The sequence below is a fragment of the Ochotona curzoniae genome, unplaced genomic scaffold (assembly GCF_017591425.1).
Source record: "Ochotona curzoniae isolate NIBS_2020 unplaced genomic scaffold, NIBS_Ocur_1.0 contig_523, whole genome shotgun sequence".
In the NCBI taxonomy this organism is placed as follows: Eukaryota; Metazoa; Chordata; class Mammalia; order Lagomorpha; family Ochotonidae; genus Ochotona; species Ochotona curzoniae.
Genome location: NW_024466459.1, coordinates 8483183 through 8620163, shown reverse-complemented (window position 1 = coordinate 8620163; position 136981 = coordinate 8483183). Strand labels below are relative to the sequence as shown.

The 136981-nt window shown below is 55.3% G+C and overlaps 6 protein-coding genes and 1 pseudogene across 16 annotated transcripts; 3 read left to right on the top strand and 4 right to left on the bottom strand.

Annotated features, from left to right (window-relative positions):
• Positions 1 to 12824: 12824 nt before the first annotated feature.
• Positions 12825 to 35151, bottom strand: ST6GALNAC1 (ST6 N-acetylgalactosaminide alpha-2,6-sialyltransferase 1). Its single transcript, XM_040989354.1, has 9 exons — positions 35024 to 35151; positions 15285 to 15957; positions 14599 to 14767; positions 14335 to 14506; positions 14099 to 14237; positions 13800 to 13903; positions 13459 to 13548; positions 13267 to 13366; positions 12825 to 13016 (listed from the first exon to the last, which is right to left on the bottom strand). The coding sequence occupies exons 1-9, from the start codon at positions 35149 to 35151 to the stop codon at positions 12825 to 12827; spliced, it is 1767 nt and encodes a 588-aa protein (XP_040845288.1).
• Positions 35152 to 45664: 10513 nt separating this feature from the next.
• LOC121162371 lies at positions 45665 to 48828 on the top strand (annotated as a pseudogene).
• A 9805-nt stretch (positions 48829 to 58633) lies between these two features.
• On the bottom strand, positions 58634 to 76499 carry MXRA7 (matrix remodeling associated 7). Its single transcript, XM_040989353.1, has 4 exons — positions 76209 to 76499; positions 66495 to 66561; positions 64722 to 64815; positions 58634 to 58748 (listed from the first exon to the last, which is right to left on the bottom strand). Exons 1-4 carry the CDS (start codon positions 76497 to 76499, stop codon positions 58634 to 58636), a joined length of 567 nt encoding a protein of 188 aa, XP_040845287.1.
• Positions 76500 to 78329: 1830 nt separating this feature from the next.
• JMJD6 (jumonji domain containing 6, arginine demethylase and lysine hydroxylase) lies at positions 78330 to 85267 on the bottom strand. Of its 6 annotated transcripts, none has more exons than XM_040989607.1 (7): positions 85005 to 85267; positions 84505 to 84893; positions 83856 to 84142; positions 83354 to 83489; positions 82097 to 82304; positions 81434 to 81561; positions 78330 to 80076 (listed from the first exon to the last, which is right to left on the bottom strand). In XM_040989607.1, exons 1-7 carry the CDS (start codon positions 85131 to 85133, stop codon positions 80040 to 80042), a joined length of 1314 nt encoding a protein of 437 aa, XP_040845541.1. In that variant the 5' UTR covers positions 85134 to 85267; the 3' UTR covers positions 78330 to 80039. The 6 variants fall into 6 exon arrangements, with proteins under 6 accessions (XP_040845541.1, XP_040845543.1, XP_040845544.1 ...); XM_040989609.1 differs by having other exon boundaries at positions 82166 to 82304; XM_040989610.1 differs by lacking the exon at positions 78330 to 80076 and adding an exon at positions 82873 to 82959 and having other exon boundaries at positions 81163 to 81561; positions 82166 to 82304; positions 83390 to 83489.
• A 243-nt stretch (positions 85268 to 85510) lies between these two features.
• METTL23 (methyltransferase like 23) lies at positions 85511 to 89023 on the top strand. Of its 2 annotated transcripts, XM_040989603.1 has the most exons (5): positions 85511 to 85762; positions 86536 to 86640; positions 88084 to 88321; positions 88405 to 88489; positions 88593 to 89023. In XM_040989603.1, exons 2-5 carry the CDS (start codon positions 86557 to 86559, stop codon positions 88837 to 88839), a joined length of 654 nt encoding a protein of 217 aa, XP_040845537.1. In that variant the 5' UTR covers positions 85511 to 85762; positions 86536 to 86556; the 3' UTR covers positions 88840 to 89023. The 2 variants fall into 2 exon arrangements, with proteins under 2 accessions (XP_040845537.1, XP_040845538.1); XM_040989604.1 differs by lacking the exon at positions 86536 to 86640 and having other exon boundaries at positions 85514 to 85762.
• A 20-nt stretch (positions 89024 to 89043) lies between these two features.
• On the bottom strand, positions 89044 to 91869 carry SRSF2 (serine and arginine rich splicing factor 2). Of its 2 annotated transcripts, none has more exons than XM_040989605.1 (2): positions 91313 to 91869; positions 89044 to 91235 (listed from the first exon to the last, which is right to left on the bottom strand). In XM_040989605.1, exons 1-2 carry the CDS (start codon positions 91672 to 91674, stop codon positions 90911 to 90913), a joined length of 687 nt encoding a protein of 228 aa, XP_040845539.1. In that variant the 5' UTR covers positions 91675 to 91869; the 3' UTR covers positions 89044 to 90910. The 2 variants fall into 2 exon arrangements, with proteins under 2 accessions (XP_040845539.1, XP_040845540.1); XM_040989606.1 differs by having other exon boundaries at positions 89044 to 91214.
• A 592-nt stretch (positions 91870 to 92461) lies between these two features.
• Positions 92462 to 114192, top strand: MFSD11 (major facilitator superfamily domain containing 11). Of its 4 annotated transcripts, XM_040989599.1 has the most exons (13): positions 92462 to 92642; positions 92957 to 93012; positions 95442 to 95549; positions 96327 to 96406; positions 96593 to 96689; positions 98654 to 98712; positions 99799 to 99943; positions 102944 to 102984; positions 103690 to 103755; positions 107034 to 107159; positions 111904 to 112078; positions 112621 to 112756; positions 113066 to 114192. In XM_040989599.1, the coding sequence occupies exons 1-13, from the start codon at positions 92547 to 92549 to the stop codon at positions 113228 to 113230; spliced, it is 1350 nt and encodes a 449-aa protein (XP_040845533.1). In that variant the 5' UTR covers positions 92462 to 92546; the 3' UTR covers positions 113231 to 114192. The 4 variants fall into 4 exon arrangements, with proteins under 4 accessions (XP_040845533.1, XP_040845534.1, XP_040845536.1 ...); XM_040989600.1 differs by lacking the exons at positions 96593 to 96689; positions 98654 to 98712; XM_040989602.1 differs by lacking the exons at positions 92462 to 92642; positions 92957 to 93012 and having other exon boundaries at positions 95378 to 95549; positions 96352 to 96406.
• The last annotated feature ends 22789 nt before the right edge of the window (positions 114193 to 136981 follow it).

Below are 136981 nucleotides of genomic sequence, written 5' to 3'. Positions count from 1 at the left end.
TCACTCCAAAGCCACACAGCAGGGAGCAGGTACGATGTGACCCAGAGCCCCTCAGGGACATGATCTGGGAGGTGTCCCAGAGGCATAGGCAGGAGGCTCAGAGGCCAGGTGAGGGTGCAGGCGAGCTGGGCCCAGGCCCCTGCCCAGGAGGGCAAGACAGGGAACCCTTTGTTTCCTCTCTGAGGACACTGAGCCTGAGGAGTCAGCCCTGCATGTCATGACCCCGGCCTTAGGGTGGAGGAGTAGTGGACACTGGCTGCACCCTGTGTGCAGTGCTGTGTTAGGCAGAGCCACGTATGCCCATCACACAGCCTCAGCAGCAGGTGCCAGGAACCTGCCCCTCCCAGTGAGAAAGCCAAGGGGTGGGACTGGTGTCATGGTATAAGAGGTTGAGCCTCTCTCTGTGGCACCAACCTCCTGTAGGCACACTGGTTTGTGTCCTGGATTCTCCACTTCCAATCCAGCTTCCTGGGAAAGCAGTAGAGGGTTGTCCAAGTCCTTGGGCCCCTGCACCCACGTGGGAGATCCGGAAGAAGCTCCTGCTTCTTTGGGCAATCGCCTGCTGCCTTCCCGGGTGCACTAGCAGACAGCTACAAGTAACGTGAGGCGACTGAAGCTAAATGAGCGCTCCAGTATAGGATGCCTGGCCCATTTCTGGTGCAACTCTTTGCTAACACATCTGCCAAACAGTGGGAGATGGCCCAAGCGTTGAGCCCCTGTGACCCATACGGGCAACCTGGCCCCTGGCCTCAGCCGTGTGGACAGTGAATTAGTATTCAGAAGATTCCTCTCTTTCTTCCTCTCTTATTCTAGAACTGTAATTTGTAATAATCTATGTTTGTAATAATTATAAACGAATAAACCATTAAATATTTATTTTTATTAGAAAGGCAGATTTACAGAGAAGGAGAGACAGAGAGAGATCTTCCGTCTGCTGTTCACTCCCCAGATGGCTGCAACAGCTGGAGGTGAACCAATCCAAAGCCAGGAACTTGGAGCTTCTTCCAGGTCTCCCATGTGGGTGCAGGGTCCTAAGGCTTTGGGCCGTCCTGCCAGGCCACAAACAGGAAGCTGGATGGGAAGTGGAGCAGCAGAGACACGAACCAGTGTCCATATGGGATGCCAACACTTGTAGGTAGAGGATTAGCCTGTTGAACCACCTCACTGGCTCCATAAACAAATAATCTTACAAAAAAAAAAAAAAAAAGCCATGATGTTGCTGTGACCAAGGTCGACTCCCAGATCAAGTGTGTGAGAGAGAAGACAAGTGTATGTAGCTGGCCCTGGGATGCAGTGCTCTGAACATCACCGACAGCATCAGCCACCCCGAGTGCAGCTCCTAGCCGTGTTCTGACTGTCGGAAAAGCCTTCAATTAAAAATCAAACGTGGATAAGCACATTCATGTGGAACTTTTGCTGAAGATGAATGATGCAATATGGCTTTTCAAAACTAAGAGAAAAATATTCCAGTCCTCCGGTGGCAGGCATGGAGCTACAGTGGGTGAAACCACTGCCTGGGAGGCCCTACACGGTATCTGTGTCCCAGGGTGTGGAATCAAGTGTCCCCCGTCCAGCTCCTTGCTGATGCCCCTGGAAGGCAGCAGGTGGTGGTCCAGGCGTTTGGAGCCCTGGCACCCACGTGGGGGCCCAGATGGAGTCCCAAGCTCCTAACGTTGGCCAGGCCGTGGCCACGTAGGGGATGAACCCGGGGATGGAAGATCTCTCTGAACTTTTGCCCTTTTAAATCATGAAATGGAACATTTTTTTTAAAAAAGCCTCCAAGTTCTCTGTGTTCTCAAATAGCCAGGCGTAAGCACTTCTGTACAGAGGTTTCCGGGAAGCGCCGTGGCTCTGAAACGAGGCATTCTTAGCGGCACCTTCTGCAGGCTCTGCCTGGCACTGATTACACCCGCAGGGTGTCATTTCAATCAGAACCATTTGGGGATGATCAATTATTTTATGAAAAAGGCAATGATGAAAATTGTTCCGGTCTTATTTTCAGAACTTATAAAAAGGCGAGTGTGTGTGTGCCTAACTGAAGCTGAGCCGAAATAGAGCTTGCAGAAAGGAATGTGGCGAAAGTTTGAAAGTGAGCCGGGCTGTTGCGATGTGAGCGGATTAGGGTTTGCGAGCCACACAATCGGCCCCAATAGCGCTCCCAGGGTTTCAAAAGTTCTTTTCTGCTCTTCCTCTATAGGCCCATTAATGGGGAGATGTTCTTAACTGCTCAGAAAGAATAAACATATTTTTTTCATAGCTGGGCAAGTAGCTGGCAAAAAGAGAACTGATTTGCGTATTCGTTCACACAAAGCAAGAGACAAAATGCTGGTTATTTCATTGGTCTTGGGAGCAATAAGAACAATGTTAAATTATGAAACTTAAAAAAGTTATCTTGTCATTAATCTCAATGGTGCTGCTGTTACATTGCTCTGTTACATAATTCATCATGTCAAAATAAATGAAAGTGGTTGCTTTGTGATTTTTCTACTTTTTTTTTCTTAAGTTTGAATTTCAAACTGAAGCCATTTGTCCCTGAATCCTAAATATTTTCCAGGTCTGTGCTGTGTGCCCAGCATACCAGTGCCAACTTACTTCCCTGCCACCGCCTTCTCCCGCTGGGTGAGCTGTCTGGGTCATGGGCACGCAGCAGCAAGCCTGACCAGCTCTCCTGCCTGTTCCCACGGGCCCACAGCATTGCCAGCCATTACCCGATGGTGCGCAGGATGTGGCAAGCTGCTACCGTAAGTCAGGCGAGCCTGAACTTGAACCGTGCTGAGCCACTGATGTCATGACCAGTTTTATTTAAGGTCAGACTGCTGCTAGCCACTCATGCCCTGTGCCGCTGCTCTGTAGGCCTGTGGCATCCACACGTGGGCCTGTGTCTAGTGGCTCTACACCATGGGCATCCTATATTCCTCCTTAACTAACAAGTTTCCGTTTCTCTTTTCAAGATTTCTTTATTTATCGAAAGAGTTACAAAGAAAAAGGTAAAAAGAGAGAGAGCTTTCATCCACTTATTCACTCCCCAAATGGGCACAACAACAGGGGCTGGGCCGGACTGGGGCCAGGTTGAGGCCAGGAACCCTCTGAGGGTCTCCCACGTGGAGGGCAGCGTTTAAATCACCTGGGCCATCCTCTGCTGCTTTTTCAGGAGCATTGTCAGGGAGCTAGATCTGCAGTACAGCAGCTGGCAGTCAAACCAGTGCTTGGAAGGGAGGCTGGCATTGCACCTCAATGCTGGGCCTTGCTCCTGGACTCCCACTTGGGCATAGGTGCCCACTCACATGGGCCATCCTCTGCTTTCCCAGGCATGTTAACAGAGAGCTGGATCCAAAATGGAGCAGCCAGGACTTGAACCAGTACTCCAGGATGGGATGCAACATCGCAAGCAGCAACCCTACCCGTTGTTGTTGTTGTTTTGAGACAGAAACACAGAGATGGTGGGACAGGCAGAGCCCCCAGTGCCCACTATGGCTGGAGATGGGCTGAGAACTCAATTAGGGTCCCCACATGGGTGGTAGGAGGCCAGCTGTGGCTGCTGCTTCCCAGGGCACTGGCAGGTGTCGGAATCACGAGGTAGAATTAGAACTCAGACCCAGGCCCTCCACTAGGGACGCGCTATCCCAAACAGCATTGTCACCATGGTACCAACCACCTGCACCTGACCCATTCTGGATGTTTTTTCTGGAGACATTCATTCATTTTTTTCACTCTCATTCATTGCACTGTGCAGGTGCCGGAAGCTGTTGTTGTGCTGGGTACATAGATGTGTGACTGTCCCAGCTGTCACTGCCCTCCTTGGCCAAGAAGGAGCCTCCCAACATGGAACGGTGACCCAGACTGGCACCCCATAATCTTGCCTGGAGTGGCTCTTACAAACCAGGCCTCTGTTAAAGGTTCTCCTTATTTCCCAGAAAGATAACAGGTTATTGCATTTTAAAGTGTGTACTCAGCGGATTGTTGGGAAGCCATAACTACTTTCTTGCTATAAATGTTCATAGCTCAGCTATAACATTCTGCACACCCCAGTTTAGCTACTTAGCTGGCAAACTCCCAAGGTAGGCACAGCCAGTCTTGTCCTATGGCTCCGGGCACTTCACCCAGGTCGGCTGCCAGCAGCATGGGTGGGTAAGAGTTTTCTGAGTGAAGAACAGAAGGTATGGAAGAGCAGGTGTTGGGGCTGTTGGTGGGTTGTAGGACCCCATACATGGCAGGAACCCAAGCACTTGGGCTAGCATCTGCTCCCTCCCAAGCCTTCAGATACAGGGGTAGGGGCCCCAAGGAGCAGCTTAACCTGCAGTACCACAATCCCGGCTCCAGCTGGGCCTTTATTATCTATTTATTTAGTTATTTAGTTAGTTATTTGACAATCTTTACATAATTAGGGTTAAAAGGTTCAAGCGCTACAGGAAAATGGGTAAGGCAATTAGTTCCATATTATTTCCTTCACATATCTGAGGTAAAAGGGAATTTTAAGGGAGAAACCCCACTCAGTCTCCCACCCGCCCCAGGTCCCGGATGTGGGGCATGCTCTGAGATGCTTGCTCAAGTGGTTTTGATAGTTCAGCAGTTATGAATCACTGCCAATCTCGCCACTCCAAGCATGACGAAGTCGCTGAAGAATCCACTGATTGACACAATCCCTCATAGAGTCTCCATTTGCCCAGTATTTACTACCAACATATAGTTGAGGTGGTTGATTGACTTGTTCTGTTCTCTGTCTTTTCATGGTTAGGGTTCTGAGTCTGGCATTTCAATTGGGGAGATCCCCAAAGAAACTGTCTGAGGTGTTCCCAGACCAGATTCTTGTGTGTTCTAGCAAGCACAGGGCCTGGCACAGTCCATCGCCCTGATTAGCTGGTGGTTGCAATTGCTCAGTTGGTTCTGTTTCCAGCTCCGACTTCCACTGGAACCAATGGGTGCTGGCAGTCCAGGCTGGTTCTGCCCAGCGCATACTTGGCCCTCACATAGACCAGTGGGAGCTGCAGCCTAGTCAGAGCGATCCACAATAACCCCCACCAGGCCTGCCCCCTACCCTGGTTTGCCAGTATGTGTAGCAGTAATCCAGTCTGTCCCACACCCCATTCCACCCCAGCCGCTGTCTTAGTTTTATGCTCTCCCGTGGAAGTGGTAACCCAAGAAGGATGAGCCCACTATTTCCCTCCCAGGTTATGCACTCTCCAGATAGTTCTGGCATTTGACTTGACAGAACTAGCCTCCAGTGCCAGCTTCTGCCAGCTGATGCTGCAGCTAAGTCCAAACAACCCTCGCCCACTCTAATTTTGTTTGCATCAGTAGGAATAATCAGCTCAGCCCGGCTTTTCCCTGATCTAGTCCACATGAGGTGCACAGGTGTTGTAGCCCTGCTTAGTCTGGTCTGCCCCCATCCTAATCTACGCTCTCTAGTGGGAGTAGCTGTCCAGCAAAGGAACCCTCCCTTATTCCCCTGCCAGCTCTGCCCTCTCCCTTCCTTGTTCTCACGCTTGCTGGTTGGGTGCTGCGGTCACATCTGGTACAGGCAACCTCACCTTGGCATTCCGTATTGTGCACTAGTCTTTGTCGTGACCGAACCTGGCTCAACCCACACTGGTGCTTGGATTTGCCAGTGGATGACGTGGACAGATTCAGCCTGCCAATTGCATGCCAGTGGGTAACTTTCCATGGCCTGTTATGGGCTGTTTCCTATCATGTTTCTTGCGCTTACCTGCCGGGTCTGCGTCCTGCCAGAGGAGTTGCCCAGGCTCCTCCATCAGAACCTCTCCCAATGCCAGGTTTCACGCTTACCAGTGGGTCCATGAGCCAGCCCTACTCAGTCCACCTCTTGTCATAGCAGGAACTGTGGTTTTTCCTGACTGGCCTTCAACCCAATCTGGTTCTTGCTGTTGGATGTTTCAGCCCAGCCATGACTCGTCCCTACCCACATATGGCTCACACATGGTTCAATAGGGGTTTGAGACCTTGCCTAGTCCATCGGACATCTACCCTGGTCCTCCAGGACATCAGAGGGTGTTGGGGTTTGGCTCAGCTCGGCGTATCCAATCCCAGTCCACACTTGTGCCAAGGGAGACTACAACCGTTTCCAGATCAGAATGCAGCCCCAATTCCAGGTCACACGCCCCTTGGCAGGAACCTCAACCCAGCTAGGGTTGTCCCCTTAGCTCCCCAACCAGGCCTGTTCCCAGCCATAGATCACTCATCAAATAAAAATAAATCTTAAAAAAAATAAGTTCGTCTTTAGCCATCAGGAATTCCTGCCTGGGCTGGCCCTCTTGCCACAGGAGAATACACAGGGAGTACATCCACACGCACTCGTCATGTCCATGGCGGAGACAGGCAGACCGGGAGGTGGTGACGGCAGGCACTGAGGAGTCAGCCTGGCATGGGCTAGCTCAGCGGACAGTGTTATGGGCTGCTGTCTGGAAGTAGTGCCCAGAGCTTTCTTGGGGGCCCCAAGGAACAGCTTAACGTGCAGCACAGTGCTCGCACAGGCCCTGCTGAGTCTCCCTGGGTACCCTGGCAGCCCCAGCCTTTATCCTACTCCCAATGATGGCATGTGCCAGTTTCCTCCAGCTGTGTGATCAGCTCCAACCCATAAAGGCCACAGGGGTGTGCACGTGAGTTAGGCTGGGAGTCGCTGCTCTGGCAGGTGGAACCCTGGACCGCCTTTTCACGCCAAAGAGAGTCATGCGGGTAGAGGATTTGGGGAAGGATAGAAAAGAGAGAAAACACGTGTGACCTTGGTCTTCAACGGATTGAAAATTCACCAACACTGGGTCAAACATCAGATGCAGGGATCCGCCAAGCAACGAGAAGTGACCTGCATGCTTCATGTCAAATCCAGCAATAAAAATATAATACAAACCAGGATTCATCACAGGTGTCTAAGGTTGTCGGACACTTGAAAAATAACTCACTGTAATCCAGATGTTCTCCGTGGTTGGGGCTGGACCACGCCAGAGCCAGGAGCTGGGGACTCCGGCCGGGTCTGGTATGCATGGCAGGATGCAGTTGCTTGACCCATCGCCTGCCGACTCCCAGGGAGCTGGCCAGGACTGAACCCAGGGCCTGTGATGTGAGAAGTGGACATCTTAACAGCCAGGCAGAATGCCCACCCCGTGCCCTTGCATTTCGGTAAGAGAATGGACCAGTAGGACAGTCCTCATCTTGGCTTTCCTTTAGGATTCAACTGGAGCGGGGTGCCATTTCAAGGGTGTACCACACAGTGAAGTGGCTGTGCCCCATGGTGACGTAACTGGTCATTTGGGTAAGCTAGTACGTGTCAGGCCCCCCGCTGACAAGCTCCTGGCTTGTGCCCAAGATTGGTCAGCATTTGCGGGGATATTTTAAGACTGGCTTTTTCTCAGTTGCAGCTGCCACCAAGCAGTCAGCTTAATGTTTGTCAAATACGGATTTTATGACATCTTTGTTCAATCTGTGCTTCTGTTCTTTATTATTCTTTTTTTTAAAAAAAGATTTATTTATTTTTATTGGAAAGGCAGATATACAGAAAGGAGGAGAGACAGAGAGAAAGATCTTCTGTCTGATGGTTCACTCCCCAAGCACCTGCAATGGCTGGAGCTGAGACAGTCCGAAGCCAGGAACCAGGAACTCCTCCGGGTATCCCACACGGGTGCTGGGTCCCAAGGCTTTGGGCCATCCTCAACTGCTTTCCCAGGCCACAAGCAGGGAGCTGGAAGGGAAGTGGAGCTGCCGGGATTAGAACCGGCGCCCATATGGGATCCCAGCATGTGCAAGGTGAGGACCTAAACCACTATGCTATCGTGCGGGGCCCTGTTTGTTCTGCCTGGATTTGTAGGTTCCTCGCTATTATTAGTGGCATTCTTCTATTCATTGACATTTAGCCAGAGGGAGTCTCCCTCACCCCTGGCTTCTGGGATATATAGATATTAAAAGATTTGTTTATTTTTATGGAAAAGCATGGCACAGAGAGAAGAGAAGGTGTGGAGAGAGAGAGATCTCCCACCTGCTGATTCATTCCCCAAATGGCTGCAATAGCCAGAGCTGAGCAAATCCGAAGCCAAGAACCAGGAGCTTCTCTGGGTTTTCCATATGGGTGCAGGATCCCATCGACTTGGGCCATCCTCACTACTTTTCCAGGCCACAGAGAGCTGGATGGGAAGTGGAGTGGCCGGGTCTTGAACTGGTACTCATATGGGATGCCAATGCCACAGGTCAGAGCTTTAGCTTGCTACCCCATGGGCTGGCTAACATCAGCATACCTACTTTTGGCTTCTTCCCCCTGGATCCCTGGTTCACTGCTCCTTCCCTCGTGTTCTTCCTGTGTGGCCGTGAGTCACATTGATGTGGTCAGGTTTCCCATCTGGCAGTTATTTCTACTGGTTTTAGCTTCTACAAAGTCAAGGCAAAACTGGGCAGGAAGTGAGCCCCTCTCCACCCTCTCGTCCCGTCCATCCTGCCCTTAGGTGCCCTGCCAGTCTCAACAGGCTGCCAGCCCCACAAGGTGTCACACCTGCGTGCTTCCTTGCAGAGACAGGCAGACACGTGTATGTTTCGTATTTCTTGTCTCCCATGTAAAAAGCAGAAGTTGTCCTCTACCCCGTTGTCTTATCTTTAACTTAGCAATGTGTCTTGCTGACCACCCTGTGTCATAAAATGAGGTCTGTCTTGGACCTGGTGGTGTGGCCTAGTGGCTAAAGTCCTCGCCTTGAACGTGCCGGGATCCCATATGGGCGCCGGTTCTAACCCCGGCAGCTCCACTTCCCATCCAGCTCCCTGCTTGTGGCCTGGGAAAGCAGTGGAGGATGGCCCAAAGCTTTGGGACCCAGCACCCGTGTGGGAGACCAGAAAGAAGTTCCTGGCTCCTGGCTGCGGCATAGCATCGGCCATTGCGCTCACTTGGGGAGTGAATCATCGGATGGAAGATCTTCCTCTCTGTCTCTCCTCCTTTCTGTATATCTGCCTTTCCAATAAATAAATAAATCTTAAAAAAAAAAAAAAATGAGGTCTGTCTCTACTGTCCCCACTGCACAGGGCTCCAGGCTGTGGATTCTTTGTGCCTGCAGCTCCCTGTGTCTCACTATTTTGAAAATTTCCTTTATTGCTTAAAAAAAGAGATTTATTTATTTTTATTGGAAAGGCAGATCAGATTTGCAGAGAAAAGGAAAAACAGAAAGATCTTCCATCTGCTGGTTCACTCCCCAAATGGCCACAATGGCCAGATTTGAGCCAATCCAAAGCCAGGAGCTTCTTCTGGGTCTCCCACATGGGTACAAGCTTTGGGCTGTCCTCCACTGCCCTCCCAAACCACAAGCAGAAAGCCTGATGGAAAGTGGAGCAGCTGGGACATGAACCGACACCCACATGGGATCCCAGAGGTTGCAAAGCAAGGATTCAGCTACTAGACTATCGTAATGGACATGTGTACCATTTTAATACTTTTTGGCAGATCTGTATGCTTCACCTATTTTCTTTTTTAGTTGGAAAGGTAGATCCACAGAGACTGAGAGACAGAAAGATATTTTATCTGCTGACTCACTCCCCAAGTGGCCACAACAGCTGGAGCTGCTCTGATCCATAAGCCAAGAGCCTGGAGCCTCTTTCGAGTCTCCCATGTGGGTGCAGGGTCCCAAGGCTTGGGGCTATCCCCAGCTGCTTTCCCAGGCCACAAGCAGGGAGCTGGATGGGAAGTGGAGCTGCCGGGATTAGAACCGTGCCCATATGGGATCCTGGCATGTGCAAGGCGAGGACTTTAGCTGCTAGGCCACCATGCTGGACCCTCGCCTGTTTTTCTATTGGATTTTTTTTTCTTTCTGTCAAAATTCTTTTAACTAACAGTTGTTAATCCATGACTCATGACATACATAACCAATATTTTCTCCAGGTGTTTAATTTGCTTTTCAATTTTATGGTGTTGTTTTAATTTGATTACCTGTGCATGGTACAGTTTACTCATCTTGAATTGCACTTGGCGTTCCAGTTGGATAAGCTCATAGGGGGCACACACCCAGGAGTTCCTTGTATGCTTCTCCCACTTCTCCGTTGGCTTCTGCGCTGCTGGGTGTTGGTTTGCGTCAGGTCACAGAGCCAGGGACAGACCCAGTTTGATCTCTTTCCGGATGGCTGTTGGCGTTTCTGGGCACCACTGACCACAAGGCTGTCTTGGCCCAGTGGCTTCCCTTTGTAGTCCTCTCTTTCCAGACTTTCTACCCCACTGCACTGGTCTGGGTAGCCGTGCCTCAGTACCCCCATTGTTTTAGGAAGACGTTTTACTGAGTCAGAGAGACAATTTTCCATTCACTGGTTTACCTTCTAAATGGCTGCATCCATCCAGGTCTCCCACGTGGCCGCAGATGCCCAAGTACTAGGGCCAACTTCTGCTGCTTTCCCAGGCCATACGTAGGGGACTGGGTCAGAGTGAGACGCCAAAGGGTGCTGTGACATGGGACACGGGGACGGAGTCGGAGGTGGAAGCCATGACCTAACCTCCAGACAGGCCCCTTCCCAACTTCTCACACCTCTCATGAATGTCTCTTGCCTGGCTCTTCTACTGGCTATTTCTTTCAGAATGAGCTAACCAAGAGCTGATGCCACTTCGGACCCGGAGTAGCACGGTTCAGGACGGCTCAGTGGGCTTTGGGCGTCCCACGAGGGCAAAAAGAGTGGCGTGTGGGCGACTACGCACGTCCCTCCGGCTCCTGGCCAACCCTGAGCCGGGCAAAAGTTTATTATCTCTTTCCCATCAGACCCCAAAAAGTCTGCGGGCGCCCTCTCCCGGCGGCGCCAGCGCGGTCCCCAGTGCGCCCTCCTGTCGGGCCGCGCGGGGCTGATCGGGGACGGTCGGGGCGGGTCCCCTCGAGTCGGTCCTCTCAGCTTCCCCCAGCCCCCTGACCCTCCGGCATGCCCGGGGGTCCGGCTGCGGCTGCTGCGGCGCCTCGTGCGTCCCTCCGCGTCCCTTTGCTCCCCGCACCAGTTGGGTCGGTCTGGAACCCTGCACGCAGCAGAGCCTTCCGCCCTGGCGCGAACGCACCGCAGCCGGTCCCACGCGCAGAGCCGGAGGCGCGGAGCAGGCCCGGGCGGCCGGGGCTGCCGCCTGCCGCGCGCAGCCGCCACTGCACCGCTGGCACACACCAAGTGTGCGGTCTGGGTTCCAGGGTCCGACTTCTGGAGAGGGGGAGGCCTCGCAGAGTCCTGTCATGGGTCTTGTTCTTTCTTAGTTCGAAGAACTAAGGCAGAAGGAAGGAAGGAAAGATGGCCGGTGGCAGGAGAGAAAAGTCCAAGGGTAGCTGGTGGACCAGATCGGTTCTATGGTCATTTAAAACTTCGCGGGGGGGCGGGGGGCGACTCGGTGGCCTAGTGGTTAAATCCTCACCTTGCATTTGCTGGGATAGATGCCAGTTCAGGTCTGGCTGCTCCATTTCCCATCCAGCTCCCTGCCTGTGGCCTGGGAAAGTAGCAGAGGATGGTTCAAAGCTTTGAGACCCTACACCCACATGAGAGACCCAGAAGAAGCTCCTGGCTTCAGATGGGCTCAGCTCTGGCCCTTGTGGCCACTTGGGGAGTGAACCAGCAGACGGAAGATCTTTCTGTCTCTCAGTCTCTGTGGATTTATCTTTTCAATAAAAATAAACAAAACAAAACCCCCCAAACATCCCTATGAAATGGACACCTGAAAAGCCTTTTACAGCTTAAAAATTTGACCTCACAGAAAATGTTAAAGGATTTTTAAGCACAAATGTTTATCTAGTTTTTTTTTTTTAATTGAGTATTTATTTGGAAGGCAGAATAAGAGAAAGAGAGAGCTCTTCCATCCACTGGTTTGCTCCCACATGAGCACAACCAATGGAGTTGGACCTGGCCCAGGTCAGGAGCGGGGTACTTCCTCTGGATTCCCACGTGGGCGCAGGGTACCATCCTGGGTCATCCTCCGCTGCTTTCCCAGTTGCATTAGCAAGGCACCGGATGGGAAGTGGAGAGATCAGGACCTGAACAGGTCCAAGATGAGCTGAAACGTCACCGCTCCCTTTTTGCAGGTGTCCAGGTCATCTGTTGCCTTCAGTGTCACTGACCTGCTGTACAGGGCCACCGCCTAGGAGCCTGGGTGTACCCTGGGCCACAGCACCGGGGTGTGCGCCCAGTTCTCTGGTGTCCACACTGCAGTCTAATCGCCTAATGATGCAGCTCCCAGCAATTCTGTCGTTAACTGGGACGGGGCTGGGAGCAGTGATGAGGTTTCAGGATTTTACTGATTTAATGGGCTCATGAAGGAAGGAGCCAGTCAGAGAATCCAAAGGACAGACAGGTGGCTGGAAACTCAGAAATGAGCGTGCTAGCAGGTGCAATGCCTGCACTAGCCGTGGGGGCACATTGGTGGCAGCTCTGTTGTACAAAGTTCATTTGTGTTTCTGTGGATAATTTAATCCGTGTTAGCGATGGGTTTTTCTACAACACAGTTAGTTGTCAGGGAGCTCTAAGACAAAGGAGAATGCAGACTCTTCTAGAATCAGCCACTCACTGCCTTTGAGCCATCACAGCTGCCAAGGAGATCTGGAATGCAGACCAAGCCCGCGTGTCCCTGGAAGTTCAGTCTCTGTCTCCTGTGTGCTAAGGAGCTTCCGGACAGCTGCCATTCGGGTCACAGGCCCCACTTCATCCCATGTAGCAAACCACCCTGGTCTCCACACAAGCTCCGACAACTTCCCCGGCCATCGTCATTCCTGTCAGTCACAGGAGTGTCCAGGGGAGATGGGCGCTAGCGCGCGAGGCTCCTCCCCCTACCTGCTGCCCCACCATGCCCCGGGGCTTGGGCCGGCAGAGCACAGGGGAGAGGCCGCTGCCAGCCCCCATCAGCTCTTGGCTTTGACCTTGTCGGGGCGCTGGAAGAGCCGGATGATGCCTTCGGTGTGGAGCCGTTTCCAGACCTCCCTCTCCAACTGGAAGTCATGGTTTATGTAGAAAACCAGTTTCTTCCAGGTCTTGTCATAGTAGTGGTCGGAGAAGCGCTCGTGTCCCTCCGTGATGAAGCCGTAGGCACTCACCTGCGTGGACAGCCGACGTTGGAAGTGGCCTACAGACACCGCCCCTGGGGCTGAGTCTGTGGGTGGGGGACCCTCCCATCCTGGCTCTGGCTCCACCCCCTCAGGCGTCTGGGGGTCAGGTCCCCATGGTGCTTGCACTGCTGTGCCAGAAGCAAGCACCCAATCCAGCCATCGTCCCGTGAACAGCAGGCCTGGGGTAACCCAGCACCCCTTTCCTGCTTGCACCTGCTCCCTGGGGTGGGGGGCGTACCTTGTCACAGAGGTGCAGGGCAGTGAGCAGCAGCAGGGCCCCCGTGGTGGGGCGGTATATCCTCCAGCGGGCGGTGTCCAAGGTCTTAGACCTCAGGAACCTGTGACGGGCATCCACCCCCACACACAGCTGTCACATCGGCAGGGACCGGACACGAAGCCTTGGCCCCTCATCTGCTCTACCCACTCTCACCTGTTCTTCATGTACCGCAGGAAGTCTGGGTGCAGCAGCAGGTACCTGTCCAGTTGCAAGGCCTCCTTGAAAGCTTCCTGGGGCCTGCGTCTGTGTCCGGAGTGGGTTGTCCAGGCTCAGTCAGGCCCGTGGGCATGGCCACCTCGGGAGGTCACTCGGGCTGTCCGCCCCTACCGCCACCCATCCAGCCCTTGACCACTGCTCAGGCACTGCCTGGCTTGGGACCTGGCGGGGGGGCAGGGCAGTGGATACCTGCCTGGCTTGGGACCTGGCGGGGGGGGCAGGGCAGTGGATACCTGCCTGGCTGGGGACCTGGTGGGGGCGGGCAGGGCAGTGGATACCTGAACCAGGAAAGGTTCTTTCTGTCCAGGGTCTTATTTTGCAGCAGAGCTTCCAGCCATTCAAAGTCCCGTGTGCCTTCCAGGAAGTGCAGGTAGCGGATGTCCTAAGGACCAGGGGCGGTGTGTGGTCTGAGGGTGTCATCCTGGGGACTCCGGGCTAGGCAGCCCCATCAAAGTCCCCACCTGCTCTTCTCAGAGCTGCTGCTGTCCCCCGCCTCTGCTGTCAGACCCTGGGGGATGAGTGCAGTCTGCCCTGGCCGCACTTCAGCGAGACCCCTATGCATGTGCCGTGGGCTCACCTTCCCCACAGGCACGTTCCGGAAGCCCCGTCCGCCCAGGATGAGGAGGGATTGGGTCAAGGAGAAGGCCGTGAAGCCGTAGAATGAGGTGCGCGTCCCCACGTCCTGTTCGTAGCCTTGGATGACAGCCCCACTCAGTCTGTAGAAAGACCGACTTGCATAGGCCATGCAGGGGGGTGGGTGCATGCGGAGGAGGGACCCACAGGAGGAGGTAAGGAAGAAGGGTGGGGCCTAACCGGAACACGTAGTCGTGGCTGTCAATTTCCTGGCCCATCCGCGAGTTGTTCATGATGCCCCCGTTGCCGACCACAGCGCATGTGATGCACGGGGCGCTCCCCGAGGGCTTACTGGCCAGGAGCAACTGCTGTTGGGGCACTGGGGGGAAGTGAGTCACCACCTTCTGTACCACTGTGTGGGTAGGGAACAGGGATGGGAGGGTCACCTGTCATTTCTCCAGGGTCTGGCGGCCCCGCCCTCCACCCTGGCCCTGGCACACTCACGGGAGTGGTTGAGCTCCATGAAGCCGAAGGGCGGGCCGAAGTGCTCCAAGCGCTCCCACTCGCTCTGGTTGAAGTGCCGCGAGTCCAGGAAGAGGGTGAGGTTGGGCAGGAAGAGACTGTGCAGCCATGGCGACTGGGAAGCTTTGACCTTAATTGAGTCAGGGCAGGTCTGCAGGCAGGAGGGCTAGGTCAGGCTCCAGAGGCCAGGGCTGAACCGGGCACAGTGGGCACGGTTCAGGTTTCTCAGCTGACACCACACTGAGCCCTGTCACCTCTGTGTCCTCCTTAGCCTGGGGGCTTGCTGTGGTCCCCAGGAGCAGGTGTGCCCAGGGAGTGTGAGGAGGGCGGCTGTGTGTGGTGGTCTGGGCACTCCCCATTGCTCATGCATGGGGAGGGACAGGTGAGAGGGGCTGCGGGGGTGCCCATGCCCAGCTGGGGTTGCTTCCCTAGCAGGCTGGCTATGCAGGGAGCACAAAGCTTTCTGGGGGTGGTTCAGGCCAGTGCCAGGGTTGGCTTGCTGTTGGTGAGTCCCTGCCAGGGGCTGGGGTTCAGGGGTTGCAGAGTGGGTGGCTCAGCTCACCCCGCTGACAGCCAGCCCCCCATCCCCATCCCAGGCAGGCCCACAGAGCTGGGCTAGGTTGCCTCTGGTGGGACGTGTGGAGGACAAGTTCATGGTTGAAACTCACCGTCTTGAGGCCCCCCACGTCCATACTGTATTTTTCCTCAAACTCCCACCGAGGCTCAGACTTGAAGTTGGCAGCCTTTAGCTCTGGGCTTCTCTGGGTGCTGGGGCCCCGGGAAGAGCTGGGGGCTGGGGTCACCGGGGCCTTCTCCTCCTTGGGGGCCACAGCGGTCATGGGTCTTCCATTCTTTTCTGTCTTGGCTGGCACTGCAGTGGCCACACCAGCTGGTTTGCCCTGACTTGCTGGTGCAAGTCTCTTGGCTGTGGTTCCTAGTCTGCCCTGGGGCTTCACTGGGGTCGGCCTGGAGGTTGTGGACTGTTGCCTGGGGTCTCTGTCCCCCTTGGCCGTCCCCGTGTCCTGACCCCTGTGCGGCGCAGCCTCTGTCCTGTTGGAGGCCTTTCCCGCGTCCTGACTTTGTGGTGACGGGCCAACCTTCTGGCTTTTCTCTTTCTCCTGGCTCTTTGCTTCTGCTGTGTCTGCTGGACTGGGCCCAGGGCCCCATTTGCGTGGGGATACTGTGACAGCCTCTGTCCTCACGCTGTCTCCAGCCATGCGCCGTGTGTCTGTGGCATTGTCCACTGGCATCATCTCTACCCGCAGTCTGGTGGGTGCCTGTACCATGGCATTTTCTGGAAACTCTGGAGCCCTCTCTTTAATGTCCGGTTGGTATTGATACCTGGGGAGAGACGACTTCTGATGAAGGTTGCAGAAGCATAGCAGGTGTTGGGGCAGTGCCCAATGAAGTACCCCCACACGCTCAGGACCCCCACATGCCATCTGCTGTGCCTGCTTGACATTCTGGCTCCACTTCCAATTCAGAAGCCTGTTACTGCGACTCCTTGGTGGAGCATGAGGATGGTGGTGACGGCTTCCTGTCCCCACTGTGGGAACACCAGATGGACTGGGCTTCTGTGGCAGGCCTAGTCCAGCCTCCGGCCATTACAAGCGTTTGGGGAAGAAATGAGCGGGTGAGAGTTCTCTGTTTCTGCCTTTCTGAACCGAAACGTGAAACGTGAAGCGTAACTAGGGGCTAGAGTGAGGTGCAGTGGGTTAAGCCACAGCCTTCAGTGCCAGCATCCTGTATTGCAGTGCCCGTTCTAGCCCAGCTGCTCCATTTTTGATCCAGCTTGCTGTGCCTGTGCCAGGCAAAGCAATGGGTGATAGCCCAGACACTTGGGCCCCTGTCACCCACACGGGAGACCTGCATGGAATGCTAGGCTCCTGACTTTGGCCTGGCCCAGCCCCCAACTGTTGTGGCTATTTGGGGAGTGAACCAGTGGATGGAAGAGCTTGCCATCTCTCCCTGTGTCTATGCCATTCTTTTAAATATGTGAAATTAAATCTTTACAAAGGAAAAGCTGGGCCTGGTGCAATGGCTCAATGGCTAAATCCTTATCTCATAAGCACCAGGATCCCATGTGGGCACCGGTTCCACTTCCACTGGCTGTTCCACTTCCCATTCAGCTTCCTGTTGGTGGCCTGGGAAAGCAATGGAGGACGGCCCAAAGCCTTGGGACCCTGCACCCACATGGGAGACCAGGAATGAAGCTCCTGGCTCCTGGCTTCAGATCGGTTCAGTTCTGGTTGTGGTGGTCATTTGGGGAATGAATCAGCAGATGGAAGATCTTTCTCTTTATCTCCCCTCTGTAAACCTGATTTGCCTTTCCAATCAAAATAAATAAATCTTAAAAAACAAACAAAGGAAATGCTGGCTAGTATATAGTCCCATGCTTAGGCAGGCTTCAAAGTAGGTGGAGGGATGGGGCCTGAAGGTCTGTTCCCACAGTTACCCTTCACCCAGAGGCACCACTTATGGGCATGAACCTTGGCCAGCCGAGGGGCTTAGGCAGTGCCCTGGGGGTGAGGTGCTGGGCCTGGAGGCCTTGACCAGAGCTGAAATGCTTCCTGGGTAGGGCCAAGCCCCCAGCCCAGGTTCCTCCTGGTTTTCCCCGCCCCATCACCAGCTGCATCTGAAACAATGACGTTGGTGAATCAGACACCTCTCAGCACCAATAGCTGCCATGGACTTTATTCTCTTTCTTTCTTTTTCTTTTTTCTTTTTTTTTTTTTTTTCCAAGATCTCACTGGACTTGCTGTTCTAGAATTGGGCAACATTTGTTGTTATGGAAGCCCAGGTCATCCAGTTGGGTGACTCCCTTCACAGGGAAGTGGGAAGTTGGCAACCTTAATCCCCCAAAGACCCGCCTCAAAGGTTTACTGTAAGCACCGTCGTGACCCTGGCCCGGCTGGGTGACGCACACTCATGCTGGCTGGAAACAAACAGACCCTTAACCAGAATGAGTCCAGAGCCCCTGGCCTCTGCTGTTGCTAGCTTGGGACAACAGCCCAGGGGCTTTGGCCAGCCGCTGGCAGGACAGCCTGCCCAGGCAGTGAGGAAGGCTCTCCGGGGAGGATCCCCTCTAAGGCCCTGTGGAGTGGACTGAGGTGGTCTCCAGCGGCGGGCAGGGCCCAGTACGATGCACATTGCATGTGGACTTGTGAGTTCAGAATTGAGCACCAGCCCCCTTGCTTGGGGTGAGCCAGTAGAGAATGTTAAGGGCCAGTGTCATGGCATACCAGGCTAAGCCTCTGTCTGCCCTGTCAGCATCTTGTATGAGCACTGACTGATTCGTGTCCCAGCTGCTCCACTTCCCATCCAGCTCCCTGCTGATGGCTTGGGAAAGCAGCAGAGGATGGCCCAAGTCCTTGGCTCCTGCACCCATCTGGGAGACCCAGAAGAAGCTGCTGGCTCCTGGCTCCAGGCTTCAGATCAGCGGCTATTTGGGAAGTAAGTGAACCAGTGGATGGAAGATTCTCTCTCTTTCCTTCTCTCTATAATTCTGCCTCTTAAACAAAGTAAATAAATGTTTAAAGAATAAATTTAAAATGAGAATGTTCTCCTCTGGGCATGTTCCACATCAAGGACCCTGGGATGACCTGGGGTGGTCATTTCCCATCCCAGGGTACCAAGCAGTTGGGAGGCTGGGTACGGCTTCTCCCCTTATCTCCTCATCTCCCTCTTCCCCCAGACACAGGAAGGAGAAAAAGATTTGAAAACAATGGTCTCAACCAATTTCGCCTAAACGTCAACACTTCCCACGTTAATCAACTATGCAACCATCATCAAAAATAAAATTTAAAAACAGAGAGAGTATGTTCAGTGGGGAGAGACAGGTGTAACGGGAAAGTTGTGGTCATGGGGGGGAGCCCATCTAACTTCCCTTCTAGAATGTTCTTCCAGCAGTAGTACAAGATAGGTTCTTTTTGGCCTCAAAGCTTTTTGGCTGCAGTGATTGTATCTATTTTGTTTTCTTCCTTTATTTTAAAGATAAACCTGATTTGTTTGCAAGACAGAATGTCAGTGAGACGGATAGAGAGAGTTTCCATCCACTGGTTTACTCCCCAAATGGCTGGGCCAGGCTGAAGCCAGGAGCCAACAGCTTCATCCAGATCTCCCTTGTGGATACAGGGTCCCAAGCACTTGGGCCGTCTTCTGCTGCTTTCCCCAAGCTGAAAGCAGGGAGCTGGGTTGGAAGTGGAGCAGCCGGACTGGAACTGGGACTTCTGTGGGATGTTGAACTTGCTGTGCTACAATCCCACTGTCTTCTGCTTCTCTAAGGGGACGTCCCTATGTGTGTTGTCGGGGGGAAATCAGGGTGGTGGGATGTCCCGGGAGCTGCAGGCCTCCCCAGACCCCTCAGCCACACTGGCCTTGAGTACCATTTTGTTCTCGGCTGTGTGTGCCTAGCTTGTTGACGTCACACACAGGAAACAAGACAGAATACACCACGCATGGCCCACAGCCAGTGAGATTAAAACCTGTTGCCCTCTCGGATCTCAGCGGAGCAGGCTGCCACCTCTCCTGGCTACGCAAGCCCTCCCGGGAGCACTGGCTTGCCACGTGGCCCGGGGCAGGTTTGGCACACAGAAGCGTCCCCCCTTCCCCTCCCACGCCCATGCAAGGAGGTCCGGCATCCTCCCTGGATCCCAGTGGACTCGCCCAGTCCCGCATCTGCTGCTGCCTTGGCTTCCACACCCCTGCTCCAACACATTCATTTCTGGACTCGCCAAATATTGACTTCATCTCCGTGAGCGGCCTTGTAGCTCCCCTGGGGCCTCTGACACGAGCTAAGTCCATCCATTCCCCTGCAGTGCAAAGCCATGTAGGGGAGAGGTAACCTGCAGAAAAGTGCCACCAGAGGCTCTGGGGACAGCCTTGCAGAAAGGGACGCTGCAGGGACAGGCAGCCTGACCTAAGCTCTGGCTCCCGAGGGAGTATCTGTCAGTGCTAAAGCCACACAAGGTGTCCTCTGCGTCACGTTCCAGGGGCCGTGTTTGTTCAGGGCGATGCCTACTCTCCCTGCGTCACCTGCTCCGAGGAGACAGACTTCTGTGACTCTGTCACAGGGCCACGTCAAGTCAGAGCTTTGGAACGGGACATCAGAGCCCAGGGTGGAAATGGAGTTGAACCACAGTGAGCCAGGACCAGATGTACTCAGTCCCCACAAAAGGACACATGTTGACCGAGGGTCTCTTGTGCATCCTGGGCCTGTGGATTGGGGTTGAGACCTTGGACCTGTGGGGTGCACAGTAGCTCTCGCTGGAGGTTGGAGTGACGGGGCGCTCATTCACTGTAGAAGTAGGGAGCACCTTATGACAGCGTGTGGACGGGACACTCAGGTCACCTTCCACTGACTTTCCAGCACATGAGCAGGGAGTGGGATTGGAAGTAGAGCAGCCAGGATGGGAAGCAGCACTCAGCTACAGGCTGCTGGCTTTATGGGTGAGGCCAGCCCAGGACTGTTTTTCGTCTTCCTCTCACTCTCTGCCCCACCCCCAGCTTCCTCCCCATTTGAGCCCATGTGGGGCTAGAGGTGGACAGCTGTGAGACCTACTCCAGAGCTTGCTGGACCTCTTAGCTCCCCATTTTTCATTGTCAGGGGAAAGACGCTTCTCATAGCTCCCTCCTGTTGCAGGGGCCCAGCTCACATCCGGGCCTCACTGTGTCCATTGGGGAAGGACAGCTTCATGGGGGCAGGTAGACACTACCCAGCACCTGTTAGGACAATGTGCCACAGGCTGGTCTTTCCTACGATCACAGCCAGACAACCCGGGCAGCTGACCCTCTTGCTGAGCAATCTCGTAGGCCCTGCAGGAGTGCTCCTCCTTGGAACTCCATTTGAAGGCCAGATCAGCCAGCGGACTCCCAGGAAGGCTGCTCTGTCTGCAAAGGCTGAAATGGATTGGTGATTCACTCCTGGGAGTTTTATAGGAAGTCGCAGCAATGACCCAGCTGGTGGCCAAGTGATGCCATGAGGTTTCACTTAATTCCACATCATTAAATTCACCTGTGGGAGCCAGAGAACTCACGAGCATTTCCTGAGTTTTACATGTGGCATGTCCTGGGGGTGGGGATTGAATTGAGTCCATAGGCTGGGTGGCCTCAATCCATCTGGTTCAGACCCTGAGTGGTCTTGAGCCCAGGCACAGGGGCTGGGTTGGGGTTGGGGGCGAGCGAAGGCTTTTCTTTGCTAAGGCTCTCTCTTCTCCAGAGCTCCAGGCCCATCACTCAGGGATCCCATCTGATTACAATGCAATTTAATTTAATTGCATATTTGCCATGTACTTTGGGATGCAAAAAATGTGTTGCAATTAACCAGGCTGAATCAGTTCACATCATCCACTGGCAAATCCAAGCACCAGAACAGAGTGTAGGTCAAGCCAGGTTCAGTCGCAGCAAAACCAGTGCACAATACGGAATGCCAAGGTGAAGTTGCCGGTACCAGATGTGACCGCAGCACCCAACCAGCACGCGTGAGAACCAGGAAGGGAGGGGGCAGAGCTGGCAGGTGGAATAAGGGAGGGTCCCCTTGCCGGACAGCTACTCCCACTGGAGAGCAAGAGCTGGGATGGGGCCAGACCAGACTAAGCAGGGCTACAACATCTGTGCACCTCATGTGGACTAGATCAGGGAAAAGCCGGACTGAGCTGATTATTCCTACTGGTGCAAGCATAAATTAGAGTGGGCGAGGGTTGTTTGGGCTTAGCCACAGCATCAGCTGGCAGAAGCTGGCACTAGGGGCTAATTCTGTCAAGTCAAATGCCAGAACCACCTGAAGAGTACATAATCCGGGAGTGAGAAAGACCTGGGAGGGAAATAGTGGGCTCATCCCTCTTCGGTTACCACTACCACAGGAGGGCACGAAAACTAGGACAGGGGCTGGGGTGGCTAGACAGAGACGCATGCACACTGTGAGGGCTGGATAGTGGAGCTGGTTAGATGGAACTAAGCTTCAATACCCATCGACATGTGCGAGAGCCAAATGGGATGTGGGACAGACTGGACTAGTCTGCTACACATACTGGCAAACCAGGGTAGGGGGCAGGCCTGGTGGGGGTTATTGTGGATCGCTCTGACTAGGCTGCAGCTCCCACTGGTCTATGTGAGGGCCGAGTATGTGCTGGGCAGAACCAGCCTGGACTGCCGGCACCCATTGGTTCCAGTGGAAGTCGGAGCTGAAAACAGAACCAACTGAGCAATTGCAACCACCAGCTGATTGGGGTGATGGACTGTGCCGGATCCTGTGCTTGCTAGAACACACAAGAATCTGGTCTGGGAACACCTCAGTTTCTTTGGGGATCTCCCCAGTCGAAATGGCGGACTCAGAACCCTAACCAAGAAAGGATGGAAGACAGAACAGGTCAATCAACCGCCTCAGCTATATGTTGGCAGCGAAATACTGGGAAAATGGAGACTCTATGATGGACTATGTCAATCAGCGGATTCTTCAATGACCTCATCGTGCTTGGAGTGGCAAGATTGGCAGTGATTCATAACTGGTGAACTATCAAAACCACTTGAGCAAGTATCTCAGAGCATGCCCCACATTCGGGACTTGGGGTGGGTGGGAAATGGGTGGGGCTTCTCTCTCAATATCCCCCTCTACCTCAGATACATGAAGAAAACAATATCGAATAGTGTTACCTACTTCCCTATAGCCCATTTTTTAAAAAAAAATTTTTAAGATTTATTTATTTTTTATTACAAAGTCAGATATACAGAGAGGAGGAGAGACAGAGAGGAAGATCTTCCGTCCGATGATTCACTCCACAAGTGATCATAACGGCCGGTGCTATGCCGATCCAAAGCCAGGAGCCTCTTCCGGGTCTCCCACGCGGGTGCAGGGTCCCAAAGCTTTGGGCCGTCCTCGACTGCTTTCCCAGGCCACAGGCAGGGAGCTGGAAGGGAAGCGGGGCTGCCGGGATTAGAACTGGCGCCCATATGAGATCCCGGGCGTGCAAGGCGAGGACTTAACCACTGGCGCCACCGCGCCGGGCCCATAGACAAATATTTTAAAAACATTTTTAAAAGGAAAAGAAGTGGCAAAGTCTCAAAGTTTGTATATATATGCCTGCACAGCTGCTGGCAAGAGAGCGGAATACAAGCCTAGGGAGAAGACAGGGGCTGCCAAAGGCGGGTGGCCAAGCCAGTGCCCACTAACGCAGATGGGGCAACAGTGGGTTTCTGGGGAAGAGGAGAATGCTCTGGAGACTGCCGTAGTGCCCTGAGCAACCAGCACATGGACTTCCCCATGCAGTGGCCAAGGCCCTGGTCAGTTGCACCTGCCCACCATGTGCTGTGTGTCTGGCCACACCCCTAAGTGCTGGGCTCTGACCTGGAATCCTCCTCGGTCATCTTGGCCATGGCCTCCCTGGCTTTAGCTCCGCCTGAGTGGTCAGGGCCTGCCTTCCTCTTCCCAACTCCACTTCTGCTGTCCACAGCTCCTCCTTGAGGGGAGCATGAGGCTGGTGCTGTGGCATAGCAGCTAAGGTCACTGCTCACAGGACCAGAATCCCATATGGGTGCTGGCTTGAGTCTTGGCTGTTCCACTTCCCATCCAGCTCCCTGCTTGTGGCCTGGGAAAGAAGTGGAAGACAGCCCAAAGCCTTGGGACCCTGCACTTGCATGGGAGACCAGGAAGAAGCTCCTGGCTCTTGACTTCGGATTGGCTCAGTTCTGTTGTGCTCACTTGGGGAGTGAATCAGTGGACAGAAGGTCTTTTTTCTTTTTCTAAATCTGACTTTCCAATAAAAAAAAAAATGGGAAGTAGCTAAATAAATAGAGACAGAAAACATTCAAAAAGAAAAATAAGGGCATTGCTTTACGTTCTAATCCAGTGGCCAGCTCCAGCACCAGGCCCCCCACTCCCAAAAGACAGACATCTAGAACATTCTCTAACATTCCAGAACAATCTCTAACATTCTGCCTGATAGAACCCTGAGCATCGTGGGCCAGAGTGATAAAGGCCGCTTTGCAAGTTGTGCCCAGCATGAGAGGCGTGAGTGTTTCGGGCTGAGGCGAGGACGGGGAGCCCTGCAGCCAAGCATGGCAGGTGCAGGGTGAGATTCACGCCCAGAGCGAGGAGCCTGTGACCACACTGCTTGCTGTCCTAGCTAGGGTGCTCAAGGCTCCAGCCACCCTGCAAGGAAAAGGAAAAGCGAACTCAGCTAGCTGATGTTTTTTTCGCCAGGGGGCGGGTGCTGGTGTTGATTGAGATGATCACCTTCAGTGGAGGCAAAGTGCATTTCCATCCTTCCCCTACGCTGTATCCCCTGCCCGCACTCTGAGTCTTCTGCTGGGAGGGAGGGCAGTGGGGTGGGCAACTACCACTGTTCTTGGGAGGGGCAGGAGTTGCCCCTTGCCCCTCACTGTTGGGCAGCATCCTACGGCCGACGACATCATTCAGTAACCTCAGGATGGGGCACTGAGAGGGACTGGGGCAGCAAGGACCGTCCCATGAAATCCCTGGGGCTGGTGGAGCGAGGACTGGCCGTGGAATCACTCTGGCTGGCCCTTCCCCGGGCACCACTGGTAGAACTGCAAACTCAGTACATCTGCAGCAAGCTGGGTTTCTTAAAGTGGCTCGCTTTGTCTGGCCTGTGAATTAACGCAGCAAATCCCTTGTGGCCCTTGGCAAGAGAAAGGATTCCCAGTCCCAACTGTGCTTCCTGCTTCCTGATGATACGAGGAAAGGACTGTCTGCACCCCCGGAGCCATGGCACGGGGCGAGGGGACACGCAGGCAGCCACCTGGACTGCGGCTGTCACCTGCCCTCGGTGTAACCTCTCGATATCCAAGTGATGAGCCATATTGCACGGGAGATTGAGGGACACCTGGGCTTTTGGTGCTGCCGGAGCGGAGGATGCCCAGACCTGTCCCGCACTCGCCCTTGGCAAGACAAAGAAGCCCTTGACTCTCCCTTCCCTCACCCATGGACACGAGGATTTTACAAGCCACAGTACCTGGAGCTGCCAGCCTGTGCGAACGCAAGGCAGGTCAGCTTGGATCGCTTTCTAACCTTTATGACACCCAGTAACTCCCCCGGAGCGCAATCTGATCAAGGCTGTCGACAAATAATATTTTCCTTCCAGCTCTGAGCGGCTGCATGTGGAGAACTTGAGAACCTGCGACACAGCACCACGTTATTTGGAAAGGATGTGATAAGGACCGAAGGGTGACAGCTGGAGGGGTGAACGAACCCGGAGCAGGAGGCCACACTCACCCAACTGTTTGACAAAAACAAGTGCGCATGTTACCCTCATGACAGCAGGCCACTCAAGAGGAGAGCTGGAAACTAAATGAGCCACCTTGTCGGGAACGGTCTGAGAGAGAAGGGTCGAAGCAATCTCCGTCCCACAGGGGAGTGATGAAGTGCCTGTGGGCGCCAAGCTGCGGGGACTGGAGACAAAGGGGCCGAGGTCGGTGGATGATGGCAGGGTGTCCGGGTCCAGTGGGAGACAGTGACGAGAAAGCGCTGACCCGGGACCACAACGTGACCACACGGACCGAGACACCTCAGAAAGCTTAAGGGAAATGGAATCAAGTTGTAAGCCTGCTTGGGGCTAGCGCCATGGTGTAGCAAGATAAGCTTCCACCTGCAGTACCAGCATCCCATATGGGCACCAGTTCTAGTCTTGGCTGCTCAACTTCCATTTCAGCTCCCTGCCCATGGCCTGGGAAGGCAGCTGAGGATGGCCCAAGTGCTTAGGTCCCTGCACCCACGTGGGAGACCTGGAAGAAGCTGCTGGCTCCCAGAATTGGACTGGCCCAGCTCTGGCCGTTACGGCCATTTGGGGAGTAGACAAGCAGATGGAAGATCACTTTCTTTCTGTGTATGTCTCTCTTCTCTATAACTTTTAAATAAAAATAAAATAGGGTCTGGCACTGTGGCGCAGTGGTTAAGGTCCTTCCTTGCCTTGCACGCCCGGGATCCCATATGGGCGCCAGTTCTAATCCCGGCAGCCCCGCTTCCCTTCCAGCTCCCTGCCTGTGGCCCGGGAAAGCAGTCGAGGACGGCCCAAAGCTTTGGGACCCTGCACCCGCATGGGAGACCCGGAAGAGGCTCCTGGCTTCTGGCTGCGGCATAGTATCTATCGGCCGTTGCCCTCACTTGTGGAGTGAATCATCGGACAGAAGATCTTCCTCTCTGTCTCTCCTCTCTGTATATCTGCCTTTCCAATAAAATAAATAAATAAATAAATCTTTTAAAAAAAATAAAATAAATCCTTATCTGTCTAACAGCTCTTTTGGAGGCAGAAAGTGCCAGAAACGCAGGACTCATCAGACGTAAGTGCTGTGCATGGTTGGACAGTAGGATGGTTTTGGGTGGCGTGGGGGCCCTGGGCCTTGGGTGCCATGACTTTGGTCTCTTCAGCCAACAGGAGACACCTACACTGGTAGACTTCTCCTGTTTCAGAAATGAATTTCCAGTGAATTAAATGTCTCTCGATAAAAGCACTGTGTACCTGTTACAGAAAACACAGAAGCGTCTTTCCCAGTATAGGAACGCAACAGTTTCCTGTAACTCTACCCCCTCGAGGGCTTGTGAGCGGGCACCTCTGGGTGTGCCCGACCAGCTTCCTTCTCTGTGTCCCTTGCAGTGCCACTGTTGCCACTTCTTTGTTCCCCACAACCACAGTGGGCAGAATCCGTTCCATGGCCAAGATTTGGTGATACTAGGCAAACAGCTCAGAGGGCTTGGCCACCCCACCACTGCCCTGCGGCTGCAAGGTTTACTCTGCTGGGGAGCCAGGTGAGAGGAGGAGGGGGGCAGGGCAGGGAGGACAGGGATCCCGGCTCTGCAGGGCCCAGGGTTCCTCCACCCTCCTTCCTGCAGCATTCCCTGGGCCCTGCTGTCCTGGAGCCCTTGATGCCGTGCAGGGGGAGGGGCAGAGGGGTCAAAGAGACACTTGCTCATTGCAAGACCTGGATGCTATGTAAACTTGAGTTGCACTTCCGGGAGCCCAGAACAGGAAGTAAGAGGCAGAGTTCTTGGGCTGGCTCACTCTGAACAATACACAGGGCCCTGCCACAACATATAGCCCAACTGTGCCATCTCATCGGGTGGCAGGGGCTGGCAAACCAGGGACCGGCACCAAGAAACAAGTGCCAGGATTGAGACACTTGCGTTCGTTTTACACTGACCTGATAGATGGCTTGTTAATAATCCAGGCTGCAAGTCACAGGCCTGTCCTTAAACCCTTCCTCTCTGCTCCTGCGTTGGCTAGCTGCCAAGTCCTGCTGCCCCAGCTGATGCTGCCGTGGCCAGGGACCTCAATACCTCCACCCTGCTCCCCCCAGCCCCATCCCTCTCTGCCTCGTGGGATCCCAGCATCCACAGACAGAACCAACTGCATAAGTTTTATGGCTCTCTTACTCTAACGTTGTAGCCAGCTACCAAGTTTACGTTTTCTCATGGGTTTTTAAAGGCCACAAATGCCTTCTTCAATGATTAATTATAATTACCTGCACTCTGGCTGGGCCAGGTTCAAGGTACTGAGGATATGGATTCAAATATGACTGTGCTCAGCCACAGGAAAATCCTACCCTGATAAGAAATAGGTGTGTTTGGATCCCCACCCTCTCTTACAATAACCATCAGGGTCGCTCCGGAGCACCCCCCCAACACACACACATACACACACACACACACACACACACACACACACACACACACATTAGAATAGACAGAGAACAACCAGGAAAGCTTAGAACCAGACAGGAAACAGTCAGCGTGGACTCACACATACCTTACAAGGTAAGACGCAAAGATTAGTTACTCCTCACTAAGGTATTGAAGATTTCTCTGCACACCCCTCCTAAAACTGTTCTGCACCTCAATTGTTGACATATGCCTTGTTAGAGTTATAACCCAGTTTAGGCTATTCCAAAATCTGCCAAGTTTAGCAAAATTATGCTTCAACACTATAAACTGCTAAATACTAAAATGAAAATAGACATGAGACAGCTGAATAGTACCCTATAGCCATTTTAAGGTGGATAGCCGCCAGTTGTATATAAACTAAAATTGAAATGTCAATGAAGCAGTCACAGGATGTAGTTAAGAACTTGCAGGTTTTTTTTTTTTTTAACATATTTGTTACTCAATATCATGCCAATTAATTCCATAATGTTGTAAATTGTCATTGATGTTATGTTGTGGCTTTAAATTGATCGGGATGATATTCTGCCAGCTCTGCCTTCAGAGCAGAGATGGTCTCCCCAAGAAACTGTTGAATTTATCTGGACAATAAGATGCTGGACTCTATGCTTGGTATACGCTTGCAATGAAAGAATCTTGACTGAATTTGAAATGTAATACAGCAACAAGGTGGAGGAATCCACCATGGGGAGAGGGTACGGGGAGGGGTTGGGGGATTCCCAGAGCCTATGAAACCGTGTCACATAATGCAATGTAATTAATAATAATAATAAAAAGAAACAGGTGTGCTGTGACATGGGTGTTGTGATGACATGGAGATGAGGACGTAAAGGGGGATAGGGTAAGAGGTTGGATCCGCGATGTTGGCTTGGGCATGCACAGTCCTTTGGCTTGCTGTATCTGTAAGGGGTTGATGGGGACGGAGGACTTGGCTCCTGGCTTTGGCCCAGCCCAGCCCACCCATTGTAGCCGCTTGGGGCATGGACCAACGAATGGGTGACGGCTTTGGTCTTCTCCCTCTCTCTAACTAGGCCTTTCAAATAAACGGGAACTTTGAAAAGGAGTGACGATAGGAGTAGCAGCTACCTGCAAGACGTGAGCCACAATGACTGAGCTGGCTCTGTGAGAGCTGGATCGACAGGAGTGAACTCAGCTTCACGGCCTTGCACACACCCCAGCTGCCTGCGTTTCCAGGTCACTGCTCAAGCTGTTTTCCTTAGTTTACCATGTTCCTGCTTTAGAAAGTGTCACTCTGCCCAGGGCATTGTGCAAATGCTGCCGCTGCCACCACCTGCCCGGCCCCTCGGGTCGCACTGGGTCTCCCCAGCTTTAGTTTTTGTTTTTAGAAAAGCCAGAATTACACACAAAGGGAAAGCAGGGGTTAAAGAGAGAGAGGTCTTCCATGTTCTGGCTTACTCTACACGGCCACAACAGCTGAGACCGGGCCAGGCAGAAACCTGGAACGCCTTCTGGATCTCCCAGAAGGGTGGCGAGGGCCCGAGGACTTGGGCCATCCTCCACTGCCTTCATAGGCACATTAGCAGGGAGCTGCATTGGAAAAATAGAAGGGACCGGAATTGGCGCCTGTGGGATGCTGGCGTTGCACGCAGCAGCTTAACCTGCTGTTATTATCGCTAACCGTCTTGAAACCTGGCCCGGGTGACATAGTGGAAGCGGCTAACCCCAGCTTCACATGTGCTCCACTGTCCCTGGGTGGGAGGAGCTACATTCACCTGTCTCGGGCTTCCCACGGGTCGCTTTTGAAGAAGATCTTGGGCAGTCGTTGCAAAGGCCATGCCCCGATCCAAGATCCCCATTTTGTGCCATGGAAGTGCCTGGTGCTGGGCAGGCATTGGGGTGCAGTGGGGTTAGCTGCTGCTTGGAATGCCCGCATTGTGTATTGGGGTGCCAAGTAGAGTCCTGGCTGTTCTCTGCTCCTAGTCCAGCTCCCTGCTAATGGGCCTGGGAGGTAGCAGAGAATGGCTCAAGTGTTTGGGTCCCTGGTACCCATGAGGGAGACCAGGGGAAGCTTATGGCTCTTGGCTCTGGTCTGGCCCAGCCCTGGGTGCTGTGGGTATTTGTCAACCAACGGCTGGAAAACTTCTCTCGCTCCGTGTGTGTGACTCTGCCTTTCACATTAGTACACAGTGTAGATCAGCACGGCCACAGGGCCCTCCTAAAATGACCTCTCTAACTGCACGGCTCTCACTCCCTCTGTTAATCATTTTGGAATTTGATGACTCAACAAAGTTTATAAACAGTCTATTGGGCAGTCTCAACATGTGGCCTTTCCCCTGGTTTTAAAGATGTATTGACGTACTTACCCATTTATTTCAAAGGCAGGATGACCCACACATGCAGAGAGAGAGAGATATGACCTGGTTCACTTCTTACAACAGCCACAACGGCAGCGCTTCGAGTAAGCTGAAGCCAGGAGCCTGGATCTCCATCTGGGCCCTGCCGGGCGGATGGCAGAACCCCGACGTGGAGCCTGGATCTCCATCTGGGCCCTGCCGGGCGGATGGCAGAACCCCGACGTGGAGCCTGGATCTCCATCTGGGCCCTGCCGGGCGGACGGCAGAACTCCGATGTGGAGCTGGCGCCGGACAAAGGGCATAACTTTACATCTCCTGTTTCTGACTTCACCGTCAGCCTCTGCCCATGCTGCCACGTGGGGCAGACACAGGTGGGCCATGCCACATCTCTGAAGGGCAAGGCTTAGGGCCCCTTTTGCCTCCCCTTCTGCTGCTCCTCACACACTCCCTACTCTTCCTGCTTTCGGCCACCCACGTTGTGTCAGGATCACCTGCAGATGAAATCTGTGTGTCCGCACATCGGTGGTCACCACCACACACGAGGACATCCACACTGTCCACACGAGGCCACTCCCCAGCTGGACAGTCTCTGGGCAGCTCCTGGCACCTCCTGCTCTCCCTTGGGGCCCTGCCGTGGGTCTCTGGGTGTCTCTTGGCCTTTCACTCACTGAGCCCTCAAACTCCACTTCACAGCCTTGGACAGGTGCAAACCCCTTTCCCACAGGGACCTCTGCTGCGCTCCCTCTGCCAGTCATGAGGACTTAGGCGGGTCAGCCGGCTGTGGGGCAGGCTCCACTGCAGCCCTTCCCTGCCCCTTTCAGGGCCAGCTGTGTTGGAGACAGTCCCTCTGGACTGATGACAGTCCAGTTCAAGGACTCATGTTTGGTCCAGCAGTTAGCACGCCAGCTAGAACAGCGGCGTCCTAACATAGGATGGCCTGGGATCGAGTCCTGCCTGCAGTTCTCCATGCCAGCTGCCTGCTCATCTCATGCATGCCCCAAGAGGCAGCAGGTGATGGCTTTGGTGCCCGGATGGAGTTCCAGACTCCTGGCTTCAGCCTGGCCCCGCCCCTGTGTTGTGAGCACTTGGGGAATTAGATACTAACAGGCCATCTCCCTCTGTCTCCAAAACTAAAAATAATCTAAGAAAATTTTACCCTGTAATCCACCCCACCACACATACACAAGTTCACTACAATTCTGTTTCAAACTCTGGGTGGCCAGTCTGGCTCTTCTAGCTTTCCTTCACCTGCCCCTTGGCCAGAATGGAGATGCTGGCTGCCTGGGCAGGGGGTGAGATTGGCACAGGGGAGTGGGTGAAGGGGGCAGGAAGGGGTGGTGGAGCTGGAGGGAGTGGCGGCTCGAATCACGTGCAGGGTCCGAGCAACGCCCACCCTCTTCCCTGGCCTGACTGTGCTGGGTTGGTTCCTCACGGAGCAACTGTCTTGTAGGGATTGAGGGGGTCTCTTCTGTCCCGAGGTCACATACCTTCTGTCTCACGACAGGGTCCCTGTGCAGTTAGGAATTAAGTGGCTTTCTCCACAGAGGGGTCTCCGTGGCCTGGAGGAACCCCCCAGAAGGGGCCCTGCTAGGGCCATGACCGCTGTCCCCTCAGCAGGTGCATGGGCCCAGCCCCAACACCAAGCAGGCCACAAAATGGGACACGGTGGCTCCATCTCCCCACCGTGGCATCACCCTAGGCACCAGCCCAGCACCCTGCTGCCTTCCATTGGCTTTGCCCACACCCCGTAACTCCAGGGTAACCCCTTCTGCAGCCGTCATCCCACCAAGGCCTTTCCCTAGGAACCCCACAGCATGCCATCCTTTATGCTTCTCTCCTAAGCTCTGCTGAGCTGGTTTGTGTTCATGGCAATCAAAAGGAGTCTGACAAATAGAAAAATCCACATTCGAATGCATGAATTTTTGAAATTTCAAAGACGAAAGTACAGAAATATATATAACTTTGGAATGTGACCATCCGTCCTAAAAATTGCACCAAGATAAATTATCATAAATGGAAAAATGGATTTTCTAAAAAGATTTGTTTATTTTTATTGGAAGGTCAAATATACAGAGAGGAAGAGAGACAGAGAGGAAGATCTTCCATCTGTTGATTCACTCCCCAAGCAGCTACAACAGCCAGGGCTGAGCTGATCCAGAGCCAGGGGCCTGGGGCTTCTTCCAGGTCTTTCACGTGGGTGCAGGGTCCCAAAGCTTTGGGCCATCCTCCACTGCTTTCCCAGGCCACAAGCAGGGAGCTGGATGGGAAGCAGGGCTGCCAGGATTAGAACTGGCACCCATATGGGATTCTGGTGTGTGCAAAGCAAGGACTTTAACTGCTAGGCTACCGCACTGGGCCCAATGGACTGATTTTTTTTTTTTTTTTTTACAACCTAGAAGTTACTTCTAAGTGACTGGCAACACAGTGCAGCCGATTAAGCTGCTACTTGCAATGCCAGCAGCCCTTATTAGAGTCCCAGTGAGTCCTGGCTGCTTCACTTCCCATCCAGCTCCCTGCCAGTGCACCTGGGAAGCCAGTGGAGGATGGCCCAAGTGTTGAGTCCCTGCCACCCACAGAGGAGACAAGGATGCAGCTCCTGGATCCTGGCTTCAGCTTGGCCCAGCACGGGGCCCATTTGGGGGAGTAAACCAACAAATGGAAGATCCGTGTCTTTTCCTTCTCTCTCTGTTGCTTTGTCTCTCAAGAAACAAAATATCAGATACAGACAACAACGGAAAACCTCTGTATGACTGAAGAAGTTGCATGACAAGTATCAGCCAAAGAAAACGTTGAGGTATGATTGGAAAGGGTTAATATCTCTAATACACAAAAACATCTGAAAACAAGAAAAAAGAAAAACAAGCTAAGAATGTGTGAAAACATGGGACTAGATCATTGATGGGAAAATGCACGCGATGAGAACCCAAGGCGATACTCCGGAGCCTGCCCCGTAGTGTAAGTGCTTAAGCCTTGGCACCAGCGGCCCTCTGGGCGCCAGGTCCTGTCCCAGCGGCTCCACTTCTGACCCAGCTCCCTGCTTCTCGGCTGGAAAAAGCCATGGGAGAAGACCTGAGTGTCTGGGCCCCAGCACCCACGGAGGAGACCCGGGTGAGGCTCCCGTGGCCGCTGAAAGGGGAGCTGCAGATGGAAGACCTCTGTCTTAGAAAATGGTAAGATTTACTCAGAAGGTGGAACACGTGGGCCATGTTCAGAAAGAACGGAATGGGGGAGAGATTACTACCTTCCATCCGTGGGGAGCAAGAAGAGCTGTAAGTCTGAATTTCCAACAAATAAACAAGTCTTTTTGAAAAAGAAGAAGACGTAGTCCAAGACATGAAAGGGAGAACTAAACATTGACTAATCATCTCATCAGACCAGGTGTGACCTTTGGAAAGAACAATTGATATCAATATATAAAGCAAACACGTCCATTGCAATTCTCCTTTGAGAAACCTGCCTACAGGGGCTGGCCTGGTTGTGCAGTGTGTTAAACATTAAAGGGTTGCCCATGATGCTGCCAACCCTGATGGGTACTGATCCAAGCTCCAGCTGTTCTTTTCCTGTCCAGCTCCCTGCGAACGTTCCAGGGAAAGCAGGAGAAGATACCCCGAGTGCGTGGGCACCTGTCACCTATGGGGGAGCCCTAGCTGGGGTTCTGGACTCCCAGCTTTAGCCTGGCACTTGGGGCCAGGGCAGGAGTGGGGCATCGCAGGTGACATCTGCCTCTTTACCCTCCTCCCTGCAGTTCCAGCTTTCAGAGAAATAGATAAATCTTAAAAAAAAAAATCATTGACAAAAATCTTAAAAAGAAAAGAAACGTATGTACATGAAGGTACAAAAGTAGGTGTGACACAGGCAGCGGCCCAACGTGGACCCCAAGTTGCAGCGAAGAGGATTGGTTCGGTAAGGAGCCGCATGAGGCAGATGTCTCGCTGAGGAGTAGAGCTGCATGTGCGATTCAGCACGAGCCTGTGACCAACACAGTTAGCCGCCAACCTCCGCGAGCTGTACGCTCAGTGCACCCTGGGGATCGCCGACATAACCAGCTCACACAGCACAACGCCACGCCGCCAACTCCGACCTTTGGGTCTCACAGAAAGATAACCTGGGACTGACTCACCCTTGGTTCTGTATTTTCCTATTTAAAAGAGGGCCTGGGATGGCATGATGGCCCAACTGGATAATCCTTGCCTTGCATTTGCCAGCATTCCATATGAGTGCTGGTTCTAATCCTGGCTACCCCCTTCACATCCAGCTCCCTGCTTGTGGCCTGGGAAAGCAGTCGAGGACGACCCAAGGCCTTGGGAGCCTGTACCCGTGTGGGAGACCTGGAAGCAGTTCTTGGCTCCTAGCTTTGGATCAGCACAGTTCCAGCCATTGTAGCCGCTTGGGGAGTGAATCATCAGATGGAAGATTTTCCTCTCTGTCTCTCATCCTCTCTGTATATCTGACTTTCTGATAAAAATCAATCTTTAAAATAAATAAATAATTAAAACAATTTTTTTCAAGTTACTGTTTTTTTTTTAAAGAGATTTATTTACTTTTATTGGAAAGTCAGATTTACAGAGAGGAGGAGAGACACAGAGAAAATTCTTCCGTCCACTGATTCACTCCCCAAGTGGCCAGAATAGCGGGAACCAAGCCAATATGAAGCCAGGAGTTCTTCCAGGTCTCCCATGCGGGTGCAGGGTCCCGAGGCTTTGGGCCGTCCTCGACTGCTTTCCCAAGCCACAAGCAGGGAGCTGGATGGGAAGCAGAGCAGTTGGGACATGAGATAGTGACCATATGGGATCCCAGCACGTTCAAGGCAAGGATTCGCCACTTGAGCCATTGTGCTGGACCCTCTTCTGTACTTTTCAACTCCACGAGATTCTTAACAGGAGTAGCACAACATTCTTTGTTTAAAAAAATGATGGAATTTGGGAAGAAAAGAGTCTCTCACTATTATACATAAGTGTATTTTTTAAGAAAGCTGGTGAAGGAAGGTTTTTTTGTTTTTTTGTTTGTTTTTTAAGGATAAAGTTGAAGCCCAGAGTTGGGGCTTCCTCCTTCAGTGGGGTGAGTGCCCCCGACCATGTTACTGAGTACCCTCATGGAGAAAATGGCTGGTACACAGGGCTCTGAAAGAAGCAGGGTGCACCGGCAAGCCACTGACTCAGGGCACAGGAACTCTGCCCGAGTGGGAAACGGCACAGCTCCTCTCCCTGGGCTCCTGAACACCCAGCCCACTGGCCACCAGACGCACGTCCTCCCGGGCCCCAGGGGCCCCAGGGGCCCTGAGCCACCTCCATCTTCACCCCTCCGACCCCGCGTCCTGCCTGTGCCCTCCCTGCCTGGCGGTTCTGGACAACACACTGTCATGGACAGAGAGGCACTGGCAGTCCCCCTGGGGCTCCAGCCGCCCCCGTCTCCTCAGGGCTCTTACCTGGAAGGCTTCGTGCTGGGTTCCTTCAGAAAAGACAAGTACAAGAGGAAGAAGATGAGCATGGCCAAGGCCAGGGGCCACCGGAGTCCCGGGCCCGGGCGCCCGAGCTTCCGCACACAGGACAGCATGCTGGTGCCGGCGAGGACCACGCAGGCAGTTTCTGCATGGCCCGGGGCTCGATGGGCACAGCAGATAGCCCTCAGGTAGTCTGCCCGCCGGGGCGGGCACCTGGCGCTTAGTAACACGCTGCTCTGCCAAGTACCAAATCTATTGGTCTTTGCCAGGGAGACGAGGGCCCGCCTCGGCCGCTTATGAAGGCACACGGGCTGGCGGGGCTTGGAGGAAGAGAAACTCCTTTTGTTCAAACAAGTTCACCTTCTTTTGTTCCACGGGCCAATTTCTGAATGGGGAACTTGATGAGGTATGTGCGCACACATACACACACATACCTTGTTTTACACCACCTCCCGGGGCGGGGCGGGGGGCACCCTTGCTGCCGTGGCTGTGAGAGGACAGGCAGAGGCCACCACCTCCTTAAATGACACAGAGACAGAGAACTGCCTCTGCGGGATCACGGGCTCGTACCTGTGCCCTTGCATTTAGCCCTGCATCGCGGCTCCGCGCCACCTTCTCAGCGGACACCGTGTCCCGTGGGCAGCAGGTGCAAGTGGGGAGGTGCTGAAGTGCCCCTCAGTTTTTCACTTGGGGACCACCCCCTGCTGCCAGCTCAGGAGTCAGAGGCCCTGGGGACTCAGAGGCGACGGAGCCAGAGAGCACCCACCTGCCGCTCAACGGCAGCACCCCGCCTAGCTTGACAGGAATGGGACACACACACACACACACACACACACACACACACACACACACACCTCCATGTCCTTCCCAGGAGAAGCATCTGACATGGAGCTGAGGCAGCTGCAGACACCTGCCCCAGCTCTGAGGGACCCCTGCCATAACCCACGGTCGTTGTGTACACGGCAGCAGGTGCCCCAAGTAGCTGTGCTGGAGAGGGGGCCATTGGGCAGGACAGGATGCGGCTGCCTCTGGGAGCCTGGCTCCCAGCTCACTCCAGGGCACAGCTGCTGCTTTGGCGCCTGCAGGGGTAAAAGCTCAGACTACCGACCCTCCCCTAACAGCAAGCATAAGGCTCTGAGCACAAGACCACACACTCCAGCAGGATGCTGGTGGCAGCAGGGGCTTACCATGCTGTACCCCAACATACATGCACACCTCGGGTTCGAATTTGGACACTAATCCTGGGCGTGGCTGGCAGCCTCCTGGCGCTGCACAGCCTCATCAGCCTCTCTCACTGTGCCTAATCCACTACATGCTCGGAGATTCACTCCACAAGTGCTTTCCAAGTAGGGTCTGGTCAAGTCGTGACTCTTGGCCCTGGCATGCCCTTTAGCTTCGGTGTTACACCCTCAGCCCCAGTGCAGGTGGATCGCTCCATCCCGGGAGCCATCTGCAGTACTGGGCGGACGCTGGCGCGACTTTGAACCGCCGTGAGCTTCCTGTTCTCTTGTGTTTTGGGAAGGCCCCGGGGCTGTACAAACGCTCCAGCTCTCAGCCGGGGCGGGCAGCTCCCGGAACCAACGGCAGAGCCGCAGTGAACAGTCTGTACCTCACACCAGATTGAGGACAGGCCAAACGTGGCAGTGACTGAGGGCAGCTGGCAGGGGGCAGAACCACCCGGAATTCTAGTTTGCTGGTCCCAGAACTCCCAGCCCAGTGTTGCTGTTGCAGCATGAGCCAGGGCAGAACTGGGAACTAAAGAGAAAACGGACCGTTCTGTTGCTGGCAAACATCAGCTCAATTCCTTTGTGTTTTTAAAGATTTCTTTATTTTTATTGGAAAAGCAGATCACATTTATGAAGAGGAGGAAGAGAGGAAGATCTTCCATCTGTTGGTTTACTCTCCGAGTGACCACAATGGCTGGAGCTAAACCAATCTAAAGCCAGGAGCCAGGAGCTTCTTCCAGGTCTCCCACACGGGTACAGGGTCCCAAGGCTTTGGGCCGTCCTCGACTGCTTTCCCAGGCCACAAGCAGGGAGCTGGACTGGAAGTGCAGCAGCTGGGATTAGAACCGGCGCCCATATGGGATCCTGGCACTTGCAATGTGAAGATTTAGCCATTGAACTATTGTGTCAGGCTCACCTCAATTTTTGTGCCAGGAAAAAGAAAATCTAGTTTGTTTCCTTTTTTATTATTAATTTAATTATTTGAGAGACAAAGACACTGAGACAGAGAAAGAATCTCCCATCTGGTTGCTCACTCCCCAGATGCTCACAGCAGCTGAGAGGGGTCAGTCCAGTTCGAAGCCCAGAACTTGGTCTGAGTCTCCCACATGAGGCAGGGAACCCAGGGAGCTGGACACAGAACCCGCAAAACCTTGACCACAGGGGTTATAAGTCATCTAGAGGTGACTTAAAGCATAAGGACAGATTCTGTAGGTTCTACACAAACACTGTTGCCATGTTACAAATTGGAGATGCAAACAGACAGGGCTTCCATTGGCTGGGTCACCCCCAATAGCTCCCAAGGACGGAGGGGCGGAAGCCAGGAGCCAGGGACTCTGTCCGAGACTGCCCCCCTTGGGTGGCAGGGACCCAACCCCTCGGGCCATCACCCACTGCCTCCCAGGGGTGCATCAGCAGGAGCTGGCATTAGTGGCTGTACCCGAGGATGGCAGTGTGGGACTCGAGGGTTCTAATCGCCTTAGCGGTGAAGCGCAAAGCCTGCAGAGTGTACCATCCATGCTGCGACTGAGAATGTGGGTGTCCACAGGGGTGTAGAGCTGAAAACTCAGTGGTGTGAACATGGCTTGGTGCTAACTGCAACACTTTTCGTTTTTGTAACTTCTGCTTTGCCTGCTGGGCTAAGAAACTGTGAGCTGCAGACTGCAGGCCAAATGGCCTGCGTGACCTTTCACACCGAAGGGCCTCAGCTCTCATGAATCAAGGCTCAAGCCTGGCTACCCCACAGGTGGCTCCAAGCCTGGCTACCCCACAGGTGGCTCCAAGCCTGGCTACCCCACAGGTGGCTCCAAGCCTGGCTACCCCACAGGTGGCTCAAGCCTGGCTACCCTACAGGTGGCTCCAAGGCCAGTCTCATCACTTTAATTACTAGACCAGAGAAGAACAGACACGGATCTTCCTTCCCTGTGTGGTCCTCCCTCCCTCTCCTTACAAGCTATTGTCAATTGCCCCTTTGACACTATTGTAAAGTGCCCCTATAAAAACCCTGCCCATGTGCTGTTCAGGGCCACCACCTGGTAAGGGAGTTGGTGCCAGCCGTTCGCTCGGTTGCCTTGTCTCTCATTGTAATAAAGCTCTGTGGTGACTGTCACTGGTGTGTCTAACGTTCTGCTTCAGCGGTCCAGTGGATGCAACGCAGGCTGTAGGTGGAGGTCTTGAACCATTCCTGGTGGGCACCGAGCAATAAACTTTTTCTCCCAGCCTGTGGGGCAGCCAATCCGAAGCCAAGAGCTTCTTCTGGGTCTCCCACCTGGGTGCAGGGTCCCAAGGCTTTGGGCCGTCCTCGACTGCTTTCCCAGGCCACAGGCAGGGAGCTGGATGGGAAGCGGAGCCGCCGGACACAAACCAGTGCTCATATGGGATCCTGGTGCATTCAAGGTAAGCACTTTAGCCACTAGGCTATTGCACCGGGCCAGAACATATTAATTTCTTAAAAAGATTTAAAGATGTACTGATTTATTTGAAAGGCAGAGTTATAGAGAAAGAGGAGAGGCAGAGAGAGCTCTTCCACTTGCTGGTTCACTCCCCAGAGAATTGGCAGGTTGGTAACAAAAGCGTGTGTTGAAGACACTCTGGGCCGGCATGGGAGATCCAATCCAAGCAGCATAGCCTGTGCCCTTGGATGCTGCTAGTGTTACACGTTTGGGAGGTAGGAAGTCCCTCCCTGCAGTGTGTGGGGCTCAGGGCAGGGGCTGTTCTTCCTAGCCAAAAGGGTGACTGTTGTACACACCCCCAGGGGTCAGTACCCCTCCTGGCTGGATGGCTCCCCTTGTTTTCCAGAATTCTCAGTATTTGTCTTTGAAGTAGACTTGACTAGTTAGTCTATTTCTTAGAAGTTTCTCAGAGACTAGTGCTGTGGCACAGCTCATCAAGCTGCAGCCCGAAGCATCGTCATTCCATTTGGGCACCAGTTTGAGTCCCAGCCATTCCATGTCTGATCCAGCTCCCTGGTAATGTGCCTGGGAGAGCAGTGGAAGACGGCCCATTGGACCCCTGCACCAACATGGAAGGCCCAGAGAAGCTCCTGGCCCCCGGCCTCCAGCCCTTGGCCCCCCTGCTTTGGCTTGGCCCAACCCTGGCTGTTGCAGTCATCTGGGGAGTGAATCAGCAGATGAAGATCTCTCTGTGTCTCTGCCTTTAAAAAAATTAAGTTTCTGCAGGCATCAGCATAACATATGAGCACTGGTTTGTGTTTCCGGCTGCTCCACTTCCCATCTAGCTCCCTGCTTGTGGCCTGGGAGAGCAGTGGAGAACGGTCCAAAGCTTTAGGACACTGCACCCCGTGTGGGAGACCTGGAGAAAACTCCTGGCTCCTGGCTTCAGATTGGCTCAGCTCCTGCCATTGTGGGGACTCGGGGAGTGAACCAGCAGACGGAAGATCTTTCTGTCTTTCCTCTCTGTAACTCTGCCTTTCCAATAAAAATCAATGAATCTTTTTAAAAGAAGTTTCTCACAGTGACATGGAGGCAAAAATAATGCCACAAGGTGAAAAGAAAGAAGCCAGAACTCCTGACTCCTGGTCACCTGATGAGGGGGTGGATAATTAAGGGTGCCCCGGGCAAGGACACAGGATCAAGTTGCCTTTTCTGCTATTTCCTCTACACGGGCGGAACGTTCTACCTCCTGGATGGTCATGGGCAGCAGGTGCAGCCGCCTTGGGAGATTGGGTCAGCACGTGGCCGCGGGCAGCATCCCCTGGGCTGCAGCTGCTCCGCCCCAGGCCGGCCACAACTGACTGAATCTCTGAACACAACTGTGGGAATGCTGTTCTCGAAAGACAGGGGTTGGTGCCCTGGTGGAGCTAGCTAACCCTCTGCCCGTGGCGCCAGCAGCCCATCTGGGTGCTGGTTTGAGTCCCAGCTGCTCTACTTTCGATCCGACTCCTTGCTAGTGGCCTGGAAAGCAGCTGAGGACGGCCCAAGTGCTTGGGAGACTTGGAGGATGCTTCTGGCTTTGAGGCCACTTGGGATACGAACCAGCGGATGGAAGATGTCTGTCTCTGTAACTCTGCTTTTCAAATAAATCATTTAAAAAAAAAGACTCAAAGTGAGAAACCTTTGTGAATTTTCTAAAATGAGTGTAAGGAGTTATTCGAATATCCCAACCTGGACCCGGCATCATTCCCTCTTCCTCACAGCTCACGAAACTCGCGCCTGTCCAGCCATCCACCCATCAGCCATTTCACCTGAGCATCCCACCCCCATCCCCTTCCCCAGCTCCACCTACTCACCAATCAGTCTTAGGCAATCACCTGTGACAGTCTCAGGTGCCATTCCCCTGGGGCCTGCCCTCAATCCCTCCCGATCCCCCGCCCCCACACCTTACAGGCTCACCTGAGTGACAAAAAGCCCCCAGGTGCGACTCTCTCTTCTCCCTTCGGCTCCCCACTGCACCTCTTTCTCCCCCTTCTTCCTTACCTCCCCACCACCCCATCTGTTCTTGCCCCGCTGGAATAAACCTAAGATACCTCGTTGCGTCTGGTGTCTTCAGCTCACGGTAAAGAACCAGGCTGCGGGAATTAGCTGTGTGTAATATAACAATATCGTAATAATATATGAACTAGAACTCCAACTTTTTAAAAATAACTAACAATGAGAGCTTACCATTCCTGAGTACGTGAGCCATCACTTAGCCCTCTCACTCTTCTCCTTTTGGAGGAGTTTGATGGAAAGGCAGGTGCTGGGCAGAGTGGCGAGTCCCTACCCAGGACTCCTGCACCCCATGTTGGAGTGCCCGGGCTTGAGCCCCCACTCTGTTCCTGCTTATAAGCACCCTGCGAGGCAGCAGGTGAGGACCCACGCAGCTGGGCCCCTGCCACCTGTTATGGGGTGCAGCCAGTAACAGCCAGCGCCCATTGACAGTGGGAAAATGGAATGTGGCTGCGTCCCCGCCCTCCGTTCTGAAGGTGGGGCCTAACAGCCATGGAATGTTAATTCCATCCTCAGTCACTCTCCCCACCACCACCTAGGGATTCGCTCCAGTCCACCGTGACTATCAACTGAGAGGGGTTGGTATTGCATTGTGTAACCACTCCCCTCACAAGCCCCTTTTAAAAGGCCTGTGAAGCAGGGGATCGCTTTCTGGTCAGGTGCTTCCGTTACTCTGGCGCCTCGGCTCTTGGCTGACCCAGGACAGGTGATCCCCTGAGCATGGTCCCTGTGTACTGCTTAGGTGGGACAATGGATACTGTAACGTTGTTTCTGGTTTGTGTGCTGTCAGGACTTCCAGGGGAGGTGAGGCCTAGCAGTGATGGAATGTGGGCAGAAAAGCCAGGGAAAGGTGAATGTCTGCAGCTTTGTGTGCAGGTTATTCGTTGCATGTCTCTTAGGATAACTTCTATTGTTGGGGAAGCTGGGACAGAGGTCTCCAGCTTAACGGATGGACTTCAGGGTAATGACCGTTCGGTCGGATTGCCACGTGGACTTGAGATTTGCTATTCCCAGTGTGTTCTGTTATCACCAAGCCTGGTTAATAAAGACTCCTTAATAAACCTTAGACATGTCTGGTGTGATCTCGCTCACACCCCGTAACACCACTCACGTGGGAGGCCTATATGGAGCTCCTGCCCCTGGCTCAGCCTGGCCCAGCTCCAGGTGCTGCGGGCATTTCAGAGTGAGCCAGGGTGGAAGTTTTCTTCCTCTGCATATCTGCCTCTTTCTGACCCTCTTTCAAATGAAATAAACACAGAGTAAACTAAGTGATGTTCCTGTTTAAAAGCGGAGGTGGTGGGGGAACAGGTGTCCTTTTAGCCCAGGGTCCTCATCACAGATGCTATGCCAAAGCAGTATGACACGAAATCCAAGCTGTGGCTTGAGAATCCACTCATTGAATGGAGTCTCCCCTTGGCTGGATCCTGAGACCACCTCTGCACCCTGGGGGCCCATGAGGGATAAGACCCCCTCAGGGCCACGAGGGCCGCATGGGCGAGGCAGCTGTGTCTCCATTCAGCGTTTCCAACACAGCCAGTGAGGGCTCCAGGATGATCAGAACGCAGTGGGAGAAGGGCTCAGGAGACAGAACCACCCCACCCCACACAGGCCCCCAGCACCCAAGGAACTCCAGGGCTGCCCTGCCACCTGCTCGTGCCACTGCCGCCCCCAGGAAGGGGTTTTGTAGGTGGCAGGAGGATTACTTTGCCTGACACCCCAAGAGGTGACCAGGATCCGGAAGGCAGCTGACCAGGAGACACACAGGGGACCAAGACCAAGGGGACCTGCAGGGCTGGGCAGACAGGAAGAGGGCGGGCAGCTGTACACCGCAAGCTGCAGCCACCGCCCATTCCAGAAAGCCCCTGGCAGGTTAATTACGGATGGAGTATTTGCTGGAATGTGACCCCACCCCCAGGAGGCCAAGGGCAGCGAGCAGTGGCCCTCCCACACAGCCAACCTGTATCAGCCAACTGGCTTTTCCCCGGGAAAAAACAGACAAGAAACCCCCTGGTCTCTTCACAGCCCACAACAGCTTGGCACCTTGACCACGCGGTGCTTGTTCTCCCTGAGGGTCCCAGGGGGAGACCGCAGCAGGCTCAGGTGACACTCTGCCGCTCTGCCTTTCAGATAAAAACAAATAAATAAAATGCAATACAATGGCATGAGTGCCTAAGTTGGATCCCTAGTTCCCAGGGCTCCAGCACGGGCTCTCTGGGAGGGGGCCAGGCCCTGCACTGCATCGTGTCAGGCACTTTCTTGCAGCAGCCAGAGGGGACTGAGCCACCGGCTCTGCACTGGGCACCCCAGGCCTGGAGGGGACCCCTTGACACCCAGGGAAGCCCTGGGACCAGAAATTGGGATATTGCCTATGAGCCACCACAAGAAACTCAAGCCAACATAACCCAGGATGCAAGGATGAGAAGTGGGTCTGAATACGGCCCCTCCCCCCACGGTGTGTGGCCCAGGACCTGTATCTTTCCAGAAGCCAGCTTTCTCATGTGCCTGCCCTGTCACCCCCTGGACCTGGTGGCCTGCTTGCTGGTGGTGTCCAGGGAGAAGCAGGTGACCTGGCATGTTTTCACGGTAATGCTGACCCATCCCGCCTCTCTGTCACCCTGGTCAGTGTCCCTGGAAGTACGAGCAGGGGTGCAGGCTCCTGGGTATCCTAGCGACAGTGGAGAAGGGTGTGCCACTATGGGGTGCCATCAGAGAGGTCATGCCCACCCAGACCACACAGGATGTAATATCTGTTTATTTGAAAGAGAGAGAGAGAAGGAGACCTCGAGAGTGTGATCTAGCCACCAGCTCACTCTCCGAGTGGCCATGCCAGCTGGGGCTGGGCCAGGCCAGACCCAAAGCCAAGCATTCCATCTGTTCTCCCCATGGACAGCAGAGCCCAAGTCCTCATCCTACACCTTGCTTTGTGTAACGATTTACCAACAGAATACTCCCAGGGCTGGGGCCACCGCGTAGTGGGGTAAGCTTCTGCCTGTGGCACCATACGCGTGCTGGTAGGAATCCCAGCTGCTCCACTCCCAGCACAGCTCCCTGCTAGTGCACCTGGGAAACCAGCAGAGAATGGCGCAGGTGCTTGGGCCCCTGCACTTACATGGGAGACCAAGAAGAAGCTCTTGGCTCTTGGCTTCAGCCTGGTCCAACCCTGATAGTTCAACAGTTCTGAATTGCTGTCAATCTTGCCACTTCAAGCGCAATGAAATCCCCCAGGATCCATTGGATGACATAGTTCACCTTAGAGTCTCCATTTGCCCAAATAATCACTGCCAACACTTGGCTGTGGTAGTTGATTAATTTGTTCTGTCCTCTGCTATGGTACCAGATGTCCTCTGCAGACTCCAATGTACTACCACATCTTCCATGTGCATATGGTTATGTGGTCCACTGCTCTGTCTGACCCGCTGGGGAGGCTCAGCTTTGACACATGCACTCCATGGTCAGACCTCATGGTCTCCTCATGATTGGAGTTCTGAGTCCAGAAGTTCAGTTGAGGGGATCCCCAAAGAAACCTCATCTGAGGCCATTCCAGACCTGACTCGTGTGTGTGCTTGCCAATACAGGGTCCAGCACATTCTGTCGCCCAAATTGGCCTACATCACACGTGGTTGCAAATGCTCGGTCAGTTCTGTCCCCAGCCCTGTCTTCTATGCAAACTAACGGTGCTGCAGCACAGCCCAATCCTGCCCACCACACACTCGGCCTGCACGTAAACCAGTGGGAGCTGTAGCCTCGTCAGAGCGCTGCCCAACAACCCCCACCAGGCCCGCCCCCAACCTGGTACCCATGCTAGCCCAGTATGTACAGCAGACTGGAGTCTGTCCCACATCACATTCATCTCTCGTACATGTCAATGGGCATTGAAGCCTAGTTCAACCAACCAGCCCCACTATCGAGCCCACACTGGTGCCTGTGGGTGTCGCTCTTTGCCCCCAGTTCTGTGGGCCCTTCTTAACCAACTCTATTAGCATAAGCATTTTACAGAAGCAAAAGCAAAGCATGTCAAGTCACTTGGTTCCTGTAAACGGCCTCGAAACAATGGTGAACTTGGACAATAGCTCTTATGTTGTTTTCACTTGTGCCGCTGTATACATTAAACAATGTCACCTTATCTTCACTTTTACATCTATTCCTCCCTTTCCTGGCTGCATCCACTTCCTGTTCATCCCTCGGAGTGGCTAGGGAGCTGGGAGGAGAGGGGCTGTGGGCACCACAAGGCCAAACCATTCATGTCCCTCCCCTGTCCCAGCACCAAGGTGGGGTCCCCAGAGGCGGTGGACAGAGGTGAGTCAGGTGGCAGATGGCCCACTGAAGCCTCGGTGAACCTGGGCGAGAGGCAGCCAAGGGCTAGTGGAGTTGGCCTGCACAGCCAGCAAGTGGCAACTAGAGCACAAAGGACTGCTGGGTCCACCAGTCAGCCACACGCTTGCTGTGAGATGCTTGGCTGGACCACACTGCCCCAGTCCTCCTCCTCCAGGACTTACAGCTGGGTCCCCCAGTCCTCCTCCTCCAGGACTTACAGCTGGGTCCCCCAGTCCTTCTCCTTCAGGACTTACAGCTGGGTCCCCCAGTCCTCCTCCTCCAGGACTTACAGCTGGGTCCCCCAGTCCTCCTCCTCCAGGACTTACAGCTGGGTCCCCTAGTCCTTCTCTTCCAGGACTTACAGCTGGGTCCCCCAGTCCTCCTCCTCCAAGACTTACAGCTGGGTCCCCAAGCCCTCCTCTCAGCCTTTGGTGTGTTTGGACACCGGCGCCCTTCTTCTCTACCTTTCCCTGCAGGCTCATGTTCCTGGGGAGTCCTCTGGGCCTCAGTCTCAGGATGCAGTCACGGTGAGAATTCAGACCCCAAGAAGATTCCTGAAGTCGCGGGGACAACAACCACTGTGAGAGTAGCCATTCCTGGGGCGGGTGGTCACCCCTGCGGGCAGGACTGTGCCTGCCACGATGACGGAGGAGCAGGTGCCTGGCCTGCTGTCTGCCCCCAGCCTCGGGCACTTCCTCAATAGCTGGCCAGTGCTGAAACCTGTGTTTGCACTGCCGTGGGCTTGGGCAAACACGGAGATGAGAAGAAAATGGAACTTCCAGGTCATAAAATAAAATAAAACCTCTTGTTAAAAAAAAAAAGTAGGGATTATGAGTGAACCGCTCCTGAAACCATTGAAATGGTCAAGGTCGGTTACACGTGACCCTCTGTAATGCAGAGCGTGGCGGGGACAGGGGACACTGAGCGATTCAACCCGGGGGAGCTGAGAGACCACCTTTCATGTCTTCACCTGGGGAGACCTGCCTCCTCCTCCAGATACGATGCTCCTGCCAGGAATGCCTCCTGTGACTGCTTCTGGCACTCCAGCACTGCCTCCTACTGAGAAGATATGGATTGAAAACAAAACTCCAGATGGAGAGGTTTATTATTATAATGCGCGGACACGTGAATCTGCATGGACCGAGCCAAATCAAGTTAAGGTTATTCGGCAGTCAGAGTTGACATCTATGCTTGCAGCCCAGATCCAGGTTCAAGACCAGGCCCAGGCCCAGGCGAAGGCCCAGGTCCAGCCGAGGCACAGGCAGTAGGAGCTTCCAGCCCTGCAACCAGCAGCCCAGCACCTGCAGTGTCCACTTCAATGTCCTCATCCACCCTGTACAACAACAACTGCCACTTCAGTTGCAGACATCATCAAGCTAGGTCTATGCTAGACTAACAATTCATTCCTGGGACTTCAACATACTTGCATGGCCCTGCTGTCTTTTTTTTTTTTTTAATATTTATTTTTATTGGAACGGCAGATATACAGAGAGGAGAGACAGAGGAAGATCTTCTGTCCGTTGATTCACTAACCAAGCAGTCGCAACGGCCGGTGCTGCGCCTATCTGAATGAACTTAAAAGCCCAGAGCCTCTTCCAAGTCTCCCACGCGGGTGCAGGGTCCCAAGGCTTTGGGCCGTCCTCCACTGCTTTCCCAGGCCACAAGCAGGGAGCTGGATGGAGAGTGGAGCTGCCGGGATTAGAACTGGCGACCCATATAGGATCCTGGCGCATTCAAGGTAAGGACCTTAACCATTCTGCTATTGTGCCGGGCCTGCAACAGCAGTTTCTGAATGGACTGAATATAAAACAGCAAATGGGAAAACATAACACAGAATGTTAGGAACAACCTGGGAAAACCACAGGAACTAAAGAAAAAAGAGATGATTGAAGAAATCTCTGAAGGGCCTAATGCCGTGGCCTAGTGGCTAAAGCCCTCGCCTGGCACGCAATGGGATCCCATATGGTCGCCAGTTCTAATCCCGGCAGCCCTGATTCCCACCCAGCACCCTGCTTGTGGCCTGGGAAAGCAGTGGAGGATGGCCCAAAACCTTGGGACCGTGCACCCATGTGGGAGACCTGGAGGAAGTTTCTGGCTCCTGGCTTCGAATCAGCTCAGCTCCAGCTGTTGCGCTCACTTGGGGGAGTGAATCATCGGTTGGAAGATCTTCCTCTCTGTCTCTCCTCCTCTGTGTATATCTGACTTTGCAATAAAAATAAATAAATCTTAAAAAAACAAAAACAACAACAACAAAAAAACCTGTGTTGATGGAGCGAGAGAAGGAGGAGACGGCTGAAGACGGGCTGCCCAGGAGGCCCAAGCAGCAGCCGCTCCCGCTCCTGGTGCTCCATGGCGTGTTTGGACTGGTGATGAGCAAGTCTTTTATACTCCCGCCACTCGTCTTTCTATGTGGGATCGACCTGATGATTTGATTGCAAGGGCAGATGTTGACAAAATTATTCAGGAGCCCCCCTCATTGAAAAAGGAATGGAAGACGTGAAGAAACCCAGACACCCAGCCCAGCAATTCTGTCCATCCACAAGCGCAAAGAAGAGCAGGAAGAAATGGAAGAAATGAAAGAAATGAATGCAGATGAGCCTGGTAAAGCCAAAAAGAGAGAGGGAGAGATGATAATAAAACATTGATTCAGAAAAAGAAGCTGCCATGGAAACCGAAACTAAAGCCGCCCAAGAAAGGGCCATCGTGGCTCCGGAGCCCAAGTGCAGCAGTTCAAGGACGTGCTGAGAGAGAGGGAAAGAGTTGCATATGAGAGCTCTGATCCTTGACACTTCTCAGTCCTAAAGAAAGAAAGCAGGTGTTTGATCAGCATGTAAAGACCGGGGCAGAAGAATGCAGGGAAAAGAAAACAAAATAGTGCAAGCCAAGGAAGATTTCAAAAAGAACGATGGAGGAAGCCAAAGATGCTGAAGACGTGAGATTTCAAGCAAAAGAGCGAGAAGCCTTGTTTAATGAGTTTGTGGCAGCTGCAAGGAAGAAAGAGAAAGATCTGGAGACCAGAGGCGAGAAGATTGCATCGATCTCTTTGGCCTCTCGTGTAATGGTCCCCTGCACAGTCAGTCCCAGGAGCGAAGCTGAGGATAAAGCAGTGACCCGCGTCAGAAAGCTATAGACGGCTCAGCAATGCGAGAAGACCTTTTCAAGCAGTATACTGATAAAATAGCCAAGAAATTAGACTCAGCAAAGGAAAAGGGGTTTGAAAGGCGGGTCCGCACTGAGGCCAGCCTTCGAGAACGGGGAAGGAAGGTTCAAAAATCTCCTTCAGGAGAAACAAAAGAAATGGACGGGGAGAGAGAGCAGCGCAAGCAAGAAAAAGCCAGAATGTCCAGGCTCTCCTGTCTGACATGGTCTGCTCCTCAGCTGTGTCGTGGTCGGACACTCGGAGGGCCCTCTGAGCAATCACCGCTGGGCGTCTGGAAAGAAAACCGTTAAGGAGGAGCCTCAGCGCGTGAAGTTCTCCAGGGACAGAAAAAAACAACCAGTTTGAAGAATACATCAGAGACAAACATGTCACCACCAAAGCTGACTTCAGGATGCTTTTGAGGGACCAAATTTATAGCTTACAGATCCAAAAAGCTGAGCCAAGAATCTGATCAGCACCTCAAAGATGTAGAAAAAAATTTTGCAGACTGACAGGCGGTATCTAGCGCTGGACCGTGTGGCAGAAGAGAGGCACAAACACGTTGTCGGGTGTGTTCCTGACCCTGACCGCCGGGGTCACAGCATCAGAGCCCACGAGACGCTCCCCAGAATAATTCTGAATGCTGCTCCTCAGGGGTATGTGTGAATTCAGAATGCTTTGAGGGTTTTTACGTATACGCATTAGTCAACTTATTGCAAAACCATCAGACAAACAGAGGGAGAAGCATTCGTGAGCAGTTTCTGAATAGAACACTTTGGGAATATTTATGCTTTTCTTTGTGTGGCATGACCAAGATACACACTCAGATATAGGCTGTCTCTAGAAAATTTACAGTCTTGGAGCTAAGAATCATCCTTTTATGAGGTGTGGCAGTCAGTGACCTGTAATGTTCTTCTAGCCGTGTTACACTGGCAAGGCAAAGCGCTTGTGGTTTGCGCTTGCAAAGTGCAGACACCACAGACTCCAGGAAAACCCAAGCTGAGGTTTCTTTTGTTTTGATTTAGCTTTTTAAAGTAGGTAAAAGAAAACACTAAAAATTGAGTTCTTGTCTTCCAAAAGCTATTGTCACATACTTTTACCCTTGTCTCTAAAGCACCTCAAGCAACTAACATTTAGTTTTATTTGTTCACTTAATGGGCTTTGATTATTCCCTCTGAATTATAGGCCACATCTTGCTGTTTAGCCTTATTTAGTCATTTCTTCTCAGGAATGGGACCACGGTCATACTAGCATGTTGGCCAGAATAGAACCTCTGCTTAAACATTTTATTCATCGTTTTATTCATTTCATTATTTCATTCATTTTATTCATCATTTTATTCATCTTTATCAATATTCTGGATTAGACAACAAATTACCTTTATGGATGTTTGCTGTATAAAACATACTCCTATTTGAATGTTAAACTTCTGTTTCTAAAGTTTAAGATGTTCGAATATTCAGTTTACATATTTGAACTATAAAAATATATAAAAAACTTTCATATGTATTTAAAAAAAAGAGAGAGAGAGCTGAACAAGGTGTTTCTGTTGGTCCTGTTCACGTATTGATTTGGGAGACAGAAACAGGGAGAGAAACCCAGCCACTGGTTTACTCCCCAAATGCCCCAGATAGCCTGGGGCGTAAGAACTCGGTGCCCACATGGTGGTAGCATTCTGTTCCCTGCTGCCTCCCAGGGTTGGCCTCAGGGGGCCTGGAGTCAGCGGCAGGAGGTAGGTGTGAAAGCTAGACCCTCCGCTGTGCGATGCTGGCATGCCGACTGGCACCTTCACTGCCAGACCAGCCCTGTCCCCATTCCACCGCTGTGTGGCTTTGGCTTCTGGAGACCAGCCTGATCCTGACATTCTCCCAAACCCAGGGGTCTCGTGGGAGTGGGAAGACCCCCAGCAGGCTGCTGTCCACCTGCTGCCAACCCCACCTCGTCACGATTATCAGCCTGACGTCAGAATGCTCCTGTCCATCCTGTGCGGCATCTCCCATGGAAGCAAGCCAGGGCCTCTGCAAGGGCGAAGCCAAGCTGGGGAAGTGTGTGGACAAGCACAGGAGCCATGTGCTGCCAGAGGCAAGGACGCAATGGGAGAAAGGCCACAGAATCGACTCTGTCCTCCCCACGCCCCTTCCGCTATCCTCCTCAGAAATGTCAAGGTCACACACTGGAGAGCCACTTCGCATTAAGGAGATGGTTGAGACAGCAGCGCTGAACACACTGCCTCATCCTGGATGGGATCCTGGAGCTTTTTTTTTTTTTTTTCAATTAAAGAACAATAGGCTGAGTATGAACGCGGGCCGGGGGCAGGTGTTGGATGTATGGGGTTAGGATGCCACGTTTACACACCCACACCCTGTCCTGCTGTGCCTGGATCTGAGTCCTGGCACCAGTCCTGATTCTAGCTACCTGCTCATGCACACACTGGGAGGTCAAAGGCACCAGTTTGTGTCCCAGCTGCCTCCACATGTGAGACCTGGAAGAAGCTCTTGGCTCCTGGCTTCGGATCAGCTCAGCTCTGGCCATTGTGGCCATTTGGGAAGTGAACCCAGCGGATGGAGGATCTTTGTCTCTTCTCTGTGTAAATTTGCCTTCCCAACAAAAATAAGTAAATCTTTAAAAAAGGGGGGGCGGGACTTATTTCTTCAAAAGTTAGAGTTACATAGAGAGGGAGAGACACAGAGAGATCCTCCATCTGCTGGCGCACTCCCCAGATGGCCAGCACGGCCAACGCTGGGCCAGGCTGAAGCCAGGAGCTCCAGCCAGGTCTGCAGAAGACCAAGGGCTTAAACCATCCTCTGCTGTTTTCCCAGGTCATTAGCAGGGAGCTGGATAGGAAGTAGGACAACCAGAACATAAATCGGTGCCCATATGGGGTGCCGGCGTCACAGGCCACAGCTGTGCCACAACTGGAGACCCTCAATGTCTGGACTTCCTGCAAAGAAAGTCACACAGATGTACCATAAAATTCAATTGCCTTAAGAAAGTGACATAAATTTTAAATTGTATTTTTTTAAAAGATTTATTTATTTATTGGAAAGTCAGATATACAAAGAGGAGGAGAGACAGAGAGGAAGATCTTCCATCTGATGATTCACTCCCCAAGTGACCGCAATGACTGGTGCTGCACCGATCCAAAGCCAGGAGCCAGGAACTTCCTCCAGGTCTCCCACACGGGTGCAGGGTCCCAAGACTTTGGGCCGTCCTCGACTGCTTTCTCAGGCCACAAGCAGGGAGCTGGATGGAGCTGCTGGGATCCTGGCGTGTTCAAGGCAAGGACTTTAGCCACTAGGCCACGCTGCTGGGTCCCTCTTTGTCTCATCTTTACTCCCCTCCCAGGGTAGCAGTCTTGAGTAAGAAGAAAAACAAAAAATAAAACCAAAAACAGCCTGTGTTAGAGATGGTCACCCATTTGGGCCCCTGCCTCTTACGGGAACCCCCTGCTTACTGGCTTCAAGCTGGCACCCCGAGGTGTGGTCAGCACACAGGACGGTGCCCAGGACTCCCTCAGGATCAATATATCTCCTTTCCCCACATTGTTGCAAGCTTGGTTCCTGAATCACCTTCTAGAAGTTTCCTCACAAGGTTCCAGCTTCCACCCCAGGAAGAGCCTGAATCCAACGTCTGGATGTGGCTTCAAGACCCAGCTCGCCCCACTCCCCGGGGGACAGCGGAGGCCGGGGGGGGGGGGGTCTCTACCCAGTTTTGCTTCTTTCACCCTTTGTGGAAACAAAGCTTAACCTCCTCCCATGTTAGGGTCTGCACTGGGCTGCGGCGGTGGGGGGAGGGGGCTTAAACAGATTCATGGAGAAAAAACAGGCCACTACTTCAGGAAGTGGAGCTTCAGCAGGGAGCGCTCGGCATGCTCTCAGCAATGTTCACCAAGCTTCGTCTATCCCACCCTGCTCTGACAGCAGGGACCAGGCCAAGCCGGCTTGGCAAGATGTGAACCTGGCGTGGTGGCCCGGCAGCCGACTCACAGCCCATGGCCCAATCTCTTGCATTCCCTGTACACTCCCTGGCTTTTCTTTATTTAATTAATGTATTTATTTTTTGGAAAGCAGAGTTACAGAGAAAGAGAGGGAGAGATCTCCTATCTGTTGATTCATTCCAAAAATGCCCATTACAGTTGCAACTGGGTTGGTCCAAAGCCAGCTTCTTCCAGGTCTCCCACGTGGGCTTAGGGGCCCAAGCATCCTTTGCTGTTTTCTCAGGCCGTACAGGGAGCTGGGCTGCAAGCAGAGCAGCCAGGACTAGAACCGGTGCCCACATGGGATGCTGGCGTTGCAGGGAGGACCAGCCTGTTACACCACTGCACGGGTCCCATCCCTGGTCTCTTTCCGTGGTTTCTTTTCCTCCCCACCAGCTGCCTCCGCTGCAGAAATGGGTCCCACAAAGTCGCGGGGGTGTTAGGGCAGCTGGGAGAAGGTGAGATACAAGGCCCTTTGCAGAGAGTAATTAAAGTACTTAAAGAAGCGAGAAAAATGAGCTTGGCAAACGCCCTGATTAAGCCTGATGCAGACCAAGCCCTAAGTCGGAGGGACTAAAAAGACCTAGGGTCAATTTGGCGGGGGCCACCTAGGGGTGTGGCCATCAGAGGTGTTGGAGTGTCACCGTAGGGCTGTGGCGCCTTCAGTGGGGCTAAGCCGGGGCGTGCCAACCATTAGGAGGTCAAGTGGGGCACCCCTGGGACAGGGCAAGCACGGGAGAGGAGGTTGCACCCTCGGGTTCACCCCAACCCCCGCCCCAAGCTGGCATCTGGGGGCAGACCCTGCGCTCTGGGGGACATGACAGACAGAGAAAGCCGGGCGGGTGGGGTTCAGGGCAATGGTCTGAGTGCACGGGCCGCCCTGGGGGCGCTCCGGGAAGGACAAGCAGGGAATGGCCGGGGGAGGGAGGTGGGCAAGGGCTGCCCCACCGCATCCAGCAAGACCGAGGTGGGGTGGGGGGTTGCCGGGAGCCGGCCTTGGGCAAGGACTGAGCGCGGCCCCTGTGCACGGCCGGCCGAGCTGGGTTAGGCTCCGGCGTGCGCACAGCCTGCGGAGGGTGCACCTGTGCGGACAGACCAGCGCGGCCTCCTTCGTGCGGGTCCGCAAACACCGGGCCAGCCGGAAATGGTAATGGGATTTAGGGGAAGAGATGGAAGGATGAAATGTCCAATGGGAATGTAGACTTCGCCTTTTCAAAAGATTGGCAGGTGCTCGCACCAGTGAAGCGCTGCGGAAGGAGACCGGCTCCCTGGAGATGATTGGTTGGTTGACGCTGGGGCCAGCGGTTTCCACCATCAGCACCCAGCCTCCCCTCTGCCCAGTGGTTTTTCAGTCTATGAAGTGATGGGTTAGTTCATGTATTCGAGAAATGGTGCAGGTGCTGAGGGTTTTCTGTTGTTTTTAAAGTTGAATTTTTAACTTGGGATTCTCCTGCGATTACCCAGGCCGCAAGCAGGGAGCTGGATTGGAAGTGGAGCGGGAGGGACTCGAACCCACGGCTTTACGGGATGCTGGCGCTGCAGGCAGAGGTTTAGGCCGCTGAACCAAGGCTCCGGGCAGTGCTTTTGACTTGCACTACTCCATCCTGCAGGTCAAACTCCCACACAGGAGCTTTATTTGAATTTAGCTATAGGACATTTAGGCACTTGAGATGCCCACGTCCACTTTGGGCTACCAGTCCAGCTCCTGACCCCAATTTCCCGCCAAAGCCAACCCTGGGAGGCAACAGGTGGCGGATCCAGCCACTGGGTTCCCGCCACTCATGTGGGACACCTGGCTTGGGTTCCCAGCCCCAACGCAGAGGGATTTGGTGAGTGGACCTGTCATGGGGGCCCTCTCTACCTCTCAGAATTTTTTTTAAAAAAGCTTTATTTTCATGTTTATTGGAAAGGCAGATTTACAGAGAAAAGGAGAAACAGAAAGGTCTTCCATTTGCTGCTTCACTTCCCAAGTGACTGTAATGGCTGGAGCTGAGCCAATGTGAAGCCAGGAGCCTCTTCCAGGTCTCCCACGTGGGTGCAGGGTTCCAGGGCTTTGGGCCGTCCTCGACTGCTTTCCCACGCCACAAGCAGGGAGCTGGATGGGAAGTGGAGCAGCTGGGATACGAACCAGTGCCCATATGGGATCCCAGTGCATGCTAGGTAAAGATTTAACCACTAGGCTATTGCGCTGGGCCCAGAAAAAAATGTTTAAATGAGAAGGATGACAGTCGTTTTTGAGGAGGGTCAGATCTGGTGGTGAAAAATCCAAAGACGAAAACGGAATGAAAGCAAAGGAAGGGTGACAGTGGCCAATGGGACTGGGGGCCTGGCTCTGGCTGAGGGCCACCCTTGGCTGGGCCTTGAGGTGCCATGACGGTGAGGCCTGAGCTGCAGGTTCCTGGGTCCCTGCCCCTCTGCAAAGAGCCTTGTAGCATCGGGCAGCCACTCGGACCTCACCAGGCCCGGGGTGGAAGTCTCGCCAGGCTCTCCCCCTCCTTTTCTTTTACTTTCTTTCCTTTTTAAAAATGTGTTTATTTGGGTCCGGCACGGTGGCCTAGTGGCTAAAGTCCTCGCCTTGAGCATGCCGGGATCCCATATGAGCGCCGGTTCTAATCCCAGCAGCCCCGTTTGTGAGTGTTGGATAGGAACCTGATAAGAAGCAGGGCCTGAGCCGGTGTCCAGGCAGCAGGAGCTGGAAGGCTGACACACATGCCGTCTGTGGGCAGGCCCAGGTCCGGCCTGGGGGAGAGTGACACACTGCTGCTGTGTGTGTGTCGTTTGGGCCGGGACGAGAGGGGTCCAGAGCCCAGCGGTGGTGAGAGGGCAGGGCAAGAGACCCCGGCTTTAAGCCCATCCGCGCTGCTCGCTGGACACCCTGGGTATTGCTCAGCCTCTCAGGAGAGGTCAGGCGGGAACAGTTTCTGCTGGTGCCAAGGTTCCAGGCCACGTGGCAGGGACAGCCCAGGCCTGTCTCAGTATGGCTTCCCTGTGTGTCTGCTCTCTCCCTCCCAACCTCCTTCCTGCCCCCTGCCCTCCTGATGTTCAGAGGTTGGATGGTATTGTCTTCCTCGTTTCACCTGGCATGTTCTGGCCACCACGCCCTGTTTCAGAGTAAGCTCCGAATCTGGAGGTGCAACACGCAGGGCGGGGGATGAACTGAACCTGTGGGTTTTCCTGGCCCATTGCCGTCTGGAGTGCCCACCCCCATCCCGATTCCCTCCGCAGGTCGGTTTGAAGTGGGTTTAGTTTGCAGAGGGCTCTGTTGGCTACCAGGGGCTCGGGATATCTTGGGGAGGCCTTGGCTCAGAGCGGAAGCTATTGGTTCAGTGCCCTGAACTGCAGCCCCACAAGGGAGCGTTGCTGACGGGAGCTGACATCGGAGCCCCTCCTCCCGGGCCCGTCACAGCGAGCCAACAGGGGCTCCGAGAGACATCTGTGGGTGGGCAGCATGCTGGGCACGTCAGGAGCTGGCTTCCCAGGGCCTGCCAGTCCTCGTGAGAAACCCAGGCACTGCAGCTGTGTCCACCCAACACCCATGCCCCGTGCCCACCCCTGGTGAGGCTTAGTCACCCTGCCTCCGGTGGCCACAGTCCTAGGGGTGTGTCCAGGGCTTCCACCTGAGGCTCCAGGCACCCTGGCCAGCCACAGTGGTTAGGTCTCCTTGCCCGTGATTGATTGCGACATGGACACATGACCAATGCTGGCCAATTGGTACTCGCAGAACGCAGGGACGAGGCCGCTGGACCAGATCCCTTGCTCGTGGAGACTCAAACCAGAGATGGCCACATGCCTGCTGCCCATGTGATGGCTGAATGCCCACGGCTGCCAGGAGAGCCAGTCTGCAAGAAGGGTGCACAGGCAGGGGGTGACTGGGTTCGCAAGCTCGCACCCTAACTCTTGGCCCTTCTGGGGCTGGCCCACTGCTCCCAGCACTAACACCCCGCCCCCCCAGGCCTCCGTGGGGGTCACTCTCCTCTCGTGGGCAGCTGAGCTTCCAGTTCTCTGCAGAGGAGACTTCTTATCCGATACAGGTCACCCAAAGCACCTGCCGCGGTATGGAGGATGGAGCATCCGGGCGTGAGAGCAGCACGGGCCCTGGAGGAAGATGGCCAGTGTGACCGTGGGTGAGGGGTGCTGCTGTGGGCGAGGGGGCGCCCGGGCAGCTGCTTCCCATGCCTGCCTCCCACTGACAGAAAGCAGGGGATAGAGCCTGGAGCAGTTCCTGCCACCCGTGTGGGAGACCTGCATGGTGTTCTGGTTCCCAAGTTTCAGCCTGGCATGGCCAGAGCAGTGTGTGGTGGGCATTGGGAGAGTGGGCCAGTGGATGGGCACTCTGTGTGTTTCCTTGTGTGCCTCAAATAAATAAATAAAAGTAAAAACACAAATAAGTGGATGTGTTGGCACAGTGCGTTAAGCTACCTTCTGATGCCCACATCCCAATCCAGCTCTGTGTGAATGCTGCAGGTGCCAGCCACGTAAGACCCAGGAGGGAGCTCCTGGCACTGCCTGGCCGAGTCCTGGCTGTTACATTCATTTGAGGAGTGAACCAGCAGATGGAAGACCTCTCCCTGTTTTCTCTCTGTTGCTCTGCCTTTGAAATAAATAAACGACGATGGGCCCAGCACAATGGCTCAATTGGCTAATGCTGCTCCTGTAAGTGCTGGGATCCCACTTCCTGTCCAGCTCCCTGCTTGTGCCCTGGGATGGCAGTCGAGCACGGCCAAAGCCTTGGGGCCCCACACCTGCGTGGGAGACCAGGAAGAAACTCCTGGGTCCTGGCTTCAGATCAGCTCAGCTCCAGCTGTGCAGCCACTTGGGGAGTGGGAACCAGCAGACAGAAGATCTTTCTCTATGTATTGGCTTCTCTCTGTATATCTGTCTTTCCAATAAATAAATTAAATAAAAAACAAATAGGTCGTTTAAAAAAGAAGAAATAAGTAAATGATGTACATGGGAAGCCTGAGGTCTAGAAAAGAGAATGAGAAATTCTTTTTAAAAATTAAGTTACTGATAGTTTTTTAGATTTATTAATTAATTTGAAAGGCGGAGTTACAGCAAGAGAGAAGGAGAGACAGAGAGAGAGATAGCAAGAGATGGCCTGTGTGCTGATTCAAATGGCTACAAGAGCTGGAGCTGGGCCAGCAGGAAGCCAGGAGCCAGGAGCTTCTTTGCATCTCCCATGTGGGTATAGGGGCCTATGCATCTGGGCCATCCGTTGCCGCTTTCCCAAGCAGGGATCCTAAGCAGGAATCTGGATCAGAAACCAGGCAGCCGGGACTTGAACAAGCACCCGTAAGGGATGCCAGGTTTATCCAATACACTACAATACTAGCATTCCCAAGAAGATAAAATTAACTTGCAAACAGGGGTGGGGTGTTACGACACAGCTGGCTGAGCCTGGGATGCCATCTCACAGCGGAATGCCTGGCACTGGGTCCGGGTGCCGTTGCACATCCTGGGACGCAGCCGCAGCGCTGGGTTCTTGTCCCCTACACGCGAGACCAGGGCGTAGTGCCTGGCCCAGGCCCAGCCACTGTGGGACGTGAAGCAGCTAGTGGAAGATTCTCTCTTTTTACGTAAATGCACAACCTTAAAAGCACTGTCACGAGGATACAATAACAGGCCCAGGGAGAATGACAGGCGCACAGCAGGAGGACTCCCACAATAGCCAGGAGCAAACACTGCCTGACACTTGGTAGCAAGCAAGGAGCCAGGGACACTCAGCTCCCTGCTGTGTGAGGAAGGACTGGAGCCCTGGGAAATGCCACTCACTCTTCGAATGGAGTGTGACTTAGTTTTATTTCAGCAAATGGAAAATACAGGCTCCCTCTGGAGAACCAGAGTTTTTCCAACCATCCTCCTCCCCCTCTTCCTCCTCTTCGCTGGCGTCCACCCACCCACTCACAAGGGCTGGGCAGCGCCCGGCGTCCCGGGCACTCTGCTTATTGTAAGGGCGTTCCGCCAAGGCCTTTCTGCTGAGGTGCTCTGTCTCCACACACAGCCCTTTTATTTGACAGACAGAGAGGGGACGCCTATCCCCTGGTTCACTTCCCAAACGCTTGCAGCAGCCAAGGCTGGACCAGGCCGCAGTCACAAACGAGGAAGTCCCATCTGCCATAGGGAGACCAGGATGGAGCTTCTGGCTCCTGGCTCCAGCCTGCACCAGCCCTGGCCACTGCCGTCTTCTGGGGAGTGAACCAGCAGGTGGAAGATCTCTCTCTCCTCTCTCTGTGGCCCCATCTTTCAAGCAAACGAGGAAATCTTAAAGATGATACCACGGCCTCAGTGGCATTCCCTCTGTAACTGCCGGGCCTCACCAACTGCCAGAAGCTGTGTCATAAATGACAGGCAAATGGCAAGAAGCGCGCAACTCTGCATGGGACGCAGTCTACATCTACATTTATAAGACACGTGAAGCCTATTGAAGTGTGCAGAGCGGGCGGCCGGGAGCAGGTGGGGACAGCAGTCTGGGCGGTCCCAGGGCCGGGGGGGGCGTTACATGTCGTACAGCCGCAGCTGCTCCTGCACGTCACCGTCCGACATCTCCCCAAACGTCTCCTTGTTGTCCTCCATGAGCTTGAAGATGGCGGCCAGCTGCTCCTTCTGAACTCTGTCGGCAAGAAAACACAAGAGGAGAAAGATGCCCCCAGCTGGTAGCTCGCGAGCTGGGCAGCGGGCAGCGGGCAGCCGGGAGCCAGGAGGCAGGCGCCTCGATGGACCGTTCCCAGGACACTCATTTAGCAGGAGAGACATGAGCCAGGCAGAGCCTCTGCAGTCGCAGGAGCCACTACAGCCAGACTCACCCCAACCATGTGTCTGAACACTCAGGGGTGTCTGAGTTGCACCCTGACAAGGAAACCTGGGAACTCCAGACTCCCCATGGGAGTAACATGCCTCAATTTCCCCATTTTATTGGGCCTGGTTTCATGGCTAACGGCACACGTTGCAGTCAGGCAACAAGGAGTGTACGTTCCAAGCAGGGGCTCGAAAACTTCTGAACAAAGTTAGATGCAGGGGTCAGTGTTGCAGCATAGTGGTTATAATCACTGCCTGTCATGCCAGCATCCCACATGGGCACCAGTTTGAGTCTCCTGGCAGCTCCACTTCCTGCTGATGCACAGTGGCAGAGGATGGCCCAAAGCCTCAGGATCCTGCACCCACATGGGACACCCAGAAGAAGCTCCTGGCTTTGGTCTGGCTGTTGCGGCCATTTAGGGAATGAATCGTTGAAGATTCTCCCCCACCCCTGGCCCGTAAACACTGCCTTTCAAATACAAAGGAAAAGAAAAAAGAAACCTTACAAAAATAAGAGGATGGGGAAAGGGACATTTTAAAAGAACTTGAGTACAGACAGATGAGTCAGAAGTGGAGGAAGAAACACCACTGGCTGGGAAATTGGGGTGCTTGGGACAGGGAGGTGATTGGCCTTGGGGCAGGGGCAGGTGTCGCTGCCTGGAGGGGGCCCCTTCCTCAGGTGCGCACTGATGCCATGTGGCGCAGGGAACAGGCGTGGCTGACTGGGCTCAGGGCGGTTGCCTTCAAGCACAGAGCAGACGGGGTGCCCCAGGCCCATCCTGGTGACCTTCGACCACATCCAGCCGGCATCTCCCTTTTCCTCCTTCCTTCTGCCAGTTCCCGCCCTCCACATCGCACCACAGGCTGGGCCCCTGAGCCTGGCTAGGAGAGTGAACCCAAAGACGGAAAACCTCTCTTCGAACAGGATAAATTTTAGTGGAAAAAGATTTTGAAATCCATGCATGGCTGTTTCTAGGGGTGTTTTGGAAGGGTCTCTTAGATGCATGAATTTTACACATTTTTTCCACTTATCAGGAACTTCTAGAGATCCCAGCCCCTTCTTCCTGTAGCAGCCCTACCCGCTCCGACGCCCCAGCAGGCAGACAGGACCAAATCCCCGCTTCCCGTGTCACCCCAGGAACGTGATGTCAGCGGCCATCCCTCCCATCCATCTGTCCCTGGTACCCTGCGTGTGTCGTGCCAGGGACCAGGGCCTGAGCTACGTGGGAGAGCCACAGCCTGGCATGCGTGTTCCCGAGTGTGCACGAGTGACCCAGCGTGGCTCTAGTGGCTGTGATGGTTGCGGATTCCTGCCGGGGCGGGGGGGGGAACACGCGCCTTTGCCCTCTCTAGGTCACGGGCATCAAAACGAAAGAGGCCTCAAATTCCAGCAGACCAAGAGTTCTGCTTTTCCTCTTAGTCAACATAGCCGACTGAAAAAACACACAGCAACCAAGATCATCTACTCAAAATTTATTGGACTGCACAGAGGCTAAACACAGGGGCCCGCCAGGAGAACGGGCCTGCAATGTGGCCCGCAAGCCACGCCTCAGGATTCTGCACGCATGCCTCCACGGCCACGTGTGGGACAGTCGCGACTTCCTGTGGCCAAAAGACGCCCCCCTAGTCCTGATGGGACACTGCCACTGCTTCCTGGGGACCCGCGATGGTACCTGCTATCTGTCAGCACGGCTCTGTATCCAAGGCATCAGCCACCTGGCTGGCTGCTGTGTTCAGTGGCCTATGGGGCTCTGAGGAGAAGCCCATGGCCCTGGCAAGGCAGGCACCCTAGCGGCTGCCCTACTTTACATGGAAAATGTTTTCTACAAATCCACTACTTTAAAAAGAAGAAGAAGGTTTTCAACAACACATCTAAGAGTTGTAAATTTGCTGGGTAGAATATAAATAGTGTCAAGTACAAAAATCTGAGAAATGGACCTGCTGTTGACTTGTAATCTGGCGACTTTGGATCTGTAAAATTTCCCCCCACCAGTAGCACCTGCCAAAGGCAGCGCCCAGAGCAGGGCGAGCCCTGCTATTATTGCTTCAGCCAAAAGCAGCTGCGCCAGTTGGCAAGCACGGCAGAGCCACCGTGGACAAAGCTGCCAAGCTGCCGGAGGCCTGGTGCTAGCCTCCCTGGGAAAAGGGCAAGGGTGATGGTGAGGTCGCACCCCGGCACCAAGCCTTGGCTACGCAGCAGGCCCCAGGGAGGAGCAGCCAGAGGGAGGAGGCCGGGCCAGGCATCCCTGCACGGAGCTGGTGGTGAGCCTCCCAACCCACACCACGTGGATCTGCCACGCTCGGGCCTCAGGGAGGGCCAGAGGAGGAGGCCTGGCATCACGGCTGTGGAGGGGGTGGGCCAAGCAAGGCCAAGTGCGAAAAGAAACTCAAGGCCCCGATCTGAACTCAGACTCTCATGACCCTTTGGCCTAGATGGGGACAGAACCCTGTGGGGGCAGAGCCAAGGGGGTCCCCAGACTCCTGCTGGTCGGGGCCTTCCTGACAGGGTCGGCACCAGCAGATTAGGGGGAGCTTTGAAGGGCTCCTTGCTGGGGTTCCTGATTTATCTCTCAGGCTCCTAAGGTGCCTGTAGGAGGAGGCTAAGGGGAACTTCATTATGCTTCAGTTCTGTAAAGAGAAACAGGGAGAGAGAAAGATCATATATCTCATTCATTCCACTTGATGATGCCACAGAGGAAAGGGGGCAGCGGGGGGAGGAGGGGAATGCTTGGAATTGCAGAAACCACACTGGACACTGGCTCCATGCCAGGCAGCACACTCCTTGGGACTGGGGTCTCTGTCAGAGCACTCCCTGCTCAGGCCTGGTGCTGTACCACCCGCTGCCCGCCCACACGCTCTGCCTTGCCAGCAGTCAGGGGTGCTGCTTCAGCAGCTCATCTCCAGCTGGGTGGAGGGGCTCATGCTTTGCCTCGCATCCTAGAGCATCTACCATCCCCACAGCTGGGCTGTTTTGTCCCCTCTGTCCCATCACTGCAGGAGCAGGACTGGCCAGCCTGCGCTCACAGCAGGTGCAGGGATCTGATTTTGTCCCTCTGGCGCCCTCTTCTGGAGTTGGAGTCGATGTGCATTTCCAGCAGAGCCTTTTTAATTCCTTCGGGCGAGTTCCAGGGCTGGGGGTCCTGCGCCTCAACCCGGAAGGCAAAACATGTTCCTCTGGAAAAGCCCTGCAGACCGCCGGACTCGGCAGGCTCGCCTCAGACCTGTCAGTGCCGGCCTCGCCTGCAGTGTGAGTCCCATGTGTGGGTAGACTGCTAGGGAACAGCCAAAAGCCACACTCGGCCTCAGCCAAGCTGCAGGGCCAGCCGAGCCCTGCAGGCTGCACGGGCACTGGGGGACGGGGTGGCACAGGCAAACTGCTGCGGTGGGGTGAGATGGGGGCAGACACAAGGGGTCCGAAGCAGCGTTGCTCAAGGCTCAGGGCTGGCACTGCCCGGGGTTAGCATGCCAGCTCCGCCGGGACCTCCTGTCTCTGGTCCCTTGAGCCGAGGCCTCTGGGGAATGCTGGGACTGACAGCCACACAGAACTTGGGCTTCAGACACAAGCGGATTGGTGGAGGGAAAGCTCCAGGAGGCAGAGGTGGAGCTGGCACTGTAGCACAGAGGGTAAAGCTACCAGCTGCAATGCTAGTGTCTCATATGGAGGGGCATTACTGCATCCCAGCTGCTCCACTTCTTACTAACTTCCTGCAAATGAGCCTGGAAAAGCAGCGGAGGATGGCCCGAGTGCTTGGGCCCCGCTCCCAAGTGGGAGATGCCGTTGAAACTCCTGGCTCCTGGCCTCAGCTTGGTCCGGTTCCAGCTGTTATTGTGGAAGGAACCACTAGATTGGAAGATCTCTCTCTTTCTCTTTCCATCCTCCCCTCTGTCACTCTGCTTTTCACATAAATTAATAAATCTTTAAAAAAAGAGCAATGAATAAAGTCAGGATGCACTGCCATGTTAACTACCTTGTCATGTACCCGAGTGCCAGAAGAATCAGAAAAACAGGCCCAGCCTTCAGCCAGGGGGAACTGGGCAGGCACAGACCAGCATGCGTGCTGCCGTGCTTGTCCTGGCTTGGGCAGCCCTCCGGGCAGAGCTGGGATGTGCTCTCCCAGTCCCCGGGAAGCTGTGATGTTGGAAATGAGAAGGCAAAGCCAGGGACCAGAGCCACGGTGCAGCACGTTAAACCCGACTGCAGTCCAGCGTGCTACATGGCTGCTGGTCTGAGTCTGGCTGCTCCACTCCGTCACCAGCTAGCTTGGGCCCCTGCCTCCACGTGGGGGACCTGGAAGAAGCTCCGGGCTCCTGACTGGCTCAGCTCCGGCCGTTGCAGCCATTGGGGGAGTGAACCAGAGGATGAAGATCTTTCTCTCTGTCTCTCCTCTCTCTGGGACTCTGACTTTCAGCTAACATAAAAAGCACCGAAGGCAAAACCAGACCAGCGGCCCCTGGCAAACCCAAGCATTCCCACAGGAGGGGCAGCGCTGGCCGCCAAGGGCCTGTAGATACCAGGGCTGACCACATGCAGGGCAGGGAACGGGCAATACAGTGGGCAGGCAGGAGGGGGTGGCCACATGCTGGGGAGGGGCGTGGAAGGGACGGGCAATGATGGACGCGAACCTGACCTCCAGTCTCAGGAGTCAGGGCTCCTCCCTCCCACCCCAGAAACAGGCCGCCTTGGCTTCCATCCTACGACTATCCCGGGTGGAAGGCTGAGCTCTGGGGGACCAGCGGTGTGCCCCAGCTCCTGAGGCCTGGCCGGCCACACCTGTGAGCCATCTCTGCCCCTCGTCCAGGGCCGCGGGCGTGTGCTGCAGAGGGTCAGGGACAGTGGGTCAGGGTGCCCGCTGAAATGTCCCAAAGAGTGGGTGTAGCTAACTAGCCAGCCCCCACCACTGAGCAACCTTGCTGCTCCCGGGTGCCTGCCCCACTGGCCTCAGGCTCAGATCAGGACAAGGTCACTGGTGGCCCCCAGAGCCCAGGACAACAGCCCACACCCACCAGGGGCTCTGGAAGTCTCCAGCCCTGGGGAAGTCCCCCCTTCCTGCCAGCAACTCCAGGTGCTTGAGAAGAACGGGTGGGCACAGGAGGGCAGGTGTGTATGTAAGGGGCTTGGGCCAGGGCGGTCGCATTAGGGACACACGGGCACGCAGGCCAGAGGAATCCGTCTCCTTACCAAAAGGATCTGCAAGAAATTTTGTGGCTCAGGACTTAGGGGACTTGCTACAGGGAAGTGAGGTCAGAGGTCAGCTCAATCCTGAAATATAAAGCAGCATCCCGGGTCACACCACAGCCAGGCCGCCCTAGGCCCCGGGCCCCCAGCAGTGAGGGAAGGGCCGCTGCCAGCTCCAGAAACAGGAGGCCTGGAAGTCTCTGGGCAGGGTCATTATAGAGGCCCAAAGGAGGCCCCAGGTCTAGAAAATTCTAGAAAGTTCTAGAAGCTGGCAGCTGGCCTTGGCCCAGAGTGCCAGAGTGGCGGGCCTGAACAGGGGGGTGTGGGGATGAGCCCCACAGATCCCTGCTGTAGCTCCCCCCTCCACCGTAAATGAGCAAAGTCCCACTGCTTGTGATTCTTTCCTGATGTCTCTTTTTGGGGGATGGGGGAGGACAGAAAACAAACAAACAAACAAACAGAAACGACCATCTTGGCCTTCCCCTCCTGTCCCCAGCTGCCTCATCCAGCTAGACTGTCACCAGGCAGGAAACACCCTGGAATCCCAGAAGTTGGCGGCGGGGGCGTCGGGGGCTCGGCGGGGGAGTGGGGGGCTCGGGGTGGGCCACCTACCTCTGCTCCTCTTCCAGCTCCTCCCTGGTCATCATCTTCTTGTACTGGTTTCCCCTCAGCTTCCCAGGGCTGTATTTAAAGGAGAAGGTGTCTCCTGCAGAGAGAAAGCCCACTGAGCCGCTGGCCACCGCTACCCAGCCCCCTAACTCAGCGCCTGTCCCAAGGGGCAGCCGGTCCCCCCACGCACACCATCTGCAACTCGGCCACCCCGTCTCCCCTACACCCAGGATCACTGCACACATTTCACCACCTACCTGCCCCCTCCGGCAGGGGCATCCTGTGTTGGTTTTGCAGCAACTGCTGGGAAGGCTGAGGTGCCAGAGACACTACGTGGCCACCTCTGCCCCCACATGCTCCCAGGCTATTAGAAACCTCAACAGGGACGGGGGTCCACGTTGGGATGAGCCAGCAACGTGATTTGTTGCAGGGTCTACAGTGTGTAGGAATAATGTTGCTGAGTGTGCCAGCCCCTGAGCACAGACCCCACAGCTGCCAGCATCCTTGAGGCTGGGTGAGGGTCACACGGGGTGCTGGCCAGAGGACAGCCGGGCCTGTGAGCACCCAGTGTATACAGGGGCTGGACGCTCAGGTAAGCAGGTGTCAGGTAGTGGGGACTGGTACGCTGATGCTGGCCGGCCCATCCTAATTACCACGGACTAAAGGATGGAGTGAGAACCCGTCAGCCCTTCAGGATATGCCTCCTTGTCCAGCTGTTGTCCCACGACTGTGCCTGGGACTCAGACATCTGGCGCTTGGGCCATTGTCTGCTGCCTTTGGAAGTGGAACAGCCAGGCCTTGAACCGGCGCTCTGATGTGGAACACTGAGGTGCTTGCTTAACCCACTGCACCCCAATGCTGGCCCCAACTCTGAAGCTCAGCCTGCTGGGAGGCAGCAGCGATGGGGGTTCCTGCAACGCTCCAGGGTCCTGGACAGGGTCACTGGTTCCTGACTTGGGCTGGGCCCACACTGGCTGCTGTGGGCATGTGGGGCGTAATGCGCCAGGACATGGGAGCTGGCTGTCGCTCAAAGCAATAAATGCACATTTTGTTTAAAGAGACAAGTCTGTTTGGAGCAAAAGCTCATCCTGCCCAGCTTGCCAAAGGAAACAGACAGCGAGCCGCAGCGCCATCCCGCAGGGGCGCGTCTGGATGTGTCTAGATGTTGGTCTGTGGGTAGGCCTGTCTGCCCCTGTGGCGCCCGAGTTGGACACAGTGGACACCACGAGTCACAGGCGACACAGCCGGGCATGTACCCAGCCACATCCGGGTCTGGCAGGCCAGGATCCAGGCTCTGCGTGCGAGTCCTTGGGGAGTGGGGGAGGGAACTTCCTTTCGGCTCACAGACCACGTGGGCAACACGAATCAGTTAGCAGGGCAGTGGGCAGCGGGCAGCTGCTGCTCCCCAGACAGGCGTGTGTGTGTGCGTGTGTGAGGCTCCTTCCCCACTCTGCAATGTTAAGAGGTGGCAGAAGAGCCTGGGATGGGAGTGGGGTGTGCCCTGAGGACTGGGGTCCCTTCCAGAAGCCTTCCCCCTAGTCCCACGCAGAGGTCCCCATATGCACTGTGACAGCCACCTTGGGCTAAGGGGCAGAGAGAGATCCTGGGATCACCGGGAGTAAACTAAGACCCAAAACTCAAGGGCAGAGCAACTGGGCAGCCAGCATAAACTGGGGGATCAGAGGTGGGTAGAGCCTGCTAGTGCCCTGGGACCCCTTCTTCCATCATTCAAGCCCTCACCCCTGGCACCCCCAGCACAGCCCAAGCAGCACTCACCATCCTCATCCTCAGGCCCTTCCGGGGACAGGCCCTTGTCACTCTCCGAGTCCTGCTCCTCCTCCTCCTAGGGGACAGGGACAGGGTGAGCAGCTGCCCACACAGTCACCTCTGAAAGACGCTTTGTGGTGTCTGAACATGCAGCAAAAGCACAGTGGGCCTCCAGGAACTGCTGGGTGGGGGCTGCCTCAGGCCGCCAGGGCCGTGAGGGGCAGACAGGAAGTGTGGATGCAGGCACAATAGGAGGGAGGGGGCTTTAAGATCCAGAGTGACCATGCCCTGCAGCAGTGCCCGCCAGATGGAGGCTCTGACGTCACTGTCAACCCAGCAGGCCGGGAGCCAAGGGAGACCTGGGCCAAGTGCGCCCCAGCCCCTGAGCGGGACCCTCCCCAGCAGAGCGCTGTCTGCCTTCACAGAAGTGGAGAACTCGGACCTCATGCCTGCAGGCCCCCCAGGACCATAGGTACTCGATGCCTCCGCTTGCACCCCAGCCCTGGCCCCCTCGGGGTCTACTTGACACAAACCGGAGCTCTGCCTTGGTGGCCCAGAAACCATGGCTAGATGGCCAGAGAAATGCCGCCAAATGGCTGTGGAGGGAGGAAGGAGGGTAAGAGGTTGTACAGATGGGTTAAAGGACCCAGGGCGGTGACCAAGGGATGGGCCAGAAACAGCTCCGGTCAGACAGAGGAGCTCAGCTGTGAGCAGGATGCCAGGCAGCGGTGGGAGTGGGGGTGTAGCGGGGAGCCGCATTGGCAGGGTCCTGAATACCAGGCTTAGCCAGCTGCAGCCTCCAGAGCAGGCAGCAGGTGCCTGGCCCACACGGGAACCCCATGGGGGTCAAGAGTGACAAACCTAAGTCCCCCTAACCCCATGTGCACCCCCTGGGGAGGGCGGACACAGAGAGGCTGGGCCCCAGCCAGTGGGAGCCAGGTAGCCCTGGGCCCATGCCTGGACACGGGCTGCAAGTCCAGGAGACGCCCACTCGTGCCCCTGTGTCCTGGCAAGGCCCCCTGGGACACAGGATTTCTTGCCTGTGTGCAGTGGAAACCCGGACAGAACCCAGCATGTTGGCGTGGAGTGAGCTGCCCCCCGGGGAGGCTGTGTAGTGGGCTGCACACCAATGAGCACACACAGCTCAGGATGCACCCCACGCAGGGCTGAGTTGACAGGCGAGTGGAGGCAAACCATGGTGTTAACACAACAGGTTGGACATGCAGGCATATGCCCACACACACACACACAGGCGTGTGCTAATCCGACCTATGTCCCCAACCCCGTTCCTGTGCTGAAGCCTTGAACCCAACTGCACTTGGAGACAGGCGAGTCTATGAATATGAGGCCACTAGGGTGGCCACACTCCAGGGACTGCTGTCCTGCTAACAGAACAGCTAGACACAGACACACTCAGGGCAGAGAACTGAGGGTGCCAAGGTGGGTGGGGGCACAGGAAGTGAAGGCACTGCTGGCAAAATCCCAGCTGCTCCACTTCCCATCCAGCTCCCTGTTGATGTGCCTGGGAATGTCGCAGAGGATGGCCTGGGTGCTTGGGCCCCCCGCACCCACGTGGAAGACCTGGATGGAGCCAAGTTCACAAAATCCTCAATCATGACCCCTCTGGGACAGGCTGCGTGCTGCCAGCCGGGCTGTTCCCGGGCTAAGATCCAGCACACCCAAGAGGCCAGTCCAGGCAGTGTCCTGCACGATCCCTCTACAGCCAGGAGACCCCAAAGTAGCTGTGCCTTGGCAGGGCTCAACTGGAAGTCACTCCCCGAGCACCACTGGCACCCTGCAGGCAGGACCTGGCACTGCCCACGTGCAAGCAGGGGGCCTGCCCTGCTAGGGAGTGGTGGGAGCTGTCTGTGGGTCCGCCCATCATCCGTCTACTGCAGGAGCTGTGGGCCCGAGGTGCCCGCTGAGACTGCACCGAAGCTGCCAGCTAATCTGGGATGATCTAAGACAGATGCGGATGCAGTGAGCTGGCCTGTCCTTGGATGGAGAGGGCAGAGGGTGTCCTCCCAGTGGTCTGACTGCACTCTCACTCCTTCTGGAGGATTCCATCAAGCCACCAGCTGCTCACTGCTCACATTCAGGGAGAGTGTGGGCTGGGAGGGCCATGGTCAAGTCCAGCTGGCGTCAGAACCCTGCTTGGTGCCTGGAAGGGCACAGCTGTCTTTTTGTCCCTTCCGCCTCCAGATCCATGTGTACGATGGGGTGAGAATGAAGCGAGGCTCCTGCAGCCCTGGCCTGGTGCCAGCCTGGGTCCTCCCACCTCCTGCAGCTGTCCCCTGCGGCCACTGCCTTTGGGCCTGGAAGTCAGCTCCAGACCCACCCTACGTGTCCACTTGGATCAGCCCTTCTCTTGTAGTGGCCATCTGCCTACACTATACCCCCTCTGTGATGCCAATGGAGGGGCCACTTCAGGACCCCCACTCGGCTGTTCCCTCCAGCTCAGAGAGGCACTACCTGGGGCCCCAGGGGGCTGGACCTGCCAGCTGGGATCTAGACTGCTCCTGCGGCATGAGCACTGATCTTGGCCGTTCACTGCTGCTCCCCTATCCTGGCTGTGTCTGGGCAGCCCCCTATACACACACTGTGAGGGGCGTAGGCTCAGGGTGTCACTGCACCCCAAGTAGCCAGATGCTGCCAGCAAGAGGGGAGAAGCAGGTGGGGCTGCCTTGAGTTCTCTGTCCACTCCGGCTTTCCGGAGAAGCCTGAAGAGGGATAAAAAGGCAGAACATAAAAAAACCACGATGTGACGTGGCTTCTGCCCAATGAGAAACAGTTGTCCCTGTGACCTTGGGTTGGGGCTGGCGTGTTTGCTTAGCATGTTAAAGCAGTCACCTGCAGCATACTGGCAGCACCAGTTTGGGTCCTGGATGCTCCATTTCTGATCCAGCTGCCGGCTAATGGCCTGGAAAAGCAGCGGAGGATGGCTCAAGTCCCTGGGCCCTGCACCTGCATAGGAGACCCAGCTGGAGTCCCTGGCTCCTAACTGTGGCCTGCCTCAGCTCTGGCTTGTTGCGTCCATTTGTGGGGTGAACCAGTGGATGGAAAACCTCTTTGTCTTCCTCTATTTCATATCACCACTGGAGACTTACTACCGGGGCAGGTGATGGTGGGGCACTGGGGTGGGACCTAGGGCAGGGGGAGAAATGAGACACAGGCCAGGGCTGGGGCCTTGGGGCCAGTGCTGACGCTGAGTCCTCCATGGCTACAGCAGCTTTGCTTAGTCCCGGCTGCATGCCTGCCTGCTGCACGCCTGGCTTGTCCGAGGAGCCTGCGCAGGCGTGGAGGTCGGATGCACAGGCAGGGCCCCTTCTCAGCTGCCCACATTCCAGAGCAGCAGACAATGTGCACCAGAATAAAAGATGACCTCAGGGGGATCAAGTGCAGCGAAGAAAGCCAACTAGCACGGTGCATGCTGGGGCGGTGCGCCATCAGCTGATGCCGCCAGGACGGAGGACGGCGGCGGGGAGGGGAGAGGAGCAGCATGCCTGGGAGGGTGCAGCAGGCCAGGCCCACAAAGCACACGGGGGTCAGGAGCATGGGACAGGCACCTGGGGGCGGGGCTGCCCCCAAGGGGGCACCTATGGGGGTTGAGGCAGACCAGAAGCTGGCTGCAGGCCAGAGCCAAGGTGAGGGTGTGGCCCAGAGCAATGGCCAGCAAGACCTGGAGCGCTTTGCACTTGGGCAGACAGACCAAAAAAAGCAACAGCAGGTGGAGGGAAAAGAGCAGTGGGCACAGAAAGCCAGGATGAGAACGGGATGAGAGCGGGATTAGGGTGGGAGGGAAGAGAGAGGCTCACTCCACAGGAGGGGGAGACCTGGGGCAGGGAGGGATCAGAAAGGTCTTCGGTTCTGGATCAGGGGACGGGGTATCAGGGTGAGAGTGGGAGCAAGCATGCAAGCGCAGAAGCCCACAGTGGCCACTTGTAGCCAGGGACCAAGAGCCGAGTCAGAGCTGGGGGAAGCAGTCCCGCCCCGCGGAGGGAGGGAGGAGGGTTGCTTCACTGTTCTAGTGAGCAGCACATCCTATGTCCAACCACAGCCAGGGCAGACCCAGACAGCCAAATCCACCGGCCACGTGGCCAGATGGCAAGGAGTGCAGCCTCCGTGCCCCGCCAGGCTGCCCTGACAAGCCCCAAGTGCCCACGAGGATTGAGAAGACATCAAAAGGTTAAAAAAAAAAAAACAACCACAAGCACCTCAACCTCAGAAGGCAAACAAACAAAACCACCCAGAGGGCGCTGCCACCTGCACCCCACCCCAGCTGGATTCAGTCTCTGCATTCCAGGGCTGGCCCAAATCAGATGCAAGGGTCGGTGCAGTGGCATCACAGCCTAATTCTCTACCTGTGCCACCAGCATCCCCTATAGGCGACGGTTCTAGTCCCAGCAGCTCCACTTCCCATCCAGCTGTTAATGGCCTAGGGAAGAAGCAGAGGAGGGTCCAAGGCCTTGGGGAGAGACCCGGATGGAAGTTCCAGGCTCCTGGCTTCAGACAAGCTCAGCCCTGGCCGTTGTGGTCACTTGGGGAGTGAACCAGCAGATGGAAGATCTCTGTCTTGCCATCTCTCTCTGCAACTCTGACTTTCAAATAAAGTAAATAAATCTTTTCTAAAAATTCAGTGTTTGCAGGAAGCCCAGGCAGCATGACTTCACCATGGCTAAATGGAAACACACGAACAGGGGACAGGCGGCTGGTTCTGAAACTCCAGGAGGAACATCAGGGGTCCCAAGGGACGGAGGTCAGGCAGCTGCGGCCACAGGGGAGGGCTCACTGCCCAGCTGGGATCCTTCCTCGTCTGAGACCCACCAAGGGCTTGCCATCCCCAAAGGCGCCTCTCATGGGGAAAGATGACTGCAGTAGCCCCTTTCTCACCTGTGGCTCTGGTTACCTGAGGTGTGAACGTGCCAAAATGGAAAATTCCAGAGATGAGCCATTCCTATGTTTTCAAAAACTTTTATTACAGGCTATTGATATGATTATCCTCCTATATGAGTTATTGTAGCTGGTCCCTTACTGTGCCTAATATAGAAATCAGACTACGCCCCAGGGAGGCACAGGCGGAAGCACAGCATTGCTAGGGTCAGTACCACCTGCAGATCTCAGCTGTCCACAGAGGGGTGGAACGCAGCCCTGGGAGATAAGGGGGTGTCTAGGATACAAGCTCACAGAACGGGGCCTGTGATGAGAACAAGCCCAGGCTGTCTGACTCACAGGTCAGCTTGGCTGGAAAATGCTCAATAGAGGAGCCAGCCCCAACGGCCACAATGGCCAGCCCAAAGCAGCAGCCAGAGTTCCCACAAGGGCGGCAGGAACCCAAGCAGTTGGGTCATCTTCAGCTGCTTTCCCAGGGGCATTACCAAGGGAGCTGGATCGGAAGTAGAGCTGCCAGGACTTGGATGCATACGGGATGCTGATGTCGCAGGCGGCTGCTCAGCCCACTGCACCACAGCACCGGCCCCGACGCACAGATTCATCCTTTGAAAAGTTGGTACTTCTGGCTAAGTAGGAATTCTGACTAACTGTTCTGTGTGCAGCGAAGACTCCATAAAAAGAACAAAGATGAGTCATGGGGAAAGTCCCTGAGCTGCTTTCTTAGACAAAAAAAAAAAAAAACCAGTTCAGAGCTTACACAAGCCCAGAGGCGCCCTCCGTGAAAACTACCAAACACAGGGTGTGCTGACAGCACCTCGGCTGATGTAATGGCTGGCAGCGTGCGGCACCCACCGCGGGCTCCACCTCTCCCCTCACTTACAGCATGCCTGTTTGCTAATTAATCCAATGTCCTAATTAATGGACAGCTGGATTAGCTCCAATCTTTCCCTCAGCAAGTCACCAGACCAGGGATTGTAGCCCTGGGGCCCAGTGCAATGGCTCAATTGGCTAATCCTCCGCTTCCCAGAACCACCATACCATATGGGCTCCAGTTCATGTCCCAGCTGCTCCAGTTCCCATCCTGCTCCCTGCCTGAGACCTGGGAAAGCAGTTGAGGACGGCCCAAAGCCTTGGGACCCTGTATTCACACAGGAGCCTCGGGAGAGGCTCCGGGCTCTGGCTTAGCTCAGCTCTGACCACTGTGACCGCGTGGGGTCTGAACCAGCTGATGAAAGGTCTTTGTCTCTCCTCTGCAAATCTGCCTTTCCAATAAAAATAAATTTTAAAAAATAAAGGGTTGCCACCTCCCCTTCCCTGACGTCCCCCATTCGTATGTTGAGGCTCTGGCATCACCGTATCCGGAAGCGGAAGGCACCTGGGGTCAGGTGAGGTCAGGAGGGTGGTGTCCTCATGAGGAGAATAGTATCCCTGGAAGAGGAGGTAGGACCTCAGCCTCTGCGGCTGCTGCCACTGTTGCTGCCGCGACCGCCACCTCCTCCTCCTCCTCCTGCTCCTCTTCCTCCTCCTCTTCCTTCTCTTCCTCCTCCTCTTCCTCTTCCTCCTCGCTCCCACGTGTGGGCACCCAGCACAAAGACTGCCTTCAGCTAGCAAGAAGTGAGCCCTTAGCAAGCAGCTGAATTCGCCCACACTTCCATCTTGAATCTCTCCATCTAAGGGGTTTGTGGCTTCAGTTCTGCTCGGCCAGTGTAGGACGCTGACGTGCCATGACCATCCGGCCCTCTTCTCCCCAGTTCCAGGCTTTGGAATAGCACGGGAGAGTCATGCTCCTGGATCACCCTGGAGGCAGGTGGGGTGGGTAGGGGAGTGCGGCTGTGGCTTCCAGGAGGCACAGCTGTGCCCCAGGCCTCGAGAGGGCAGGCGGGCCCAGGAGGATGGCAGAGGAGCCAAGGGCCCAGCTGCCTGACGCGGACAGAAACACAGAGACTGAGCAGCCGTCAGCAGTGAAAACGAAGCCGCGCTAGGAGAGGCCCTTCAGGGTTTTTTGACTCCGGTATTGGACTTTGGAAAATTCCAGAAGAGTAAGAACACACAAGTGAGCACCTGTACTCCTCTCCCTCTCCTGGCCCACCAATGGTGACCACCCTGTCCACACACACCCAGACTGTGTGTGCACCTGTTAGGACCACAGGATGCTTCTGGATGCTTCTCCCTGTTTCCTGACACAACTATGATGCCAGGATATCACTCACCCCAAATCCAGCATTGATTCATTTAATACACCATTCCCTTCATAAATTTCCCTGTTATCTCCCAAATGACCACACGGCTCCCCATCCCAACTCATGGTCCAAACTTTAATCCTGACACAGGGCACAGCAAGCTAAGTTGCTGTCTGGGACCCCGGAATGTCAGTTTGAGTCCCAGTTGCTCTGCTTACAAGCCAGCTCTCTAATATTACATCTGGGAAAGCAGCGGAGGATGGCCCAAGTACCTGGGGTCCTGCCCCCAGACTCCTGCCTTGGGCCTGGCCCAGACCCTTGATGGCTGCTGTGGCCATTTGACGAGTGAACCACAGGATGGACGCGCTCTCTCTGTCTTTCAAACCCATAAATAAATTAATCCTTAAAAAGAAAACAACTTTAATTCAATCAAGGAGAATGCCTTCTTTCAGCCGTGATATTGAGTTCATTTTTTCAAACCTAGGAGGGGCTCCGTGCTCTCATGTGTCTGGGTTGTTGTTCAGCTGCCCTCGCTGGGTGAAGCACGCAGCCAGGATCGAAGCCCCGGGTGGTCCGAGTTCTGGAACTGACAGAGTGCAAATCAGATGGCCACGACTCCTGGCTCTGCTGGGCTCCACACCCCCAACAGGCAAGGAAGGAGGCCTGGTAAGTTCCAAACCCCAGCATCCACACGAGCCCGGGGACAGGCGCCAAGGGCCCAGCTCTCGTCCTGGAATTGATCGGCTCTGGTGGGCAGGGAGGGCCTATCCTAGGCTGCCTGTGCTCCTTACTGGACACTGTGAGAGTGTACAAAGAGCTCAGGGGATCTCCCGTCTCATCCGTCCTGCTCGTCCACTTGCCTTCAGGGCCTTCCTGCTGCTCTGCCTTCCAGCGAGGCGTGCAGGTCTGCAGGCTGCGCAGCCGCAGCTGAGGGGAGGGCTCTGAGTCACAGGCAGCTGCTGCCCCAGACGCCCAGGCCTGCCTGGCTGGGGAAGGGGAATGGTGCGCGCAACACAAAGAGACAGCAGGAAAATGAGTTAATGCCAGGCACTGCTTCCGGCAGGCCGGGAGCAGGTGGGGTCGCCCACCACCTCCCTCATGGCCGCCGTTCACTGTGGGAGGGAGAAGGGGGCTAGCAGGGGGAGGGGAGGCAGCATACAGGCTCCTCCAGGCCCACTGGAGTTATTTCCCTGGGGGGCAGTGGTGGAGGGGCCTTCTTCCCGTTCAGCTCCTCTGGCCTGCACCTCGGACGGAAGTGCCGGAAGCTCCTGAGGCTGGCCACATCCATCCCAGAGGAGCCCTGGGCAGCGGGCAGCTGCTACTTTGCTTAAGTTCGCCCCTGGGAAGGACCAGAAGGACAAGCCGGTATCTACAGCCCCCAGCCCCCCAATCTGGGGCCTTCCGCACAGTCACGTGTGCCTCTAGGAGTTGTTGGGGGAGGGGGCACTTGCCAGATCAGAAGGGGGTGGAAGAGAGGGAGAAGCATTGCATGGCTAGGGCACAGCCAATGCAGAATTCTCCCGTGGCTGACTCTCCTGTCCCAAGCTGCCCTCACCAGCTGCCTGCCCGGGTAGTGATCGCCTCTGGGTGGGCCTCACCCCTCCATGTCTGGGCCCCTCGAGGAGGCCAGAACACTGCACAGCACTTGCACGGGGAGTCTGGGACCCACCTGCAGAAAGTTATAGCATCAAGATGCATGGGTGAGCACACTCATGGGCATTTCATGTTTCCATCTGGCTGCCGATGACAAAGGCCAGTGTGCAAACCGCAGGGGATGCCTAGGAAACCCCTGCCCAAAGCATCACCCCCAGGCAGAACCCGCTGCTGGCCTTTAACTGAATCAGCCCTTCAGGATCTGCCCGTGTTCCCCAGCCAAGATAGGCCCCCCAGGACCTACGTTACCACTGAGCCCAGGGCTGGTGGCAATCCTTTCCTGGTCCCACCAAGCCAAGTACAGGTTCCAGTTCTGAGTGGGTCTGGGACTCTGACTAGAGGGAGAGGCCCACCGGCCCAGCCTCCACCTGCCTTGAGGCAGCCCCCAGGAACGCTATTGTGTCCAGCTGACCAAGCACAGGCTACAGCAGGGTCTCAGTTCCCACCCCCTCCTGGCAAAGCAGGGGCCACAATGCCTGAACTTCCCATCCAAGGGTGGACAGAGGCACCAGCTAGCTCAAGTATCATCAGCCGGTGGGAAAGTGCACGGGACACCACGGGATGTCCCCAGCAGGACATGGGTAGCCAGGGCTGGCCCTAACATCCTCCAAGTCTAGCCCTCCTCCTGCCGGCTCACCAGGGCCCACACGCACCAACTCTGGCATCCGGATGTCAAACTGCCCGGTCCGTGCCCCACCCGCAAGTCCCATCCTCCCCACACCAAGTCATCTGGCGTTCGGGAGGGAGACATAGGCACGTGGATTCGCGAGTTGGGGTACGCGGGAGGGGTGTGTGCATCCCCTGACCCCAGGCCCGGGAGAGCTGTGGCGGGCAGCAGACGACCCAGTGGCCCGGGCTGCACCGGGACCTTCCTTCCTGCCACTCCAGAGGGCAGAGGCCCGGCCTGCACACTGGGACCACTCAGGGATGTCAGGGCTGGGTCCCCGGGATCGGGGGCGAGGTGGGGGTGGACGCCGGATAAGTGGGGGTGGATGCGTACCTGTCTCGCCTCCGCCACTGGCTCTTCCGCCTCAGCCGGTGCCGCCGCGGGCTCCACGGTCTCCTCGGGTTCCACCGGCTCCTCTGGCCCCGTGTGCGCGGCTGGCGTCTCCGGGGCGCAGGGTTCCGGCGGGGCGTCGGGAGGGGCCGCGCTGGGCCGGGCCGGGGGCGCCGGCTCCGGGCTCGCGGGCTCCGGGCTTGTCGCCGCCGCCCCGCGTCGCACGAGCAGCCAGGCGAGCAGCAGCGCCAGCGCGGTGGCCAGCGCCGCCAGCAGCTCGGCCGGCGCCTCCATCGCGCCGCGCCTGCCGCCGAGTGCCCGCCCGCCGGGACCCTGCTGGAGCCCGCCGCGCTCCGCCCCGGGGTGGAGCCTCCGCCCCGCCAGGCCAGGCCCCCTAGGCCCAGGGCGGAGTGACTCGCAGGCCGAGACCCCTTGGAGGCGAGATGGGGCCGCCCCCTCCTGCAGCCCGGCACGGACGTGCGTCGCTGCACTAGGGAGATGGCCGCAGCCACTGCCTTGGAGGACCCCGGGAGTCAGTCTGGTGGCCCAGGCCTTCCCGGAGCCGCTCAGACCCCACTGGCCAGCCAGCAGCATTCAGCACAGGTCTGGGACCGGCTACCCACCACGACCCCCTAAAGGCAGCCGGTGCAGAGTCCTTGGGTCAAGGCCATCTTCCCTCCTTCCTGGGCGTCTTCTGGCTGCTGAACCAGGTTCCCTTGAGCTCCGGGTGCTGTAGCCAACATCCACCCCATGAACACAGGGCATGCTGTGCTAAACTTGAGGACCCCTGCCTTTTTTTTTAAAGGGTTTTAATTTTTGCTTAGGAAGCATTTTTTATGCTCCTGGGAAAATTGCAGTGCCCGTGCCAGCACTCGCTGGCTTTCAAGGGGACGGCCCAAGCCCCCCAGCCCCACGAGGGCAGGGGGCTCGCTGGTGACAAAGGTTCCCAGGGCACCTTAGCTGGAACTGGGCCCTGCACAGCTAGGCCCGTCTTCATCTGGCCCCGTCAGTCCACCAGCTTTTCTGTGAGGACTTTTCAGTGAGGAAGAATGGAACCCAAGGACAAAACAAAACACACAACTCCAAACCAGATTCCTTTATTTAAAACAATGAACAAGTTTCATCTCTGTGAAAGTTAAAAATACCAACCCCTGGGGCAGACTGTGTGTGCTGGTGGTGGGAGGGGGGCCTAGCTGCTGCTACTAGGAGGCAGACTTAGGGACTGCTGGGTCCCATCCAACAACCACAGACAGCGGGCACTCCAGCAGTCCCCACTGAGACGGGAGGCCCGCGGTGCCCTCTGAGGGCCACAGGTGGGAGTCCAGCTGCCCACGGGCTGAGAGGCAAAGGCACACATTCCAGCCTTGCCACACATTCCGGGCTGCCTATCGGTAGGCCCACCTCTGCCACGCACATTGCGAACACTTGCTAAGTGCTTGCGGTACCAAGAAATAGACTGGGGCTGGCACCCTAGCTTAACAGCCAACTTGGATGCTGGCATCTCATCAAGGGCACTGGTTCAAGTCCCGACTGCTCCACTTCCATTCCTGCTCCCTGCTAATGTTCCTGGGAAAGCAGTGCAAGATGGCCAGAGAGCTTGGGACCATGCATTCATGTGGGAGACCCAGAAAAAGCTCCTGGCTTTGGCCTGTCCAGCCTTGGCCACTGCAGCCATTTGGAGGGGTAAATCAGCAGATGCAAGCTTTCCAACTCTGCCTAAATAAATGAATCCTTAAAAGGAGAAAACGGGCAGCTGCAAGAACAAACTGTGGGAACACCCTAGTTGTCAGCGGCTCTCCCCTCAGGGTGCCCATCTAAATGGCCTGGCACTAGTGCCAACTTTAAGGCCAGCTCCAATCTTTGGGCTGATGAGGAAGTTCTAAAACCCAGAGACCCCCTGCCCTTCTGAGTGCCCCTCCCCCCCAGGCCTGGCCCACCCCGTTCCTCCCCAGGAACCCTGTCATTTTGAGCCTCCCTGTCCCCAGACTTGGCCCGCCCCGCTACTCCCCAGGGACCCCGGCCCTTCTGAGCCCCCACCCCCTGGCCTGGCCCACCCCGATCCTCCCCAGAAACCCCCACCTTTCAGAGCCCCCAGACCCCCAAGCCTGACCCACTCGCTCCTCCCCATAAGTGGCTCCTGGCCCCAGGTCACTTCAGCCCCCAGCTGTTTCAGGATTGGCTGTCACCTCAAGAGTTGACTGTACTCCTCTCTTCATTGTGGCTGACATGATTCAGAGGGCTGGTTCACACACTAACTGCTTAACAGGTGGACCTGATCCAACTTCCTGTCCTCCCAACCATCACCCCAGGTCTGGCCCACCGTGGGCAGCAGGCACCCAGTAGCCACGTGAAGCCTGCACCACAACAACAGGGCAGGCAGGAGGCACCCAGGGCACGGGAGAAGCTGCTGGAAAGCTAGCTGAGCTGGAGGGCCCACATCCCGCCCCTCCGGTGGCAATGTGTCCCACTGCGCCCTCTGGTGGTCAAACAGCCTTTCCTGGTTTTTGTATCCGGTTTTATTAAAGAACAGTGTGGTTTGGAATTGAGAGAAAAAGGGTCAAATACTGGGGAAAAGAAAAAAAAACTTTTTGAGAATGGCAAGAAAAGGCTTTTAAAAAGCAGAGGAGGAATGCTATTCAGATATAACTACCCTAAGAGACAGTCTTCACTGAGGCACACCCCAGGGCCACCAGGAGCCACAGGAGTTGCTCCGCCTCTTTCAGAAGCCCTAGCTGGCAGGTGAGTCAGGCAGGGGACAGAAATCCTCCCAAGGTGACTGCAGAGACCCCGGCCCTTCCAGAGGAAGGCAGGCAGCCTGTCAGAATGAAGCCTGCTTTCTGGTGGGTTCCGAGAGGCGACCATACATCATGCCCTCAGAACACTCTAGATAGAGGGCCACTTGCCCTTGGCTGCCACGGGCTCTTGCCGCCCCCAGCGCCCAAGCCCAGCCCCCATCCGACAGGACCTGAACTGGACACCCCCAGGATGCAAATTCTGATGACTCTAAGGACGGTTAAGGCGAGTGGGTGACTCAGGAGGGCAGGGGCTGGGCTCTGCTGGTCAGCGCTCCTCCAGGCTCCACCCCACCCCTGGGCAGTACCCTTAGTGCAAGCGTGTGTCCTGCAGCGACTCAGGCCACCTGCTTTAAAGTCCTTTCAGACCACACGCTGGGAAACTTTCACTTCTCAACCTGTCAGGGACCTGGCCCCGCTAGGACATTAAACTCAGCGCTACAAGCACACGGAATACCTTTCCCACTTTGTCCCCGGTGTTGCCCCACCCCCCAAAATGCCACACACCAACTCCCCCACTCTGCGCCTGCCGCTCGCTGTGGACACCGGATTAGGGAAGGTGGGCCCGACTGAGCCCCGGATGCTGGCCAGTGCTGGGTACTCAGCTCTTCAGCGTCCTGTTTGAGGACCACAGATGACATCCACGAAGGCAGCACATGTTCACACACTACAGCTTTGCTTGTGGGCCAGTCACTCGCCACACAGTGCCGCTGCTCGTGCACAGCGGGATGGTCCTTAGCAAGGGCAGCAGGCTGACCAAGCGGAAGGGGCCCCAGCCCTGCAGCCTCCAGCTCAGCCAGCGTGGGGCACGAGCGAGATGGCACGGACCTTCTTACCCAACAGCTCAGCGGCTTCAGGCTTTCACTGAGCTGGCTGGGCCTTTTCAACGTCTTGAACTCTACTCCCAGCTAACAGCTGTGATCGAAGACGGGAGCTTGGGCCAGAGAAGGAAGATCCACGTTCAAGGAGACAGAGAAGGGAGGAACAAGAGGCGAGAGCCCAACAGCACGCACTGCAGCCAGCTCGGGGAGTCTGTGCCTGCTCAGGGGTGAGCCCGGCCTCCACAAGTGTCCCTAATCCTGCCAAGGAAAGCACAGCAGTGCGGGTGAGCAGGCACATGGCACAGTGGGAGTGCAGCCGCCCCCGGGGCCTTCTCCACACAGCGCCACGCCACACGTTAGGCACAGATGCAACTTAAAAAGGCCAAGGGGACTCCATGCACAGCTGCGGAGGGACAGTCAGGGCTGAGAGGTGTCCACTCCAATAATCATTTACAGCACAGGGAGCCGAGGCACGGGAAGCTGGCCGTGCGGCCCCCAGGAGATGGCAGAGGGGGACAGCACGTCAGCGCGGCTGGGAGGGACGCCGGACCCTGCGACTCCCACACTCTGCGTTCTCCTGTCTTTCCTTACCTCACCTCTCTGCCCTCCAACCAGCACAGGGACAGGAATTACTGGGCACAGGTGGCCAGCAATCCCCCTCCCCTGGAGCCTGCCACCTGCCCAGCCTCAGGGCAAATGCTGATGTCTGAGTGCCAACTCATGAACATCTGACTTGATTTCCCCAACAGAACCTGGAAACCTGGCCGTGTTTCACAAAAGGTCCTGGCTCTCAGCTGCTGCCCACCATGCTGTGAGCCCTCCAAGTGGCCACGGGGGAGCAGGGGGCAGCATTTTCAGAATACGCACACTGACCTTCTCAGAATCTCCCCCTTTTTTGGCCTGGCGCAATAGCGCAGTGGTTAAAGTCCTCGCCTTGCATGCCCAGGATCCCATATGGTTGCCGGTTCTAACCCCGGCAGCCCTGCTTCCCATCCAGCTCCCTGCATGTGGCCTGGGAAAGCAGTGGAGGATGGCCCAAAGCCTTGGGACCCTGCACCCCCAGAAGAGCTCTTGGCTTCTGATTAGCTAAGCTCTAGCCATTGCGCTCACTTGGGGAGTGAACCATTGGATGGAAGTACTTCCTCTCTGTCTCTCTTCTTCTCTGGATATCCGCCTTTCCAATAAAAATAAATAAATCTTAAGAAAAAAAATAGGATCTCTCCCCTTCTGGCCGTTCACCGTCGCCCCCCCTGGAGCACACAGCCCACGGGAGCACTTATTTCCCACAGGACAACCGGGACAAGAGCAGTGAGGGCGGGGGCTCAAAGAAAAAAAGGTCAAAGCTGTAAAACCGATTCCATTTTTATTAAATAGTGTAAGGAGTTCTTGGCACCACTCACAGACTCCTGCTTCTCCTCATAAAACAAGCCACATTGCTTTGTGATTACTTGGTGTCGAGAGCAAAGGAGAACAGAGCCAGTAACCGAGCGGCCCCTGCATCCTATGCCTTCTATCTGCCCTGCCCCATCTGTGGGCTGGGACAGGTGGCCCTAGCCTGGCCTGGGCCCGGCTTGGGACGCGTCCTTCTACACAGACAGCAGCCACGCACGGTCACCTGGAGGAGCTGCGTTCTTTGCTCACGCAGTCGTCCTGGGAGGTGGTGTCCCCGTTGCCCACCAGGCCGCAGGTCCGCCTCTTCTTCCTGCGATGCGTCATCCCGTCTCCTTCAGAGCCCGACTCTCCCTGGACACAGGGGAGAAACAGCGAGAATTCAACCTGCTGGCTACTTCCTTCTCCCCCAGCGCTCATGCTCACTCTCCCCAGCCACGCGCAGGCCACGTGGGATGGCTCAGCCTCTTCCCTTCGCTGGTTCAGCTCCAGCCCCGAAGGTGCCGCACAGGAGGCGTCCTGAGGCAGTTACAGCACAGCGCTCGGCGGCGAGCGGAACAGCACCGCAGTTATTCGGCTTCCCCCACCGGCATGCCGCCAGCTGGCAGGATGCTGGGACTCACGGACGGCAGATGCTCAGGGCAGGGCCCTCCTGACTGCCACTGACTGGCAGGGCTGGTGAGCAGGTCACCAGGCTGCCAGGTGACGGCCCAGGGGGAGACTGTTCACTCTTGCGTGGCAGTCACCCCAATGCGGCTGTGAGCGGGAGGCCTTCGCCGCTAAGTCCCCACTTACGGCGACTGGCAATTTCCATATACACATGGACCCACCCCTCAGGAGGCGCGCGAGTATTTCGATTTCTTGGAATAAAGTGAAAAAATGTTCCCACCCTTTTCCCTGCTAGACCGAGCTGGGCTGGCGGCGTGCAGAGGCCCTGGGCAGGCAGGCCGGGCCTCACCTCCGAGTCCGAGTCCGAGGAGCTGGAGCTGGAGGAGCTGGAGGAGTCGCTGGAGGAGTCGGACGCCATCCCCGTAGACTCCTGGAGGTCGACCGAGTCGGCCAGCACCGCCAGCTCAGGGTGCTCCTGCTTCAGGATCCTGGGGGGCAGAGGGGCGCTCTCAGGGCTGGGGCAACCTCATCCCCACATGGCAACATGGCTGCCCCGGAGGTGCTGGCGTGTCACCTCAGAATGGGCACTGACTAACAGCAAGGACACACAAAGCCCAGGCCTAACAAGAAACCCTAACACACACTGCCCACGTTGTTCTGAAAAGCCCACGTTGTCCACTACCACCTGCCCAGATGAGCCAGCCATCCTGCTAAAAAGTGGGGCGTAGGTGCCCTGAGTTAGCCCTGGCTCTTCCCTATTCCCCTGGGCTGATGGCAGGGGTGGGGCTCCTATTCCTGAACCTTCTTAGGTGACCTGAAGGAAGAGCTTTCCTTTGCACAGCACAGAACTTGGGGATCCAAGCTGGGGAGGGTTAGATGCTGCTGCTTGGAGCACACACAAGGGGGGCAGCCAGGAGCAAGGGTGCCAAGCCAGGGCCGGCAGCCCTCTCCTTCCGGGGCTTCGGCAGTGGCCTGCGACCAGGGAGACTGGGGGCCACCACCCCAGCTGGCCCTCTTGGGGCGGCAGGGCACGGAACAAGCCAGAATCCCTCTTACCCCGAGAGCCGGTCCCTCCAGGTCAGAGGTGGGACCCAGTGGCACGGGGTGGCTGGGGGTGGCTGGCTCGGCCGCTGCCCGTGCCGGGTCAGTTCTGTGGATAAACAGAGGCGCTAAGTGTCCAGGGCAGTCGCCTCGCTCATGACAAAGGAGGGTTTTCAATGCAAACGGGAAAGCAAACGAAACAACCACAATAAAACCCAACCAAACGGCTCCTTGTGTTGGTGCTGGTGCTTCGAAAACAAAAACCCAAAACACAAAAGCCCGAGAAGCAGTCCTGGTTCCGACCACGCTCCGAGGCTGGAGGCTGGCCCACGCCCTGAGCTAGCCTGACCTCAGGGGCCCCCTTGTGTACCCTGTGGGGGGTCTGGTGGCCTTGTGAACCCAGCGCCCCAGGCTGCAGCAGGGGGCTCCTTTTCCATGTTTGGCTCTGGGGCAGGAATTGGAATAAAGCAAGAATAACAAGAAAAACGGCTCTCACCTATACCACTTCCTCGATAACTTTGGTCTCCCTCTTACCGTCTTGTGCCATACGACGGGGAAGTTGGTGCTGCTGGCAAAATTCTGGGTGATGGCAATGGTGGTGTCAAGATTGAGGACAACATGCCACCAGCCTCCTGCAAGGCAGGAGAGAGCAGTCAACAACGTGCCCAATGAGCCAGACCGCCTTGTGGGCAGGTGTGGCTCCAGGCCCCAGGCATGGGCTGCCTGTCTTACGGAGAGCTGCCCGGGGCCCAGTCCTGCCGTCTGGCTGTGGACTGGCTTCTGTGACACGGAACCACCGGAAGCACTGCCTCTAGGGTGGCCCTCTAGGGCAGGACTTTGTGTCAGTCCAAGACAGTGGCCAAAGTCCACGGGCAGAAAGTCCTCTGGTTTCCAGGAGAATGTCAAAGAAAACAAAAAAACAAAACCCTGCACTCAGCTCCACCCAGCATGGTGGCAGGACTTCCGGGCCCCACCCAGCCGGTGCTGCCCGCACGTACCTGGCACAAAGACGGTCTCCCCGGGCTTCTGCAGGATCTCAAGGGGCTTGAACTCGGCCGGCCAGGTGGGAAGCTGCGTCCGGGGATAGATGATGTGAAACCACGTGATGGCCTCGTCCTGCTGGTTGCCACCCTCTTCTCGGGTCACTTTGATGAGCTCCCGTGGGGTGCTGGTGGGGAACAGGCACCAGCGCTTGTGGCCCTGCACCAAGGCGTTCCAGGCGCTGGTTCCCAGAGGGTCGATGTGGATGCCCGTGCCAGAACGTGGCGGTCCCATCACGAACCACCTGTGGACACAGCCATGCACCCAAGGGTGACTCTCTGTCCTCCGCACAGCACACCCTGCCTCCTGTCTCAGGCGCTTTTCATATCTCAGAGAGTATATAACTTGTAATACCTTGAAACAATAAAATTAAGAGCAAAACAACTCCCGGTGGACCTTAACTCCCACAGCCCGCCTTATGGTTCAGGGCCCCTCGGGTGGCAGCCCCCCCCCCACTAGATCATTCTCTTGTACCCTGGAACACCATCTGGGTCCCTCATGTGGGTGGCACCCACTATTGGGCCAGCACCCAAGATGCGTGGAGTCATGCGGGGCAGCCACTCCGGGGCAGGCAGGTGCAGCGGGCATGGGGGTCCGAGGCCTCACCTGTAGGGCGGCCTGCGCTTCTCCCCCGCGTACTGGAAGAGGTCGTCGGTGAAAAACTTGGGCACTTTGTAGTCCTCCAGGAGTTTCTTTCTCTTGGGGTGCTCCCCGTAGCTGCTGTCGAAGATGTAGAGGGGGCTGTCGTCGCGCGTGCTCTCCATGTACTCGATGTAGTACTTCATCTTCATCTTGACCGAGTAGCCGTCGTTATCCTCGCCGCACTTGAACTTCTGATTCCGGTACTTCCTTTTGAGGCGCTCCAGAGTCCATTTCTCGGGCGCGGACCAGCCCTCCTGGGCGTGCAGGAGCACCACGGGCTTGTAGGGGCGCTCGTAGCGCTCCACGAACTCCTCCACCGACAGCTGCCGCGCGTCGGCCCGCTCCACGTTGTCCTGAGGGGATCAGAAAAGACCGACGCGGTTACCCCGGCTGCCCGCCGCCCGAGGCCCCCGTGGCGGGCCAGTGCGCGCCCCGGCTCCGCACCGGCCGCCCCGGGCGCTCACCGCCACGGCCGCCGGGCTCAGCGGGAAGCTCTCGTAGTAGTTGTGCCGGGTCCAGTCGAGCGAGTCCTTGAGCTCCGGCCGCGCACTGCGCTTGGCCTCGCGGATCCGCTTCTTGCTCTTGTGGTTCATGCTGCCGGGGTCCCCGGCGGGCGGCCACGCTGCCTGGCCCCGAACACGCCGCCCCGCCACCCCCAGCCCGGCTCAGCCTGCTTCCAGCTCGGCCCCACAACGCCCTTCGTCCCGGGCCCCGCCGCCTTTAAAGTCGCCTTCCAGAATATTCACTCGGCAGCCACCTCCCAAGCCTCGGGTTGGGCCTGCGGCGGCCGTCCTCCCCGCCCCACCATGTCTCGCCGTCCGTCATTGGCCTCGGCGCCTCCGGGACCCGCCCTCACACAGGCCGGGCCTCCGCCATGTTGGGAAGGTCACGTCAGCCGCCGCGCCGCCGTCTCCTTCCTCCTGCTCCCCGCCCGCTTCCGGCGTGCCGGCCACTTCCGGCCGCGCGCGGGCTGGCGGTGCTGGCCTGCCTGTTGGGGTGCGGGGTGTGGGCGCGCGGGGCTCGGGCTCGCCCTGTCCGTGCGCGGGGGCCCCACGCGCGCAGTCTGGCCGCTCGGTGCCCGCCGCCGTCCCCCGCACGCCCGGGGCGTCCCGGCGCCTCTGTGGACGAGCCGGGCTTGGGAGGACATGCGGTCCGCATCCAGCGCTTTCGGTTCTCGGGCCCCGGGGGCGAGGGGCCCGCGCTGGAGGTCCGCGTGCCGCAGGTGCGTGCGGGAGGCGGCGGCAGGAATGGGGTGATTCTAGAAGCGCTGGATTGGGCCTCTCTGCGTGCTCCCGACGGGGACAGTTCTGACCGCTGTCCTGCCGCCCTCCGGCTCCTGCCCCGCTCAGTCTCCCCCGCAGGGACCCCTGGGCTGCTGTTTGCAGTTAACTCACTGACTTGGGGGGCGCCCTGGCACGTGTTCCCCTGGGCGCTGTGTCTCTTGGTTCTGGGGTGTCCCACGCGACGAGTTGGGCTTGTGCAGGTAACTCTTACAAGCTAAGGCCTGCTACAGGCCTGCGTTCCCACGTGCACGTCCAGGGTCCCACACCCGCCCCGCATGAGGCATTCCCGGCATGTTTGCCTGCCGCAGTTTGCTGTGTCCGACAGGACCTGCTGGGTGCAGTATGCCTTGTCCCATCAGTGTAGGCCTCACACAGCCCTTTTTTTTTTCTCCAAGATTTATTTTTACTGGAAAGACAGAGGAAGATCTCTCCGATGATTCACTCCCCAAGCGGCCGCAATGGCTGGGCGTCTCCCACGTGGGTGCAGGGTGCCAAGGCCCTGGGCCTCTTCCAGGTTTGCCACGTGGGTGCAGGGTCCCAAGGCTTTGAGCTTTCACTCCACTGCTTTCCCAGGCCACAGGCAGGGAGCTGGATGGGACGCGGAGCAGCCAGGATATGAACCGGTGCCCATATGGAATCCCAGCATGTGCCAGGCGAGGACTTTAGCTGCTGGGTTACTGCGCAGGGCCCCCACACAACCGTCTCTTTCCAGGTTCTGCATCTCCAGTATGGAATGTACGTTTGGCCCTGTGCCGTGGTCCTGGCCCAGTACCTGTGGTTCCACAGAGGAAGTCTGCCGAGCAAGGCTGTGCTAGAGGTACGAGGCCCCAGTTGCCAGCAGTCTCCATGACTGAATGCCAAAGGTGGAGAGGCCCGGATCTTCCATCTACCCCCAGTGACCAGGAGCCAGGACCCCTCTGGGGCCATCCTCCGCTGCTTTCCCCGGAATGGCAGCAGGAGCTGGGCAACCCTGTGAAAGGCCCGCAGGCGGATGTTAAAGTCCAAGCCACTCAGGCGTACCCCAGCAGTTCTAAGTGAATTGGGTAGCCAGGGACATGGCAGTCAAGAGGCTAGTTTGGGGGGGGGGGCCTAGCGGCTCAAGTCTTCACCCTGAACACACCGGGATCCCCTATGGGCGCCAGTTCTAATCCCGGCTGCTCCACTTCCCATCCAGCTCCCTACTTATGGCCTGGGAAAGCAGTCCAAGACGGCCCAAAGCCTCGGGACCCTGTACCCACGTGGGAGACCAGAAGAGTTCCTGGCTTCGGATTAGCTAAACTCCAGCCATTGCAGCTGCTTGGGGAGTGAATCATCAGTTGGAAGATCTTCCTCTCTGTCTCTCCTCCTCTCTGTATATCTGCCTTTCCAATAAAATAAATCTTTAAAAAGAGAAAGAAAGGGCTAGTTTGGAGGCCTGGCACTGTAGCCTAGTGGCTAAGAGGGCCTTACACATGCCAGGATCCCTGCCGCTCCACTTCCCATCCAGCTCCCTGCCTGTGGCCTGGGAAAGCAGTGGAGGACGGCCCAAAGCCTTGGGACCCTGCCCCCAGCACGGGAGACCCGAAGAGGCTCTTGGCTTTGGATCAGCTGTTGCAGCCAGGAGAGTGAATCATCAGACGGAAGATCTTTTCTATCTCCTCTGTGTATATCTACCTTTCCAAATAAAAATCAATCTTGAAAAAAAGAAAAGGCTTGTTTGGGATTTTCTAAGATTTATTCTTACCAGAAAGGCAGGCTTAGATATGAGACGACAGATCTTTCACATCATGGTGCTCAGGCTGTGGAACTGGACAGGTCAGCGGCTTCGTCAGACGTGGGTACAGGGCCCAGGCACTTGGGCCATCCTCCACTGCCTCCCCAGGTAGTCACAAGCAGCTGGGACATGAACCAGCAGCAACCACATGCCAGCACTTGCAGGTTGAGGACTAGGCTGAAACTTGTCCACTAGCTGGTGGAGTCCACTTTGGCTCCACTGTTTGGCTTCCTTGTTGAGGCAGGCCATGACTTCCAGCCATCATCATGGGAACCCCAGCCAGCCCTGCCCTTGGCACCAGAGCCTTTCAGGGTATGAACCAGGTTGGAGTTCTTTACCCTTCTGGAATCTTTATGCCTTGACAAAAGAAAAAGCGGGGGAAGGACTTGCTTTTGAAAGGTCCTAACTGGTTCTCTACGATCCACCAGTCTGTTACATTGACCCAGTTGGCAGATGCAAACGCCACTCCTAGCTTTATTACAATCTCAAAACTGCTCTTTTCAACAGATCGGAGCTGGCGTGAGTCTTCCAGGAATCGTGGCTGCGAAGTGTGGCGCTCAAGTCACACTGTCAGACAGCTCCGAGCTGCCGCACTGTCTAGCCATCTGCCGGCAGAGCTGCCAGATGAACAGCCTACCGGAGATGCCAGTGCTGGGGCTAACATGGGGCCACGTGTCTCCAAGTCTCCTCGCCCTACCTCCCCAAGATATCATTCTTGCATCGGACGTGTTCTTTGAGCCAGAAGGTAAGCTTTTTTGCTAAGTGGTCTGCTGGATCAGAGTAGCATTGTAGAGAAAGGCTAACACGCTTACCCAAATCCCTTCTCAGACTTTGAGGACATCCTAACTACAGTATACTTCCTGATGCAAAAGAACCCCAAAGTGCAGCTGTGGTCCACCTACCAGGTCAGGAGGTGAGTGTTCCAACGCAGCCTAACCCTGGCAATGCCTAGATGAAAACGCGCCCGAAGCAAGAAACACGGTGATCGATCAGTAAAGCATTTATTTTTCCCCCAGTGCCGACTGGTCGCTGGAAGCTTTGCTCTACAAGTGGGACATGAAATGTGTTCGCGTTCCCCTGGCGTCTTTCGATGCCGACAGGGAGCACATAGCGGCCTCGGCCCTCCCAGGAAGACACACAGTGGAGATGCTAGTCATCTCCCTCGCAGAGGCCAGTGGGAGCTATACGCAGCTGTCGGGACAACACCAACCCCGGGACCAGCTTGGGACCCAAGCCGGCTTCAAGATGGCAAATTCTGTGTAATTTAACACTTATGAATAACAATGAACTTGAAATAATAAAACAGCCAAAAAAAATGACTCAATTGCTCTTGGTCATAAAGGGCCATAAATGAGCTACTGACACAATCAGGGTTCAGGTCTGCCCATTTCACACTGCAGTTTGACACTGACGTAATCGCATAGTCTTTCAAGTGGACATAGGAAAAGAAAAGACCAAGACATATTCTGAGAAAAGCTAACACCAAGAAACATTTTAATTAAACTACAGAAACAATGGTTATAGTACAGAATATCCATAAGCAAAGATACACCATGTGGTTAAGTACTTACAAAGTTACAAACCATGTTTCCTTAACATTTTCCATTTTAAGTTCATACAGGATCATCAATTTACCATTTGGGGGCAGGTGGGGAGGGGGGTAAAATGGTGTATTTATCATCAGCTAGATGTGCTCACTGTATGCTCCGTTATCTATAGGCAAGGCCCGGTGACTGGAAGTGCAGTTGTCAGGCATTTAATAAACTCGACAGCCATTTGTTTCTGCACGACAGGCATCTCTCTACACAGGAGCAACCAGGAGACAACAGGAAACAGCCAAGCACTCTGCACTGCAACACGCCACCTTAACAGCTAACCAGCATTACTGAACTGCTACACAACTGCGCCTAGTGCACAAAAATACACAAGAGAAGAGATTAGAATTGTGTTTGGTCAACAATCCTTTAAAAAAAAAAAAGTCAAATCTTTTCACCTGCAGTCTTTATACAAATTTGGATTCAGATTACCATTTAGATCTGAAGGCAAATAACATATACAAATTGACACCATTTTTGCAGTTTTTAATGTTAATGAATGAAGGCAATGTTGAGTCAATCTCTTGACCGCTTTAGACTGTTTCCTTAAAGTCAGGAGGTCACAAATTAGGTTACCAATCTGTTTAATTCCAAACAAAAAAAGTCAGCACTATATAAACAAAATGAAATTTTACCTCAAATATCCAATGCAATAATGAAATCTGTAGTCGTTCACCTCACTAAATTACAAGAAATTTGAATAACAGCAACAAAATGGCACATAAAATGAAGTTTGCCACCTGAGGCAAAGATTAAAACAAGTAAAAAGTTAATGTTACAAAATAACCTTTTCAATAGCCAGTTGCTTGTCCCAAGGGTTCTTCCACGGACCAGACGACGGCCTGAGCTGTGGTCCTTAGCCGGTGGTGCTCCGTTAGGCTCCTTGCGGACACATCTAGGTGTGAAGAGAGACAAGTTCAGCCGGGCCGCCCCGCACCAGGAGCAGTCGGGCAGCCTGCTCGCTAAGGCTGGGGGGGCCGGGAGCCTAGAGGGCGGCTCGCCCGCCAGCGCCGGGGCGCCGATGGCTACCAATCGCTCACGTTGGACTTTTTAATCTTTGCTTTTTGGTGGCTTAATAACCAAGGTGAAGAAAAGGGGGGGCGGGGGAATGTGGGGGAAAAATGGGGCAGGGTGGGGAGCTGGGGTGTGGGGGTGTATCCAAACAAAAAATCTTAAGTCGGATGGATCACCCATCTCTATTTTAAGGTCTAGGTTTGCAAAGTAAGCATTTGGCAATCGAGAACGGCTAAGGCTCCTCTGAGCTGGTTAGGGCCCTTTCCTCTTCGAAAAACAGGACCAAACGACTCAGAGTTAAAGACACACTATCCTTTTCCCACCCAGCGCTCTCCGATACCTGCAGACTGCTCTTTTGGGGTTGCCCAAGTTCACTGCTCCTTACTGCAACTCGTGCGCTACGGCCACGAGCCTCGAGTCCCAGCCAGCGCGGCCGGAGCCGCCTGATCGTCTGAGGATAGTGCATCTTTAACGTTTAAAGACAAACCTGCTCCAACACACGCCCACAGAAACTGGTCCCTGGAGGATCAGCCAAACCAGTTAAAGTCTGCAATACTGGCCAATATTCTGTTACCAAACAGGAGACCGCAGCTTTAAAGGGGAGAATGCAGACGTTGGGTAAGAACAGCAAGAAACAGGCATGGTCATTAGTAGGTCACAGTTGCCGCACAGCCACCACCACCTGCGACCCCCCGCGCCCCGCGGGACCCGCCGTTACCGGGCGCTCACGACGACACGGCGCCCTCCTCCTCCGGGGACTTGGGGGGGCTCTTGGAGCGCGAGCGCGACTTGGACTCGCGCTTGGACGCGGGCGGCGGGCTGCGGGAGCGGGACCTCGACCTGGACCTGGACCTCGAGCGCGACACCGACGACGACTTGGACTTGGAGCGCCGCGCCGAGCGGGACTTGGACGTGGAGCGGGAGCGCGAGCGCGTGCGGGAGCGAGACTTGGAGCGGCTGTAGCGGGAGCGGCTGCGGGAGCGGGATCGGCTCCGGGAGCGGGAGCGGGAGCGGCGGCGTCGCCGGGGGCTGCGGGACGGGGAGGAACGGGGCGTGAGAGGGAGGCGGCCATGTCCCCGCGCGCCCGCCCGCCGCCCGCCATGGCCGCCCCGCGCCCGCCCGCTCACCTGCGGCTCCGCCGGCCGTAGCCCCCTCCCCCGTAGCGGCGCGGCGGCGGGCCCCGGCGGCTGTGGTGCGAGTCGGGCGGCCGGCCGTAGCGCGCCATCTGCACGCGCAGCTCGCGGCCGTCCAGCACGGCGCCGTCCATGGCGTCCATGGCGTCCTCGGCGTCGCGCTTGTCGTGGAAGCGCACGAAGGCGAAGCCGCGGGACTCTTTGGTGTAGCGGTCCCGCGGGATGTACACGTCGCCCACGCGGCCGTACTTCTCGAAGACGCGCCGCAGCGTGTCGGGCGACGTGCGGTAGGTCAGGTTGTCCACCTTGAGGGAGGTCATGCCCTCCACATCGGGAGGCGGCCGGCCGTAACTCATGGCTGCGAGGCGGCCCGAGGCCCAAGCGCCGGGAGAGCCGCCCCCCGCGTCAGGAAGCCGGCCGAGGCCGGGCGGAGGGGCCGAAAAGCGAGGACGGAACGAGCGAGGGAGAGCACGAGCTCCTCAGCAGCAACCGGGCCGCCGGCCGGCCTCCGCGCCCGTTTATAGTCCGCCTCACAAAATGGCGCCCGCGCCACCCGGAAATAAATCCCTGTGATTGGCTCGCCCCGCCCCGTCCCCTAACGTCGCGGGCCGCGCGCCCCGCCCCTGCGGAGTGCGCCTGCGCAGCGCCCCGCGGACGGGCGGAAAAGCGCGGAGTCACTGCGGGAGGGAGGAGGAGCGGAAGTGGCGGGCGGTTGGAAAGCCCGCGAAACGGCGCATCCGGCGGCGAGGCTGACGAGGCGGCGCTGGCGGGCCGGGCCTCGCCTTCCCCTCACGCCGGTGCCGGGCGTCCACGCGGCTCTCTAGCGCGGCCCTCAGCCCAGGTTCTTCCGTCAGGGGCGCCTCGCTGTGCCCTCGGCCTTCTCAGCCAGCCTTCCCGCCTCGGCCCGCCCCGCCTCGCCTCAGGGAGCGGCTGCGCTTGGCGTGCGCCTGCGCGCTCGAGGCCTCCCGGGCAGGAACTACAATTCCCAGGCGTCCCTGCGGCGGGCGCTGCGGTCAGGTGACCTGGGCCCCGCGCCAGCGGTCGGCCCGCCCTCGGCCAGCTGGTCATCCTTCCCCGCGAGCAGCCGCCCTCTGGACGCTGACCCTACTGGAGCCTCGTCCCGAGGGATGTCCTGAGCGCGGCCCCGGAGTCGCCCGAGCAGGGGAAGCGGCCGGTCTCCCAGGTTCCTCAGGACTGTCGGCGGCCGTCCGCCGGAGTCGAGGCCGAGATGTCCCCGGAATCGAAAAAGCTTTTCAACATCGTTATTTTAGGAGTGGCCTTTATGTTTATGTTCACCGCCTTTCAGACTTGTGGGAATGTGGCGGTGAGTCGCAGCCCGCGGAGGTGCCTGTCGCATGCATGCCCCCACAGTGGCGACGAGCGGCGTGGATGGAGGGGACGCCCCACTTGCCCCAGCTTCTGCTTGCTGTTCTGCCGCCTCCCCGAGGGCTTCTCCTGGTCCCCTTCGGGGTTGGCATGTGGCGCTTGCCCGGGTTAAGCCCGGCTCTGCGTGGCCGGGCTGGGGGCTTGCGAGGTCACCCCAGGCGTCCAGCGTGAAACCCAGCGGCTTTTGTCGCAGAGGGGTATCGGGGGCAGCTGGCCACGCGTGGACTCTGATGGGTTTCGTGTTCCGCACAGCAAACTGTCATCCGGAGTTTAAACAGCACGGATTTCCACGGCAGCGGCTACACCAGGTACGCGGCGCTTGGCTTGGTGGATTTCTTGGGTTTGTATTTGCTGATTTATTTTTATGGGGTGGGGGGGCTCCAATGCAGTGGCGGAACTGGCAGCGCAGAGACCTCGTGATGGAGCTGGGGTGATGGCACTTTTCCGTGTCCCCATCTGGATGAGCCAGCAGAGGGGGTGGGGTGAGGCTCCCCGAGGGAGGGGCCCCGGGTGGGCCCCAGTTCTTGGTGCCCCAAGCTGACACTGCACAGAAACACCAGCGCGGGGATCCTTTCTGATTAACTGGTTGTGCATTCCGGACTCTGTCTGCCCGAGCCTGTTGGAGAGAGTTTGTACCGCTGCTGAGTTGCAGCCACAGGTTTCCTCATTTCCTGGCAGCTGGGTGTTGGATTGTGGCATTCCCTGCTGTGCAGCCGTTTAAAAACCTTTTTTTCATAAATAGACTTTTGTGGTTCAACAAGCTAATTCTCCACCTGCAAGCAGCAGTCTCCCATATGAGCGCCAGTTCTCATCCCGGCAGCTCCACTTTCCATCCAGCTTCCTGCTTGTGGCCTGGGAAAGCAGTCCGGGACGGCCCAAAGCTTTGGGACCCTGCACCCTTGTGGGAGACCTGGAAGGAGCTCCTGGCTTCAGATCGCCTCAGCTGCAGCTCAGTTCCAGTTTTTGCAGCCTTTTAGGGAGCGAGCCAGTGGTTTGGAAGCTCTTTCTCTGTCTCTCTGTGAATCTGACTTTCCAATAAAAATAAGTACATCTAAAAAAAAAAAAAGAGTTTCAGAGGATGGGGGAAGATTCATCCCCAATGGTTCAACAGCCAGTGCTGGGCCAGAACCGGGCACTTGGACCGCCAGCTGGTCCTGCTGCACAGGGGCCAGCGGTCCAGGCATCTCCTTCTCCTCCCAGGGCTGTGAGCAAGGAGCTGGGCCAGCAAGTGGGGCGCCTGGGGCTCCAGCTGGCGGGCCTGGGGGAGATGGTGTCATTGGCTGCATTTAACGTGTTGGGACACAATGCTGGCCAGTTTTTCCCGCGCTCTCTCTCTCTCTCTCTCTCTTTTTTTTTTTTTTTTTTTTTAATTTATTTATTTTTACTGGAAAGTCAGTTATACAAGAGAGGAAGATCTTCCATCTGCTGACTCACTCCCCAAGTGACCAAAACAGCTGGAACCGAGCCAATCCAAAGCCAGGAGCTTCTTCCGGGTCTCCATGTGGGTGCAGGGTCCTAAGGCTTTGGGCCACCTTCAGTTGTCCCCCCACCTCCCCGCAGGCCACAGGCAGAGAGCTGGATGGGAAGTGGGGAGGCCAGGACCAGAACTGGTACCCATATGGGACCCCTGTATGTGCAAGATGAGGACCTCGGCCATTAGGCCACCACACCAGAGCGGGGAACCGCTCCCCCACCCCCCAATTATTTATTTGCTTGAAACTCAATGATACAGAGAAGGGGAGAGAAACAGAAATTTTCCATCTGTGGTGCACTTCCCAACTTACTGCAACAGCCAGCGCTGGCCCAGTCCCACGTCAGGTGTATGGCACTTCCCCTGGGACTCCTGGTTGGTGCACAGGCCCAGGTATTTCCACGGATTTCCCTGGGACATTAGGGAGCTGGACGGGAGGCAGAGTAGACGAGGTTCAAACCCGCAACCACACGGGATCTGGCGTCGAGGCAGCGGCTCCAGTGCCCCTCTCTGTGGTAGTGTCTTGTCTTGCGTACTGTGTAGAGCAGGTGGAACACACACTTGACGTTTGAGATCAAGGTCGAGAGGCAAGTGCACTTAGGAATGGTTGGCTAGTGAAGGGCTCGGGATCCGGGAAAGGATGTCAGCCACACCGTGCATACCACCTTGTCCTAGCGCCACTGGCGTGATGCTCAGGTGAGGCTGTTTGGTCGAGGATAGTAAATTCCTATTTAACAGGTTTTACCTTCAGGTTTGTGATTTACAGGAGAGGAAGGTCCCACGGTAGGCAGAAGTTGTAAGCTAAGTTGGTAGCACTGTCAGGTGGACCGAGGCCCCTGGACTTGGTTGCAGGGGACGGAGTGCTGGCTCGCCCATCACAGCCACCAACTGTGCTTCCAGCAGGTCGCTCACCCACCAGGCATTTCACTTTTTTAGCATGAGACCAATAGCAATATTTCATTCCTTGAACTGTTAGGATTAGAGGAGAAAATGTGGCTGAAGTACTTGGCTCCGTACTTGTTGCAGATTCACAGTCATCATAATTTGCCAGTAATTAAACATTTTTGTAGGTAAACTGATGCCAAGAGACATTGGGTGGGAGTGCAATGTTTTGTACAAGTGAGAACTTTAACGCTAGATTCAGTTTATTGGTGACATCACGCATCAGGCAAAGAGGAATGCCTTTTGTGAAATCTGGGGACACCTGAGTTCCCAAAGCTTTTGAGACATGAGAGCTTGTGTTTCTCTCCTGGGTGCTCTGGACAGCATGGCCATCATTTATGGGGTGTTCTCTGCTTCCAACCTGATCACGCCATCCGTGGTCGCCGTCGTTGGACCTCAGCTCTCCATGTTTGCCAGCGGGTTATTCTACAGGTGAGCGCGGCTCTCCTCCCCATCTTCCCTGGGACACTTCTGCATCTCCCAAGCCCACAGTAGGCGTCCAGCAAGAGCTGGAATGGGATACAGGTGGGACTCGGGCAGTTGTCCTCTGCTTGCTGCTGGTTGTGTATGTGTGACCTTTTCCTTCAAGATTTATTTATTTGATCAGAAAGGCAGTGTTACAGAGAGAGATCCTCCATCCCCGAGTTCACTCCCCAGATGGCCACAGTGGCCAGGGCTGGGCCAGGAGCTTCATCTGGATCTTCCACATGGGTGCAGGGCCCAAGCACTTGGACTGTCTTTGCTGGTTTCCCAGGCACGTGAGCAGGGAGCTGGATTAGAAACGGAGCAGCCAGGAACCGAACCAGTGCTGCTATGGGATGCCAGCACTGCAGGTGGTTATGGTGTTACCTGCTATACTGCAGCAGTGGCTTCACGGTGAAATCATGAAGCTGTCTCGCTTTGCATCCAATAAACCGACAGGAGTTCTAGTGAAATAACCAGGCGTTTCTGTAGATCCCAGGGCTGGGGCCTCTGTGTGCTGAGTTTTTGTTTTGTGCTGTTACAAACCGGTGTGAGACACACCATCTTGGGTTTCAGAGAGCAGTAAGTGAAAAGAATGGATCATGTTTGTCCCTTTCTTTTCAAATCTGGAAAGATGTCTCACAGGTTGAATAAAGGTAGAGGGCCCGGAAGCAGTCCCTAGAAGGCGCGTGTGGCGCCTGGCTCGGGTATTGTGTGACGGTAATGCGTTGGCCTGTTATATTTTAGCATGTACATTGCCGTTTTTATCCAGCCTTTCACCTGGTCCTTCTATACCGCCTCTGTGTTCCTGGGAGTTGCAGCTGCGGGTGAGTGTGGTGAGCTTCCGGGTTGGGGTGGTGGGTGAGTGTGGTGGGCTTCCGGGTTGGGGTGGTGGGTGAGTGTGGTGGGCTTCCGGGTTGGAGTGGTGGGTGAGTGTGGTGGGCTTCTGGGCAGGGGTCGTGGGCAGCGCTGAGGAGGTTCACTTCCTTAACACGTTTTGGTTTCAATTGTAGTCCTCTGGACAGCACAGGGCAACTGCCTGACAATCAACTCGGACGAGCACACTATTGGGAGGAACAGCGGGATTTTCTGGGCACTCTTGCAGTCCAGGTAATGCCCGAATGGAAGCTTGGGTTTTTCCTTAGTGTGTATGGCGGGGGGGGGAACCTGTTTCTTAGGTGTTTGTTTTTAGAAAACGTGGATGTTCAGTGTTACACGACTTGGCTCATAAGTGACTGAGGCAGCTTGGACATCTGGGAGGATGAGTGGACATGTGTGGACTGGAACATATGTGCTGTCCTCCGTGTCCTCAGGGGCTTTGGGTTCTGTTCTTAGTTTCTCAGGAGAGGCGTGGTTATACTTTGTGTTTAAGTACCTTCTCCAATTTATAGAATCGATATTTATTTCTTTATCTGAAAGGCAGTGCAATGGAGAGAGGTCTTCCATTCTCTGATTAATTACTCAACTGGCCACAACACCCAGGTCTGTGCCACGCTGGAGCCGGGAGCTCTGTCCAGGTCTCCTGCGCGGGTGGCAGGGGCCCCAGTACTCAGCCCATTTTCCACTGCTTTCCCAGGTGCTTTAGCACGAAGCTAGGTTGTAAGTGGAGCAGCTGGGACTTGAACTGACAGTTTGGTGTGGGATGCAGTATGGTTAGTGGCAGCTTAATGCAAGCTGGCCCCTAATGGTTCCTGCTTAAGGCTTTGTGCTCTTGATCTCAAGGGCTGTACCCTTCCCACTGAGCTGGACCTGGGAGCTGCTGACTGAATGCAGCAATGAGCCTGACTGAACCAGCGCAGCACGTGTGATGTGGCACATGGTTTTAGAAAAAATCAGCCACAGGTGGTGTGCTTATGATTTCTGGATTTTAGAAATCTGTTGCTAAAATTTTGACCTTTACAAAGCCTTACAATTGTAAATGTTTGATTTTATGAATGTGTGTTTGAATGTGTGATAACTGGTGATTGCTGAACTGAAGACTCTATGACCCATGAGGGAGGCCTGGCAGTGCATAGCTCCTTCCCGTGGCACGCTTGCTCAGTGCTGTCTGTGTGGACATAGCAATGAAATCATAGAGTTTCCTCTTGTGAATTTTTTTAAAGATTTATTTATTTTTATTAGAAAGGCAGATTTACAGAGAAGGAGAAACAGAGAGGAACATCTTTCATCCATTGATTCACTCCCCAAGTGGCCACAACGGCTGGAGCTGAGCCAATCTGAAGCCAGGAGCTTCCTCCGGGTCTCCCACACGGGTGCAGGGTCCCGACTGCTTTCCCAGGCCACAAGCAGGGAGCTGGATGGGAAGTGGAGCAGCCAGGACATGAACCAGGGCCCGTACGGGATCCTGGTGCGTACAAGGCAAGGATTTAGCCACTAGGCTAAATCCCACGAATTCTTTACATTTCAGGACATTAAACGTAGCGTAAGCTTGTCCCCAAGAAGTCAGAGTTCTAGAATACCATGTGCTTCCCAGTGAGTCAGGTCTGTCTCGTGAGAAAGGTCTTGAAGTTCATTTGACTCAACTTCATCTTTCAGAAAAGAGGTGCAACTGGTGCTTTTGAATGAACTGGGACTGGTGGGTCCTTCCGGGATGACGCTGCCTTGTGGGGACTTTGTCCGGGAGTCTTAGCATTGGTCCCCAGGGTGTACCTCTCCTGAAATCCTGTTCCCAGGCATGGCCTCTTGGAACAGATGTCGGTGACCAGGCAAGATGGCACCTGGGTGATTTTATAGTCTGCGTGTTCTTCCTTATTTGCTTGTGTTGAGAGATTATGTGATTGAAAGGAAATAGCAGCTGCTCGGCCCCACGGTTCAGGTGCACAAGGAGCCCCGCACCCCTTCTCCGGGTACCTGAGCTCCAGTTCTGGCTTCTTCCAGGTCTAACTTGCTGCTTCACTGTGCACCTTGCAAGGCAGCAGGTGCTGGCTGGAGTTCTTGGATCCCTGCTGCTCAGGGGGGTCATTCTGTCTGCCTGGAAAAAAAAAAGGTTGTAGACATAATTGCTTAAAGAAACAATGCACATGGAAGAATGTTCCGGAATGTACCGACCTCCTTTCTTCTCTTTCTTCCTGCAGCTTGTTCTTTGGAAATCTCTACATATATTTTGCTTGGCAAGGGAAGACTCACATTTCAGGTTGGTTTCCTCCACTTGGCTGTGTTCAGGTATATCCAGAGTACAAGAGCAGTTCCACGGAAGGACCCAGGCTTGCTGTTCTCAAACATTGTAAAGCAGCTCTCAGACTCTAGCTTTCTTCCTTGAAGATTATTTATTTGAAAGGCAGAATTAAGTATACAGAGAGAGTGACCTTCCAATTGCCGGTCTACTCCCCAGCTGGCTACAATGGCCGGGACTGGGGCCGGCCAGCGCTGGAGGCCAGAGCCTCTCCCACATTTCCCACGTGCGTGACAGGGCCCCAGACACTTGGGCCGTCTTCTGCTTTTCCCAGGCCACTAGCGGGGAGCCAGGTTAGAAGCGCTGCAAGACAAACCAGTGTCCATTTGAGATGTCAGCACCACAGGTGGCAGCTTACTGTGCTGCGCTGCGAAGCTGGCCCCTTGGGTGATGTTCTTTTTTTTTTTTTTTTTAAGATTTACTCATTTTTATTGCAAAGTTAGATATATATAGAGGGGAAATTTTCCAACCGATGATTCGCTCCGCAAGTGACCACAGTGACCAGTGCTGCGCTGATCTGAAACCAGGAGCCAGGAGCTAGGAGCTCTTCCGGGTTTCCCACAAGGGTGCAGGATCCCAAGGCTTTGGGCCATCCTTGACTGCTTTCCCAGGCCATAAGCAGGGAGCTGGATGGAAAGTGGAACTGCCAGGATTAGAACCGGCACTGGTATGGGATCCCGATGCGTTCAAGGCGAGGACTTTAACCACTAGGCCACAGCGCTGGTCCTAGGTGATGTTCTTAACCTAGGATTATAGTTTGTCATTGTGCGCCAAGTTTTGTCTCAAGGTCTAAGAGGGCAGGCCGTGTATGAAGGTGCCAGGCGGTCGTGGAGGTAACTGCAGTGTCTAGGGGTGTTGTCTGGCCAGCTGTTACCTAGGTCCTGGTGCTGTCTGTGTCTGGGCCTGTTGGCCTCTCCCTGCTGTGTTTCCTGACCCGTTAGAGTGAAGAGTCAGGGGGAAGCTCGTCAGCTAGCCCACACACACGGTGCTCGTTCTGGAACCATCTGGTCCGTGCTATCCGCTTTCTCCTTTCTTCTCCCGCTGTAGAGAGTGACCGGAGAACAGTGTTCATCGCCCTCACGGTGATCAGCCTCATCGGGGCTGTTCTCTTCTTTCTTATTCGGAAGCCAGATGTGGAGAATGTCCTGGGAGAGGAGGAGTCTTCCGACGACCAGGACCTGGAAAACAATGCGTAAGCAACGGGCAGGAAGTGATCCCAGCCGAACCAGTCTGTGCCTGCTTAGCCTTCTCCCCACTGCTGCCGCAGCGTGCTCCAAGAAACCTTACAGGAAGATGGAGACAGAAGGAGGAGGGCCACTGGGAGGCAGGGAGGCACGCCCGAGCCGACAGGGGACTTGCACCTGACCGGCAGCCATGGTCTCCTCAGGTCCCTGGGCCTTGTGTCCTGCTGCAGCACTGCCGGCAGTCCCCTATTCTGTGTGAGAATGTGGCCTTCCAGAGTGAGATAGGAAGCGGTCTTTGCCCTGCGTTCCTGGGTCTGTGACCCAGCCCTGAAGCTTCTGATTCCTGTGGCACTGTGCACAGTGCTGAGTGGGTTAGTTTCTTGTTTTCACACAGGAAGGAATTCAGACTTAAGACTGAGGAGCGTGGTCAGGGAGGTGGCGAGGTAACGGGGCAGGGTGTCTGTCAGCGTGGATAGGCATGTCTCCAAACAGAACCTGAGGAGTACCCAGGCACCCAGACTGGGCAAAGCCAGCGGGGATCAGTGGGGAGAAGCCACCTGCATCCAGTCAGCTCAGGGAAGAGCTGAGAGCTCACAGTCTCTTCCTAAATGGGGGCGTCAGAGATGAGGTCCTGTGTGTCCCACCCCCTCCAGGACGAGGGCTTTGCTGAGTGTGAATTGGATGAAATGCCTCCTGAGTTTCCTGCTCTGTGCTGTCAGACTGGGTGGGCCCCTGGTTCTGGGCAGAGGAGCTTCCCGTGGGCCTGGGGGCCGGGACAGGCTGTGGAGGTTTCACCACCTAGGGCTCTCAGGCCTGTTCGCCTGTCAAGTGCTGGCTGGGCAGGAATCTCCTGGGAACCTGCCTTGCTGGGAGTGGGGAGGCTAGCAGCATCTGTAAGGTGATGAGAGAGGGTGACCTGTGTGAAACTGACGGGTGTTCCTCCGTGCTCCTACTGGGCTCTGCTTTCTGCGAGTCCTCACTTCCTGCCTGATGTGCCCAGTGAATGGCAGGGCCCAGCAGCTGGCATGCAGGAGCCATAGTTCCACTGGCTGGCTCTGGCCCAGCTCCCACCAGTGTGTGGAGAGGGGGTCTCTGAGGTCGCTTAGGTGGGGAAGCAGACGTACTTAGTGTGTTACCTGCATTAAGATGTGATTTGAAAGCATCCTTCTGACAGGCTCTGTGAAAATCATCAGAGATGCCCACAGTCGTTTGAAGGTGCCACAACATCAGGTTTTTGTCCTGAGGTTTTGATCTGTGTCTCTGAAGACAGGCAGCTGGGTAGCAGTTTATTGACCTTTGTCCATTCCAGCCACCTGTGTCCCCAGCCCCCATACCTGAGTGTCTGGTGTCCCAGGATCCTGCACTGGGCAACACACACTGTTAGCTTTGAAGTCCTGAGTTTTGCTTTCCTGTGGGAGACAAAGAGAAAAGAAACGAGAATATCCTGACAGTTTTATTATGATTTAGCTCACGTGCTGAGTCCACCATCACAGCCAAAGGGCACAGCAGTGCGATTGGGATGGGTGTAGTTGGTTGCTGCCATGGTATCTATCGCCTTGAAGGATGAGGGTGAGGGCAGCACTGATGCCAGACCTTGGCCACCCGAACCTGGAGGACCTGTGTGTTGCTTTGCTCTAGAATTCCAGCACTGAAAATCCCTTCCTTGAAAAACCTCCCGAGTTGAATTGGCAGTGATCTGCTGTGGAGTTGTTGGTGTTTTAGTGGCGTGAATCAGTTCTGATTGGAGGCCTGGAGTGTGAAATACTGAAATCCTTTACCCTTGGATCCCAAGGGGGGGCGCCCCTGGCTAGGGAGGTGTGCACGGGATTTGCTTCCAAGGAGACCTGCGCTTTAGGGTGAGGAAAAGCTTTCCTGGTGGTTTTTCAGGAAGATCTGTTAGATGATTTACTCCCCAAGTGACCACAATGGCCAGTACTGTGCCGATCCGAAGCCACGAGCCAGGAGTTTCTTCCGGGTCTCCCATAAGGGTGCAGGGTCTCAAGGCTTTGGGCCATCCTTGACTGCTTTCCCAGGCCGAAAGCAGGGAGCTGGATGGGAAGTGGAGCTACCAGGACATGAACCGGTGCCCTTATGGGATCCTTGGCATGCATGGAGAAGACTTTAGCCACTAGGCTACTGCTCCAGACCTTAAAATGTCTTTTGAATAGAAGTAAATTTTTACATTCTTAAATCAGTTGGTTCTACATTAGCTCCCTTCTCAGGGGAGGGTGAGCAATGCAATTTAAAGATATAAGACAAGTAGATTAGGCTAGTAGGACAAGAAATGCAATTTTTCTTTTGTTTGTTTTTACTTGAAAGATTTACTGAGATTGACAGCAATTCAGAGCTGTTGATCTATCAAAACTTCTTGAGCAGGACCCTCGGAGCGCGCCTCACGTCGGGGATCTGGGGTGGGTGTGAGGCTCCCCTGACCCCAGATACAGGGGAAAAAAAGAGAAAGAAAGAAAAATTTATGAAGAGAAGGAGAGACAGAAAGGTCTTTCATCTGCTTGGTTATTCCCCAGATGACTGCAACAGCCGGAGCTGAGCGAGTCCAAAACCAGGAGCTTCTTCCAGATCCAAGACCATCCTGGGTTGCTTTCCCTGGCCACAAGCAAGGCGCATGCAAGGCGAGGACTTTAACCACTAGGCCTTTGCACTGTGCCTGAAAAATGTAAATGAAATTTCCTCACTGTTAGGCTTTGTAACATCATCTCATCTAATCCCCATACATAATCGCAGAGACCCTGTTTTATGAATGAGGAGATAAATGAAATCACTTCTCTAGAAACCCATGACTTTGGAATGGCAAAGCCTGCGTCCTCCACCAGCAGGTCCTGGTGCGTCCCGGCCCCACCACACGCAGCTGGTCTGCAGTCTCCTGCTGGAGAGCTTGATGGAGTGGTGGGAAGTGGGGTGCTCCCAAATGCTTAATTAGTTTGGAGTGCAGCAGGATAAGAACATCTCTTAGTTTTCAGGGAAAAAACTGGTTCTCTTTGATTTCTCAGGTCCACCCAGACCACCATGACCAAGGCAGCTGATGCATTCAGTAAGTATTTCCCATGTCCCAAATGCCCGGGCTGGGCGGGAGCGCTGGCCTTTGCTTCCCTGAGCTCCACCAGTGTTTGCCGTGAACATCTGGCGAGGGAGTGGGAGGGGTGGGAGGTGCTGTCATCCTGCCAGTTCTCTCCGCCTGCGCTCTGAGCTGCTTGCTGGGGGGCTGCTGCTCCCCTCCCCCGCAGCAGTCCTCCCTGGCCAGGGGCTGCACACTCTAGTTCCCACCACAGAGAAGGGAAGGACAGTCGGCTGGTAGGTGTGCTGCTCAGCTGAATTGTTCCTTTCTGTTAAGATCCTCTGGGCATCCTGGCCTGGAGTCCAATCCCGGGCCGGCCACAGGACACTTCCTTGGCAATGTCAGTGCCTGACCAGCCGTCCTGGCCCTTTCCAGCTAACCCTTATGCCTACTGACATGGTCTGCTCCTGTTTTCTTGTTGCTCTTTGATGTTGTTTTTGTCTAAAGACTTGGAAAATGCTTTGAACAAAATGAGATTCTACAGGATATTTAAATTCTTGAAATCAGTAGTTTTATGTACAGAACAGATTTTGTTCATTGTAAACATTTAATATGAACCTTTAGCCTCCTTACAGTACTTGTTGACTCATTATTGATAAGGAATGTTTTGGTTAAAGAAATATTTCAGATTTTTTGTTGAGTCAGTTGAAAGTCTAAGTTCTCTCTCTCTCTCTTAAACAGGAAAGTCTGTTAAGTTATGTGTCACCAAGGAGATGCTGCTTTTAAGTGTTACGACTGCATACACAGGTAACGCATCTGCCACCTGGGTTTTCTGTTATTGATAACGATAAGCCAGAAAGCAGTAGTTGCCGCCAACTTCGGTGGCTGTCACCGGCGGCTCCCATGGGGTTGCTGTGTGTTACCTCTTGCACTGTATTTTCAGAAGGTATGGTGCAGCCGCTTAAGCTTCCTCCTATGAAACCACTTCCATAGGCGTGTAGGTTTGAGTCCCAGCTGCTCCATTTCCAGTCCAGCTCCCTGTTGAGCCTGGGAACGCAGTGGGACGTGGCTCGGGGCTAAGTCACTTCACCCACGTGGGAGACCCAGGTTGTGGTTTTGGTGCCTGGTGTCTGCCTGGCCCAGCCCTGCCATTGTGGCTGTTTGGGAAGTGAACCAGCAGACGAGAGATCTCTCTGTGTGTCTGTTTCTCCCTCTTTCTGTAACCTCAGTAAGTAAAAAAATTTAAAAAAAAAAAAAAAGACCAGAGGAAGGTCATGAAGCTGAAACTTCCTACCTGTCACACATCAGGTGTGTTGATGGGATCGCCTGGGGAGCCGGGTCTCCCTCCAGCTCACTGTCACTGTTGATGTGGCCACGGGGCCTCGGCTCAACCAGTGGCTGCTCTAAGAGGTCTCCTTGTTGCTCAGCTGGCAGGGTGCTTGTGGCCAAAGGCTCCGAGAAGAGGTAGCAGTAGAATGTCCAGACCTTCGTGAGGCCTGGGGCCGGCCCACGTTCTTGGGGACAGCTGGCATGAGCCAGCTCAAGCGCACCGTGGGAGGAGTCTTCCTGACAACAGGAAAGCCAGGACGCATGGCTCCTGGGGACCGTGGCTTCCAAGGCTACAGAAAACGACTGAATTAGTCCTGGAGTGTTTGTGGATAACTGACAGTGAAATGGGCACACCCTGTCCTGTGAGGAGAGGTGGCGAATTGCCCAGTCCTCGGGATGGAGAGGACTGTTACTAGGGCACTGTGCCGTGTCACTGTGTACCTCACTGGTACACAGGCTTTGCAAAAAACAAAAAAAAAGTAGATGTTGAGCATCTGTGAAACTCAGAGTTAAGATTTTGTACTATTAACTCAGAAAGGCCCTCTGTAACGCACCCTAGTTATTTTACTGTGGTCTTAGGAATTTCCTTTTCCTAGGAAAAAGGGTTGATTAAAACATTGTGCCTTCAAGCAACAGTGGTAGTATGTGCTGTTTTGCAGTAGGACTAGGAATGCCAATCACAAGGGTCACGAATGACGACAAAGCCACCCTCTGTCTCCTTGCAGAGTGACAGACAGGCTGGAACCTCGGGGTCTGTCCGAGTTAGGGAAGTGCTTGTATGCATGTACTACAAAACTCAATTTCTGGGCCTGGCGCAGTAACCTAGCGAGTAAAGTCCTCTCCTTGCACGCGCTGGGATCCCATGTGGGCGCTGGTTCCAATCCCGGCAGCCCTGCTTCCCATCCAGCTCCCTGCTTGTGGCCTGGGAAAGCAGTCGAGGCCGGCCCAAAGCCTTGGGACCCTGCACCTGTGTGGGAGAGCTGCAAGTAATCCAGGCTCCTGGCTTTTGACTTCAGATTGACTCAGCTCTGGCCATTGTGGCTCCTTGTCACAAACTGGCACTCACATGGGATCCCAGCACATGCAAAGTGAGGACCTTAGCCACTGAGTCATAGCACCAGGCCCAGCGTTTTGTTCGTTTGATTGTTTTTAATTTAAAAAGCAGATGTGTCCCATGTACTAATTCAGTCTTTAGATGCCTGCAACAGGCAGGGCAGAACCAGGCCCTGGCGGCAGGGATTCCTGAACACAGACTGTCCTCTGCTGCCCCCAAGGCTGTGCCTTAGGATCAGGAGTGAAGCAGGGACTCAGTGCTGGGAGCAGGATGCAGGTGCGCCAGGCCGTGCCTCCGCTGCCCCAGGCGCCCTTAGGTGCAGCATGCGCCACCCTGCAGCACCTTGGCTGGAGCTGCTCTGACAAGTTAGGCTGGGAGTCGTGGTCGTGTCACTTGCACGCTTCTTTCTGGCTCCCAAGTCAGTGTCCTCTCTACTACAAAGCCACTGATCCCGTCTGGAGGGTTCTGCCCTTGTGGCCCAGTGACCTTCAAACTGTCCTGGGAGTGGGGGCTTCATATAGAACTGAGGGGTTAACTCCATTTCATGTGTTGACACAGGAACTTCAGACATTTCTTGGACGGTTTAGATTCTCTCACTCCTGTTTCTTCAGGAACGCTTTGGGAAGGCAGATATACATAGAGGAGGAGAGACAGAAGATCTTCCGTCCTATGCTTCACTCCCCAAGTGACTGGGATGGCTGGAACTGAGCCAATCCGAAGCCAGGAGCCAGGAGTTTCTTGGTCTCCCACGCAGGTGCAGGGTCCCAAAGCTTTGGGCCATTGTTGACTGCTTTCCCAGGCCACAAGCAGGGAGCTGGATGGGAAGCGGGGCCACCAGGATTAGAACCGGCGCCCATATGGGATCCTTGGTGTGCAAGGCAAGGACTTTAACCACTACTCTATCACGCCGGGCCTGTTCAGGAACCGTTTTAAGTCCCCTTCTGTAGAATTGGTCTGCTCTGCTTGGAGGCATGTTCTGCATGTCTGTGGAGGTGTCACTAGCCACGAGGAATTTTGTCTGCTCTGCTTGGGGTGCTGTTTGCATCTGGATGTCTGTGGAGGAGACACAATGGGAGGAGTGCTGTGTGTCTGTGGAGGAATCACAGCAGGAGGAGGCATGCCGCGTGTCTGTGGAGGAGTCACAGCAGGAGTGCTGCGTGTCTGTGGGGGACTCAGAGCAGGAGTGCTGCGTGTCTGTGGAGGAGTCACAGCAGGAGTGCCGCGTGTCTGTGGAGGACTCACAGCAGGAGGAGTGCTGCGTGTCTGTGGAGGACTCACAGCAGGAGGAGTGCTGCGTGTCTGTGGAGGAGTCACAGCAGGAGTGCTGAGTGTCTGTGGAGGACTCACAGCAGGAGTGCCGCGTGTCTGTGGGGGACTCACAGCAGTGGGAGGACTGCGTGTCTGTGGAGGACTCACAGCAGGAGGAGTGCCGCGTGTCTGTGGGGGACTCACAGCAGCGGGAGGACTGCGTGTCTGTGGAGGAGTCACAGCAGGAGTGCCGCGTGTCTGTGGAGGAGTCACAGCAGCGGGAGGACTGCGTGTCTGTGGAGGAGTCACAACAGGAGGAGTGCTGCGTGTCTGTGGAGGAGTCACAGCAGGAGTGCTGCGTGTCTGTGGGGGACTCAGAGCAGGAGTGCCGCGTGTCTGTGGAGGAGTCACAGCAGTGGGAGGCTCTGTGATCAGGAGCTGCCTGTTTCCCCAGGTCTGGAGCTGACCTTCTTCTCCGGCGTGTACGGGACCTGCATCGGGGCCGTAAATGAGTTTGGAACAGAAGAGAAAAGCCTCATTGGACTTTCTGGCATTTTCATCGGAATTGGAGAAATTTTAGGTGAGTTCAGAAAAATATCTTTGCATTAGAGTCCAGTTTGTTGTAGTTAAAATAAAAAACTTTAAATGTACTTTTCCTCTCTTTGTCCTGGAATTTTTGTTTTTCTTGTTTACTTTTACCCAAACAAGGTGTTTTATTTTTTTACTATCACTGTCCTAAAAATCTTACATTGTAAAACACTTGTTAAATAATTCCTGGATGTAAACCATAAAGAAGTAAACGCGTAGTGTCCCACCTCTCTTCCTCAAGTCCTGGAGAGAGGGTCTTGGGGACTTGGCCTGGCTTCTGCTGTCTTCATTCTCTGATAGCAGCGGAGGACAGAGTTGGAACCGGGAGGTCTCGGCTGCCTGGAGTCCGTGAGTGTCATCCGGCAGTGCCTTGTTCCCTCACCTAGGGCTGAGACAGGCTGAGCAGAAAGCCTTGGGTTGTTTGGAAGGTACTTTCCTTTAAGATGGGAGACACAATGACAGAGCTAGTTGCTTGGATAACAGCTTAGCTCAGGCTATTCTTAGTAATTAAGCTGCCAGGATTGGGCCCAGCATGATAGCCTAGTGGCTAAATCCTCGCCTTGTGTCTGCCGGGATCCTGTTTGTGTCCCAGCTGCTCCACTTCCGATTCAGCTCCCCACTTGTGGCCTGGGAAAGCAGTCAAGGACAACCCAAAACCTTGGGACCCTGCACCCACGTGGGAGACATGGAGGAGGCTCATGGCTTTGGATCGGCACAGCTCTGGCTATTGTGGTCACTTGGGAAGTGAACCAGCAGACAGATCTTTCTCTCTGTATCTCATTCTCTCTGCCTTTTCAATAAAGAATAAAATCTTTTTAAAATAAGCTGTCAGGATTAGGCAGAGGGAAAGTCAGTGTCGTGCTGGCAGACACCAGCCTCCGAGTTGTCTGGCTGCTCTGTCCTAACTTCTCAGAATGTTCCAGAACAACTTAGCTTCTTATTGGTGGGGGGAGCCTCAGCGTGAGACTCCACTGTGATGTTGAGGCTGGTCTGCTGGAAGCTCACACAGGGGCTAGGTGAGGGCAGTGGCCCGAGAGCTTGCTTCATGCCCCTCTCTGCGAAGGCACAGCCCACACACAGCCCTCACTTCAGAGCAGTTGGCAGACCTGGGTAAGTTGGCAGGTGAATAGATGCATGGGACCAACTTGGATAGGGTCTCACAGGCTGGAGTCTGTCTCCATGGCAGGGCACGCACCACCTCCCCGTGTGGGGCTCCCCGACCTTGGGAGGGGTTTTTGGTGGTTTCATTCTGTGTTGAACATGGGGCTCGGCCTCTGGTGAGGCTTGCTGTCATTCGAGGTGTGGCGTCATGCTGCTGAGCACTAGGGGAAGCCGACTGGTTGTTGATTTGGGCTTCAGGCCCAGCCCCAAAACAGTTGTCTATTTCAGGGTTCCGTAAATGACTCTGTGTGCCGAGGGAGTGTCCAGAATGTAGGCCCAGCAGAACTTGGTCCCTGATTGGTGAGGAGTCTGAATAAACCAGGCAGATGAGAGCTGCAGCAGGGGCAGGATCTGAGATGAGATGTTGAAATCCCAGGCAGTGGAGATACAGGGTGGGGAGTCCGGAGGGACCAGGCGAGGACAGGGAATCACCAGTGTGTAAGTTAGGCAGACGGGTCTCCCTGCTACGGGCCTGCAGGCTCTGCCGATAGAAACCCACTCTTAGCACAGGCAGCTGCAGAGTGGGTTTCCTTGTTTGTTTTCAGCGAATTTACAAGGAGTTGCCAAGACAGAAAAACACCTGAATATCTTTTAACAATATTTAGTTGCTGTCAGCGTTTCCCTTGTTTTTCAATGTTGTCTTTGTCTTACTCTTTCATATAGAAGGTGTCCTCAAAAAGTTAATGGAAAGTTCATATTATGAAAAAGCTGCATGATTTCAAAAGTTTCATGCAAAAAATTGTTTGCCAATTTCATTTTTCATGAACTTCAACGAGTTTGAAAAGCAAAGACTCACATGCAGATTTTTCCATTCCCACATCCCTGCAGCAAGCGGACTTGGGCCAGGCTGAGGCCAGGAGCCAGGAGCTCAGTCTGAGTTTCCCACGGTGGCAGGGAGCCGACTCCATGAGCCACCTGCTGTTGCCCAGCAGACCTGGTAGCTGGTCGAGCTGCCACCCACAACACCAGCATCCCATATGGGTGCCAGTTCAAGTCCTGCTAATGCCTGAGAGGCAGTGAGGGTGCCAGGGCCCCTGGCTTCACTTGGCCCCTGCCTGATTGTTGCTGCCATCTGGAGGGGGAACCTACGCATGGAAAATCTGTGTAGCTCTTACTTGCAAATAAATGAATAAATCTCTTAAAAACACACAACTGTCATCCCCATGGATGTTTAATGTATTTATTTTGCTGTTTTAAGACTGATTTATCTATTTGAAGAGCAGAGCGAGAAGGAGAGCTCTGCCGTCCACTGGTTTACTCCCGGCTCTCCCCTGTGGCATCGCAGCCCGAGGACTTAGCAGGGAGCTGGGTCAGAAGTGGAGCAGCCGGGACATGAACAAGTGCCAAGTGGGGTGCCGACAACACAGGTGGCAGCTTTATGTTTGAGGCTACAGCACAGGCCCCTAATGTTTTTTGGGGTTTTGGGTTTTGGGTTTTTTGTTCAGAGGAAGCAGACCTGGGACTCAAATTTAGGCTGTCCAAGATGAGAATGTTGTCCCAGGCACTTTTGTTAATCACTGTGCCAAATGCCTGCCCTACCCCCCCCCCCCAGGACTTTTTGAAGTCCCCTGATTTTATTTCTAAACCCTGTAAGGGTAAGTTACACAATATCGTGGCTCCCACCTCGCTCCTCAATACTCGGACCTCCAGCCAGTGTGCAGCAGACTGCTCACTGACGTTGTGCTGGTCAAAGAAAGCAGGTGTGTGGAAACAGCAAGGGAGAAGGGCAGCTGTGGCTTTCTCCCAGGGAGAAAGGTGGCGCTGGAGGTGCCTGGTCAGCTCCTGAGGAGGTTCCTCCTGGTCTGGCCTGGATAGTGGAAGACGGCCATGGTGTCCTTTGGGCAGGGTGTCTGGTCATCTGAGGGCTCTGCAGGTGCTGGTTTTTGCTCAGGGCCTGCGCTTTCTGGGGAAAAAAATAAAGAAAACTAGCTCTGCACACAGGACCAATGATCAAGGTGTTGTCTAGAAAGGAGACAGAGGCGCTCCCCATCTGATGACTACTGAACCCCCGGGTACCACTCCCTTCTTGAAGTGACTGCTTGAGTGCCTGACGTGCCACCAACAAAGCATAGGAGCCTTTAGCTAAGCAGGGGTTCTGGGAGGCTTGGGGCGTCAGGGCCTGGTATCATCTGGTGTCGCTGCTAGGCCCTGGTGGGGGGCTCAGTGTCAGAACTGTGTGTGGGTGAGGGGGGCCCCCTCGCGCATGCTTGCAACGCAGCCATCAGCAGGACGGCACGTCGATGGAACGGCCTGCCTCGAGACACTGTCCTTTAGAGCTCTTCTCCCTCTGCCAGCACAGGTTTCACTCTGGTCACACTGCATTTGGTTGTTGAGTGTCTTCTGCCAATATCGCCCCTTTTCCAGAAGTGTTGAACTAGTTGTGTATGAGTGTGTCTGAGCTGTCACTGGCATCTTTTGTCCTCTGAGTCACCTCCCCGAACAGCTGCAGCAGTCAGGGCTGGCTCAGGCAACTTCACCCGAGTCACCCACATGGGTACAGCAGGGAGCTGGATCGGAAGTGGAGCATCTTGGACTCAAAGCACTGCCCACAAGGGATGTGGGCATCGCAGGCAGCAGCTTAGAGTGCTGTATCACAACACCAACCCACACTGTCAGTCTTTCATGTTGGTCTCCCAGTGGGTGTGCACTGGTAATCCATTGCGGTTTTGGTTTGCGTGTCCCTGGTGAAGCGGGCTGTCTTTTCATGTTTACCTTCTGCATGTGTTCTTGGGTAAAGTGTGTGTCCTGTTTTTTTCCCTGTTTTCTAGGTGGGATTTTTATTTTCTTGATTGTTAATCTTCACTGTAAGAATTACTTATTACTTTTCATTTTATTTGAAAGGCAGAGAGATGGATCTTTCCTCTGTTGGTTTACTTGAGTCAGAGCTGACCATGGCCAGAAGGAACCTGGAGCTCAGCCCAAGGCTCCCACCGGGAGCTGAGTCCCTGAGCCTGCCACCCCCCAGAGTACCCCTCAGCAGGAGGCCAAATCAGGGTGGCACCGCCAGGCCCTCCAGCATGGGCCGTGGGCAGACTGGTCGGGGCTCAGTTACTGCACCGAATGCCTGGCTCGGCCTCAAGGCAGTGTACGGGTGGTGCCCGTTGTCCCGGGCGGGTGGTGCCCGTTGTTCCGTGCGGGTGGCCAGGTCATCCTCTGCTCCTGACTCGTGTGAGCTCACGCTGCGTGGTGAGCCTTCCTGAGCACTTGGCAGCACCCTGCAGCCTGCCTCAGTCCCGAGCGTCCACGGGGTCCTTGTGGTCTGCTGCCTCAGCTCTTTCCTCTGTGAGGGCCTGCTCACGGTCACTGTGTTGCATCCTTTTCATTTCATTTTCTCCTTAAGCAACCATTTAAAAGGAATAGTACTGGGGATAGAGCAATCCATAGAGAAATAATAGAAAAATGTATCTGGACAAAAATGATTTGGACAGTACTTTTGATTCCTTGTTCTTATAACAGTTGGCTTCGGTCATCATTGTCCATGAGTGCAAGAGTGGTGGCCTTGGGAAGGACGCGCGCCCTGGATCGCTGCTCCCGCCAGGTGTGGCCTGTTACTGACACCTGCCGTCTCCTTCCAGGCGGGAGCCTCTTCGGCCTGCTGAGCAAGAACAGCCGTTTCGGACGGAACCCAGTGGTGCTGTTGGGCGTCCTGGTGCACTTTGTCGCTTTTTACCTCATATTTCTTAACATGCCGGCGGACGCCCCCATCGCCCCCGTGGAGGGAACCAACAGCAGCGCTTACATCAAGCCCAGGTGCGCGGGCCACCCTCTTTCTGGGACGCGGTGGCCATTTGCATGGAGCAGTGTGTCCTCACTGTAGAGGGGCTGCCTGTCTGTCGCCAGTTAGCGGAGGCAGGCAGAGGACGCCGGCAATGCCGAGGTGCTTTCGTTGAGATCAGCTGGAACTTTCTTGGTAATGTGTGAGGGTGCGTGGGGTGTGTGTGATTGGATTTTCTGTGTCTGCTCAATGAGCAGTGAAATGCTGCAGTTAGGGCCTGCAGCACACTCAGGCCTTGTGCACGGTCTGTGGGAAGTCTCAGGACAACCCATGATTGCCCTGAACTTGAACTTTGTTACAGATACAGACACTTGCATCTGGATTTCCACACCCAGTGGGAACCCGGCCCCCAAATAGTCTTTGCTCCCGGTGGTGTTCATGGGCCAGGGTGATGTGTGTGTGAGCATGAATGCTTTCTTGGTAAATTCCGTACAAGTTCTGCAGCCTCGTGGGTGGATTGCCTGGGCCCTGGCAGTCTCCACTCGTGCCCACACTCACGCACACTCATGTCCCACAGCAAGGAGGTGGCCATCCTCTGCAGTTTCCTACTGGGTCTCGGCGACAGCTGCTTCAACACCCAGCTGCTCAGCATCCTGGGCTTCCTGTACGCGGAGGACAGCGCGCCCGCCTTCGCCATCTTCAAGTTTGTGCAGGTAACAAAGCCAGGGCCCTCGTGCCTCGTGCCTTGCCTTCCCCTGTGGTCTCCGGCGTTGTAGGAACCCCTTACGAGGATTTCTGAGCGGCATGACCTGCGCTCACTCGAGTCGGTCTCAGCAGCTCAGAGCAGACTGCTGCTCCTATGGGGAGCAGAACTCTGCACTCATGTGCCGTCCTCCTGGGGTGCCCTCAGTGCCCTGCTTTCCACTGCAGAGATGGTGGCTGGCCCGTGGGTCGGCAGTGCCCGATGCCCGGGACAGGCCGCCCCACCCAGTGCGCCTGTGACGTGCTCTGTTTGCCCCCAGTCCATCTGCGCAGCTGTGGCGTTCTTCTACAGCAATTACCTGCTCCTGCACTGGCAGCTGCTGGTCATGGTGACGTTCGGGTTCTTCGGGACTCTCGCGTTCTTCACCGTGGAGTGGGACGCTGCCGCCATCGTGGCCCGCGGCTCTGACTACCGCAGCATCTGAGCAGCTGCTGCCCAGTGGAGACGGTGTCCTCACTCATGCCAGCTGGCCGCGGTGTTTGGTGGGGAAGCCGCCTCTCGTCTGGAAAATCCAGTAATTAGACTGTTCAGCCTGCCAGAGGTGTTGTCAAGTTTACAGATATTGCTATTTCGAACGAATTGAATAAGGGATGCTTGCTTTCCCAATGATTGTTCTGAGATACTGGCTTTCAGTTCAGCTGTTCCACGTTCCTACAGTCGTGGTATAGGCCGCACATGTGGCTCCTCCTTGTCCTGTCAGTGGGAGCCAGGACGGCTGCTGGCAGGGGGTTCCTGCTCGCCTGCAGGGCAGCCTGGGCACTCCAGGGGACTCTCAGGGAATGACCTTCCAATAAATGACTAAGTGCAGATGCTCCCATGGAACCTGATCTTCAGAAGATACTCCACGGGCTCGGTTCTCTTTGGTTATTGACAAGGTTGGCTTGCCTCCACTGTTAGCTGACTGGAGCGTGTGATGCCCAAGAAGGCCTCTTCTCAGGGGGCAGGCCTTGGGGCTCTGCCTGTGCCCCGGTGAGATGAGGCTGCGCACATGGGGAGTGCCCGGAGAGCAAGGAGGACCTGCCTGCTGTGATTTTGTATTTTTTCAGATCTGCTATAAATTTGGGAATTGTATAGTTGACTTGCAGATTTGACGAACTGTGAGTCTGGGGAAGTGGGGTCCCAGTGTTTGTGGGTGACTGTGGTGAGTTCGGGAAGTGGAGTCCCGCTGTTTGTGGGTGACTGGTGAGTCCAGGGAAGTGGGGTCCTGCTGTTTGTGAGTGACTGTGGTGAGTCTGGGGAAGTGGGGTCCCGGTGTTTGTGGTTGAGTGCAGTGAGCTAGAGACTAGACTGGCATGCCGAGCTCTCCTTTCCCCAGTGGGAAGGTGTTGATTTTCTTTTCTTTTTTTTTTAAGATTTATTTATTTGCAAGCCAAGCCAGAGAGATGGAGAGACAGAAAGATCTTCCATCTGTTGGTTCACTCCCTAAATGACTGTAGGAGCCAGGAGCAAACTTCTTCCTTCGGGTCTCCCCCTTGTGTGCAGTGACCAAGTATTGGGCTGTCTTCCACTGCTCTCCCAGGCACATTAGCAGAGAGCTGGGTGGGAAGTGGAGCAGCCCAGACACAAACTGGCACCCATGTGGAATGCTGGCACACAGGCTGTGGCTTAGCTTGCTGTGCTACAGCACCAGCCCCAGTTTTCTTTCTTCAAGTTAAGATAACCTCCAACGGCTTAGTTGGCTCTGGTAAGGAGCTGGTAGGTTATTTCAGACAACTTCCAGTCCCTTTAGGCACAGCAGTTTTCATGCAGGTATTTTGGTTTCCTAACACAGTGTAATGAATTACCCCTAAGATTTTACTGCTTGCATCAGCACCCCTCTCTTAGTTGACAGGTCCATGGGTCAGGAACGTGGCTGTGGATGAGCTCTCTGACCACCCAGCTGAGGTGCTAGCTGCCTCGGTGGGGAAGACCTGCACTGCAGGATGCTGCCAGCAGTCAGCCCTCCTCCCCACACCACCTTATTCACAGGCTGTTTAGGGGGCTGCTGTTGAAGCTCAGCCTGTGTCCCTGTCACGTGGCGGATCCTCAGGGCAGCTCAGCACGACAGCTGTCTTCATCAGGGACACCGAGCAAGGCCGAAGTCCCAGCCAGTGACCCTGCAGCTCCACAGTGCACTGGCCTTTCTGTCACCCGTGTTGCTGCAGCATGCAGGTCCCTGGAGGCTGCCTGATGGGACCATCTTAGCAGGCTTCCTGACACCCAGAGCTTACCCATAGGTAAGACAGGAGTCCTGCCTCCCAGCCCCCATTCTCCTGGGCCTTGGCTGCAGAAGTTGGGTGGCTGTGCCGTGCCATGGGTGTCTTACTCCCAGGAAGTCCATAGCGTGTCACACCCCCAACTGCCCTGGACTGCACCCTTGGCTCTATGCTGGATTTGTCACGCTAAGATCTGTATGCAACGTTTGGTTTATTTGGGTCTTGCTTTCATTCCTTTTTGGGTGGGGCAGGGTTGTTTCATGTCAGTCTGATTGGACTCTTTAGATAACTGGAAGGACACCTTTTCAATTCCCACCACTGAGTAAGCAATGAAATATAACAATGAAATAAAGAGTTTAATTTTAATTGCTTGTGTTGTCTGATTTTTATCTTTCTACCTCTGAGTACAGGCTTTAGCTCAGGACGCAGATCTGGGCCTGTGTGAGAGGGAGTGGGGTTGGGGGCAAGGTTTGGGGCATGCCTGTGTGAGAGGGAGTAGGGGGTAGGCCTTGGGGGATGCCAGTGTGAGAGGGATCAGGGCTCAGGCTTCCTGCACCTGTGTGGCAAACCAGGGTTTCCTGGATTTGGACTTCCTGCTGTGGGCATGTGGGGAGTGAACCAGCAGATGGAAGATAGCTCCCTCCCTCCCCCCACATCACTCAGGCCGCCCATGAAATGAATGAAGCCATAGCAGCCTTGGGCTGATTGTGTGTGTATGGGTATGGCCTAATGGGAAGGTGCACCCTGTTGGCAGGGATCTGGTGTTTGCTTTGGGATGGACCTTGGACCTTGAGCAGCCTTTATCAGACAGGCACACCCCATCTGTGCCTCTGCGAGTTCGGCTTAGTTGCTTTATGGGCCTTCAGACAGTAGATCCCTTTGGAGCTTGTAAGTTCCCAGGGTACAAGTAAGTGCCAGTGAACAGTTGCAGTATTTTTGGATCCCGACATCCATTAGGATAGCATCTATAAACACACACACATAGGGCCCAGTGCTATACTTCAATGACTAAATCCTAACAAGCACCGGGATCCCGTATGAGCGCTGGTTCTAATCCCAGTGGCTCCACTGCTTGTGGCCTGGGAAAGCAGTGGAGGATGGCCCAATGCCTTGCTTGGGACCCTGTTCCCGCCTGGGAGACCTGGAAGAAGCTCCTGGCTTCGGATCAGCTCAGCACCAGCCATTGCAGTCACTTGGGGAGTGAATCATTGAACGGAAGATCTTCCTCTCTGTCTCTCTTCCTCTCTATATATTTGACTTGAAATGAAAATAAAATTTTTAAAAAATGTATATCAAAAAGCAAACACATAAGCTAAGCATTGGCAAAGTTGTAGAAGGGCCGGCCTTGCAGGGTGCCGGTGGATTAAGCCACTGCTTATGATACCGGCATCCCTGTGAGATGCAGGTTCAAGTCCCAGGTGGCTGCACTTCTGGTCTAGCTCCCTGTTGCTGTGCCTTGACCAGGCAGCAGAGGATGACCTGGGTGCTTGGGCCCTTGCTACCCATGTGGGAGGCCTGACTGCAGCTGAGGCTCCTGACATTGGCCTGGCCCCGCCATCTGCAGAGTGAATCAGCAGGTGCAAGATTGTCTGCCTGTAATTCCCCCTTCAGCTACACTACATAAAAACAAATGTGGAGGAAACAGCTCTTGTGCACAATTGGTGGAAATGAAAAATGGTATGGCTGCTGTGAAAAATGATTTAGCCATTCCTAAAAGAAAGCTGGAGTTACCATGTGAACGTCCGTCGGTGAGAGCAGGGGATGGCCCCAGAACAGAGCTCCGTCCGTTAGAAAGGGAAGTTTGGAAACTGTTGTTTGACCCAAGACTTAGGACACCAGCTGGAAAGCTTACATCCTGTGCCTCGGGACTTGGGACTTGGGTTCGAGACCTGGTTCCCCCCACATTGAATCCAGCCTCCTGAGAGGTGGCCACAATAGCTTAGGTCCTCAGTTCGCTTTCATCCGTGTCAGAGACCAGAATTAAATTCCCAGTCCCCTCTGCATCCCCGCCCCACCCCAGCCACTGTACGCACTGGGAAGTGGACCAGCAGGTGGCAGCTCTGTCCGTCTCTTGGCATCTTTCTGCCTTCTGAATGAAAATCTAAAAAGGCAGTCTTGACGGCGCAGCCTAAGTGTTCGGTTCTGTTCCTTTTGATCCTCTTAAGATGAAAGCCTTGAGTAAATTGGATCCAATTCTAGCCGTGTAGGGGGAATAAATGTAATACCATGGGCCTTGATTCTATAATCAGCAGTGAAATGATTATGGATGTAGATATTGATTAAGAGGTAATTTAGTTTGAAAAGTTAATGTCTCATTAAAATGTAATGCTAATGACTGCTTTGTTTGGGTTTTCTTGGATGGGTTTCTGGCATGTTAAGTAGATCTTGCCTGCAACTCATGATTCTTAATGACTTACTTTACTTAAAACTCACAGTTAACGGAGTGAGAGAGACAGATCTTCCATCTGCTGTCCACTCCTCAAATGGTTGCAATGGCCAGAACTGGGCTGGTCCAAAGCTGGGAGCCAGCAGTGTCATCTAGGTCACCTCTGTGGATGCAGGGGCCGAAGGACTTGGACCATCCTTTGCTGCAAGGAGCAGCCGGGAACCAGAAGGAAGTGAGTGGAACAGTTGGAACTTGAATGCCAGCGTCACAGGTGGAAGACTAGCCTACTATATCACCGAAGTGGTCCCCATGATTCTTTTTGAAGAGTATGTGTGTGATATATGTGAAAGGCATAGTAATCTTCATCCTCCTCAAATGATGCAGCAGCCAGGTCTCAGCCAACACAGGAGTTTCAACCAGGGCTTCCACACTGGTGACAGCACTCAGTTATTGAGCCACACCACTGGCCGCCATCCCAGAAGCAGAGCAGCTGGGGCTTAAACCACCACTCCAATACCGGCTGCCGGTCACGAACCACAGTTTAACCCACTGCGCCACAGCCCTGGCTCCTTCTTAAGAAACGTTCAACTTTCCATAGAAGTGCCCCTCCCAACTGCCCACGGGCTTTCTCTGCTGACCCATACTGGGCGGGTCAGAGGTCAGTCCCAGGCAGCGTGCAGGCTCTCCAACCTGACCTTCACTCCCGCACCCCCCGACGCAGCGGGCCGTGGGCTACTCGCCATTCTCACACGTGGCTCAGCCCTCCCGTGTGAACCGAGAGACGGCGTCATCATGGCTGGCTGCTTTTTGTTCCTGAAAAGTTTGTCAGAGCATCCCAGTGCTTCAGTCTTTCTTATTTACACTCTAAGCCTGTTTGACTTACTTTTTTTTTCTTTCAATTTCACATTTTCCAAGGGATCTTGGGGATAATTGTGACATAGACGGAAGCAGAGTCTTGGCACTGGGGTGGGCCCAGGCTGGACCCTTACAAATGGAGCATTGCACACGGGAGTTGGAGGGGGGTGGCGGCAGAAGTTCCTGGCTCCTGGTTCAGCTCAGCTCAGCTCTGGTCATTGTGGCCATTTAGGGAATGAACCAGCAGATGGAAAATCTCTCTCTAAATTTGCCTCTCAAATAAAAAGAAATCTGGTTTAAAACAAAAATTTGTTAATTCATTTGAAAGCCAGAATGACAGGAAGAGACCAAGAGAGGGGCCCCCACTGGCTGATCTGCCTACCACCAGTTCACTCCCCAGAGCTGAAGCCGGGAGTCGGGAACTCCAACTGTGTCTCCCACAAGGGTGTCAGGTACCCGTTGTCTTCTGCTTCCTGAAGGTGGCAGGCAACCCATCAGCCATGCTCACTGCCCCCAAACCCAAAATGCTTTATGCATCGAGCTGATGCCACAAGTAGAAACCAGCACAGCATGCATAGAATTATTTAGCACATTGTAGGAAATTGCCTTCAGGCTCTGTGTACGAGGCATCTCTCTCTGAAGCATAAATGGATTTCACATTTTAGACTCGGATCTCACCCCCAAGATAGCTCATCATGCATATGCACTTATTCGTAAATTCCAAAGAGCCCGCAGCGCTTCGCATCTCCCAAGCGCTTCACATGGGGCAGGGGTCCTCAACATGCGTTGAGCTGGGGTTTTGGAGCCTGGGTGCACATCCTCTACAGCCCTGCAGAGGGCGCCCTGCGCTTGCAGTCACGTGTGGGTGTGCCAAGCATCCGTCCTTCCTGCACCTGATGGCCCCTGGCAAGAGGGATGGGACTGGCACATCATCACTGCCCCCAGCTCCCGCCTGGGGCCTGGACCTCCGCGGACCGGGCTGACCCTTCACACCCTCGCTGGAGTAGTGGATCCTGCTCTTGCACAAGTGCTTCTGCCTAAAACCCGTTCCCTTAGCTCTTCCTGCTGTGGCCTGAGGAAGAACAGAGTCAGAAACCTTGGAGAGCAGCAGTTGAGGCAAACATGTAAATTCATTTTTTTAGAAGAGTTTTATTTCTGTTTTGCTTGTAATTCAGTGAGAGAGGGAGAGTTTCCACCTACTGGTTCACTCCCCAAATGGCCACAATGACTAGAGCTAGGCAGGTCGGAAGCTGCTTCTGAGTGTCCCATCTTCTGCTGCTCGCCAGGCCATCGGCAGGGAGTAGGATGGGAAGTGGAGAAGACGGGACTCGAGCCAGAGCCTATATGGGATGCTGGTACCATAGGCAGAGGATTAACTTGTCACACCACTACACCAGCCCACAGAAATTCATGTTGAACCAAGATTATTTTTCCTCCTGGCACTAGAACTCTTTGATGTTGGGGTCCGTGTGGTAGATGTGGGGGACACTTGAAGGTTGCATTGTCCCAATGCAGGCAGGGCCGCAAGGAATTCCCCCCTGCACGGCAGGGCCCAGATGTCTCTACAACCACCTGAATGCAGCTCCACCTTCCTTAGCATGGACACCAGACCACCTCACAGGAGAATTCTGTGATCTATTCAGGCATTGTTTGTTTGTTTGTTTGTTTTACTATCAATGTGAGCTTGGAGATTAATGGCCCAAAAGGACCTTTTATTATTCCTGCTTTCTCGGCTGTCCCGGTGGACTTTATGCTAATCGAGGGATCTGTATTTAGGGTTTCATTCTCTCCCTGATCTTTGGATTCTCCTTTTCTTTGTGACACATTTCTTCCCTTAACTGATTCAAGATTGAGTTGTAGAGTAAGATTTGTAGTGGGAATGTGTTGCTGTTTGATATGTACCCTCTATTGAGAACTGTTATTAAGAGCTTTTAGGAGAAATAAACGGCAGAATTATTCTTGGAAACCCCTACTTGGCCATGATGGGAAAAGTCTGTGCCAGAACTCGTGAGGGCTTTTGTGTAAATGAAGCGGGCAACTTTCCCGCATTGTCTGTTATTATCCTGGAATTGTAGTGTTCCATTTCTTTCCTTTTCACACCTGCTCCACGCACCCTTCGCAAGGAGCAGGACTCAGAGCAGGACTCAGCACTTAGAAAATGCAGACAATAGTCTACGGCCATACCACCCTGAACGCGCCCGATCTCGTCTGGTCTCGGAAGCTAAGCAGGGTCGGGCCTGGTTAGTACTTGGATGGGAGAAAATGCAGACAATCGGGGTTGAAGGTGTGGTGAAGTGGATAAAGATGCCTTCTGCAGCACCCACATCCCACGTGCGGGCTGGCTCAAGTCCTGACTGCTCCACTTCCAGTCCAGCTCCCTACCGTTATGCCTGGGGAAGCATCAGACAATGGCCCAGTGCTTGGGCCCCCGCCACCCATGTGAGAGAAGCAGCTGGAGCTCCTGGCTTTAACCTGGCCCAGTCCTAGTGAGAGTGAACCACGGATGGAGGACCTCTCTCTTTCTGTCTTCCCTCTCTAACTCTGCCTTTCAAGTAAATAAATAAATCCTTTTTAAAAAATAACTATGTATAACAAAGGAAGTATACACAAGCATAATATTTTTTAAAATTTTTTCACAAAAGGTCACGATGTGGCAGCCTAGTTAGTGGCTAAGGTACTCTCCTTGCATACACTGAGATCCCAAATGGGCACTGGTTAGTGTCCCATCTACCCTACTTCCCTTCCAGCTCCCTGCTTGTCGCCTGGGAAAGCAGTTGAGGATAGTCCAAAGCCTTGGGACCCTGCACCCATGTGGGAGACCCAGAAGAGGCTCCGGGTTCCTCGCTTCTTATTGGCACAGTACCAGCTGTAAGGAGTTATTTGAATATCCCACCCTGGACCTGGCGCCATTTCCTCTTCCTCACAGCTCACCAAATTCGCGCCAGTCTAGCCATCCACCAATCAGATGAAACCTGGCATTCCACCTGAGAATCCTACCCCCAATCTTCCAGCCCCTTCCCCAACCCCGCCCACTCACCAATCATCCCCAGGCCCTCACATGCGGGCGCCAATCCCCTGGGGCCTGCCCACAATCCCTCCCAATCCCCACCCCCCACACCTTGCAGACAAAAAGGGTCCCCAGGTGCGGCTCTCTCTCTCACCTTCCGGCCTCCCTTCCAAACCTTCCCCTTCCCCTTTTCCTGCCCCGCTGGAATAAACCTCCTAAGATACCTTGTTGCGTCTGGTGTTTTCAGCTCACGGTAAAGAACCAGGTTGTGGGAATTAGCTGCGCATAAAATATCGTAATATTGTATGAACTAGAACTTTAAACTGTTTTAAATAACTAATACCAGCTGTTGCAGCCGCTTGGGGAGTGAATAAGTGGATGGAAGATCTTTTTCTGTCTCTCCTTTTCTCTGTATATATGCCTTTCCAATAAATAAACCTTAAAAAAAAAACTCAAAAATTAAATAATAATAAAAATAAAATAGGGCCCGGCGGGATGGCCTAGCAGCTAAAGTCCTCGCCTTGCTGAAGCCAGGATCCCATATGGGTGCCGGTTCTAATCCCGGCTGCTCCACTTCCGATCCTGCTCCCTGCTTGTTACCTTGGAAAACAGTCAAGGACGGCCCAAAGCTTTGGAACCCTGCACCCACGTGGGAAACCTGGAAGAAGCTCCTGGCTCCTGGCTTTGGATTGGCGGAACACCGGCCGTTGTGCCCGCTTGGGGAGTGAATCACTGGATGGAAGATCTTCCTTTGTCTCCTTTCTGTAAATCTGACTTTGCAATAAAAAAAAAATCTTAAAAAAGGATTTATTAAAAAAATAAAACAAATAGCAAAATGGAATTAAAAGTAAATTTATTTTAGTTCAAAAAATGAAATCCACATTTAGTTTTTTTAGTGTGCATTTTCACATATTATGAAAGATTTCTTATTTGAAAAGATACTTTTTTTTTTTCATTTTTCTGTGAATGTTCATCTATACTTATTTATTTACTTGAAAGGCAGAGTTAGAGAAATGGGAAAGACAAAGAGAGAATCTCCCAGCTGCTGACTGACTCCCCAAATAGCCTCAACACCCAGGGCTGGGTTAGGCCAGAGCCAGGAGCTTCGTCTGGGCCTCCCACATGCAGGGGCCCCAGCACCTGGGGGCGTCTTCACTGCTTTCCCAGGCACATTAGCTGGAACTGGGTGGGAAGTGGTTCAGATCGGAGGTCTGAAACACGCTGCAGGTGGCACCTTGGCCACTGGGCCCCTCCTCCCATAACAGTGGCAGCTTGTCAGGGAGTGCCTGGTGACACTGTCATCCCCTTGGCTTCATCCAGTTGGGCGCCTAGGTGGGACCCTTAGGCCAGTGCCTAGAGCCACGTGCCCATCTGTCCCTGCCTCCTGGGAATGGAGTCTCCCAGCCAGACCCAAGTTACTCGAGCTGTGACCCAACGCATAGCTGTTGCTTGAGGCCACGCAGCATGCTGGAATCCGTGGCAGTTCTCCATCTGCCATGAATGGGATGCACAGTGCAGTCTTCAGGCTCCTGGCCACGGGGAGGTGCGTGGGCCGTGGAGAGCGGGATGAAGGATGTGTCTCAGGGAAGCAGCCCCACGTGCTGGGGCCCGCCAGTTCCCCTGCATCTTCTGCTTCCTTCTTCCCCACAGACTTCTTGGGTGGTTGCTGTCCTCCTCTTGCTAGCAATGGCCTCCCCACTTCCCCGGCTTCCCTGCAGCTGGAGGTGGCTCCTGGCAAAGTGTTCGTCAGCAGGTTCCTGCCAGGGCCTGGTCCTGCTGCCAACTTGCTGGCAGTGAAAGGCTCTTCTTGGCATTCCTGTTCTAGTCCACTTGTGCTGCAGCCTCTGTGTGTGTGTGTGTGTGTATGTGTATTCAGAGGGCATCCCCCCTTTTCTCGCATGCACCTGGATTGTCACCAAGCCCGTCTCAGCTGCTTGGCTCTGCCGTGCCTGCTCTAACTGCCATGACCCTGGGCAGAGCCCACTACTTTCGAAGCCCTGTCTGCTCGCTGGCCGGTGTCCTTGCTGCCTCTGCGGTCCGCATTCAGCCGGGGCCAGCAGGTTCCCTGCTGCTGCGTCACGAGAGGCAACACTCAGCCCACCGCTTCTAACTCCCGCTGCACACCTCCAGGAGGGCACCTCCAACTCGGGGAGCACTGGGCAGGTCGGAATGGTAAAATGACACTCAGAAGGTATCAGGTCTGTGTTTTCCAGAAGGAACACGAGGCGGTTGGACAGCGCGTCTCTGCAAAGTAGCTGGCTAGTGCTTGCCTCTTCTGTCTACTTAGCTGGCTCACTCCCCACATGGCCGTCATAGCCAGGGCTAGGACAAGGCAAAAAGCTGGTGTCCTGTATGAATGGCAGGGGTCCAGGCACCTGGGCGATCCTCCACTGCTTTCCCAGGCACGTTACCAGGGAGCAAGGTCAGAGGCAGAGTGGCCAAACCAGGACTCAAACTGGCATGATGAGATATTGGTGTCATGAGAGGTGGCTTAACCTGCTGTGCCCCAGCGCGAGCCTGTCACTAGGTTTCAGTCACTAGGGTTCCACCCTAAGTACCTCTAATCCTCACCAACTCCTTTGTCTCTCTTTTTTTAAACATTTATTTATTTTCATTGCCAAGTCAGATATACAGGGAAGAGAGACAGAAAGGAAGATCTTCCACCTAATGATTCACTCCCCAAGAGACTGCAACAACCGTGCTGTGCCGATCCAAAGCCAGGAGCCAGGAACTTCCTCCGGGTCTCCCACACAGGTGCAGGGTCCCAAGGCTTTGGGCCATGCTTTCCCAAGCCACAAGCAGGGAGCTGGATGAGAAGTGGAGCAGGCGGGATTAGAACCAGTGCCCACACAGGATCTCTATGCATTGAAGGCCAGGACTTTAGCCACTAGGCTGCCACTGCACTGGGCCCTCCTTTGCGTCTTAATGCTTCACAGTGGGAATGGAACTCCAGCAATGGACTTCTGTTGTCCTCACCGCAAACCACGGGGAAGGAGACTGCACAAGGATGAGCCAGCATAAAGGTTACTAGGACTTCCTGCCGGTCTCTCCCCTCCTCAGGAACAGTGTCTGTGCTGCGCCGGGGGTGTGGCTGTGGGGGAGTACTCCTTCCAGGTTTTGCAAGCACTGCGGACGCCAGCAGCAGATTTACAGCCAGAACATTTTCCTGCTGTCCGCGGTGGGAGCGTCCCATGTAATGGACCATTCATTTATCTGACTTGTGCATTTGGCCAGCAACCTGCTGCTGCCTCCGACAGGGCATCCCGATGAAACCCACAAATTTTGGCTGCACATGAAAGCAGGCTGCAGTACGGATGTGAAAACACAGGCCTTGAAAAAAACGCCAGTGGGAAGAGCTGTTGGTACACAGGTGGCAGGGTGTGGCAGGGGTCTCCACCTGCAAGGTGGGAGAGATTTTTCTTCCATGGAAGCTGGGCTGCAGACAGCTGCACCCATGAGCCTCCCCGGTCCTGCTGCGTGAGGTCCTCCCTGCCCCGGACAGCAGGTGTGTCCTCTGCTATCCACTGCTGGGGACAAAGAGGTAGGTGAGGCGAGGCTCTGGAGGGAGTGGGGCCCCTGGGTGGGCAGACAGTCGTTTGCCCCCAGGGCGAGGTGTATGGGGCAGTTGCCCAGGCATGTTGAGCTGACAACCTGTTTCACAGAATCTCTGGCCAGGGCACTACTACGACCTGTCTTTGTGGTCTGGGTTCTTCCAAAGCCTTTGCCGAATGCCCTGTTCCTTCCTCCTCCCTCCCCCTTCCATAGGCTTCTGCCCTTCCAGAGGAGGCCCCCTCCACTTGGGGGAGCCCCTAGTACTGCTGGGAGTGCAGTGTGCCAGGAAGCACCTGGTTCCTTGGCATCCTAGTCTCCTGACTTCCCAGCTGGGCGCCTTCTGTCTTCCGCTCTGTCAAATGCGGGTCCTGCCGCCTCTTATATGTGAACCTGTGAGCCTGTCCCTGGCAGAATTACAGACTCATCAGATCTCTCACGATTCCTCCTTCCCACCCGCAAAACGGAGCCGAACTTGTAGGAGACGCCAACTTCCCACATGGGTCTCATGGGCAAAGGGCTTTGTGTGTTGGTGATGGTGGGGAGGAGGGAAAGTGGGAAGTGTGTGGGCTTGGGGGTCTAGAGCAGACCCTCAGAACCGTCCTTCTGCAATTGGCAGGGCCTCCTCCTGGGGAGATGCTGCCTCCCTGACACCAACCCCTCCAGTCCTGGCTCCTGTTCAATTCTCTGCAAGCGTTTTACCACCCAGCAGCTTCCCTCATCCTTAGGGGCGGGTGGGTGTGAAGGGAACAATACAGAAAGAACCTGAGAGAAAGAGAGAGAGGATGTTTGTGTTCCCCCAGACTCATGTGAAAGCCCCAAGGTGGTGCACTGGGCAATGGGAATTGAGAGGTACAAGTTAAGGTGTGGAAGGGTCCTCCTTGCAGGAGGAGATAGCGCAGCACCCCCTGTTGCATACAAGCCTGCAGCTAGAAGGCGGCTGGCTGCAAGCCAGGGGGCAGAATCTGCCCACACCTGGCCCTTGGCGCTCTGCTGGGGTCCTCCCAGCAGGACCTCCCAGCTGGCCTCCTGGCCCAACAGCTGTCCAGCACTGCCACAGGTGCCTCTTCTGGTGGGAGCCTGGGCACCACAAGCATGGGAAACATTGTACCCTGTAGAGTGTGGGTGCCCCTGCAGTGCCAGCATCTCATATGGATGCCTTTTCCAGCCTCGGCTGCTTCACTTCTGACCCAGCTCCCTGCTGATAGCGTGGGAATGCATCAGAGAATGACCACAGCCCTGGCTGTTGTGTGGCCATTCCAGGTGTGAAACACAGGGGGGCGGGGGGGGGGGTGGCTTTCTCACTCTATCTAAATTGTCTAAATCTTTTTTTGTTGTTATTTTTAAACAAACAAACAAAAAACCCAGAAGAATACATTCTTCTTGGGAACAAGCTGCTTGCTATTATGCAGAGAAGGCGTGCTAAGCATGGTAATAGATCGGGGAGGTGACTATACAACTTCAGTAGCTGAGAGCACGGCTCACGGACACCCTTGGGTCAGGGCAAGGCTAGAAACCTGTCTAGGCAGTGACTGCATGGGGGTCTCCCACGGCTGTAGGCCAGCTCTGTCCTGTGAAGGCTGCGGTGACACCTGCAAGGCAGGGCAGGGCCCTCGGCGGCTGCAGGACTGCGGCTCTGGGGAGGACCCCTCACCCCTGAGCTCCCTGCAGCCCTCCGGCCGTCCCTTCTGGCCCCCTGAGTGCTGCTGATGTCCTTCCACCACAGCCCTGTCCTCCTGGGGTCTCTGTGGACCTGGGACACAGGCAGACCCCAGCATTCCGGGCCCTGGGCTGCTCCTGAGCCCCGACACTGCCCTGGCCTCCCAGGGGTTAAGTTTATCCTCTGTGCTCATTAAGACCGGAGCTCTCACCATTACTGGCTATGCAGAAGAAGGTGGCAGAATCAGAAAATCAATCTGTTCCCATGTCTCCACACACTGGAGGCCTCCGCGTGGCTGACCCCCAGCCTGGCATGTGTCCTGCTCCTGCCTGCTCACCCCGTCCCTGGGAAGCAGGAGTGAGAGGCAGCCTCACCCAGCTCCCCTCTGCACCTTGCACTGAATGGGAGTTAGCTGTCCCCAGGAAAGCTTCTTCCCAGGCCCCGCTTAGAGCAGCATCAGACAACAGGAGCCGACCTGTGGGCCCAGCTGTGCCCCAAACAGCCAGACATGTGCTCCAGTGGGAGACAGTGCCTTCCCACTCACACCATGCTGTTTTAGAAATTGAACTTGGGGGACTAGCGTTGTGACACAGCGGGCTAAGCCACCGTTGCACAGCTGGCATCTTGACTGCTCTTTGGATCCGGCCCCCTGACAGTACACTTGGGAAGGCAGTGGAGGTGGAGGACAGCCCAAGTCCCTGGACTCCTGCCAGCCCTGGGGAGACCCGGATGGGTTCAGGACCCTGGCCTCAGCCCTGGCTGTAATGGTCGTTTGGAGAATGAAGCAGCACTGAAGAGCCGCCTCTGTCTCTCTCTGTCCTTCTGCCTTGCAAGTAAAAAAAAAAAAAAAAAAAGAATTGAGTTTCGGGGTTCTTGTTTTGTTTTTAAGATTTATTTACTTTTGTAGGAAAGGTAGAGTTACAGAGGCAGAAGGGGAGACAGAAATCTTCCAACTACTGGTTCACTCCCTAAATGGCCGCAAAGGCCGGAGCTGGGCCCAGCCAAAGCTCTTGCGGGCCCCTCACGTGGGTACAGGGTCCCAGGGACGTGGACCATCCTCCACCACTTTTCCAGGCTCATTGGCAGGGAGCTAGATGGGAAGTGGAACAGCCAGGACTCTAAGGGCACTCCTGTGGACATCAACACCACACAGTGAGGCTTAGCCTGCTGTACCCGCACCAGCCCCTGAGCTTTTGTTTTGTTTTTAAATGATGATAATGTTTACATAGTTGATCAGGGTGGGGAGGACCCAGGGCTAGGGAGAAGCCACACCCAGCCTCCCAACCATCCCAGTACTCAAGGATGGAGAACGGCTACCCGATATTAACCCAGGGTCCATCTTTTACACTGAGGAGGACCAGTTCTCACACGTGGGCCCAGGGACCCTGAGCTAGGCGACCCATGCCCTAATAGACCCCCCATCCCTGGGGCTCACAGACCTAGCACCCACCATGCAGACGGGCCTATGGGTCCCGGGCCAGGCAACCTGGACGCCAACCCTGCGGCTCATGGACCCAGCACCCACCATGCAGGCAGGCAGTGTTCAGCTCAGATCCATAGCTTTCGGCTCACCAAGAGGGAGTCTGGATGCAGGAGGAAGCCCAGAGGAGGAGCAGACGGGGGACTTGGTGGCCACCTGCAAGCTGGTGGAGTTGCCCAGAAACAGCTCAGCCTGTCCACACTGCGAATCTGGGCTTCCAGCGCTGGATCTGCCAGTGAGGAGATTGTTGTGTAAACCCCAGCTGGGGCTCCGTGGCAGAAGCACTGCCCTGCACGGGCCTGCAGGGTTGTGGCCCAGTCCTGCTCTACAGAGCAGCTTCGGGCTCCCTTCAGGGTGGTAGGAAAGTGAAGGCCAGAGGAGGCTGGGACACAGCAGATCCTTGCTGGAAATGGGTACCTGTGGGAAGGGGAGTGGCGTCTCCTGCTGTGGCCACACAAAGAGGTCTCACTTTGGTCTCTTACCTGGCTGACCCCACCACCATGGAAAGCATCCTCAGATTCAGGGGAGCCAAGGCAGCGGTGCTGGGAGGTCCTACTCCCCCTCCCCCTTTACCCAACCCCGGGTCCTAGGGAGATTATCAGTTTGGCTCCTGGCTGGTCTGCTCTGAGCCTGTTGCCCTGCCTCTCCCCTCCTGACAGAGTCCTCCTCCCCAACCCTCCAAACCCCTCCACCTCTCCAGCCAGTCCCACCCTAATTACAAAGCAGGGGACCCGCCTGCCCCCTTCCACCCTCATTTTAATTTCCATAATTACAGTGGCGGCTCCAGGAGCAGCAGCTCTAATCTGCTTAATGCAGGCACCGGCTCCACCCCCTGTGCCCCCAGCTCCTGGCTTAACCCTTTGGCTGCTGCAGGGGATCCAGGGGCTGTTCTCAGCACCCCCTGTGGGACTGAGCTGTGCCCCTCCCCCTAGGCCTATGTTGAAGTCCCCACTCCTAGAAGATGACAGCCTTTACAGAGGGCACTAAGCGGAGTCCTTAAAGTGGACCCTAACCTCACCTGACTGGAGTCCCTCAGGCTAGAACTGGGCCTGGAAGGCCAGGGATCAAGGAGGAATGATGAAGTGAAGCTGGGTGAAGCAGGGGCGGCTAGCAGGGAAAGGGGCGGCACCCCCACCAGCCAGTGACGGGTCAGGCACCAGGGCCTCTCTCCTGGCCTGGCCCTGAGTATGGGAGCCTCCAGTGGCACTCGGGGAGCGCCCCTGGGAGTGTGGCTGTCCGTCCATGTGTCTGAGCGAGGCTGACCAGGCCCCATGGGTGAGCAGTCAGCCCTTTCGGCCCCTAAGTCAGGAAATGAGGGTCCGTCTGCTCAGGGCTGGGCCTGGCGAGCTGGAGCAGACTTCAGGGACGATTGTATCTGCCTTGGGATGGGGGATGGTTCTGAAGTTTTGGACTGTGAGTTGCCAAGGCAACACAGTGTACATCCTGACTGGCTGCTACGCCCTGCCTTGCACCTTGCTCCCTGGAATTCAGGGGTCTCCATGAAGGGTCTCACACTAAGTGATACAGCCGAAGAACTCAAAGGACTTGGCAGAGTCTGGGGCTCTGCAAAGGCTGCCCCCAACATTTCGTCCCTCACTTTGTCCCAGCGATAACTGAGGTGTGCAGGGCGTCAGCCCTGGGATGTTCGCGAGGATAGTTACAGACCATCACTGTGCAGAACTGCCCGGAATGGGGGCAGGTGTTTGCAGAGGCCCTCGTTACCACCAGCGAAGGGATCGGTGTTTTTAAGCCTGTGTCCCTGACTCCCATCCTTGTCTTCATCCTCCCCTCAGCCCACATTCCTCTCCCACCCACGGTGACCTGACCACAGGGACCTGCCACGGCACCTGAGACTCAGCTGCCGGAGGGCTCGGGGTGCCAGCTACGAGCTTACTGGCCAAGCCTCCAGGCAGCATCTCCCCCCGAGTGGCCACATTCTCTGCTGTTCCTGAGCAAGCCCCGGCTCATTGTCACCCTAAACCATGATTAGGGGACACCAGCACAGGGCCTCAAGGGGCTAGTCCTATGCTCTTTTTATTTATTTATTTATTTTTATTGGAAAGTCAGATATACAGAGAGGAGGAGACAGAGAGGAAGATCTTCCATCCGATAGTCCACTCTCCAAGAGGCTGCAATGGCTGGGGCTGAGCCAATCCGAAGCCAGGAGCTTCTTCTGGGTCTCCCACCTGGGTGCAGGGTCCCAAGGTTTTGGGCCATCCTCAACTGCTTTCCCAGGCCACAAGCAGGGAACTGGATGAAAAGTAGAGCTGCTGCGATTAGAACCGGTGCCCATATGGGATGCCAGCATTGCAGGTGGTAACTTCATAATTGTGTAAGTGTTGTCCCTCTCAGTTTTAGAACATTCCCTGCACCCATCTGCAGGCACTTCTTTCCCACCCCTCCCCTCCCCATCTCGGAAACCCCAGTTCTGCATCCTGACTCTGTGGGCATTTGTGTACATGGAATCCTTTGCTCACTTATGCCTGGTCTCATTCACTTAACATAAGGTTTGCAAGGCCTGCTGCTGTAAGCCTTGTTGGTGTTTCATTGCTTTCACATGTGGCAAAGCACATGCAGCAGAATCCACCATCCAAACCATTCTGAAGTGCGCAGCGCGGGAGTGTTAAGTACATTTCACACAAGCTGCACCAGCATCCCAGCACTGAAACTCCGGGGGCGGGCGTTGGGTTTTGCAGTATGGTCTTGGCCTGGAACACCTGCTGGCTGCAGTCACTCCTGGCTCCTGGGCTTCCATCTACAGGGGCTCCCCCTGCCCCACTTCCGTTCCTGGGGGATGGGGTGACCCCATGGGGGGCTGGATGCGCTGAGATCCTGGCGCACAGGCACAGGTTCCAAGGCAGCTGAAGTGTTCACGGAGGTCTCCTATCAGACACCACTCTCACAGGAGGTAGAGCCAAGGTTCTAGAGTCTCCCCACTCCGCCACCCGCTGTGGGCAGCTGCAATTCAGAGACTGGGGGAGCAGGTGGAGAGGCCTGGGGGCCTGTTGGCCTGGTGGGTCAGCCCCTGCTCAAGGGGAGGACCCTGTTTCCTGTGGCTTAAGATCCTTAGACCCTGGGTTTGAGCAGGAACGGTCTGAGGCCTTCTGGGCTCGGTTTTGGGATCTGGATCAACCATGAGCTCTGAACTTTTCTCTCACCCGAAAGATCTGTTCCCTTAGCCCAGGGATCAGGGCTCCCAGTCCTGGGGCACCTGAGTGCACGGGGCCTGGTGATGCTGGTCCTGCCAAGCAGGCATTGGTACTTGCAGCTGCTATCGCCAAAACAACACACATTGTTCATGGACCTCCCGGAGTTCAAGGTCAGGCTCAGCAGGGCTGCATCCTTGTGGGGGTTCCGTGCTGCTTGGCTGTCAGCCCATTCCTCCATCTTTAAAGCCCTGTGACTGAGTGGCTGAAGGAACACCCGCTCCCACCCTAGGGCTCTGAAGACCCAGGTAGCCTAGCACCCGGCGACCCACCCGGGACATCCTGCATGATCTCTGTGGCTTATGTAGCTTTAGACGCGTATACGAGGCGCTGCTGTGGTGGTGCACCGAGCCAAACTCTCTGCAATGCTGGCATCCGTGTTAGAGTGCCAGTTCAAGTTCCGGTAGCTTCACTTTCTATCCAGCTTCCTGCTAATGCACCTGGAAAAGCAGAGAAGGATGGCCCTAGTACCTGGGTCCCTACTGCTCACCTGAGAGACCCGGATGGAGGCCCAAGCTCCTGCTCTGAGCCTGGCCCATCCCCAACTTTGGCAGGTATTTTAGGAATGAACCAGCAGATAGAATCTCTCTTGTTCTCTGTGTTACTCTGCTTTGAAGTAATAAAGATAAACCTTTTTTTTTTAAAGACTTATTTATTTATTATTGGAAAGTCAGATACACAGAGAGGAGGAGAGACAGAGAGGAAGATCTTCCATCCGCTGATTCATTCCCTAAGCGGCTGCAACAGCTGGAGCTGACCCGATCCAAAGCCAGGAGTCAGGAGCTTCTTCTAGGTCTCCCATGTGGGTGCACGGTCCCAAGGGTTTGGGGCGTCCTTGACTACTTTCCCAGGCCACAGGCAGGGAGCTGGATGGGAAGCAAGGCCGCCGGGATTAGAACCAGTGCCTGTATAGGATTGTGGTACATGCAACGTGAAGACTTTAGCCACTAGACTACCACGCTGGGCCTAAAGAAGAGATGAGAGAGAGACAGGTCAAGAGAGATCCCAACTGTTGGCTCACAATGGCTGGGTTGGGCTGGGGTGAAGCCGAGAGCCAGGTCCCCCACATGGGATGCAGGAACTCCACTAGTTGAGCTGTCACTGCCACCTCCCCCTCCTAGGTCTGTGTGAGCAGGAAGCTCGGGAACTGAGCTGGGAAGCAAATGCAGTTGTCCCAGAGCCCACCCAGGCCTCTGTATTTTGAACTTATCTCTGCAGCAACCTAAATACCATCATTACTTAATAGAATTAGTTGAGTCACTGAATTACACTCATGGGTTCTGGAGTTTGGGCCTGGACATTTTGGAGGGGCTATGGGTCTGCCAGCCCCAGATGGTTGCTCTTTGATTCCTGTGGTGCCCCGAGATGCCATTAGGGAAATGGTCCAGAAAGAAAGGGGGTCGCCTTTTGTAGTGGAAGTTGATATGCAAACACAAATTTAGATAGAACTTCAGGGTAAGCTTGGCAACACATTTAGAGTCCCTGGTTCATGTCCTGGCCTTGGGGCAGGTGCCCAACAGGCAGAGTCCCAGAGGCATGGCCAGTCTGATAGATCCTTCAACACCCACTCCCTCCCACCCCTTGGCCTCACAAGCACGTGTGTGCACGCACACACAGGCACACACACAGACACCGCAATTTTCTTCCCTGCAGAGCAGGGAAAAGTACAGTGGCTGTGCCTCCAGCTCCCACAAGCTGTGCGACAGAATGGCCCTTCTGGCATAAATAAAAATAAACCCCAGACACCGCTTTTCAACGGGAGGATTAGCCTAAATGTTGTGAAACAGAAAGCATGAAATACGCATTGCAGAAACAGCTCACCCCACTCCCCGGCTGGCCCAAGAGGCTCTAGGCTTGTGGGGTGTGCTGGTTTGTGCTGGCAAGGCTGTTGTGACTTTAATAACGTGTCACTCTCCCGGCAGAGGATGTGGGCCTATCGCCTCTCCATGTGCTGCTTGGCATAGCAGCTGGGCCTGGGAAGTGGGGATTTCACACATCCTGAACCTCTTCCTCCCCCAGCTCCCCTGTGAACCTCACTCACAACCTGGGGGCCATGGGACAGTCAAGGCTCAGGGGATGCAAGGAAGAGAGGGCCAGGGAGGAGGGGGCCCAGACAGGTGCAGGGAGCAGGGAGCCAGGAGGAGGGAGCCAGGGAGGCTCCAGGAGGGCAGAGTCGTGGGCTCCCTACTGTAGTCCTCCCAAAATAGTGCTTACTGCCTTGCAGGCTGTTCTAAAAGCATGGAGACCACAGCTTCCTGCCAGAAGCCCAGGTTTCTGGCGCCTCCCTCACCCAGCCGCCTGGAGTAAAGGTGGCCTATTTTTTGTGGCAGAGGGGCTGTGAGTCCTTGCCAGTCTCCAGCCACCCTGGCCCCCATCTACACAGTCCCTGGCACAAGCTCTTCCTTCATGACCCCCAGGATATCAACAGGTGACTCATCTGGGAACAGGGGGCGGGGGCCAGAGGATCCAGGCCAAACTCCAGGCCACTGGCAAGGAGGGACCATTCGCCCAGGACACCACTCTGTCCCCTCCCTTGGTGGCCTGTGTGGTGACATCATTCTCCCCTTCCTGGCCAGGGCTTCCTGTGGCTCAGGCTGCTTCTGACCCCATCCCTGTCTGGACAGCAGGAGCAAGGATGGCGGGAGGGGTCCCAGCTGTACTAAGCCTGTCCAGTGCCGAACTGTGTTCCCACCCCTGCCCTGGGCCAGCCCTGCTTCTGCTGAAAACTTGGGAGAAAAAACAATGGTAGTTGGGCAGTAGTACCACCTGACCCCAGTCCTGGGAGGTGCATCCCATAGGGGAGCCCCATCCCTGTTCCTTGACCCTCCCTGGACCTGCTGAGTCACCTTCCTCTGGGCATCGGTCTGGAACAGTGGTTCCCAGCCCCTGGCCATTTACATTGTGAATCTGCAGCATTAAACTCCCCAGTGAGCCACCCAGTCCTAGCAACCAAGTCAAAATAAGCGCCTGAGTGTGGGCGTGGGGGCCAGCAGATGGGATGCCCTTGTTTTTTGTGTCGCGGTGCCCGCGTGCCTCCATCTGCTGCTGACTCCAGCCCAGACCCCCGGGAGGCTGTGGAGGTTGCTGTGTGGCTGTGTCCATGCCACCCCTCTGGAAGACCTGGCCTGAGTGTCCAGCCTCTGATGTCACATTTGGGTGGCAGATCTGTGGGTAGGAGCTGTCTCTGTGCCCACCTCCCAAGAAAGTGTACACACACACACACAGAAATGCACACATGTGCATGTATGACAATGGGTCTCCTCAAGTTGCGCCGATGAATCCACATTGCTGGGTCTGTGGACAGGGTCTTGGTTTGGATTCCCCAGAAGCAGATTCTCCGTGAAGGTGTGAGGCAGGGTCTCCGTGAAGGTGTGAGGCAGGGTCTCCGTGAAGGCTTGAGGGCAGGGTCTCCGTGAAGGTGTGAGGGCAGGGTTCCCCTGAAGGTGTGAGGCAGGGTCTCCGTGAAGGTCTGCATGTGGGTGTGTTATCTGGAAGCTGCTGTCATTTGAGGGTGAGTGTCCTTCCAGAGGCCCATGTGCGAAAGGTATAGTCCCCCAAGGCTTTATTATTATTATTTTAACAGTTTATTTAACTCAAAAGCAAACTTACAGAGAGACAGGTAAGGGGAGACACACAGAAATGTCCCATCCACTGGTTCACTTCCCAGATTGCTGCAACAGCCAGAGCTGAGCCGATCTAAGGCCAGGTCTCCCAGAGGTGCAGGGGCCCAAGGGCTGTCCTCTGCTGCTTTCCCAGGCCGTAAACAGGGAGCTGGATGGGAAGAGGAGCAGCCAGACCTTGAACCAACTCTGCAGGAAGTGGCTCTACTTACCATGACATGGCACCGCCCCTACCACAGTGTCATGTTAGTGGCACTAAGGGAGTCAGTCAATTTTAGTATTTGGAGATGGGGCTTTGGTATCTAGATTGTGCCATTCTGACAGACTCCTGGTGGCTTTATAAGTGTCCACAGAGGTGTGGCTCCCTGGCTCTTGTCACGCCATCCTATGTCCCCTCAGGAATCTGCCAGAAGGACTTCATCAGGGACCAAGCCCAGGGGGCCTGCCTGGTTTGGAATTGTGCCCTTCCAAAGCCATGAGCTGAAACCAACTTCTATGGCTCATCCAGTAACTGCCCTGGGCATTCCATTGTAGTAACAAAAAGTAAGAAGGGTGACTCAGAACACTGACAGGGATGGGAGGGCAGTAACCAGGACCTGAACCTGTGCTCATTGAGGGTGTTAGCGCTGCAGGAAGAGGCATAACCCACTACACCACAGCACCAGCTCTGCGAAGGCCACCTTCTAAGTTCCGGCCTCCAGCTCAGGCTAGTTTATTCTGCCCTCCATCTCTGCTCCTTGGCACAATCCACACCAGAGAGAGCCATGTCCTCTGAGGAGGCCCGTTGGCATTAAATGACAACCCCGGGGGTAAGGCTGGCCCTCTGAGCTTGTACGAGACACGTGCATACACAGGCCTCTTGGCTCTGGCCCTGACAGCCAGGGATGACAGTTTGGCTAGACTGAGTGGCAGGTGGAGACAACCCAGCAGTAAGCCTGGCCGAGTCTGCCTCTGTGTGCCACCTGACGTGTCGTTCCTCTGCACGCAGCCGGGTCAGCCCGCCCTTACCTATGCAAATGTGCTGTCACACAGGAATCCGCCAACACCAATTTATCACCCGTTTGCACGTTGGCAGCGAGCGAGGCGATGAGATCATGGAACGTGGGGCAGGTGAATGTTGAGACTGGCGGGGAGCATGAGCCGCTGCTGAGAAGTGGCTCCCAGAGAGGGGCAGGAGCGGGGCGGGACAGAGAGCCAGGGTGCGGTAGGTGTGTGTGTGTGTGTGTGTGTGTGTGTGTGTGTGTGTGTGTGTGTGTCTGTGTGTGTGTGTCTGTGTTAGGGGGGCGGTGAACGGTGGTCCTGGAGCCGACGCAGGGGAACAAACAAAACCCTTTCAGCCGACAGTTAGCTCTCCTTTCACCTGTCACCCTTGCCCCACGTGAAGTCAAGTTCAACTTCACTCAAACACCTGCTGCTGCTCCGGGCTCCGCCGCGGCACACAGGTCTCCGAAGTGTCCAGTGTGGGGAGGGCACGTGGACGCGCCGAGACTGGACGCCTACAGGGTTCAGAGCTAGGCCAACCCCTGGGAACCCAGGCCCACGCAGCGAGCCCCCTTGCCTCAGGTTCCAGGCCTGAGCGCCAAGAGCAACTTAGAAGGAGCCGCTTGGTCAGGCGCGATCAGAACGCGTGTGCGGCAGCTGGAGCCCAGGGCCGCAGGGGTAGCAGAGGCGCCGGAGGGACGGCCCGGGCGCACCCAGGAAGGGCAGGGGTCCGCGGCGGCCGCAGGGGCTGCACCAGACGCCGCCTCGCCCACGGGGAGGCGCCAGGGCCATGGGCGGCCCTCGGCGGGGAAGCGCAGAGCCGGGCCGCGGTCGCGAGGTGGCGCCGGCGCGCCGGGGAAGGGCTGCGGCCGCTCCCGGCCGCCTCAGCCAGCGCTCGGCCGCCTCCTCCGAGGAAACAATGCGGCTCCTGCGGGCGTAGCGCGGCGCGGGATCGGGCGCCGGACACCCGAGCGCGGGCGGCTGAGGCGGGAGCGAGCGGGCGGGCGCCGGGCGCGCCTCGCGGAGGGCCATGGGCGCGGCGCGGCGCGGGGCCGGGGGCCGGCGCGGCCCAGAGGCGCTGCGGGCCCGGGGCCGCCTCTAGCCGGCACCGGGGATGCGGGCGCCCTCCACGGGGTGCCCCCTCTACGCGCCGGGGCGCCGTCCCGCCCAGCGAGCGAGCCCGAGCAAGCAGTCGCGCGGCCGGCGGTCTGGGGGCGCGCCGCCTTCCGGCCCCTA

Excerpts from the sequence above, each read along its gene's own strand:
- ST6GALNAC1 (XM_040989354.1), bottom strand. The coding sequence starts at position 35,151 with ATGCTGTCCTGTGTGCGGAAGCTCGGGCGCCCGGGCCCGGGACTCCGG. Across the intron at positions 15,958-35,023 it reads CCCAGCACGAAGCCTTCCAG|GTATCAATACCAACCGGACA; the intron begins GTAAGAGCCCTG and ends GTCTCTCCCCAG. Across the intron at positions 14,507-14,598 it reads CATGGAGCTCAACCACTCCC|TGGTACAGAAGGTGGTGACT; the intron begins GTGAGTGTGCCA and ends CTACCCACACAG.
- MXRA7 (XM_040989353.1), bottom strand. The coding sequence starts at position 76,499 with ATGGAGGCGCCGGCCGAGCTGCTGGCGGCGCTGGCCACCGCGCTGGCG. Across the intron at positions 66,562-76,208 it reads CAGTGGCGGAGGCGAGACAG|GAGGAGGAGGAGCAGGACTC; the intron begins GTACGCATCCAC and ends CCTGTCCCCTAG. Across the intron at positions 58,749-64,721 it reads GAGCTGGAAGAGGAGCAGAG|AGTTCAGAAGGAGCAGCTGG; the intron begins GTAGGTGGCCCA and ends TCTTGCCGACAG.
- JMJD6 (XM_040989607.1), bottom strand. The coding sequence starts at position 85,133 with ATGAACCACAAGAGCAAGAAGCGGATCCGCGAGGCCAAGCGCAGTGCG. Across the intron at positions 84,894-85,004 it reads TGAGCCCGGCGGCCGTGGCG|GACAACGTGGAGCGGGCCGA; the intron begins GTGAGCGCCCGG and ends TGATCCCCTCAG. Across the intron at positions 84,143-84,504 it reads AAGCGCAGGCCGCCCTACAG|GTGGTTCGTGATGGGACCGC; the intron begins GTGAGGCCTCGG and ends CTGTGTCCACAG.
- METTL23 (XM_040989603.1), top strand. The coding sequence starts at position 86,557 with ATGTACGTTTGGCCCTGTGCCGTGGTCCTGGCCCAGTACCTGTGGTTC. Across the intron at positions 86,641-88,083 it reads CGAGCAAGGCTGTGCTAGAG|ATCGGAGCTGGCGTGAGTCT; the intron begins GTACGAGGCCCC and ends TCTTTTCAACAG. Across the intron at positions 88,490-88,592 it reads TCCACCTACCAGGTCAGGAG|TGCCGACTGGTCGCTGGAAG; the intron begins GTGAGTGTTCCA and ends TTTTTCCCCCAG.
- SRSF2 (XM_040989605.1), bottom strand. The coding sequence starts at position 91,674 with ATGAGTTACGGCCGGCCGCCTCCCGATGTGGAGGGCATGACCTCCCTC. Across the intron at positions 91,236-91,312 it reads TACGGCCGGCGGAGCCGCAG|CCGTTCCTCCCCGTCCCGCA; the intron begins GTGAGCGGGCGG and ends CCCTCTCACGCC.
- MFSD11 (XM_040989599.1), top strand. The coding sequence starts at position 92,547 with ATGTCCCCGGAATCGAAAAAGCTTTTCAACATCGTTATTTTAGGAGTG. Across the intron at positions 96,690-98,653 it reads TGGGCACTCTTGCAGTCCAG|CTTGTTCTTTGGAAATCTCT; the intron begins GTAATGCCCGAA and ends TTCTTCCTGCAG. Across the intron at positions 99,944-102,943 it reads CAGGACCTGGAAAACAATGC|GTCCACCCAGACCACCATGA; the intron begins GTAAGCAACGGG and ends TTGATTTCTCAG.